This window comes from Sorex araneus, chromosome 5 (genome assembly GCF_027595985.1).
Source record: "Sorex araneus isolate mSorAra2 chromosome 5, mSorAra2.pri, whole genome shotgun sequence".
NCBI lineage: Eukaryota > Metazoa > Chordata > Mammalia > Eulipotyphla > Soricidae > Sorex > Sorex araneus.
The window spans coordinates 193537274-193656314 of NC_073306.1; the positions used below are offsets into that span (position 1 = coordinate 193537274).

Consider the following 119041-nt stretch of genomic DNA (forward strand, 5'->3'; position numbering starts at 1 on the left):
CACCCCTATTGCAAACCACAACACCCAATTGGAGAGAGAGAACAAAAGGGAACACCCTGCCACAGAGCCAGGTGGTGTGGGGGGAGATGAGATTCGGGGTTGGGAGGGATACTGGGCTATTGGTGGTGGGGAATGGGCACTGGTGGGGGGATGGGTTCTCAAACATTGTATGAAGAAACATAAGCACAAAAATGTGTAAATTTGTAACTGTACCTCACAGTGATTCACTAATTAATAAATAAGTAAATTTTAAAAACGATACATTAATTCAAGCAAAAGCTGTTTTCTACTTCAATAAGAATGTCTGAAAAGTGATGCTTTGAGAACTTGTTTGCTTTGTTTTTATAAGCACTGTAGAGTTGCCATGAGATATTGCAGTAGACAAGTGACTGGTCTTGCAAGAAACTGACTCGGGTTTGTTTCTTGGCACTACATCTAGTTGGCCAGGTGTTCTCTGGGGTTTTGTGTTTGTTCTTGTTTTGGGATGCACCTGAAGTTCTAGGGGGCCACTCCTAGATTGGCACTGAAAAGTTACGTTTGTCAATGCTAGGTGGACCAGAGGAGATGCTGTGGCTAGAACCCGGGTTGACTGCAAGAAAATCATATGTCCAATTTCACTGTATTATTCCTTTGGCTCTGGTTAACCTCAGGTACAATATAAGTCCCAGGACAAATCCATAAGAGTTCCCTGAACAACACAGTTTTCTTTTCATATGCCCCCTCCAAATTTGAGATATAAAAAGGTCAAAGTGCACAGAAAAATATTGCACATCAGATCTTATTATAAATGAAATGCAAGTTAAAGACTATGAAACCTCATCTCTCAATTAAGAGCAGGCCTTTATGAGTAGTTTATATCAAAAGGACAGATGAAAGAGATGTGGGCAATAGGACCACCTCTATTTTATTAATATGAATTGGACCTAAAGGGGTGAAAACTATGAAAGGTATAAATATTTCTAAATCACAGGATTCCATAGCTATGTATGTAATCAAAGTTTGCCAAGGACTGCTTTGGTATGTACACAAATATGTTTATTGTAATACTATTTACCTTACAAAAACCTGGAAGCGGGCAGGAGCCAACACAGAGTAGATGAAGAAGTTGTGGAGGCAGGGTCTTGATGGGAGAGAGGCTGTGAAGTGAGAGTGTTTCTAATCCCTCAAATAAGAAAATCCCAACTGGGAAGAGAGTTTTGTCCGTTTCCTTGACCAAAGCCAGCTGGAGAGAGTGCTCAGCATCTCTGAGAGTGGAAAGTCACTGATGGGCAGCCTGGTCACAGCTCAAGTCACACATTCCCAGGAGGCAGAGGGTAACTCGGATTCTTTAAGCCCCAGAGCTTTCTGGAACAAGACTATAAGCCTCCTGATTCGACACACTGTGTCAAAGTCTGGGATTTATCCTTGACTGCCTTGCAAGTAGCAGAATATTTCAGTCCCCATCTCAAGTCGTGGGTACATAGTGGCTGGCTTTATAACTTCAGTGTAAAACCCCCAAAGTACTCTCTCCCCTCTGTATGGCTGCCATGTCAACTAGTACCACCTGAAGACACAAGTCTTTACTCTGGGTTGAGTGAGGAGAAAACAGCAGAGAAGCAGAGTGAGAATTACCAATTGTGGCTTCCCTGTACACATGAGAACACATATTGCAGATGAAAGAAACCAGACAGCAGGCAAGGTGTCTGTCATCCCCCAGCTTAGCTGGGTTTGACCCCTAGTAATATTGAGGGTCGTCAAATTTCTGCTAGAGCACAGGTTCAGTGACAAATCTTGAACACAACTGTTGTGCCCCTATGATAATACAACACCAGTGAATAAAAACATGTTTTTCAATGTTCATATCCTATGTGGATGCATTCCAATGATGAATGATGAATGATGGATAAAGGCAGTATGACTATAATGCACTAACCTTTTGTTTCAGCTAAAAGACCATTTCTAGAAAAATAAAGGATCTAGGTTATCTGAAAGAAGCTAAAATAAGAAGACTATGTTTTATAAAATTGTGTTACAGAAATTATCATAAGGTAATAAGCTGATACGCAAAGTAGATTCAGGGCTTCCTAGTAGAAATGGGAAATATTATACTTAAACATTTGTATTTCATTGTATATAGTTACATTCATGTGTTTTAGGGTGACTTACATGAAGTTCTTAGAGCTCACTCTTGACTGTGCTGAAGAATTAATCCTGATAGACTTGGGACTCACATGTTGTGATGGGATCGAATTGGTTCATCTTATGTGTAGCAGCACCCCACAAATGTCTTTCTGGCCTCTGTTAAAATTTGTTCTATAACTTATAGCTCTTTCTTACTTTTTTTCTGTGAATTTTTCAATAGGTTTTTGAAGTGTCTTTATTTAAATTATCTAGGTAAAATTTTTATTTATTTGTAGAGAATTTTTGTGGCATGTAAGTGTTCTCATTGTCAGTGCTGTAAGATGCATATTTGAAGTAGATATTTGCTTGAGAGAAAGCTAGTTTAAAGTTATAAGTTGGGTTAAAACATTAAATACAATCAATTTAAAAGGCAATGTATAAATTGTACTATATAAGAACACATATTTAATGTTTTATATCTATGGAGAATCATTTTTTTCAAACTTTTTTCTCTGGTTTTTGTATTCTAGAGAATCCATGTTCTCTCTTTTTTTAAAAAAAAATTATTCATTTTATTGAATCACCATGTGGAAAGTTACAATGCTTTCAGGCTTATGTTTTAGTTTTACAATGCTCCAACACCCGTCCCTTCACCAGTGCACATATTCCACCACCAAAAACCCCAGTTTACCTCCCATCCCCTCACACTCCTATCTCCGCTTGCGCAGCTGATAAATTTCACTTAACTTTCTCTTTACCTTGATTATATTCCATATTTCAACATAAAACTCCCTATTGTTGTTGGAGTTTCCCTCCAGAAAACAGCCCTGCTGAAAAGGAAGCATTTGATAATTAGTTTTCCATTGCTGAGAATGAAGAGATATGAAGAGGGTTTGGGATTACTGTATTTTAGTATTTTAGTAACTAAGTCCAGGAAGATTTATGTTAGAAATTGCATCATTTCCCTTCCTGGGGCAGCATCCATGTTTTCTCTTGAGCAGATATATTTCCTTTTTTCCCCATCAAGTCGCTAAATGTCTTTTGAACAAATCTTTTTTCTTTACACTCACAGAAACACACACATGCCAAGCATCATTGGTAACCACTCACAGAAGCATGTACATTATTTTATCACTTGTCACTTGTATCACTTGTCTTCCTGTTGATCTTTGATTTGCTCAAGCGGGAGCCAGTAATGTCTCCGTTTGCCCCTGTCACATGCTAGTATAGCCCAATGATATCTGCTCGCTCCAGGAACAGGAAGAACCTCAAACTATTCATTCAGGATTTTGACATAGAAGTCTGATCATCTTGTTGGTGGGCGGCCACGTAGTCTTTTGACATCCCGTGGAATCCAGTCGGTAACATCTCTAGTCCAAATTAAATTACAGAATGGTTATCTCTAAATTAAATTACATGTCCGGCCAATCTGATTTCTGAAGTCTTGGCAAACAAGACAGCATGCCTGATTCTTGACTGTCAATGGAAGTCAGAACTCTGAATTCCTTCTCTCACTTGAGTGAGACGTGATACTCCTAGCATAGCTCTTTCGATTCCTCTTTGGGATACCTGAATAGCATTCTCATCCTGTTTGTGTAGGGCCCAGGTCTCTACGGCATATGTTAGTGCAGGAAGAACAGTGGAGTCTAAAAGATGTGCCCAGAGTCGGAGGTCCTTCGTCCTCATTACCACTTCTTCAATGCTCTTGAAGGCATTACACTCTTCTCTCTTCCTCCTGCAAAGTTCTGGCACCAAGTTGTTCCTCATGTTGCGTTCTCGACCCACATACACATACCTGCTACATTCGAAGATGTTTGTTTCATTGAGAGCAAGTGGAGTATTGTTCCACGAACTAGCATCAGGGACTAGTTCATTTTTCATGAGCATTGTCTTGTTGAGGTTAAGCTGCAGTCTGAACTTTCCACACTCGCGGTCGAAGTCGGCCAGCATTTGTGCCGCTTGGCTAATGTTTGGCCTTATGAGAACAATGTCATCAGCGAAGCAGTATAGTTGCCGACCGTCTAGCTTCACTCTCATTCTGTTCCATTCCAGTCATTGCATGGCGTTCTCAAGCGTGGAACTGAAGTGTTTCAGTGAAATGGTATTGCCCTGCTGAACCTCTCTCTTCACGTCAATGATCACTTCCTTGTAGAATGGTGAGATCCTGGTGGTGAATCCATAATACAGTCTCAAGGAGGATCTTGATGTACTGTTTGCAAGCCCTGTTTGGCTAGTTCTTCGATGACTACTTCAGTCTCAACAGAATTGAAGGCCTTCTTTAAGTCTATGAACGTTAGACAGAGTGGAATATTGAACTCTCTAGAAACTTCAATGAGTTTGGTCACTGTGTATATATATACCTCAATACATATTGTGAGTTCCAAAAGAAAAGGTCTGGGAGGTATTAGGTGGGACACTTTGGATGCGAGCTTTCAGTGACTGAGAGCCCCCTCCCCAGGCCGGCCCATGGCAACAGCAGATGATGGACAGACAAGGGAACGGAGAAACAGGGCCCAACCCCAGTCTGGTGGGCAGTCAGTTTATACCTCTCTCCTCCCCAGCCTAGTGCGATCTCTCCCCATACTGCACAAGCATAGTCATAGTTCTGGTCATAGTCCCCGTCATCATTGTTCCATCATCCTAGTCTCCTCATAGACCTTGAAACGCTCCACTTTGTTATATCTTCTTCCCTGTCTCATCCTAGATGCACAGTCCTCTACTTCCAGTCATCATCGTCATCTAGTCTTCCTCTTTCTCCGACTATGCCAGGTTAGCTTAGAGCTTGCCCTGGGTCCATCCAGTCCCTTCGTCAGGACCCTGCTTTTGGAGTGCTAGGAACTAAGGGCATCTGTGGCCTAAGTCAAGTAAATGTGAATGTCCAGGAGTAAATATATTTTGGAGTCAATTAATTCCCATGTTGCAAAGCATAGCATCAACTGTCTTCCTGTTTCTATACAGAAAGAACATTGCTAAACCATGTAAGTGATATGAAGGAAAAAAAAAAAGCAGTATAGAATTATTAGTGCCTGACAGAAACGGGTGTGCCTCAGGGGCACTGTACTGAGAGTAGCTTAATAAACCTGAGGGAGGACCAAGGACAACCCAATGTTACCCAATAACATAGAACACAGAATAATTTGATTTCCCTTTTATTTTCTTCTTGGAATGACATATTTAGCAATCTAAACGGTAGTGAATAATTAACAAGCAAATTTCAAAATAAAAAATCAAACCAGAAAAGTATTTTTTGTCAGAGGAGGAATGAATCCAGGCCCTTCAGCTTCTTTCTGGGAAAAAAAAATGAGGGGTCCTGCCTGTGAGAGAGAGCAGCTTCAGGCCTCAGATGCAACTAGTGCCTCTTTTTCTTCTTCTTCCCTGATTTTGGAGACACCCGGCAACAGCACAGGCAGCATTTGGTGATGAGCCACAGGGCAGCTGCCACGCAGGCCAGCAGGAAGCCGATGACGTCCAGAGAGTGGTACTGGAGCAGGGTGAGGCCGTGGGAGGCGGGCCGCAGGTGTTTGGCTCCTTTGTGGCGCATGACGAACTCGATCCAGAAGGCCGCCCTGTCCAGAGGCTTCACTGGCTGATCTCGTTGAATTGCCCTTAATTTCATCGCATTCTCCTTATACCTAAGGAAGAGCCACAAAGGACACATTGAGAGAAGTGAGATTGCTGAAGTGTTCCCTTGAGGGATTTTAAGTGTCACCCCTATAATGAAGCTGATATCATAGGTTTATAGATGCAGCAGTATATTTGGGTGGCTTTCACTGGCAGTTTAAAGTTTAATAGGAATTTTTCAACGTACAACTATTTTAAATTGAAGGAATATAAGATAATTGTTTTATTTTGTTCTCATACTGATTATTTGAAATTCAAGAAAATATACTGTATATCATGTGTATTTTTCTAATAAACTGCATCTTGGCTTATAGTTCATGTATGAATTTTTGAAATGAATTAGGTTCTCAAATTTTTTTTTTCTTTTTAGGTCACACCCGGCTTTGCACAGTGGTTACTCCTGGCTCTGCACTCAGGAATTACTCCTGGGGGTGCTCAGGGGACCATATGGATACTGGGTATTGAACCCGGGTCAGCCACATGCAAGGCAAACGCCCTATCCGTTGTGCTATTGCTCAAGCCCCAAGGTTCTCAATTATTTTATATCATGCGTATTATGATCTCAAACTGTGTTCTGCAAAAAAATTTTAGGAAAAATGTCATTATTCTGGCAAATCTTTTGTTATTGACAATTCATTTAAAGTTTTCTCTAATGACAAATGGTTACATGTTGGTTTTATCTTTTAGAGAATAGCCTTTTGTTACCAGAGACAATTGTCCCTTATGAAGTAGGTCACTTATCATTATGAAATATTTGCATTTATTTTAGTAACCATTCTTGCCTAAAATATCCTAGATTAGTAGATTTTAAGTTGTTTCATAGTTATTCTGAAGTTGATCATTTCTACTTTTGTAATTAACAATATTTAGTATAATTATTTAATTGTGCATGTGATCTTATTAAAAGTACATCTTATCAACCATATGTAAGTGTATTTTTAATTACCCTGTGACAGTTTTGAAATTTTTATGCAATTTATTCTGAAGGGATTTAATGCTAGTTCATGCCTATTTAAGTATACAATATCATTGTAGCTCTTTTATATTTCAAATTTTCTTAATTTTTTTAAATACTGATCATTCTTTTGACATTTTAAATTAATAAAAACTTTCTTTCAGAAAATGAGTTTTTGAGTATTTCTCTAATTCAACAATAACATGAGAGTAGAAATACATTTTAAATTGGTAGACACTGTGTTAAACATTATAAACTTTATCACATTACATGAAATACATAACATGAAATACTTTAAAATACATAAACATTTAGCATTCATGTTATCATACATAAAACCGTATCTGTTTCTAAGTATACAGTCAAAAACCAGAATTATCATTTGCTTAGAATGGGAAATGCTTTGAAATAATATAATGTATTCTGTCATTATTTTTATTACATAATTAGTTATAATAATATTCCTCCGCCCCTCTTGGAGATCCCGGCAAGCTACCGACAGTATGGAGCCCGCACGGCAGAGCCTGGCAAGCTACCCATGCATATTGGATATGCCAAAAACAGTAACAATAAGTCTCTCAATGAGAGATGTTACAGGTGTCCGCTCGAACATATCAAATATTAAGAAGCAATATTACTTCTTAATGTAAACATCAACTCTTCATTCTGGGTTTAAATGAACTCTGGGTTTAATGTTTTTAACAATTTAGCATGTGTATTTTTCAGAAAAGAATAAATGATGTCTTAGTCATATGAAAAAAACTTAATAACTGAAGTACAAGGAAAATTTAAAATAATATTATAACTGAAAACCAATGTTTTCATGAAAACCAATGCCTGCTGGGATTGTGCTAATAGAAAAGACTTCTGATAAAATGCTTTGGCCACAGTGGGGAAAAAATCTCACAGTTAATGTTTAAAATATCAAAAAGTTGGTCCTTCTCCCCCGGAAGGGAGCATAACATGACCTTTACCATAACCATGCCACTTGACCGCGTGCCAGGCTGTTTCACTTGGGGCGCCCTGGAGTGGGGCAGTTGAGACCCCTCTCCGCCCCAAGGGATTCAGCCCTGGCTGCCAAAAACCTCCAGAACTCAACCGCTACTACACTCACGGTGACTCTCCACACACTTGGGCCAAGCATCACCCACGAGTGAATCTGTTCCTCGTTCGAGGCTATGTGATACTTCAAACCACATACGAAACCAACACTCCAGGATTACCTCACCACATTTGATAGGGTTCAAAGTAGGAGGCAACCAATCTTAGAGGGAAATACACATTTTTGAAAAACACACACACACACACACATAGGCACACAAGGCTCAACCTTTATAAAACAAGGAAAAAGTCATTGATCTCTTATAGAAGGGCTTAATGACCCCTGGGTGAAATACAACAATCTCCATACTCTTTCCTCTAAGGATACTTTTTGTATGGTGGTGGGAAGATGTAATGGTGGTGTGATTGGTGTTTGAATTTTAAATGTAATGAAATTTTGTGAATTACTTTATCACTTGTATCACTTGTCATCCTATTGCTCATCGATTTGCTCAAGTTGGTGTTAGTAACATCGTATGTTAGTGCAGGACGAATGGTGGAGTCGAAAAGATGTGCCCGGAGCCAGAGGTTCTTCATCCTCGTAACCACTTCTTCAATGCTCTTGAAGGTGTTCCATGCTGCTCTCTTCCTCCTGCGAAACTCTGGTGCCCAGTCGTTTGTCATGTTGAGTTCTCAACCTAGGTACACATAAATAGTGTAATTTGGAGATGTTTGTTCCATTGAGAGCAGATGGAACATCAGGAACTAGTCTGTTACTCATGAACATTGTCTTGGTGAGATTCAGCTGCAGTCTGACCTTACCACAGTCATGATCAAAGTCAGCCAGATTTCATGCCGCTTGGCTAATGTTTGTTGTTATTAGAATGATGTCATCAGCAAAGCAGAGGTGGTTTAGTTGCCGACCATCTATCTTCACTCCCATTCCTTCCCATTCCAGTTGTCACACGACATTCTTGAGGGTGGCACTGAAGAGTTTCGGTGAAATGTATCACCCAGCCGAAACCCTCTCATTACATTGATGGTCACTTCCTTGTAGAATGGTGAGATCCTGGTGGTGAATCGGTAATACAGTTCTTGGAAGATCCTGATGTACTGAGCTTGAACACACCGTTTGGCTAGGACTTCGATGACCGCTTCCGTCTCAACAGAATCAAAGGCCTTTTTAAATCCACTACATTAGACAGAGCAGCATCTTGAACTCTCGTGAGAACTAAATGAGCTTGGTCACCATGTGAATATGGTTTGTCATGCTGAATCCTTTTTGGAACCCAGCTTGCTCGCATGGTTGTCCTCTGTCTAGTGTTCTGCCAATCCTATTCAGGATGATTTGAGTGATTAACTTGTAGACGACGAACAACAGGCAGATCGGGTGATAGTTGCTGATATCATGAATTACTTTAAAAAATACTTTATAAATTGCTTTATAAAATATAAAAAATAAATGAAAAATAAAGTATCAAAAAGTCTCTGGGCTTCAGATAGACATTTCTTTGTAAATGTCACCATATATTCAAGGAAAACTCCCAGTGATATCCAAGGAAAACTGCTCTCAGAAATATGCCCAGAGAAATGAAAACATTTGCTCAACAACAAATAAATGCATAAAAAATTCATAGAAGTCATAGTAGAAAAAAAAGTTCGCGTATGATTAATGGATAAGAAATGTGATATAGCCAACCCAAAACTATTTTTCAGCTGTAAAAAATTACCACATGAATAAAGTAATAAGGTATATTATGTTAAATGAAGAAAGCTAGATGAATATGACTGCATATTTGACATGATTTCATTTGTACAAAATGTTCCTACTAGAATATTTGATAAACATAGAATATGAATTGCTGTTCGATTAGAGTGGAAGAGTTCTATAGGTCTTACAGTGTGTGTAAGATTTTTGTCTGCGTTTCTTTTGTTTGTTTTTTCAGACGTAGCCAACAGTGCTGAGGCTTCTTCCTGTCTCTGAGATTGGGAGTTGCTCTTGCCAACACTCAGGGAACCATATATGGAATTCTGGAGATTGGAACCAAGTCAGCTGCATGCAAACAAGACCCTACTCACTAAGGTATATTTCTGGCCATAAGTGTGTGAGACTTTTGAAATGTCCTAAATTTTACTGCAGGCATTCAAAATATATAGTTTAGGTGAATGCTATCTATAAACTATCTATATTAGGAAAACACTTTTATATGAGCAAACCATTAGATGTTATTTATTGAGATTGATCATATATACATTTCAGAATTTGAATCTGACTAGTTGTAGTTATTTAAATGTAGACTCTTCATTCTCTAGCTCTGAGATTTCTATGGCACTAGAAATATTCTTCAATTTCTTATAAATATTTACATGGTTTAAGCTGCAAGCTTTCACAGTAATCTGTTACATAATAACTTAATGAGTAAATAGAACTATTAAATAAATGGTTGAAAAATGTTAGTAAGATGGGCTTAATCCTATTCACTGCACATTTAATCTTTTAAATGATATAAATATGTATTGGCAAAAGTTCCTATGTATAGATATTATTTGTTAAAGTATTGTGATACTCACAAAGGATCATTGATGACTGTCTTCAATGCATTGAGCAAATCTGAACTTGACATTGTTCTTATATCCACCCTGACAGCTGCCCCCTTGGCCTGCATATGAGCGATGTTATCTGGCTGATCTGCAAACAGGGGCATGCCCACCATAGGCACCCCGTGGTAGATTGCTTCATAGATGCCGTTGGTCCCACCATGAGTGATGAAAGCTTTGGTTTTGGGATTACCTAAAATTGAGTGAATTTTAGGAAATAAGAAATAAGACTTCTATATTGTGATGTTACATTGTATTCAACAGCACTTTCATAATAAGTAACTCTCTTATACTAGTCATTGAAATGGTACCATTGCATCATGTGATTTTGTATACAGATGATGTGATTTTTGGTTTATTTATTTGTTTTGGTATTTGGGACACTGAACGCTGCTCTCTGGATTACTCCTGGCAGTGCACGGGGGACCTCTTGGGATGCAGTGATGAAACTAAGGTCAGCCACATGAGGACAATTTAACTTTCCACCATACTATTGTCCTGACCCACTGCATTTTAAAAAAGGCTTGTATAGTAGCTATCATTAAAAAAATTGGGTAAAAAAGAGATGGTATTGCGCCAAATCTGAATTCATGTGAAGAAGACTAGTTTCTTCTTTATTTCTTTTTTAATTTTTGGCTTGGCAGTTTAGGCCACACATGGCTGTGTGAGAGCTTCTCTTGCCTCTGCATTACGGTCACTGCGAGCAAGCTCTAGGATCTGGTCTTGTGTGTGCAGTCAAGTTGTGTGTGCTGAGTCTCCGTGACTTCGCTTTTTTAATAATATACACAAAAGAGCTATTTCTTACAGAAAGTGACGTTAAAATGAATTTCCTTTACATGTGATTCATCTATGAATCTATGTGCTTCCTTATGTATTTTGTTTTATTACAATGTCCTTGTCTAGACTTTTCAGATATTTAATCATTTTTATATTGAAGTGACAGGCATTATAATACTACATTTGAGTTTCAGGTGTATATCATGAAAGTCATTTTATTTTTTAATTTTTTATTTTATTTATCAAGTAAGTGTAAGTATTTTGATTTTAGGGCAAAGCCAGACAACGTTCAGAACTTGTTCCAGACTCAGCACTCAGGGATAACTCCTGTTGTGGCTGAGAGACCATATGGGGTGCAGGGGATCAGACGTGGGCTCGCAGTGTGCAAGGAAAGTACTCTATCAGCTGTACTATCATTCTGGCTCCCAAAGCAGTTTCTTTTCTACTGTTCCTTATAAATAGGAGCCCCAATCGTTTAAATGAAGGAAATCTTTTTCTTCAGAAACCTGGAAAAGTACAGAGTAGCTCAAGTTTTTTTAAAAACCCTGAATGTTTAATAAATAGCATATAAGACCTTGCTTTCAGGACTTTATCTTATATTGTTACCTCTACATGTATTATACCACAGTTACTGAAAAAACAATGATTGCTTTTTGCAGCTATCATGATCTTAGAGTAGGCTGTTTATTCCAGGGATATTGTCCAGACAGGGAGGGTTAGGTATAGTGGGCAGGAGATGTAATGCTGCTGACTTGGGGCACAGAGAACTGACACAAGTGTGACTATGGGACCCTGTGATGACAGGAATCTCACTCAGACCATTGAAAATGCAACTTATGTATCCCAATCTCCATCACCCTGCAGCTTTTGCATTTCCTTGAATTCTTGCTTTATTCTTTGAAAATACTTAAAGTATGGATTTTTGTTCTTTTTAGCCAATATTGACAAGACTATATAAGGAGTAATGATGTTTTATAATGTTGAGGGCATTGAAAGGATGAAAATTAAAATTTTCATTGTTTTCCTTAAGAGGAACTTTGTCTAAGATAAAAGGTCTAAGGTATCCAGGAAATATACTGCAATTAGAGGAAAGGAAAGATGACGTATTTCTCATGATATGTTCATTTCATGAAAGATTCTATGGGAATTTTCCTAGAGGAAGTAGAGTCATTAGCAGAAAATAAGTTGCTGTTAGCTTTCAATTGTACTGAAGACCCCCAAAGAAGAGGAAAGAATTGAAACCGGAGATAGAACTAGAAGACAGAGTTAATTCAGGATTGATGAGAACTTCTTTGTGGAAAACAATGACATCTGAAATGTGATACCTTGATGAGGCCAGAAGGAAATAAATATTAAAAAATGCCAACTAGTACATATCACCCTCCCACTATAGACTTGGAAAAATAAATATGTTAGTTAACTTTTATCGATTGAATTTTGTTGCTATGTGTGGTAATTTTTATTTCTTGTGAATGAATGCCACTCAAGTAGGATTTAGTCTTGTTTCAGTGTGTGTGTTCCAGTCTTACCAAGTAGGTCATTCTGGGGGATCCATTTGTACAGCCGAGTATTTGCCCCTAAGGTATCAGGCTTCTTGCCATCAAACCTCCAGATAACCTGTAAACATTAAGCAAAGGGTGTCAATCGACTAGTTACACTTTAAATGTTTAATTTGCATGTTTAATGCTAAGACCACAAAAGATGGTTTAGTTACATTTATAATCCTTCTACAGAAGGTACTTCAATAGGCAAAGAGGTAGTTAGAGACAACACTGCTAGTACACAATTATAATACAAAAACATGCAGAGCTAGAACACTATTATAATAGAAAAACATGCACAGCGCTTATTTTATATTCAAGAAAATATAAATATAATATGCTTCACATCAATATATCAAGTAATGTGGCCATAAATAATCAATTCACGCATTTATGAAATTTTAGACCTTCAAAATTTAATAAGGTAGTAAAAAAATTTAAGGTCCACATGTGTTCCAGTATCATTATTAACTGACTGTTCATTATTATTTGATTTTTAAATAACTATTCAGATAAAGAAATTTACTTATATCCACTGTTAGATCTGACTCATTCTTTCATTATCAACCAATACATTAGGATTGAATAAAGATTGCTGCATAACATCAGTTGTTCAAGAGAGTAAATAATATTTTTATCAATAATTTTTAAATAATCATTCACATATTCATCATAGAAAATGTTAGCTTGTTTGGCTCTCCAATATCAGGGTCATTATCAGAAAAACATTTAGAAAGCAATTTTTTTCTATATTTAGGTTGATATGTTATAATTTTTACAGGTGAAAATTGCAGAAATATTGGAAATCAGTGAATATTGGTTCTATAAATGGAATGGATAGTGAAAAGAAATGCAAGATTATGGAGTTTTTACCCCCACTGACTATTAGCATGTCTGCACACAGCAAAAAGTATCACTATTGTTTCTCCAATTCTATAGTATGTACAACAAACTTCTCTGTATCCATAGCAATAGATTTTGATGTGGAAATTTTCCAGTATTCTTCATGATCTAAATTAAAATGTAGAAATTGCCAATTTCTATGTTATGCCTATGTTCACTCCAGATCTTCAACAATAAAATGAACACAGAGGTTTCAAAATAACTATATCGAGACAAGGAAGGTAATTTCTTAATAAACATGGGATCTGTTCATCAGGAAGAACTCATAGTCCTAAATGCACATGTGACTAATGAGGGACCAATACAATACTTAGAATAACTGATTATAGACTTGAAAAGAGACATTGATAACAACACAATACCACAGTTTGAGATTTAAATGCCACTTTATCACTTCTCAATAGATCAATCAGACTAAAGCTCAGAAAGTACATACTTTATTTGTGGAAAGAAGTGGAAGAGGGGCTCTGTGTGTGTGTGTGTGTGTGTGTGTGTGTGTGTGTGTGTGTGGCATTTAATCCCCCAAAAGCTGAATACACATTCTTCTCCAATGCACAACGGACATTCTCCAAGGGAGACCATATTCTGGGTCACAAAACGTAGCTCTATAAAATTTAAAGGATCCACAATGTAACAATGATCTTTTAAGACCATAATGTGCTGAAAATATTAGTTAGTCACACACAGAAGTATAGAATCAAATTAAACACCTAGAAATTAAATAGCCCACTACTGAAAACCCAGTGTCTTAGAGGAAATCAAAAGATTCCTGGAAACAAATGAAAATTAAGACACTGGTTACCAAAACTTATGGGACAGAGCAAAAGCAGTTTTAAGAATAAAGTTTATGGCTCTGAAAGCATTTCTTCGAAAGGAAGACAAGTCTACATAAGTAATTTAACCTCACAGCTTAAAATCTTGGAAAATAACGAACAAAAGCAGCCCAAAACAGACAGGAAGCAGGAAATAATAAAATTTAGAGCAGAAATTAATGAGCTTGGAGGCCAAAAAAAATCCAAAAGATTAATGAAACCAAGAGCTGGTTCAATGAGAAAAAATAAGATCGATAAACTACTAGCAAGACACACAGAAAAAGAAAGAAAGACTCCTACTAAACAAAAGTAGAAATGAAAGAGGGGGCATCACAATACAAACTACAGGTACTTAAAGTATCATCAGAGATTATTTTGAGGATCTTTATGCCATATCACAAGAAAACCTTAAAGAAACGATTAAGTTCCTTTACTCCTATCACCTCCAAAGACTGACCTACGAAGATTTGAAATACCTGAACAGTCCTGTCACTATGGAGGAAATTGAAATAGCAATCAAAAGTCTCCATCAGGCAAAAGTCCTGCCTCAGATGGATTAACTAGGGAATTCTTCCAAACTTTTAAAGAGGACCTACTCCCAATCTTGTTACAGCTTCTCTAGTAAATTCTAGAAACAGAAACACTCCGAACAGTTTCTATGAAGTTACTATCACCCTGATACCAAAAGCAGACAGAGACCACACAAAAAGAGAATTACAGGCCTATATTCCTTATGAACACAGATACAAAGATCCTCAACAAAATATTGAAATATAGAATTCAAAGACTCATCAAGAAGATGATACCTAATGACCAAGTAGGATTTGTCCTGAGGATGAAAGCATGGTCTAACATTCGCAAGTCAATAAGCATAATGAACCATATCAATAAATAAAATGATAAAAACCATATGAACATATCAATGCAGAGATAGCATTTGATAACATCTAACACCCATTCATGATCAAAACTCTAAACAAAATAGAAGTTGAAGGAGCTGACCTCAGTATAGTCAAAGCCATCTACCACAGCCCACAGCAAGTATTATTCTCACTGGGGAAAGACTAAGAGCTGTTCCTCTAAGATCAGGGTCAAGACAAGGTTTCCAACTCTCACCACTTCTATTCAATATATAACTAGAAGTACTTGTCACAGCAGTTAGGCAAGAAAAAGATATCAAGGGCATCCAGATAGGAAAGGCAGAAGCCAACCTATCACGACTTGCAATGACATGATATTATACTTAGAAAATCATTAAGACTCTACAAAAAGCTCCTAGAAATAATTGGTCAGCACTAACCATGCAAGTGGAAGCAAACGTAAACAAATGGGACTAGTCAAACTAAAAAGCTTCTGCACTTTAAAAGAAACAGTGACCAAAATACAGAAAGAGCCCACAGAATGGGAAAGAATATTTACCCAATATCCATCTGATAATGGGTTAGTATCCAGGATATACAATATACTTGTAAAATTGAATAAGAAAAAAACCTCCAACCCATCAAAAAAATGGGGAGAAGAAATGAACAGAAGTTTCTTGAGGAAATACAAATGGCCAAAAGGCATATGAAAAAATTCTCTACATAACTAGTCATCAGGGAGATGCAAATCAAAACAAAAAATGAGATATCATCTCACACCACAGAGACTGACACACATTCAAAAGAACAAAAGCAACCAGTGCTGGGGTGGATGTGGGGAAAATAGGACACTCCTTCACTGTTGATGGGAATGCCAACTGGTCCAGACTTTCTGGAAAACAATATGGACAGTCCTTCAAAAACTAGAAATTAAGCTTCCATATTACCCCGCAATACTACTTCTGAGAATATATCCCATGGATGCAAAAGAGTACAGTAGAAATGACATCTGTACTTATGTATTCATTGCAGCACTGTTTACAATAGCCAAAATATGGAAACAACCCGAGTGCCCTAAAACAGATGACTGGTTAATGAAACTTTGGTACATCTACACAATGGAATACTATGCAGCTATTAGGAGAGATGAAATCATGAAATTTGCTTATAAATGGATAGACATGGAGAGTAACATGCTAAGTGAAATGAGTCAGAAAGTGAGGGACAGACATAGAGGGACTGCACTCATTTGTAGAGTGTAGAGTAGCATCATATGAGGCTGACACCCAAGGACAGTAGATACAAGGGCCAGGGGGATTGCCCCATAGCTGGAAGACTGCTTCTTGGGTGGAGGGGAGAAGGCAGATGGAATAGAGAAGGATCACTATGAAAATGATGGCTGGTGGAATGAGTTGGGATGGGAGATGCATGTCAAAAGTAGATAATGGACCAAACATGATGACCTCCCAGTGTCTGTGTTGCAAGCCATAATGCCCAAAAGTAGAGAAGGAGTATGGGGAGTATTGTCTGCCTTAGAGGCAGGGGGATGGTGGGAAAGCAAGGGTATACCTGGGATATTGGTGGTTGGGAATGTGCACTGGTGGAGGGCTGGGTGTTTTTGTGAGATTGTAACCCAAACATGAAAGCTTGCGACTATCTCACAGTGATTCAATAAAATTTAAAAAAATTAAAAAAAAGAAAGAATTGGTTTGTATAGCAAAGTGGCAGGTTGCAAAATCAATACTCAAAAGCCTATTACTTACCTATATACAAATAATGAAAGAGAAGAAAAAAATATTAAAAAAAACATAGTGTTCACAATAGTTCATCAGAAAATCAAGTACCTCAGAATCAGCTTAACTAAAGAGGTGAATGACCTGAACAAAGAAAACCACAAAACACTGTAGATAACATAGCCTCAGGTAGTTTAGGTTTATTGGGTTACTCCTGTTGCAGTGCTCCCACTCCTCTTCGTTTATTTGTAGCTTCTTTCTTAGTGTCCTGTTGACTTGTAAATATTGTTTTTCTCTTCTCCTTGAGTCCTTTGCATAGTTTATTCAGAGCAATGTCCTTTTTGTATGGACACAGGAAGACTGTAGCAAATGCTATGCTTTTGTAACCTGGGAGTCATTTGACTCCACATGATATTTTCCTCCTGGGCATCTGTTCTCTAGACATAAGCCTGAGTTGCCCTTATTTACTAGCACCCCCAAAAGCAGAGTTCCGAAGAGGGACGAGACAGACCCAGGGCAAGCGGTGAGTTATGTGTTACCCTGGCATCGAGATGGGCCTGGCCAAAGCGCCTAATGCTTAACTATAAGTTAAGAGCTTGGTCATGGACAAATGCTGTCATTATCCAAAAGGTAGTAACTAGATTCGGACCCTGCTAGGGTTAGGAATAATTAATCTGGTCTGAGTGCTGTAGTCTGAGTCTGTGGCAAGATGTTGTCAGGAGAGCTGCCTTGCAAACCTCAATGTATCTCTTGCTATGTCCATACAAAAATAACTAGTATTAAGATGTTAATGAGTTTTGGACTAAGGAAAGGAGAAAAACTCCTTAAGAGGTATTTTGCCTGCTGGCCTCAGGAAGGGCTTTTTAATGTTAACTTTGCTACCTGGCTGTGTGTAGCCTAGGGGCAGGGGGGGGGGGAGACAAAGAAGGGGAGAGACTAGTGAAGGAGGATTGAGCAGCAGAATGGAGAGAGAGGAGAGATAAAGAGCAGGGAGAGAAATGGAGAGAGAGATGGGAGAGAATGGAATAAAAGGCAATTGATCAATCAATTGATCAATTGATCAATCAAACAAGGGCAATTGGCCCTTGTTTCCTCTTTTGTGTGCCCCATGGACCAGGCTGCTCCTGCTGGGCTAGCAGCCAGGGACAGAACCCCCAAAACCACGGGGCGGGGGAACGATGGGAAGAGCCACTGGGGCTCCCCACTCCCTCACCCTCTGACAGATGTTTTTCACAAAACACTACTTCAGTAAATGACAGAGGACAAGAGGTAATGAGACATATCCCCTGCTCATGGCTCCAAAGGATTAACACATCAAAAGGGCAACATCCCCAAAGCATTGTACAGATTCATTGTGGTCCCTATAAGGACACCCATGAGATTTTTCATAGAAATAGACAAATGACTACTGAAATTCATGTGGAACAATAAACCCCCACGAATAGCTAAATCAACTATTGGGAAACAAGAGGGAGGCATCACCTTTCCTAACTTCAAGCTGTACTGCAAAGCAGTAGTAATTAAAAGAGCGTGGTGTTGCAGTAGAAACAGAATACAGACCAATGGAGTAGTGTTGAATATACTGACACAGACTCTTAAACCTATGATCACTTAATCTTTGGCAAAGGAGCAAGACGTGGGAAGTAGAGCCAAGAAAGCCTATTCAGCAAATGGTACTGGGAAAACTGGAGAGCTACATGCAGTCTATCACTCCACGTTTAGACACTATAACAGGTTTATAAACCCTAAATATGCAATTATCTTTTATAAACCATAATCTACAATTACAAATTTAGCATATTATTACTACTTTTTCTTAATACTAACCTTTTGTGGAATCCGGGCGAGGGCTGATGCAATCATATTGGCTTTCTCCTCAGGCAGGTTACTGACCATTGACCCCAGACTAAACACCACAATACCATTTTCTCCAGAGCTCTGAACAAACTCTTCCATTTCCTAGAAAGAAAGAATTTTCTCCTTAATGGCGAGCAAGACCATGTCATACCTTATTGGGCCAGAGTCGTGACTCTGGAATGGAGCACTTGGCATCTAGGTGTGAGCCTCTTTGTTCAAACCTGGCAACACACACAATGATATCTAAAGGTGTTCTACATAAACGTACACAAATAAAACATTTTAATGTTTTTATTAGAGTAAAAAAGGTATTTAAAAATGATTGCTAAATACACACATATGATTAGAATTGTAGACATTATTTTCTTTCTGATTGAGTTAACGTAATTGCAATACTGCATTTATGACTTAAGACATGTAAGGTTGCTGCCCTTCGTCTTCCATCAAAGTGTGTAAAACCTTCTAGCACTTCCGCAGTGTCACTTCAGGGTTGTCCCTCCATCCTCCTTCACCAGGATCTCAGCCACCACATGAGAACGTCACTTATGTTGACAATTTTCAAGAGTTTTTTGTCATCACACACTTTCCCAAAAGTGAATATTGTGAACAAAGCAGCCAGGAATATAGGAGTGCACATATATTTTTAATGAAGAAGCTTGTGTTCTTAGGTATGGGCGCAGGAATAAAATCACTGAATCAAACAGAGTTAAAAGTTTCACCTTGGGAGATCATGTTCTCTTAAGTGGTGTGGAGGTGACCAGGCGCTCTTCAGAATGACCTTTGGCCAATGCGGCCAAGAGTTCAATGCAAGGGCATTTGGAAGTGCTCTGCTGTGTGAAGAGTGACATGAACCGCCCCAGCTGTGCTGTTAAGGACCAGAGACTCAGCAGGAGATGCTCAGGATCCTCTAGGGATGCCCCCAGAGATTTTTCAGCATTATGTGTTGCCGGTGATTGCCCCAGGGTTCGGGCAATCTTAACATTGTCTACACGCCTTTGCCTCTGTGCTGCATCTCCTGCCCCTTCTGCTTTAATTTTTAAAGGAGTATGCATATTGTTTAATTGAGCATGAATCACATACCATTTCTGGCTACAGGGAAAACTCCAAACATATTCCATCAGTGGTGCTAACTATATCGCTTTTTATTTTGCAAATAATATGTAGAAAAATAATAAAAAAAACTACTATTTTATATTCTAATATTAGAATCTGTAAAACAGGGCAATAATTTCCAGTTCACTCTTCCTGTCCCCTGTCCCTGCGGCCTAAATAAGGGCAAGAGACATTAGCGTATAAAGAGGCTTGGAGTTATTGGTTGAAAAAATCCTGGTGATTTACTTAAGCCTTTATTGTGTATTTCAATCCAATGATTCAATCGCTACAGTAAACAGCTGAACACAGCTCTACCTATCTAAGAAAAATAGATGAGCTTTCTGTGAGGGTATAGACAAATATCAAAGCTGCGGTATTAGTCTATATTCCACAAATCATGTGTGCCGAAAGTAGATAATGGACCAAACATGATGACCTCCCAGTGTCTGTGTGGCAAGCCATAATGCCCCAAAGTAGAGAGAGAGTATGGGGAATATTGTCTGCCATGGAGGCAGGGGGAGAGTGGGAAAGGGGGGATATACTGGAGATATTGGTGGTGGGGAATGTGAACTTGTGGAGGGATGAGTGTTTGATCATTGAGTGATTGTAACCTAAACATGAAAGCTTATAATTATCTTAAGTGATTCAATAAAATTTAAAAAAAAAGTTGCTGTATTAGTAGTAAAGCAGATTAGCTTCTGCCAAAGGTCATGTGACTAACAGCAAGTAAGTCACTGTGCTAAGCACAAAACGCTCCTGCACGTGTCCTCTCTGAAGACTGCAAAGGCCCCTGACACCTATCGTGTCCTCACATGGTTCAGGGGTTATGATTCTGTCTGTGGAAAAGTTTTGTAGTGCATTCTGATTTTTTCTATGTAGGTACGAATCCCTAACTTTCTCTTACTGTTTTTGCATTCCAGAGAGGCTGCAGGTCTCAGTAAGTACCACCACTGAGAGGAATCAACATACTCTTGATCAAATCCCCTCAACATGCTCAACAGGGATTACAGCTTCTTGAAGCTGCCCATGAGGACTCCTAATAAGCACACCTGTTGTGCTCGGACAGCATCTAGATTGGCTCTCAGAAGAGCACATATAGCTGACATGCTGAACCCCGTCTTTCTGCTTGGCCTCCTTCAACTCTTGAGACACAAAACGTTCTTGAACACTGCTTTAATGCCAGATGGGATTGAATCCTATTCATTTGCTCTAAAACCTGCCCCTGCCTGGGTGTGACAGTCAGATACTTGTCTCACACCTATGGCTGCCTACTGACTGCTGGTAAGTTTCAGACTGAAAAAATCCTCTCATGGTTGTCTAATCCTCTCATGGTTGTCTAGCCAGGTCCCTGGATACCTGTGTGTGTTCATGACGTGACTTCTTGGTCATTTTCAAGACCTGATGTTTTACCTGGTTTGGAAATGGCCAGCCAGACTTCTTTCTGTATGTTTTGATGGGTTTTGCACCATCCCCAAGCTCGTCCTCAGTGGTCAGGGGTTGTATTCAGAGATTGCTATTGGCTCTCTCTTCAGAGGTCACTCCAGACAATGCTCAGGAGACAGTGATTCTATGTGGGACAGCGTTTATATTGGGATGGGCCTCAGGCTAGACAAGCAGGTTATGCGTGTTTTTGCTGCCTGCTCCCCCAAATGTCTGAATGCATGCACTACTCCCCCAAATGTCTGAATGCATACAATACCCTTATCTTTTCAAGGTCAAAATTCACCACCCCTAGAAAAAAAAAGAGAGAAGAAAAGAGAAAAAAAAAAGAGAAAAAAAAATTCACCACCCCTGATGTTCACAAAGAGGCAAGCTTGCCGAGTGCAAGGCAAAACGCCCTACCCGCTGTGCTATCTCTCCAGCCCCAAAACATTTTTTTTTAATGAATACTGATTTTAAATTATATCTTAATGGAATGTTTTTGGGGCTAGAATGATAGCACAGTGGGTAGGGCATTTGTCTTGCATGTAGCCAATCAGGTTCAATTCCCGGCATCCCATATGATTTCCTGAGCACCACCAGGAGCAAATCCTGAGTGCAGAGCCAGGAGTAACCCTGAAGCATCATCGGGTGTGAGCCAAATAGCGAAGAAAATAAAAGAATTGGTTTTATTTTAGACCATATTAGGTTTTTTCTTTCTATCACAAATGATCTTATCCTTTGCAGTCACAAAGTTCTTGCCAATGTTATATTATGGGCAGTTTTTAAACATAGAAAAAGTATTAGACTTTTCTATTATAACACAAAATGTAAGTCTTTATATATAAATCTATATATCTTTATATCTTTATAAAACTATAATCTATGTTTATATCTATTTACCTCTATATCTAGCAACTTTACCCATGTATTGTTTTGTATTCCATAAGATCTTAAAAGCCATGTTCTATAGGCTTGTTGTGAGAGTTGCTACAGACTTCTTCCATGGCTAAAAATAGCCACTCAAAGTGTAATAGTTGATGTCAAATCCTAGGGACTCAAATGAGGGTTTTTTGAATATGAAAGGGAAAATAAAGTTGATACCTTGTTTTAAATAATTTTGTTGTAGACTTATTTTTAACTGTGGCGTGTTTGATATGCCAAAAACAGTAACAACAAGTCTCACAATGGAGATGTTACTAGTTCCTGCTGGAGCAAATCGATAAACAAAGGGACAACAACGTTACCGTTTATTCTTTTAAATAAACTTTTCTTTTTAGCTTGATTTCTGAAGATGAAATTTAGAGTAAACAGAAAAAATAGGACCAGACTTACCTTGGGCAGGGGCTTGGCAGGCTTGCAGTGCAGTCCTCCAACAAATTCAAAATTTGGTAAGATTGGGTGAGGAAACTGAAAATCCCAGTATGTTCTAATGAGCCAGAAATCAGCATTCCCCATTAGCTCAGATAACTTAGAAGGTCTTCCTGAAAGATAACAAAACAAAACAACACAAAGCAATTCATAAATGTATACATAATGAAAATGAGTAATGTGAATATCCCAAGAAATTTTCTACCATGATCTTTATACAATGGTGTCAAAGGTGCAATATCATTTGCGTTTTGTTGATGCAAATTATCTAGATATATTTAAGTTTCAATTTCATGTCATTTACCATAAAATGTATGGTAGATTACAGTTGCTTGCGATGCAACTGTAATTCATGCATAGAATTTAAATGTTCGAAGCATTTCACATATTTTTATATGAGATAAAATAGAAAAACAAATTTAAAAAATTAATCAATAAGTGTTTAAAAACTATTTGTGAATCAGGACCAGAGTTATAGCAGAGGCACTTGACTTGAATATAGACAACCAGTTTCTGTTCCTGCAACCCCATATGTCCCCGAGCACTTCAGAGAAATTCCTTAGCACATTCCCAGGAGTATCCTCTAGGCACTGCTCTGCATGGACTGTACTGTTTATGGGACTCAAAAGAGCATGTCCTGCAGTGGTGAACTAACAAAAACCAGGGCAAAATGAACCATGCATTCTTTGTAGGAGTTGGTGATCTTTATTTCTCTCTCAGAATTCAGAGAGCCCTCTAAATTATATGGGGAAGTTTTACCCAGGTTCAGGAGTGAGACTATGGTTCTTTCCATGAATGCACTCTGCATCTTTGCTTTTCCTTTGCTTCTAAATGAAATACTTTTACTGTTGGAATGAGTTTATAATTTTTCTTGAAACCTATATGTCTCTACTCAACATCCCCGAGAGTTTCAAGTGCCTATATGAAAAAGCCTCCAGCAAACAAATAAATAATAATGGATATTTAAATATTTTGACATGTGCAATTATTACACTTGTTTCATATCACCTTGTAGAATGTACTAGTAACTATGGGTCATAATACTCTAAAATTCATGCTAAATTTTAAATATTTCCATAATAATATGTGTATGACATTTTATGTGATATTACATTAGTGTATAAAATCTAAATCTTTATGCATTTGTAGTGATAGAAACTTTCCCAGGTATTATGATATTTAAGAAATCTTATTATGTGAAATCTGACTTACCTAGTACTTCGCTATAAAACCGATCCCATTTCTTCTCATTTAACAACTGGCACCAAAAGTCAAAATATAGCACATATAACATATTTTTCACTCTCTCCATGAATGTCAGTTTGTCACTTAATTCTGACAAAACAACAGGCACATAGGAAGGTGGGAGTTGAAGTCCTCCAGCATACTTTTCAATTGTAGAGCCAAAGGAGAAGCGGAGACTGTACACTAAAGGGGCTTTGAGTACTTCAGCTAGAAGCTCACCACAGGGTCCAACAGCATCTGCCAAAACAACATCAAATCTTGATTCCTGTAGCTTTTTCATCAGTTCCTTGTTGAAAACTACATCTTTACAAAGCTGTTCAATTATATCATAATATTCCCAAGTGATATCTTGCATTTTGGAAAAATATGTCAAAAATGATCTTTGCGCCATGTCATATGTCCATAAATCAATGAGTTTCTTGAAAGCATCCTCAAAATCCTCCTGAGATATAGATGTTGGGTAGACCTCAAATTTAATAGTGGATGTTTTGTTGGGATCTACAAGAATGGAAGCTGAAGATGTCAGAACAACGACTTCATGACCTCTCTTCACAAGCTCATCCAGGATTGTCTTTATGTTGATCCAGTGGCTGTATTCCGTGGGCCACACCAACACCTTTCCACAACTCCCACAACTGAAGTAACAACCCAGCTCTAGCAGCAGAAGAATTGAAACCCACTTCATAGGCATTATGCAGAACGTGAGACCTGTTTCCAGTCTCAGTGCTTGTATTTTTCTCCAAAGGATAAGTCTTTAAAAAAGTTAATGTATAACTTATGTTGAAACAAATTCATAATGTTATCAATCAGTTCAACTGAGTACATAATTCAAAGTCTAGGTTACCTGGATACATTTATGAGCAAATGTATTCAATTTCTCTATGAAGATTATGAAAGACTTTCATCAAGAAATGGCAATGTGTGCAAATTACCAATATTTTACATGACAATTTTGTAAGAGTGTTAAGGGGAGTGGCAATGAGATGACACTACACTTTTTAGTTTACAAGTGAAATGCAAGTTAAAGACTATGAAATCTCATCTCACTATTAAGAACAGCCCTTTATGAGTGGTTTATATCAAAAAGACAAAGGATAGAATTGTGGGCAATAGGAGCACCCCTACTTTATTAATGTGAATTGGCCCTAAAGGGGTGAACTCTATGAAAGGTATGAGTATTCTCAATCACAGAAAAAACATTGCTAAACCATGCAGGCGACATGAAGGAAAGAGCAAAGCAATAGAGGGTTATTAGTGCCTGATGGTAATGGGTGTGCCTCAGGGGTGCTGTTGTGAGAGTAGCTCAATAAACCTGCGATAGGACCAAGGACAACCCAATGTTACCCAATAACATATATTGGGTACACAGAAAACACAGAAAACATTTTATTTTCCTTTATTTTCTTCTTGGAATGACATAGGTAGCAATCTAACCAGTAGTGAATAATTGACAAGCAAATTTCAAAAAAGAAATCAATTCAAAAAAGTATTTTTTTGTCAGAGGAGAAAGGAATCCAGGCCCTTCAGCTTCTTCCTGGAATAAACCGGAGGGTCCTGTCTGTGTGAGAGAGCAGCTTCGGGCCTCAGATGCAACTAGTGCCTCTTTTCCTTCTTCCCTGCTTTAGAAAACAGCCGGCAACAGCACAGGCAGCATTTGGTGATGAGCCACAGGGCAGCTGCCACGCAGGCCAGCAGGAAGCCGATCACGTCCAGAGAGTGGTACTGGAGCAGGGTGAGGCCGTGGGAGGCGGGCCGCAGGTGTTTGGCTCCTTTGTGGCACATGACAAACTTGATCCAGAAGACTGCCCTGTCCAGAGGCTTCACTGGCTGATCATGCTGAATTCCCTTTAATTTCATCGCATTCTCCTTATATCTAAAGGACAAAAAAAATATTAGATATTAAAAGGAAATTATGTTGCCTAAGCCAATGATTTACTTAAAAGATTTGTACTGAGTCTTGTATTTGGATCAGAATAAATACCACAGAATTACAAATGAAATACTACATTCTGAGCTGTCATCATAGCTTGTACTTTAAATAGGAGTATGAAGGCCCAAAAGATGGTACTGTGGTAAGGCTCTTGCCTTGCATGTGACTGACCAGCACTTGAACTCTGGAATCACATGTAGTCCTTCAAGCACCACCAGGAATGAGCACATAGCCAGAAGTAAGCCCTGAGCATCAGTGGGTGTGCCCAATTCCATCCCAACTCCCAACCTGGTCTCCTTAAAAGGAGATTGCCATTAAAAACATGGTGATGTCAAGATATACAACAAAACAAAACAAAAAGGATGATATTGATTTAAAAAATTAAAGTGAAGATGGAAGTTTGATGTGATAGATTGCTTATCTTTTACTTTGTCATTTAATTAGACAATGGTTATAGAATGTATAGAATGTTAGGGTTCAACTTTGAAGTTTACCACAAAGCTACAGTAATTTCAAAAATGTATGTCACTGTAGTAAACTCTTACAGCAGTGGAACAGTATTGAGAATTCAGATGTGAGTCCTCAGCAATATGAAGAACTAATCTTTGGCAAAGCTAACACTATGAAGAAACGCAAGAGAAGCTCCAATAAAAGATGCTGGAAAGACTGGTATGGAAAACGTCCACATGTTGAAAAATAAATTAATTCAGGCCCATATCTCACACCATGCACTAAGGTCAATTCAAGAAACGAAACCCAAAAATGACCTAAAGGAATTTATATGAGTCCTAAATCCAGAAATTAAATTGGACAAAACATAGACAATGGAATCTAAAGACATTTTTAATCATCTTGGCCAAGTCAATAGAAACAAAGATAAATATATGGGCCTTCAAATTAAGAAGCTTATGCATGCAAAAGAAATTATGACTGGCATAAAGACACCACAGAGATTGAGAGAAAGTATTTGCCCATCACTTATCAGGAAAATGCAAATCAAAACAATGTTGAGATATCATCTCACACCAGTAATGCTGGCACACAGACACAAAAGAGCAAAAACAGCCAGTGTTGGCATGAATCCGAGGAAAAGAAACCCTCTTCCACTGTTGGTAAGAATGCAGATTTGGTTAAATTTCTTTGAAAAAAAATATAGATACTTATTTAAAAAAAAAGGATTGAACTTTCATGCAATTCCACTTCTAGGGATCTAACCAAAAGGCTCAAAAACACTATTTCAAAAAGATAATTGCATTCATGGTCATTGCAGTAATATTCACAATAGCCAAGATGTGGATATAACCCAAGTATCAAAGAGCAAATTACTAGATGAAATATATTGGGAAGAGAGAAACTACAGTGAGTAAGGTGCTTGCCTTGCATGAGGCTAACCTGAATTCTACTTCCAGCACCCCAAATGATGAAAATATCTCACATTATGAGAAATATCTCACACAAAGTCCTACCTGTAGTGATCCCTGAGTGCAGAGCCAAGAGTAAGTCCTGAGCACAGCTGGGTGTGGCCCCCAAACAAATGAAAAACACCTGGTATGTATATCAGATTATTTTGTGTGTGAGCTTGTATGTGTGTGTTCACATACACATAATGGATGTAGGAAAATGAAATCATGCAACTTGCTACCCTATGGATGGAACTGGAGGATATCACGCTGAGTAAATTGAGCCAAAAGGAGTGAGACAGATGCAGACTAAACCCTCCTGTCTTCGAGACGGCCTCCCAGAACCAAACCCAGCCAGTGTCGCCGCTGCCAGTAGAGAGCCAGACCCAGTTCCACAGGAGTTGATGACCCTCCTAATGTTTGGTGACAAAGGCATTTTGCCTTTACCGAGTCTGACAACCTTTACAAGTGGAAGGGGACCATCCATGCAGCCTCCAGCACAGTCTCTGAGGACCTGAGGTCGAAGATTTCCCAGAGTTCCCCAGCTGCTACCCGTACTTTGCGCCTGCAGTGAAGTTTCTTATATCCTACAATGACCCCAACATGGACACCCACGGTAGCATCTGCCTGGACATCCGGAAAGATTAGTGGCCCGCCCTCTATGCATCAGGACCATTCTGCTCTGCATTCAGAGCCTGCTAAGAGAGCCCAACACCAACAGCCTTTGAACACGCATGCTTCTGGGCTCTTGAAAACTCCAGCCTTTAAGAAGCACCTGCAGAATTTCTTCTTCAAGGGAAGAAATTTCTGTTGATTTCTTCTCCCCATTTTTGATGGGGTTGAATATTCTATTGTTGTAAAGTTCTACCAGTGCCTTGAATATCTTTGTTACCTTTTCAAATGGGTAATGAGTGAATATTTTTTCCCATTCCAGGGCTGTATTAATATCTTGGTCACTGTTTCTTCTGAGTTGCAGAAGTTTTTTAGTTCTATGTAGTCCTATTTGTTAATCTTTGCTTTCCCTTGCTTGGTCAGTGGTGTTTCATCCTTGAAGATTCCTTTAGCTTCAATGTCACAAAGTTTTGTCTACATTTTCTTCCTTGTCTCTTATGGATTCAGGTTTGATGCTGAGGTCTTTTATCGATTTTGATCTGACTTTTGTGCATGGTATTAGACATCACTAATCACCAGGGAGATGCAAATCAAATGAGATATCATCTCATACCACAGAGACTGGCACACATAAAAGTAAACAAGAACAACCAGTTCAGGGAGAAAGGGACCTTCATTCATTGCTATGGGAATGCCAACTGGTCTAGCCTTTTTGGAAAATAATATGGACATTCCTCAAAAAAACTAGAAATTGAACTTCCATTTGACCCAAATATATCACTTCTGGGAATATATCCAGGGGATGCAAAAACATACCACAAAAACACCATCTCACTTCTATATTCATTGCAGCATTATTCACAACAGCCAGAATATGGAAACAACCTGATTGCCCAAGAACAGATGATGGAATACTACACAGCTCTTAGGAAAAATGAGGTTATGAAATTTGCCTATAAATGGATGGACTTGGAGAGTATCAATGCTGAGTGAAATGATTCAGAAGGAGAGGGACAGATATAAAATGACTGCATTCATTTGTGGGGTACAAAAAACCAGTATGAAGCTAATATCCCAAGCCAGGGAAATCGGGCCAGGAAGACTGTACAATGGTTGCAAATTACCGTAAGGGTGGAGGGTAGTTAAGATAGGGGAGAGTCCATTATAAAAATATTATATCATAACATGGTAATGATAACTCTGGATAAGAACTGAGTGTTGAAAGTAGGTAAAGGGTTATACATGATAACCCTTCAGATCTGTATTGCAAACTATAATGCCTAAAATGAGAGAAGGGAAGGAAAGAGAGAGTGAGAGAGCGAGGGAGAGAGCAAGAGAAAGCGAAAGCGAGAGAGAGAGCAAGAAAGAGAGCAAGAGAGAGCAAGAGAGAGCGAGAGAGAGAGCAAGAGAGAGCGAGTGAGTGAGTGAGAGAGAGAGAGAGAGAGAAGTGTTTGCCATAGAGGCAGTCTGGGAAGGGGCGTGTATTCTGGAGGGGTGGGGGAGGGACTCGGGACATTAGTGCTAGGAAATTACACTGGTGGAGGGATGGGTGTTTGAACTTGTATGACAGAAACCTAATCATGAACAACTTTGTAATGCTCCATCTCATAGTAATTCAATGAAATAAAATATTTATATTAAATATAGAAGAAGTACTGGCAGGAAACCGACTCCAGGCAGGTCTCCAGCCAAGAGCCTTGACCACTGGGTCCACCTGTTGCTTGTCAGAATCAGAGTCTGTACTTGATCTTCAAAGGTCTGTTCTCCTCCTCCTTCCTGCTCATTTCACCCTGCATTGATACTCTACTCCTTCTCCTCCTCCTCCTCTGTCTCTCTACAAGAACCTATGTCTCAATATATGATGTTCTGTTTGTTTTCTTTTGTTATTTTAAGTTAACATTTTCATTTCGGAGCTCAATTAGGGTTGAAAACAATAATTGCTCCTATCTGTCCAGTAAGCGGACAGCTGGATGTGATTTCTGCAGGCTCAGAGCAAGAGGAACAGGGGGACCGAGGGGATGCTGATCTCTCGAGGTTGCTGGCTGGGAAGGCAACTGTCAAGGGTGGCTGGTAGCCACTGTCTCTAAAAGTCGGGGCTAGATTGGCAGCGCCTGTCTTGAGAATTCACGATGATGTTCAGGGCTTACTCCTGGCTCTGCTCTCAAGAATCCCTCCTGGCAGTGCCCTGGGGACCACATGTAGTGCCAGGGAAAGAACTTGGGATGGCCTCGTGCAAGGCAGATGCCCTACCAGCTGTACTGTCTTTTTCAGCCCCCGATGTTGAATTCTTTTTTGTTTTGTTTTGTTTGGGGCTTGTAATCTGGAATCTCTCCTGGCATTGCTCTGGGGACCCTATGTGAGACCGAGGATTGAACCTGGGTCAGCTGTGTGTAATGCCTTACCCACTGGACTATCTGACTCCCAGTGTTGAATTCTTGATTTGTTTTGTGAAGCATATTTCTTTAATTCTGGTGCTATTTCCTTGTGACTTCTCAGTTTAAGCAGCTGATACAACTGTCTTGCATTGCTATTATATGTATTTTTTAAGGGTTTGGATTGGGATATGTTAATTTGCCTCATTATTTATATTGTTGTTGTTGTTGTTTTTGCAACAAACCCAGAAGTGCTCAGGGAACCATACGGGATGCTGGGGATGAACACAGGTCAGCCACATGCCAGATGAATATCTGACCTGCTGTTCTATCGATCTGGCCCTCTTTGCCTTTGTAGGTATCATAAATTTCACATTATTTTCCTCAAAAACAGATATATTTAATATTTCCTAATTTAACTTAAATGTTTTTATGCTTCAAAGGACACAGCCAAGAAAATGAAATGATCAACCCACCCATCAAGGATGCAGGAAATGTAATGGAGGTAGTGGCACCAAAATAAGGAAAGAGAATTTTTTTGAAATATATTATTGCTTCTTTAAATATATTATTGTGGCAGAAGACCACCGAAACCTAGCTACAGCCATGCTCGAGGCCCCTCTCCACACGTTCGACAGGCCTCACACATGAAGGTACCGGCAGAGGAACCCAGGTGTGTGTAATCCTATCAATGGCCAAGATCCAGAGACTTAAAAGCAAGCTCCCAGAAGTGCAAGTGGCCTCCCGATATCTTCTAGCCCACTTCTCCCTCTGGGAGAAACTGGCAATCTTCTGAGAGTTTCCTGCGCACATGGACAGCCTTGCAATCTTCCCATGGTGTATTCATATGCTAAATCCAGTAACAAGTTGGATCTCATTCCCCTGACCCTGAAAGAGCCTCCAGTGTGACATCCTTGGGAGGGCCCAGTGGAGAGAAACTTCTAAGATATCAGGGAAAGGACGAATGGAGAGGTAACTGAGCCTGCTTGAGAAATCAACGATTAATTGGATTTTGTGATTGTGATCGTAATTACTGCCTCATGAAGAGTTTCATAGCCATATGTTTACAAACTATATAGTTTAAAATTTACTTGCAGCAATAATTGATAATTTTTATGCTTATTAAAGGAAGGAAAGCAAAATTTATCAATATTAGAATAGAGATGGGGCAGAAATAAAAAATTATAAATTTATTTAAGTATCTGTTTGGCACTTCATTTTAAAGTTATTATATAACCAATTAATTCTAGTCCTAGATATCTTCCCAACAGAAATGAAAATACGTGCTCGCAGTAAACTGTGTGTGACAAAATTCATATACCAAATATGAAAACAGCAAAAATGTTTATTACTAATTGAGTAACAGAAGAGGTTGCATGTTCATACCACAGGATATTTTTCAGCAATGTAAACATACACATGTAAGAAACTAAGAAATAATATGGGAAGTAAAAAAAAAAACTTTTACAAGACATTTTAATAATTCTGTTTCTATGAACTGTTCAATAGGTAATAATTATAGATACAGAAAAGAAATTAATGATTGCTTAAGTAACAATGTGGAATAACTTCCAAATTGTGTGAGATTTTTTTTTGCATATGAAACATACTGCATACATGTGAATTTTGCATTTAGTTGAATTTTTATGTTTACTCTTGTTAAATTCTGTTAGAATTTTGCTGCTATACAATTAATTTTGAGAAATAGTATTTATAGTTTAAAATTTTTTGGTACTGATGAAGTATTTTATATAATTTTTATTCTTCCTACTTTTTTTTAGTTCTATAATATTTTATTTTATTTTTTATTTATTTTTTTTATTTTAAATTTTTTATTGAGTCACCATGTGGAAAGTTACAAAGTTTTCAGGTTTAAATCTCAGTTATACAATGCTCGAATACCCATCCCTTCACCAGTGCACATATTCCACCACCAAGAATCCCAGTATAGCTCCACCCCGCACCCCCACACCCCTAACCTCCCCACGCCCCTAGCCCCCCCACCCTTAGCCCCCCGCCTGTGTAACTAATAAATTTCACTTTACTTTCACTTTGATTGCATTCAATATTTCTTTCTTTTTTTTTTTTTTTTGCTTTTTGGGTCACACCTGGCGATGCACAGGGGTTACTCCTGGCTCTGCACTCAGTAATTACCGCTGGCCGTGCTCAGGGGACCATATGGGATGCAGGGATTTGAACCCGGGTCGGCCGCGTGCAAGGCAAACGCCTTACCCTCTGTGCTATCTCTCCAGCCCCGCATTCAATATTTCAACAAAACTCACTATTATTATTTGGAGAGTCTCTCCCCTAAAGTCAGACCTGCTGAAAAGGAAGCATTAGATAATTTGTTTTCCATTGCTGAGGATGAAGAGGTATGAGGTCGAGTGACCACACTTAGCGGCCTCTCGGTTTTGGGTTTCTGTATTTTAGTATTTTAGTAACTAAGTCCAGAGAGATATCTGTCAGAAGTCATCATTGCCAACTTGTACTTCTCAGTTACATTATATTCCACATATGAGTGCAATCTTTCTATGTCTGTCTTTTTTTTTTTTAATTTTTATTTTTTAAAAAATTTTATCACCATGTGGAAAGTTACAGAGTTCTCAGGTTTATTTCTCAGTTATACCGTATTCAAACACCATCCCTTCACCAGTGCCCATATTCCACCACCAAAATCCCCGGTATACCCCCCGCCCCCCACCCCAACTGTATAACTGATGAACCTCACTTTATTTTCTCTTCACCTTGATTACGTTCCATATTTCAACACAAAACTCACTATTGTTGTGGGAGTTATATCCCCAAACAAGATAACCCTAATAAGGAGGCATTTGATAATTAGTTTTCCATTCAAAGATTGTATGTTTTCAGGTTTTAGAAAAAGTCGTGGGCCGCGTTAGCGGCCGCCTGGCTCGGATCTGTCCCAGTCCCGAATCCTGGAGCTGTGTTAGTTGCTGGTCAGTGTCGCCAGGGTTCCATCTGGAGAAGATGTGCTGGCGGCACCTCCTCCCTCCGGCCCCCCAGTGTTGCTGGCCCTGATTCGGGTCTGGAGCATTGTCCGGGCCGCGTTGCTCCTGTCTCTTTCTTTCTGACTCATTTAACTCAACATGATACTTTCCATGTTGATCCATTTATATGCAAATTTCATGACTTCATGTTTTCTGACGGCTACATAATATTCCATTGTGTAGATGACTTCACTGCTGGTGGGAATGCCGACTGGTTCAGCCCTTTTGTAAAACAATATGGACGATTCTCAAAAAATTAGAAATTGAGCTTCCATTTGACCCAGCAATACCACTCCTAGGAATATATCCCGGAGAGGCAAAAAGGTATAGTAGAGATGGCATCTGTATTTCTATGTTCATTGCAGCACTGTTTACAATAGCCAGAATCTGGAAAAAACCAGAGTGCCCCAAAACAGATGACTGGTTAAAGTTCTATAATATTTTAAAACATGTATTCACAGGGGCAGGGGCGATGGTGTACAATGGGCAGAGTGTTTGCCTTGCTCTGCATGCAGCCAACCCAGGTTGGTCCCTGCCACCCTATATGGTGATCATCCAGGGGTGATCCCAGACTGGAGAGCCAGGAGGGAGCCCTGAGCATTGCTGTGTGTGGCCCCAAACAAAAAACAAAACAAGAAACAAAACAAACCCTCAAAAGTATTCACATAAACATATAATTCTGCATTTGTTCATGTAGAAGATTGTTGCTGGTGGGGCTGGAGAGATAGTACAGTGGGAAGGGCACTTGCCTTGCACTCCGCCGACCCACTTCAATCCCCCAGATTCCATATGTATTCTAGAGTACCTCCAGGAGTAATTCCTGAGCGTAAAACCAGGAATGACCCCGGAGGATCACTGGGTGTGGCCAAAATATGAAAAAAAGAAAAGGAAAGTTGTGGCTGTAAACAGTCTCCCTGTAAATCAATATGGTTGAAATGTATTTTTGAAATGAATGACTGAAACAAAGCAAATATATGATGAATATGTTAATAATGATATTAATTTTCTACAAATAAAATTAAACTCACACTCATTGCTGACAAAATAACCTATTTAAATATTACTTATTAAAATGTTGTGATACTCACGAAGGATCATTGATGACTGTCTTCAATGCATTGAGCAAATCTGAACCTGACATTGTTCTTTTATACACCCTGACAGCTGCCCCCTTGGCCTGCATATGAGCGATGTTATCGGGCTGATCCGCAAACAGGGGAATGCCCACCATAGGCACCCCTTGGTAAATTGCCTCATAGATGCCGTTGGTCCCACCATGAGTGATGAAAGCTTTGGTTTTGGGATGACCTAAATATGGAGATGAATTTCAGGGTTTCTATTAGTTATAAGTGTGAGAATTAAATGAGACATTGTAAGGCAATGAAAGAGGCATTATGTTCTAACTTACATACTCATAAAATGTATCTTCATAAAATGTATTACTGTCTTGCAGATCCAATGCTTGCTTATTGGATATATAAATGAAGATTGTTATGTTAACTATGTGTTAAATTATGAATATTTGATTACTTAGTGAACAAATTAAGAGAGAATATTCTGAATAAATACTAACACTAAGAGAAATAAAGAGTAGAGCTGGCCTGTTGGAATACCTTAAGTAGTGAATTCACTGAATCTTGTACATCAGTATGCATAGTGACAAGGATGCAGGAAATGTGATGGTGGTAGTGGGATCAAAAATAAGGAAAGGTTTTATTTTTCATGAAATACATTATTGCTTCATAAAGAGAATTATGGCTGTTTTCTGATAGAACATTGTCAGTGGTAGTAGAAGAGGGAGTATTATATGGTATTGAATACCCATACAGAAGTGGAAAGAATAAAAATAAAGTGAGAGAACTAGGAGGCAGATATATTCAGATAGTTGTGAAACAAATGATCTGTGAGAAATAATTAAATTCAAAATGAATATATTTAATTCTTATAATAAAGAATGTACTATTGATAATCAATACCTATTTGTCCTCTCAGACTCAAAATGGAAACTCAATATACAGATGCTAGGTTTTTTTTTTTTTTTAAATTTTTTATTGAGTCACCATGTGGAAAGTTACAAAGTTTTCAGGTTTAAATCTCAGTTATACAATGCTCGAATACCCATCCCTTCACCAGTGCACATATTCCACCACCAAGAATCCCAGTATAGCTCCACCCCGCCCCCTCACACCCCTAACCCCCCCACGCCCCTAGCCCCCCCACCCTAAGCCCCCCCGCCTGTGTAACTAATAAATTTCACTTTACTTTCACTTTGATTGCATACAATATTTCAACAAAACTCACTGTTATTGTTTGGAGAGTCTCTCCCCTAAAGTCAGACCTGCTGAAAAGGAAGCATTAGATAATTTGTTTTCCATTGCTGAGGATGAAGAGGTATGAGGTCGAGTGACCACACTTAGCGGCCTCTCGGTTTTGGGTTTCTGTATTTTAGTATTTTAGTAACTAAGTCCAGAGAGATATCTGCCAGAAGTTGCATCGTTGCCAACTTGTACTTCTCAGTTACATTATATTCCACATATGAGTGCAATCTTTCTATGTCTGTCTCTTTCTTTCTGACTCATTTCACTCAACATGATACTTTCCATGTTGATCCATTTACATGCAAATTTCATGACTTCATGTTTTCTGACAGCTACATAGTGTTCCATTGTGTAGATGTACCAGACTTTCTTTAACCAGTCACAGATGCTAGGTTTTACTTTGGAATCTACATTAATAAATGTTCAGTAAATTTGTTTCCTTATGAAGTATTTTAATTCTCAGTGGAGTGATTCTCATCTCATCTCATTCAGTGGTTGAGTTTGAAAAATCTTACTAAGGTCATTCTGGTGAATCCACTTATAAAATTTTATTGTTTGTCCTTAAGGTAGCTGGCTTCTTGCCATCAAATCTCCACAGAACCTGTCAGGATTAAGTCAAAAGTTACTCAAACAGTCAAATTTCAAAGTTGTCAGACTGTAAAGAAATTTTGTGGTAATCTAGTTAAATGTGATTTGTAGAGCATATGAAACCTGGGACCAAGCTGATATAATGAGAGTTAGTGGGGTTAGAGAAATAATTCAGGGTTGAGGCTCATGTCTTGCATATAGCAGATCTTGGTTTGATTTGGGGCAGTGTATGGTAACCAAAGTACTGCCAGATTCTGCCCAGAGGGCCCTAGCCCAGGTAGAATGGCCTGCAGGGTTTTAGCAGTACCACATCCTAAGGACATTGTATCATACCACTGTCCTATTTGGTCAAGTGTATTATAAAGAGGAGTGTCTGCGAATATGGGGCGATTTAGGAACATCCCCAAATGAATAACTAAGTAAAATGGAAACTACTAAAACACTGGTAAAAAGTACATAGTATACAGTATAATTATTCTGCTGATTGTAAGCATCATTAATTTTGCGGGCTTTCACGAAGGTGATGCTTATTTATAACCACTTGTTTTATAAGTTATTTTGTTAGTACTTTACATCTTTTGATTTATAAAAGGATTCATCTATGTAGTCAAATACTCAAGGTAACAATTGTTAACTACTAGTAAATTTTAAAAATTTATTTAGTTAATTTTGTTTTGCCGTAGGGCAGGGAGGGTTCTCACCCACCCCCTCTGGGGTGCCCCGAGTGAAAACAGCCTGGTGCAGAGTCCGGTGGCACGGTTATGGGGGCCTCATTCTATGCTCCCTTCCAGGAGAAGCAGCCATGAGTTCTGGAGGGTGGCTGATGAGGAGATTATCTGGTGCCAGCAGGAGGTGCCTTATGGGTGTGACCCCTGGGTGACCAGAGACTGGGGGAAGCAGGCAGAGGATCTCTGTTCCTGGGTCCTGTTGAGCCCAGAGTTCAAGATCACAAAGTTATGCATTACCTGGGTTCTGTGGGACTTCGCTCATGCGTGAGGCTCTGCTTGATCACTACCCAACCGCCACCACACCTTGCTCAGGCTGAGCCTCACGTACGAGTGAACATATTCCCGGACCCCACAAAGGGATATATAGAGAGCCCTGCAAGCTATCGAGAGTATCCCGTCCACAAGGCAGAGCCTGGCAAGCTCCACATAGCGTATTCAATATGCCCCAAACAGTAACAATAACAGGTCTCATTCCCTTGACCCTGAAAGAGCCTCCAATGATTGGGAAAGATGAGTAAGGAGAGCCTGCTAAAATCTCAGGGCTGGGACAAATGGAGGTGTTCCTGGCGCCCGCTCAAGTAAATTGATGAAAAACAGGATGACCGTGATACAGTGAATTTTGTTTTCAGGCCTCACCAAGTGGCGCTCGCTCTTACACCTGGATCTGTGTTCAAGGATTTTTCTATCAGGATTCTGAGGGCCGTATGTGGTGCTAGGGATTGAACTGGGGTTTACTGTATGCAAGACAAGCACCTACCCACTGAACTATCTCTCTGACCAAATTACTGATAACCTATGAATAAAATGAATGCACAATGAAATAGAATCTGGTGATTTCTGTATCTGTTCGCAATACCATTAAAATATGAAATCTCATCATAGTATCCCTTAAATATCATTATATTTATATTTAATTTATATTTTATACTTATAATTAGATTCTGTAATGATGAGCTAAATTATTTTTTCTGTTTGTATTTTTTAGCATCTGTCATGCATATTTTTATTTATACTGATACCTAAAATAAGTGAGCAATACCATGATGATTTAACATTCATGCATGAAATTTGTTAATTGTATACTTTAAATTTAATAGTACTTAGTAGTTGTCCACCATTAAATTATTTTACTTCACCTTTTGTGGAATCTGGGTGAGGGCTGCTGTAATCACATTGGCTCTCTCTTCGGGCATGTCCCTGACCATTGACCTGAGAGTAAACACCACAATACCATTTTCTCCATTGCTCTGGACAAACTCTTCCATTTCCTGGAAGGAAAGAATTTACTCCACCACAAAAAAGCATTAGACATCAACCTCTATGAAAAAGACTGGAGGTTGCACAATAATGTAAGAATAGAGCTTCCATATGAGCCAAAACTCTACTCCTCTTCACACAAAAATATTGATTTGTAAATATTTACGCACCTCTATTGCAGCACTAAGTACAATAGTCAGGATATTAAAACAACCTGGATGTCCAATACAGATAATTGGATAAAGAGGCTGTGTTATATGCATAGACAGCAGAATACTATGCTGCTACAAGTAAAGTTGAAATGTTCCAGTTCCATGAAACTTGGATGGAACTGGAGAGAGTATCATGTTAAGTGACGGTATTAGACCACAAATTCTGGATGACCTCACATCTCTGGGATGTAGAGAAATAAAGCATGGGAACAGCCGGTAATGAATGATGACAAACCCTTGGTTTTGGATTATAAAACAGAGGATTCCTAATAGAAGAGGGGGGAGGGGAAAGGGGAAAGTGCTAGAAAAGATATTGGGTCGTTGGTGAGGGTCCTGGGCACTTTGGCAGTGGTGAGGTGTGTAATTGTGTCACTGTCCCTGTCATCCCGTTGATCATCGATTTTCTCTAGTGGGCGCCAGAGACCCATCATTGTTATTGTATTTGGCATATCAAATACATCACGGAGAGCTTGCCAGGCTTTGCCGTAGGGGCAGAAAGCTCTCTGTACCTTGCCAGGTTCTCCGAGAGGGAGAAATAGGCTATAAGAGGTGCTTCTGGAAGTTTTGTTTTAGAGTCTGTGGATCTTGGTTGTTGATAGGACTACATGGCATGGGGGCAGTTTGTCGGTGTGGCTGCCAAGCTTCTGGAAAATGGGGATCTGGGTGGAGGAGGCCCAATCCTGATCTGAGCAGGTTTGGAGATCTCAGCATCAGGTCCTGCACACCTGGGTTTCCCTGCCAGATATTCATGCGTGAGGCTTGTCCGAATGTGTGAAGAGTGGCCTTGAGTATGGTTGTGGCTGGGTTCCGGCGGTCTTGGGCTGCCAGGGCTCTGCTTGGGGGTGGGAGGGAAACTCAACCCGACATCCTCTGTGGGGCCCCAGTGAAGACAGCCAGCCACAGGGACAAGAGACTCTGCCAATAATTGTATATATACACATAAATGCTAATTCTACTTTCAACAATCACTATATCACTGGCATCCTGTTGTTCATCGATTTACTTGAGTGGGCTCCAGTAATGTCTCCATTTGTCCCAGCTCTGAGATTTTAGTAGCCTCTCCTTACTTGTCTTTTCCAAAGATTGGAAGCTCTTTCAGGGTCAAGGGAATGAGACCAGTTAATGTTACTGTTTTTGGCATATCAAATACGCCACAGGAAACTTGCCAAGCTCTGCCATGTGGGCAGGATACTCTCAGTAGCTTGCCAGGCTCTCTAAGAGGAATATATAATATATATATGTACATATATACATATATATATTTCCTTCTATGATTTTATGGAAAATGAGTAGGGAGTGTCTTATGATGATTTGAGGGGCTCAAGTCATATTATAAAGTAAGTGAAGAAAAAACCAAGAAAGCTTGGAGAACTCAAAAACAAAGCAGAATTTTCCAATTAGTGGAGTAAAGAATGAAAAAAGTCATATGGAATGCAATAAGAGGAAAAGAAAAAAGGGCAGAAAGTGACTGAAATAATGAATGAATAGAATGAATGTGACACTAAGTTGGGAAAAGAAAACGATTCCATTTTCAGATGGTTCAGAGACATCCAAATAAGAGGAATCCAAATAGATGCATATTTTGAGATTAATATTGTCAAAAATTAAGTATAAGAGAAGATTATAAAACAAAAATTGCTGTTATGTATCTATAGCTATACCTATATATCTATACACAAGACAACATAAAACATTTTTTTCATGAGAAACTTTATAGAATTGTATGAAATATCCAAATAAAAAAGGAAAAAAATTATAAACTGTATTCTACCGAGACAGGGAGCCAGAGAGATTATACGGTGTTTAAGGTGCTTGCTTTGTATTTGATCCCTGATTTGATCCCTGGCACCACATATGGTCCCCTGAACCCCACCAGGAGTGTTCTCCCCTAAGCACAGAGCCAGGATTAAGACCTGAGCACGGTCAGGTGTGGTCTCAAAAACCCAAAACAAAAGAAACATAGTGTGAACATTCTACTCTGGGAAGTTGACCTTGAAAAAGGAGGTAACAAAATGACATTAAAACTGAAAAGTAAAGGCAAATGACAAAGGTAAGAGAAAGAAAACGTAAGCTATGAAAACACACAAATGAAACTAATACTTGCAACTTTTTCAGGGGGGAATCATCTCTCAAAAGATGCTGAGGAGGGTGAAAGTGGGGGGTGCCATTCCCAGGAACACTTAGTCAGCTGGCTTCCTTGTTAAATGGAGGTACTGCCAGGAAGGACCTCAGGGGCTACACCTGGCTGCCCTGGGGGTGGGGCATGCAGTGGTGTGGATCAAACCTGTCCTTAGCCTGCAGGCATCCTTGACCCCTGCGTTATCTGCCTGGCCCAATTTTAGCCTTTAAAAAACCCAACAACACCCCCAAAATTAAATGAACCATTCTTTGGATAGACTTAACAAAGATAAGGAGTAAAAACAAAGTCTTAGAAATATGCAAAGCAAACACTTAGAAATGGAAGGCAACGAATCCTGTGAGACCAGGAATGAAGGGATATAGTACAGCTGCTAGAACGCTTGCCTTGCACACAGCAGACCTGGGTTCAATCTCCGGCATATACTCCCTAAGCTTTGCCCTGGTGATTCCTGAGGGCAGAGCTAGGAATAAACCCAGAGTAAACAACACCGGGTGCATGCTCTCCCCGCCCCCCCCCCCCCCCCGCCATAAAAGAAGAAACATAGACACGTAAGACACTACTCAAAAATTCATTAATGTATTTGACAGCAAAAAAGGAAAAAAAATCTCTGCTGCATTCGGTGGTGCTCAGGACTTAATCCTGGCATTGTGCTCAGGGATCACTCCTAGTGGGACCAAGGGAACTACATGAAGAGGAGGGCAGGTTAAGGGTTAAATTTGCCTTTGTAATTGCTTGGCTGCTTTGAAAGATGTTTTCATGACCTGCCGCTGGGCAGGAAACTGTCACCAAATGGGCCAACAAACTGCCCTAGGAACTGTAAGCAAACATTTGCAGGGAAACAGTTAACAGTCAACAAATGTTGAGATAAGCAAATTAAGTGGCCTAGTGTGATCCCCTTTGATCCATAGGTGTGATTTCCTTTGATCTAATAGGTGTAATTTCCTTTGGTGATTCCCTTTGATGCAATATGTGTGATTTTCCCTTTTCTCCCCCAAAAGGGTATAAAAACAGCTCGCTTTTTGAGTTGGGGCCTTCAGCTATGCTATTCAGGCACAGTTGAAGGTCCCGATATAGCTATATTGGCTTGAATAAGCCCCATGCCTTTGCAGAAAGAGTTGTCTTGGTTTTGTTCTTTTGTTTCTCCGAGCCTCCCCCGGGCAGAGATCTGCCACCCCTAACATACATGAGGTGCTGGGGATAAACCCCCTATCAGGAATATACACAACAAGTGCCTTCTCAAATGCTTCTAAATTACAGCAAGGAGCTAATGTTTCTACTCAGTTTTACAAAGCTAGAATTGCTTTGCCACTAAAGCTAGATGAGGGGACAAACAAAAAGTGCTGCATACATGCTAATATTTGAAGATGCAAATATCTTTAATATTTTAAAACTGAATTTAACAATACTTTTAAAGTATTATATATTACTACGTAGTATTTATTCATGGGAAACAAGATTAGTATGACATTTACAAAGCAATAAATACATTTATAGAATGAAAAGCACTTGATATGATTCAATATTCATGTATATTTAAAACTCTCAGTAAGGAGTTAGAGAGATAGTCCAGGGGTTCAGGCACTTGCCTTTCACATGGCCAATGCTGGCTGGATCCCCGGCACCACAGAGGGTCCCCCAGGCACTGCCAGGAGTGATCCCTGAGCTAATAACCAGGAATAAGCCCCCCTGTGCACTGCTGGATGTGGCCCCCAATCTGAAAAACAAAACAAAACCAAAAACAAAATAAAATGAATATAGAATGGGCATACTTAACCATAATGATTGTGCCTACACACCTACAGCTAAGGGTCAGAGAGATTAAATATGTGGAAAAGCACTTTGCACCTTGCCATCCTGGTTCTAACAGAGGTAATAAAATAAGAACAAGTCCCTAGCTAACATTTCTACAATGATGAAAACCTGAAGACTTTTCCTCTAACATCAAAAACAAGACAAGTATGCCCACTTTCTCCACTGTTTTGTTACTGAGAATCAAATATTGGTGTTCCACATGCAAAGCATATGCTCTCACACTTTGAGCCATCCCTTTGCTCACACATTCCTTTTGTAGATGCCACATTTAATGGTGTTGGCATCCCAGGACCTCTCCCAGTGATGCTGACCCAGTAGCATATACGTTACAGTCTAGGGCTTGGATCTAACTGTGCTTAGGGATCTCAGAGTCACCAGCGGTTCTCAGTGAGACCATACAGCATCGGGGATTCGACTCCAGGCCTCCTGCATGTCAGACATGCACTCCATGTCTTTGAAATTTTACACCAGCTCTCACTATTCCTTATTTTACAAAGTATTTAATTAAAAAGAAGCAATGGTATCAGATTTGAAAATAAGATAATATCGAATATGAAAACATGGTATTACGAGTGGAAATCTCTAAGTGATCCATTAAAAATGATTACAAACAACACTAAATGTTGAAGCTGCACACCACAACATAAATATACGAAAACCTATTGTGTTTGTATGCACAAAAAAAGTAAATCAGTGAAATATTTTCCTGAAGAAAAGAAAATACTATAATTACTAAATAAAAATTAAAATAACTGGGACAGAGTGAGAGTACTGGGCACTTGTTTTGCACGCAGTCAACTTGAGTTCAATCCTTTTCACTCAGGTGGTTCGACAAGTCCGCAGGAGAGATCCCTGAGTGCAGAACCAGGATTAAGAACTGAGCACTGAGGGGAACTGGAGCGATAGCACAGCAGGTAGGGCCTTTGCCTTGCATGTGGCAGACTTGGGTTCGAGTCTCAGCATCCCATATGGTCCACTGAGCACCACCTGGAATGATTCCTGAGTGCATGAGCCAGGAGTAACCCCTGAGCATCGCCGGGTGTGACCCAAAAAAGAAAGAAAAAGAACTGAGCACTGATAGGTGTGACTCCACAATGATAACAAACAAGCAAACAAAAACCCAGAAAGCAAAAAAAAAAAAACAAACAAAACTATGCCAAATTGAAAAAAAAATCAGTGAATGAAGTATGCAGTGAAAAATATGACTATTGAAAGAAAATGGAGAAGATACCAGAAAATACTTTCTGAGATTTGGTATAAGTTTGGTATATGACAGAAAACACCTGATTTAATGATGTGAAATCCTAAACTCACAAATGAAGTGCTTTCAGTGTTACAGTGGTAGCAAAAAAGCCCTGGATTTGGCTACATATAATGTTGGTGTACACATGATGCTTTTTGAGGAATAGTTCTCTGTTTAATGATTACTCTTGATAACACTGAGCAACTACAACAGAGCAAACAGGACCAGGCTTACCTTAGGCAGGGGCCTGGCAGGTTTGCAGTGCAGTCCTCCAACAAACTCAAAATATGGTAAGATTGGGTGAGGAAACTGAAAATCCCAGTATGTTCTAATGAGCCAGAAATCAGCTTTCCCCATTAGTTGAGATAACTTAGAAGGTCTTCCTGAAAGATAACAAAACAACACGAAGTAAGTCATAAATGTATAGGTAATGAAAATAAAGAATGTGAATATCCTAGGAAATTTTCTGACATTTGATTCCTCCTCCTCTCTTGGAGAGCCCAGCAAGCTACCAAGTTTCTTGCCAGCACGACAGAGCCTGGCAAGCTACCTCTGGCATATTAGATATGCCAAAAACAGTAACAAGTCTCACAATGGAGACATTACTGGTGCCCACCTGAGCAAATCGATGAACAATGGGATCACAGTGCTACACTGCTACAGATCTTTATGCAGTGGGGTCAAAGGTGCAATATCACTTGCTGTTCAATGACGCAAATGATCTAGATATATTTAAGTTTTAATTTCATACCATTTACCATGAAATATATAAATATATACTGTGATGCAACTATAATCCATGCATAGAATTTACATTATCCAAGCATGTGTTTCACACTTTTTTATATAAGATAAAATAGGAAAAAAATTAAATAAAATTAATAAATCTCCTTTTAAAACTGTTTGTGAATCAGGACCAGAGTTATAGCATAGGCACTTATCATAATCATCCTTAGGTAAAGACACTGGGTAGGCCTCAAATTTAATAATGGATGCTCTTTGGGATCTGCAAGAATGGAAACTGAGGGTGTCAGAACAACAACTTCATGACCTCTCTTGACAAGCGCATCGAGGATTGTCTTTATGTTGATCCAATGGCTGTATTCTGTGGGCCACAACAACACCTTTCCACAACTCCCACAACTGAAGTAACAACCCAGCTCTAGCAGAAGAATTGAAATCCACTTCATAGGCATTATGCAGAAAGTGAGACCTTTTTGCAGACTGCTATTTCCAGTCTCAGTGCTTATATTTTTCTCCAAGAGATAAGTCTATAAAAAGTTAATGCATAACTTATCTCCTCATTGGCACCCTCCAGAACTCATGACTGCTTCTCCTGGAAGGGAGCATAAAATGAAGTCCCAATAACCATGCCACTGGACTCCATACCACGGGTGCTCCAGAGGGGGGCAGGTGAGAGCTCTTTCCTCCCCAAGGGACGCAGCCCCGGTAGCTGACCACCACTATCCCACCACCATTGGTCTCCAGGCCGCTTTCCACGCTCTCAGGCAGAGCTGCATGCATGAGTGGACATATTCCTGGACTGCACAGCCACACATCAGCATACAAGGAAATGAATATATATGCCTGTTGGGGAGCCCAGTAAGCTAACGAGTGTATCCCGCCTGCATGGAAGAGCCTTGCAAGCTCCCCATGGCATATTCAATATGCCAAATACAGTAAAAATAACAGGTCTCATTCCCCTGACCCTGAAAAGAGCCTCCAATCATTGGGAAAGACGAGTAAGGAGAGGCTGCTAAAATCTCAGGGTGAATCGAGATGTCACTGGCACCCAGTCAAGTAAATTGATGAACAACAGGATGACGGTGATACAGTTGAAATCAATATACTTATGTCAAAATCAAATATATAATGTTATCAATCAGTTCAACTGAGTATATAACTCAAAGTCTAGGTCACCTGGATACATTTATGAGCAAATGTATTCAGTATCCCTTTGAAGATTATGAAGACTTTCATCAAGAAATGACCTAGTGAGCAAATTACCAATATTACATGATATTTTTATAAGATTGTTAATGGTAGTGGTAATAAGATGCCACTGTACACTGTTTCATGACACATTAATTCAAGCAAAAGTTATTGTCTAGTTTAATAAGAGTTTCTTAGAAGTGATGCCTTGAGTACTTATTTTGCTTTGTTGGGGGGCTGCATGATTAGTACAGCAGGCAAGTTACTAGGCTTGTAATCAGCTGACTACAAGTTTGATTCTTGGCATTACATATGGTTGTCCAGCTGTACTCTGGAATTTTTTGTTTGCTTTTTTTTTTGCTGCACCATGCATTGATTAGGGTTCACTCCTACCTTAGCATTTAGAAGTTACTCCTGGCAGTGCTAGGGGGACCAGAGGCCAAGCTGGGGATTGAACTTAGGTTTGTTGCATGCAACTAACCACTTGACTCTTGACAAAGACCCGGTTCAGCTCAGCTATCCTATGATTCCCAGAGCAACTCCATAAATGTTCCCTGAACAACACAGTTTTCTTCCAACATGCCCCCTCCAAAACTGAGTTATATAGAAGGTCAAAGGGCACAGAAAATATTGCATACCGGGTCTTATTATAAGGGAAATGCAAGTTAAAGACTATGAAATCTCGACTCACTGTTAAGAACAGCCCTTTATGAGTGGTTTATATCAAAAGGACAGAGGATAGAATTGTGGGCAATAGGAACACCCCTACTTTATTAATGTGAATGGGGCCTAAGGGAGTGAACTCTATGAAAGATATGAGTATTTCTCAATCACAGAAATCCACTCCTATGTATGTAATCAAAGTTTGCCAAGGACTGCTTTGGTGTGTACACAAGTATGTTTAGTATAATACTATTTACCTTACAAAAACCTGGAGGCAGCCAAGAGCCAACACAGAGTAGATAAAGAAGTTGTGGAGGCAGGGTCTTGATGGGAGAAAAGCTGTGAAGTGAGAGTGTTTCTTAGTCTCTCAAATGAGAAAATCCCAATTGGGAAGAGAGTTTTGTCAGTTTCCTTGACCGAGACCAGCTGGAGGGAGTGCTCAGCATCTCTGAGAGAGGAATGTCACTGATGGGCAGCCTGGTCACAGCTCAGTCACACATCCCCAGGAGGCGGATGGTAACTTGGATTCTTTAAGCCACAGAGCTTTCTGGAACAAGGCTATAAGCCTCCTGATTCGACACACTCTGTCAAAGTCTGGGATTTATCACTGGCTGCCTTGTAAGTAGCAGGATATTTCAGTCCCCATCTCAAGTTGTGGGTACATAGTGGCTGGCTTTAGAACTTCAGTGTAAAACCCCCAAAGTACTCTCTCCCTCTGTGTGGCTGTCCTGTTAATTTAGTAGCTACCTGAAGACACAAGTCTTCACTCTGGGCAGAGTGAGGAGAAAACAGCAGAGAAGCAGAGTGAGAATTGGCAGTTGTGGCTTCCCTGTACACATGAGAACACATATTGAAGACCAAAGAAGCAGACATCAGGCAAGGTGTCTGTCATGCCCCCAGCTCAGCTGAGTTTGGTCCTTGGCACCATTGAGGGTCCTCAAATCGCTGCCAGAGGATAGGTCCAGTAACAAGTCTTGGACACAGCTGGTGTGCCCCCATAAAACAACACCAGTGAATAAAAACATTTTCTTCAATGTTCATAAAGGTCCTATGTGAATGCATTCAAATGATGAATGATGGATAAAGGCAGTATGACGGAAATATAATAAGCTTTTTTATTTTTCAGCTAAATGGCCACTTCCAGAAATATAAAAGACCTAGGTTATCTGAAAGAAGGTAAAATCAAAAGACTATGTTTTATAAAATTATGTTATCAGAAATAATCATAATTAGCTAATAAGCTGAGACACAAAATAGATTCAGGTGTTCCTAGTGAGAGAAATGGAAAATATCATACTTGAACACTTGAGTTTCATCACATACAGTTACATTTATGTATTTTAGGGGGACTTCCCTGAAGTTCTTAGGGGTCACCTTTGACTATACTCACGGTTCAATCTTGACAGACTTGGGGATCATATGTATGGAGTGCTGGGATCAACCTGGGTCAGGTATGTGCAAGGCCAACACCCTACCACCTATTTTGTTTTGGCCTATATAATTACATTTCACCAAAAACTTGGTTTATAACTCTTAGTTCCTAGTTACTTTTTTCTGTGAATTTTTTCATAGGTTTTTAAAGTGTCCTTATTTAAGTTACCTATGGACAATTTTAATTTCTTTGTAGAGAATATTTTGTGGCATGTAATTGTTCTCATCATTAGTGCTATACGATGCAGATTGAAAGTCGATATTTGCTTATGGTAAAACCTAGATTAAAGATTTAAGTAGAGGGGACTGAAGCAATAGCCCAGTGAGTAGGGCATTTGCCTTGCACACGGTCTGACCTGGGTTCAAGTCCCAGCATCCCATATGGTCCCCCGAGTGTAGGGTAACATGGGGTTTGTCCTTTTAGCCTTGCCTTAGGGAACATAGTTTACCTTAAAGCAATGTCCTTTCTGTATGGACACAGGAAGACAATTAATATTGCGCTTGTAACTTGGGAGTTGATTGACTCCAATAATATTTACTCCTGAGCATCTGCTTTCTCAACTCAGTCGTCCTTGGTTCCTAGCACCCCAAGAGTAGGGTCCGAAGAGGGACGGAATAGACCCAGGGCAAGCTGTGAGCTATCCTGGCGTCAAAATGGGCCAGGCCAAAGCGCCACAATACTCAACTATAAGTTGAGAGCATGGTCATAGACAAATGCTGTCATGATCCAAAAGTAATGACGAGACTAGGACCCTGCTGGGGTTAGGAAGATTAACTTGCCCTGAGGATTGTGGTCTGGAATGTATAGCGAGATGTCCTCAGGAAGAACCAAACTTTATCTCTTACTGTGCTGATACAGAATGACATTGCTAGAAATATTAGAAGTAGATTTATTATAACTATTTAAGCAGATTACTAGCTCACACCCTGACACACCCTTGTTTGGAATCACACCCTTGAGTGGATCTCCTTAGATGAGATTTCCTTAGATGAGATTTTGTTAATCTCCTCAAGACATGGTCTTATCCTTCTTTGTTGATTTGTTGATGTTAAACCCACCTTTGTGCTACTGCCCTATGTAATTTGCTATATAAACTAAGACTGTGGGGCAGAGAGGGGGGCAGAAGAAGAAGATGGGAGAGACAGAAGAAGAAGACAGGAGAGATAGAAGAAGATCCAGAGAGAGATCCAGAGCCGAGGGAGAAGCAGAGAGAGAGAACGAAATAAACTGATCAAGCAACCAGTTTGGCCTTCTTCCTTCCATCGTCTGCCCTTGACCGACAGCACACACAGTGGTTCCAGAGCATCGAAACAGGGGCGGTGAGACAGAACCGCTCGAAGAGCCCTCAAGTGCTCACGCCCGTTGGCCTGCTCTAGTTTTTCACACCTGAGCACTTCCAGGAGTAATTCCTGAGTGCATGAGCCAGAAATAACCCCTGGCATTGCTGGGTGTGACCCAAAAAGCAAAAACAAACAAAACAAACAAGCAAACAAACAAAAAGATTTAAGTAGAGCTAAAACATATTCAACATAATCACTAAAAATGGTGATATATAACTTGTATATATATTGAAATCATGTACTTAAATTTGTAACAACCATGGAGAATCATTTATCTGCTTTTTATTCTCTGCTTTTTGCATTCTGGAGTACCCATGTTCTCTCTTCAGCACATGTATTTCTTTCTCTGCCCTCAACTCTCTAAATTTATTTTGAAAAAAACTTTTTTTTTCAGATGCACAGACACACATACATGCCAAATGTCATTAGTAATCCTTCAAACAGGAGCATGTAAATTATTTTATACATTTTTTTACCATAGTATGTCAAAATTTGAAATTACATAGTTTAGTCCAAAATCAGGTAAATATTCTGTTTATATACTGAATACACAATTATATTATTGCACGTGTAAAACAGAATACACAATATGCACAGTTATGTACACAATCATAAGCAATAATATTGCTAATAATATATTAAATAATATATTATATTTGCTAATTTTCCATAGCAATATTGCAAATTGAATTTATCTCAGGAATTTCTGTACATTTTTAATAGACTGAGTTATATACTTCAATACACATGACACAGAAAATATATTTTATTTACCTTCATTTTTTTCCTTGAGATGACATATTTGGAATTCTAATTGATAGTCAATAATTGATAAGCAAATTTTAAAATATGAAATTAATTCTGAAGAGCAGTTTTTGTCAGGCGAGAAATGAATCCAATCCCTTCATCTTCTTTCTAGGAAAAAAACCAGAGGGGTCCTGCCTGTGAGAGAGAGCAGCTTCGGACCTCAATGCAACTAGTGCCTCTTTTCCTTCTTCCCTGCTTTAGAAAACAGCCGGCAACAGCACAGGCAGCATTGGGTGATGAGCCACAGGGCAGCTGCCACGCAGGCCAGCAGGAAGCCGATGACGTCCAGAGAGTGGTACTGGAGAAGGGTGAGGCCGTGGGAGGCGGGCCGCAGGTGTTTGGCTCCTTTGTGGCGCATGACGAACTCGATCCAGAAGACCGCTCTGTCCAGAGGCTTCATTGGCTGATCTCGTTGAATTGCCCTTAGTTTCATCGCCTTCTCCTTATACCTAAGGGCAAATTGAGGGAAGGGAGATTGCTGAAGTGTTTTCTTGAGGGATTTTCAGTGTCACCCCTACAATGAAGCTGATGTCATAGGATTCTGGATGCAGCAGTATATTTGGGTGGCCTTCACTGGCAGTTTAGTTTTTAACAGGAATTTTTTAATTTACAACTATTTTAAATGAAGAAGTATAAGATAAACATTAAAACTTTCATCTTAGAAGAAATTGTGTATACCATTATTGAAGTTAGAAATGCCACAGTGGAAACAACTTCTTCAAGTATAAATAATCTTCTTCAAGTATATATTTAGAAATGAATGATGTCAATGTGATTGAGAAGTATCTTCCCTAGACCTCATATATATACCTTTTTGTCTTTGAATATTTATTATCTGTCCTGGAACCAGTAACTACTTTGTTGTGGATATTTAGTGAAGCGAGGAACTCACAGCCTGTGTGCTCAGTGGTTACTCTAGACTTGGTGCTGGGGCATCGCTCCAAGAGGTAGTCAGAACTCCATCTAGTACTGGGACTTGAACCCAGGGCCTCACATACAATTATGTGTATGCAAGACATTTATGCAACACAAGTGCTTCTTTTGTTAGTTTGTTCTACATACTTAAGCACATATATTCTAATATTACAGGGTAAGCTAAATACCAGTGTGCATGTTCTAATTAAATAATGATAATCTCAAAGTGAGTTTGAGAGTTACTAGGAAGTTGATATAAAGCTAAAGCTACTAGCTAGATAATGTATAACATCATATTCTGCAATATACACATCTTTATTCTGGGCTATGTTGGTCACTTATCTACATGACTAAATTACTCTCACATCTTTTTACAGCATAATTATGCTGTGCTCCTTTGTGGATCCTCCAATACAAACTAAATTGTGCTATTTGTATATACATTGCTGTTTATTTGCTGTTGTTTGTCATCACAATTTTCCGAAAATAGCATATTTTTCCTTTATTAAATGAACACTTATTTTGTGCATTGAAAGTGTTGTATGAAGTAAAGTTGTTAAAAGCATCTTACACACAAGCTTGGGTTTACATTTATTTCTGGTGAATATATATGTAATGGGCTGGAATGATTGTGCAGTGGGTAGGGCGTTGGATGCGTTCGATTCCTCTGCCCCTCTAGGAGAGCCGGGAAAGCTATGGAGAGTATCTCGCCCACACAGCAGAGCTGGGCAAGCTACCTGTGGCGTATTCACTATGCCAAAACCACTAACTAGTCTTACAATGGAGACATTACTGGAGCCCGCTCAAGCAAATTGATGAGCAATGAGATGACAGTGATACAGTGATACAGTGATATATGTAATTAAGGGAATTGTAGATTTAATATTCATGTATGAGAGAAATTTAATTATTGGCTTCAACAGTATTTCCTAAACTTGTGATACTGCTCCTACTTCACTCCCTCCTGCCCCCAGGTGCCCCTGGAAGGTGTAGTAGCCTTCAAAGCACTGAGGGTCACTTTCTATTTGTGAGCTTAGGCTGGTAGATTTTAAGAGGTGTGCCAAGTAATTTTCTTCTTAAAAGTGTATGATAGGCCATGCAAGTTTGTGAACTTCTGATTTAGGTGTACACTGATTTCCAAGCTTTAGGGAAAATTTAACTATCTTTCCATAGTATGAGTACTAAGTGAAATTGAGAGGGCTGAATTAATAAAAAAGTACAAGTATAAAATATAAGTATAAAATGTAAGTGATATATAAAATAAAAGTATATCACTTGTATTTTTCAACTTCACTGCATCTTGCTCATTGCCTATCTATGAATTTTTGGGAAACTAATTAGGTTTTCAATTTTTTTCTATCATACAGATTACATTCTCAAATTGTGTTTCACCAAAATTTTAGGTACAATCTCATTATTCTGGCATATTTTATGTTATTGAGAATTCATGCTTTCTCTAAGGACTAATCATTGTAAGTTGATTTATTCTTTTGAGCAACTTACCTTTTGTTATCAGATATAAATGTGTCTTATGAAGTAGACTGTTTACCATTATGAAATATTTGCATTTATTTTAGTAACCATTTTTGCCTTAGTAACCATTCATCCCATTGCCCATTGATACCTTCTAGATTATTATAACGTTCTTATATTGTCATTCTGAAGTTGATCTTTTTCCACGTTTGTCTGTGCACATATTAAAAATATGTCTTATCAAATGCATATTAGTGTATTTTAAACTCCACTGTGACAATTTTTTGACATTTTATAAGTTAGTCTGGAAAGAGTTTTTGCAAGTATTTCCCTACTTAAATATATAAATATCATTTTAGTCCTTTTCATATTGTCAATCTTATTTATGTTCTTTTTTAATACTAGTCCTTGTTTTCTTAAGATTTTTAATTCAATTAAAAATTTATTCCCAAAAATAAGTTTTTAGGTATTTCTCTAATGCAACAATAATATGTGAGTAGAAGTACATTTAAAATTGATATATTCTGACTAAAAAATGACAAATTTCATCCCATTATATTAATTTAAGTATATGAAATGTAATATTTTATGTAAAACCATTTCTGTTTCTAAGGCTACATTAAAAATCAGAATTATCAACTTCTCAGAATGGGAAAAATCTTATAAATCATACACTGATTCTGTAGATATATCCATTGTATAGAATTAAGATTTTATGCTTACTGTAGAAGACAAAAGATTCATACTTTTAACATACTATAGATATATTCAAAACATACACTTTATTTGTATGTGATATATTCACTATTTGTATTAGAAAAACATTTTAAGATGTTTAATATGTCAAACCATTAGATGTTACTTACTGAGAAGAACTATATACAATTTGGGAATTTGGTTCTGGTTAGAAGTAGTTATGTAAATTTAAGCTCTTCATTCATTCTCTACTTCTGAGATTCTATGGCCCTAGGAATATTCTTCAATTTCTTTTTCTTTTTTTTTTTTTGCTTTTTGGGTCACACCCGACAATGCACAGGGGTCACTCCTGGCTCATGCACTCAGGAATCACCCCTGGCGGTGCTCAAGGGACCATATGGGATGCTGGGATTCAAACCCGGGTCGGCCACGTGCAAGGCAAATGCCCTACCCGCTGTGCTATCGCTCCAGCCCCTCTTCAATTTCTTATAAAAATCTTTACATGGTTTAAGCTGCAAATTATAACAGTAATTTGTTACATTTAAAACTTTTAAATAGAGCTGCAAGACTCCTCACCCTCCTGAGCACCCAGGCCAGAGGGCATCCCCGACAACTTTAGAACTGCATCAGAAGTGGCACTTTAATCCTGCTCAGGCACCTACGCGCCCACTCCCACGCAGGTACAGTGGTGGTGGTGGGCGTGGCCTCTGGGGCTGTGGCTACTCACGCAGCAGTAGTAATTTTCCCCTTTCCCAGCACTTTGGACTCACATTTCAATCTTCATTACCTAATTCTAAGGAGGACAGACTGGCTGTCAAAAACACATTAGGCCAATTGTCCACTAGCCTATTCCAATCTCACCAAAAAAAAAAATATGAACACAAGAAATATGAACAAGCCTAATGTAAAAGAACACATCCTCTGAAACTGCACTAGAGAACTCAGATAAGTCACAGAGGAGCGCCAAAGAGGAAGTTAGAAATCTAGAACGGGGAAAAGGTGACCACTATCGACAAAGCTCACCCAGAATCCTTTCTAGCATCGAGAAGGGACACTGATGTGATAGTGAACTGGAGAGTCCCACCTCCATACAGCATCATGGTAACAGCAACACGAAGGAACGACTAAAATCCCCACCAAGAGGAGTGGATGGAAGAACAGAGCCCAGAAGCTTCAATAGGGAATACCCACAAATACAATCTCTCTGATAAAGAATTCAAAGATGAAAGTTGAGGATGTTTAATGAACTCAAAGAAATGGTGGAACATACATCCAGTAAAGGAGGACATGAAAAAAACAGTGGAATGGACAGCCAATAAAATAAAGGAAGAAAAGAGAGCAGAAATAAGAAAGCTACAAACATAAGTGTCACTAATAAAAGATTCATTAGATGAAATTAAATACTCAGTGGTCGCCCTCTACGGTAGAGTGACAACAGCTGGAGACAGAATCAGTGAGCTTGAAGATGAGCCGCAGAAAGCACACAGGGAACAACACGCAATGGGAAAAGACATCAAAATAGTTGTAGGGCTAATAAGAGACCTAGACCTAGGGGACGAACTCAAGTGCTACAACATAAGAAACATCGGAATACCAGAAGGATAGGGAGGCAATCCCAATGAAGTAGCAACAATTAAAGATATCATTGCTGAGAAGTTCCTAGAGCTGGAGAATGTAGGCATCCAGATCCAAGGAGCACAAAGGGTACCAGCTAAAAGAGATGCTAATAAAAAGACTCCAAGGCATATCATAATCAGAGTGATAGACACCACAGATAGAGAAACAATACTGCAAGCAGCAAGATCAAAGAAGGAAATCACATACAAAGGATCACCCCTTAGATTTACAGCAGACTTATAAGAGGCAATCATCTGAGATTGAAGACAATGGTGGGATATAGTGAAAAAGCTCAATGGAATGAATTCCTCACCAAGAATACTTTATTCGGCTAAATTCTCACTGAAACTTGAAGGAACAATACACTATTTCATGGATAAACAATAGCTCAGGAACTTCATAAACTCAAAACCAACCTTAAAAGAAGGATTAAAGAGGCTACTGTAAGAAAAGACAAAACCTTTACAAGCACAACAAAGCTCTACAGAAAAATGGCACAAAACCCCATGACAATAATCTTTCTCAACATCAATAGTTTAAATGTAGCAATTAAGAGACACAGAGTGGCAAAAGGGATTAAAATACTGAACCCAACTTTCTTCTGTCTACAAGAACACATCGGAATAGTCAGAGCAAACACAGACTCAAAGTCAAAGGATGGAAAACAATCCTTTGAGCAAACAGCTCCCTCAAAAAAGCCAAGGTGGCCACCCTAATATCTGACAACATAGATTTCAGGCTGAAAAATATTAGATGGTACAGGAAGGCCATTTTTTAAATAATCAAAGGATGTTTACAGCAGTAAGGAATCACACTTTATACACACACAAACCCAGTGAGGGATCAGCAAAATACTTAAAACAACTGCTAATAGACATCAAGAAGGACATTGGTAGCAACACAATAGTAGTTGAAGACTTCAACACCACTTCATCAACTCTGGATAGATCAACAAGATTCAAACTCAGCAAGGAAGTACTGGCTTTGAAGTAAGAAATAGAAGAGAGAGGGCTAATAGATGTATACAGGGGGCTTTTCATGCCCTCCAAACCAAATACACAATCTTATCCTGTGCACACTGAACATTTTCCAGGATAGACCAGGTGTTGGGCCAAATATATCTCAATATAATCAGGAAGATAAAAATTATATCAACTCTCTTTTCAGACCATGATGCACTGAAGATAGAAGTTAATCACACAGAGGCATGGACAATCAAATCAAACATCTGGATATTAAACAACTCAATGTTGAAGAATGAGTGGATCAGGGAGGAAATCCAGGAAGAAATCAAAAGATACCTGGAAACAAATAGGAATGAAAACACGCGCTACCAGAACTTGAGGGACAGAACTAAAACAGTGTTAAGGGAAAAATTTATAGCACTGCAAGCATTTCTCAGGAAGGAGGTAAAGGAAGAAAGGTCCACATAAATAAGTTGACTTCAAAGGTCAAGATCTTAGAAAAGGACAAAAAAAAATGGGAGCCAAAAACAGGCAGGGGAAACGAAATAATAAAAATTAGAGCTGAAACTAATGACATGAAAACCCAAAAACAATTTGAACGATCAATGAATCCAAGAGCTGGTTCTTTGAGAAAATAAAATTGATAAACCACTAGCAAAACTCACAAAGAAAAAGAGAGAGAGAGGAGCCTAATAAACTGAATCCAAATGAAAAGGGGGATATCACAACAGAACCAACGAAATTCAAAAGATGATCAGAGATTTCTTTGAAAGTCTGTATGACATGAAGCAAGAGAACCTAGAAGAAATGAATAAATTCCTGGATTCTTATAACCGCCTAAGGCTGAGTTAAAAAGATTTGGAATACCTGAATAAACCTATTATTAGACCTATTACTATAATGGAAATTAAAACAGTAAACAAAGGTGTTCCCCAAAACAAAAGCCCAGGTCCAGATGGATTCACTAGCAAATTCTTCCAAACAATTAAGAGGACCTATTGCCAGTTCTTTTAAAGCTTTTCCAGGAAATTGAAGAAACATAAACACTCCCAAACAGTTTCTATCAGGCATATATCACCCTAATACCAAAAGCAAACAGAATCACCACAAAAAAAGAAAATTATAGGCTGATATCCCTGATGAACACAGATTCAAAGATTCTCAACAAAACATTAACAAATAGAATCCAACAACTCATCAAAAAGGTCATACACCACGACCAAGTGGGATTCATCCCGGGGATTTAAGGATGGTTTAACATTTGCATTAAATTAAATTGATCATTTAACATAATCCATCATATCAATAAAAGAAAAGATAAAAACCATAAGATCATATCGATAGAAGCAGAAAAGGCATTTTACAAGATTCAGCACTCATTTATGATGAAAACTCTCTGCAAAATAGAAATTGAGGGGAACTTCCTTCAACATAGTCAAAGCCATTTACCACAAGCCCATGGCAAACATTATCCTCAATGGTGAAAAACTAAAAGCCTTCCCCTTAAGATCAGGGACAAGGCAAGAATTCCCACTTTGACCAGTTCTATTTAATATAGTACTGGGAGTAATTGCCAGAACAGCTGGGCAAGAAAAAGATATTAAGGGCATCCAGATAGGAAAGGAAAAAATCAAGCTCTTCCTATTTGCAGATGTTATGATACTATATTTAGAGAACCCGAAAATCTCTACCAAAAAGCTCCTAGAAACAATATATTTGTTTGGTAAAGTCGTAGGTTATGGAATCAATACCCAAAAGTTCATGAATTTCCTATACAAAAATAATGAAAGAGAAGAAAGTGATATGAAAAAAATCAATCCCATTCACAGTCATCCCTCAGAAAATCAAGTACCTCTGAATCTAAGAATCTGTACAAAGAAAACTACAAAATGCTATTTAGGAATTAAAAGAGGACACAAGGATGTGGGGAAAAATGGACCCTCCTTCACTGTGGGTGGTAATACCGACTGGTTTATCCTTTTTGGAAAACAATATGGATGTTTCTTAAAAAACTAGAAATTGAGCTCCCATTTGACCCAGTAAATACCAATTCTGGAAATATATTTTGGAGATGCAAAAAAAAAACCCAGCAGAATGACATCTGCACACTTGTATGCAATAACAGCACTATTTGTAATAGCCAGAATCTGGAAAAAACCCAAATGCCCAAGAACAGATGACTGGTTAGAGAAAATCTGGTACATATACACAATGAAATATTATGCAGCTGTTAGAAAAGATGAAATCATGAAATTTGTATATAAGTGGATCTACACGGAGAGTATCATGCTAAGTGAAATAAGTCAGAGAGATAGGAACAGATACAGAATTACTGCAGTTATTTGTGGAAAAAAAAAGTAACAGAATGGGAGACTAACACCCAAGGACAATAGAGGTAAGGAATTGGAGGATCATTTCACGGCTGGAAGTCAGCCTCACATGCTTGGGGAATAGGTAGCTGGGATTGAGAAGAGACCACTAAATAAATTATGCTTGGAGGGCTGGCTCAGGACGGGAAAGGCATCCTGAAAGTAGATTATGGACAAAGCATGATGGCCACTTACTATCTGTACTGCAAACCATAATACCCAAAAGGAGAGATAGAGTAAAAGGGAATGTGCCTGTCAGAGAGGCAGAGATTGGGGGGGGGGGAGTGTGCTGGGGGTGGCGGAAGGGATGCTGGGAACATTGGTGGTGGAGAATGGGCACTGGTGGAGGGATGGTACTCAATCATTGTATGACTGAAACAAAAGCACAAAATAAGTCTGTAACTATACCTCACAGTGATTCATTAAAAAATAATAATAATTAAAAAGAATAGAAAAAAATAAAGAAAGTTTGTAAGTCTGTAAAAAATTTTAAAAAATAAAGAGGAAAAAAGCTTTTAAATAAATGAGAAAAAATTAGATTAGATTGAAATGGGCTTAATCATCTTATTCATTGCACACTTAATCTTTTATTTTTTTTTTTGGTTTTTTTTTTTTTTTTTTGCTTTTTGGGTCACACCCAGCGATGCTCAGGGGTTACTCCTGGCTTTGCACTCAGGAATTACTCCTGGCGGAGCTTGGGGGACCATATGGGATGCCGGGGATCGAACCTGGGTCGGCCACGTGCAAGGCAAATGCCCTACCCGCTGTGCTATCGCTCCGGCCCCAACACTTAATCTTTTAAATGGCATAAAAATGCATTGACAAAAGTCTCCATTTATAGGCACTATTTGTTAAAGTATTTTGATACTCCTGCCCCCGAGCCAGGCTATCTTCACCAGGGTCTCCTCGGAGGGGGCCGGGCTGAGTTTCCCTCCCCACCCCAAGTAGAGTCCCAGAAGGTGAAAACTTCCAGAACCTAGGCACAGCCATGCTCCAGGCACTCTCCACATGCTCGGATGAGCCTCCGTCATGAAGGAACTGACAGAGGAACCCAGGTATGCGGGCCCAGTGGCTGAAATCTCCAAGCCTGCTTGGATCGGGACTGGGTCTCCTCCACCCAGATCCACTGTTTTCCAGTAGCTTGGCAGTCACACCCACAAACGGCCCCGGCACCATGTAATCTCATCAACAGCCAAGATCCAGAGACTATAAAACAAAACTCCTGCAAGAGAGTGACAATGTTTTTCTCTGTCCCTCTCAGAGATCCCAGCAACCTATGGAGAGTATCCCGTCCACATGGCAGGACCTGGCAAGCTACCTGTGATGTATTTGATATGCCAAAAACAGTAACAACAACATGCTCTTTGGGTTTCTGGAGAGAGCAGATGCCATCGGGCTACACTAACATGCGACAGGGACAAATGAAGATGTTACTGGCACCTGCTTGAGCAAATCGATGAACAACAGGATGACAGTGATACAGTGATACAGTGATTGTGATACTCACGAAGGATCATTGATGACAGTCTTCAATGCATTGAGCAAATCTGAGCTTGACATTGTTTCAAAGTCCACCCTGACAGCTGCTCCCTTGGCCTGCATATGAGCGATGTTATCCGGCTGATCCAAAAACAGGGGAATGCCCACCATAGGGACCCCGTGGTAAATTGCCTCATAGATGCCGTTAGTCCCACCATGAGTGATGAAAGCTTTGGTTTTGGGATGACCTAAAATTGAGTGAATTTTAGGAAATAATAAGATATTTGTTTACTAAACTGAAGTGGCAGAATAAGGCACTGATATAATTATTATATTCTAGATAACATAATCTATGCAAAATGAATTTTTTTAAATCTCAGGTCCAGAATCCTTTTAGTCTCTTAGAGAAATAGGCAAAGAACCCTGAGTTTTTTGAACTGGAAGTTAAAACAATCTTTCTGGTGAACAAATTAACAGAAAACATTTTTTGTAACTGAAATGTCCTAGAAATGGAGATCACAGGAGAGTAATTTTTACCTAACAGTAATGAAACAATGAAATGAATGTTGAGGTGAATTGAACTTTCATGGTGAAGGTGATGCCATGCATGTCATCCTTATTTTCAGGAATGCATTACTGAGACTTCTATATATATTCAATAATAATTTCACACTAAGAAATTTACTTTTGTACTGTCAAAATGGCATATTGATATCATTGCCTCATGTGATTTTGATAACCAGGTTATGTGATTTTTAGTTTGTTTGTGTTTGGTTTTTGGGACACACCAAGTTGCTCTCAGGGATCACTCCTGGCAGTGCACCTGGGACCATTAGGGATGCAAAAGGTGGAACCTGGTCAGCCACATGCAAGACAATTTTCTTTTCTAGTTTTACTATTATTCCTGCCTCACATTATGTGATATTTTATAAAGGCTTGTATAGTAGTTATTGTTTAAAAAAAGGGTTGGAAGAGGTAATAGTTCCAAAAATCTTCTTTTTTTCCTTCCTTCCTTCCTTCCTTCCTTCCTTCCTTCCTTCCTTCCTTCCTTCCTTCCTTCCTTCCTTCCTTCCTTCCTTCCTTCCTTCCTTCCTTCCTTCTTTCCTTCCTTTCTTCCTTGCTTTAAATCAATAAAGTAATTAATTATTAATATTTTGAATTTTGGACCATACCTGGCAGCTTATTTCTGGTTCTGAACTCATGGATCACTCTTGGTTCAGGTCAGGTACCATATAGAGTTCTGGGAATCAAATCTGGCCCTCAGTGTGAAAGGCAAGTACCCTATCATGTACTATCACTGTCTCCCATGGTAGTTTTTTAAAAAATATTTTTATTTATAAATAGGAAGCACAGTTGTTTAAATGAAAAATATTTTTCTTCAGAGGCCTAGAAAAATACAAATAATAGCTTAAGTTTTGTTACAACTATGAATGTTTGTTAAATAAATACATAAACTTTCCTCTTAGGACTTTTTCTCACATTGCCACCTTTCATGAAAGATGCTATGAACATTTTCCTAGAATAAGTTACTGGTAACAAAAAAAAATTTTGAGTTTTCATTTGTGCTAAAGACCCCAAATAAGGGGAAAGAATTGACACAGAAGATAGAACTGAAAGAGTTTATTCAGGAAATGATGAAGATTATCTGAGATGAGATATCTAGATTTGGCCATGAGGAAATAAACATTAGAAAATGCCAGCTGTTATGTAGTACCATCTTAACATATTCCTGGAAAGATAAACATAAAGTAGTTAAATTTCATTGATCAAATACTTGTTGATAAATGTTTAGTTTTTTTTAAATTTCTTGTGAATGGATTATCACTTCAGTTGAATTTATTCTCATTTTAGTTTGTGCTCCAGAATCTTACCAAGAAGGTCATTCTGGGGTATCCATTTGTACAGCCGAGTATTCGCACCTAAGGTATCAGGCTTCTTTCCATCAAACCTCCAGAGAACCTATAAATGTTAACAAAATGGTGTTAACCTACTAGTTAAACTTTAAAGTTTAAGTCCTTAATTATTATGTTTCAATACTAAGAACACAAAAGATACTTTAGTTACACTTGCAATTCTACAGAAGGTACTTCAATAGGCAAAGAGGCATTTAAAGTAAATACTGCTAAAACACTACTAAAATAAAAATACATGCACAGTGGTTACTTCATGTTAAAGGAAATATAAATATGTCACGTTTCACATCAATACATAAAGAATAGTGATTATAATCAATGCATATAGTTATTGTAATTAACTCACCATTCATTATCACATGTTTTTTAATTAAGTTTAGAATAAAGAATTTTAATTATATCCATATGTCACATAAGATTCATTATTTCATTTTCAATTGATACCTTAGGACTGAATAAAGATTGCTGCATAACATCAATTGCTCAAGGAATAAATAGTATTTATCATAATTTATTATATCATGTATATATCCCTTTTAGAAAATATATTAGCTATATTTTGCCCTATTAGTTCAAGTCCACTATGAGAAAAATATTCAGGAAGTAACTTTTTATATATGTTCACTGAGAGTTGGACATTGTTAAGATGTAGAAAAAGAGTCAGTGTTGGTGATAAAAAAATGGAATGGACAGTGAAAAGAAATGAATGATTGTGATCACATTTTTTCACTATTAGCATATCTGCAATACAGCAAAAAATACCACTTTTTAAAAATGGTACTTAGAGCCAACCTTCTCTGTATCCAGTACCAATAGAATCTGGTGTGACAATTACCCAGTAATTTTCACAATCTGAATTAGAATGTAAAAACTGTCAATCTCTATTTGCTATGCTTTTGTTCACTCTAGATCCTCAGCAATAAAATGAACACAGAGGTTAAGAAAGGGCTACAGTAGTGAATATAAAGTGGCTCTTAGCCAGATATTGTAGGTGTATTCTATTTTACAGAACTTAATTCATTAGGAATTTTGATGATCTGAAGTGCATCACAATTTTCTTACATTAGCCTTGTTTCTTATTGGCTTCTTTTGGTGCCTTGGGAATTTGAAGGCAGTTTGTTAATCAAGACAGTTCCTTGAACTGCACATTAAAAAAGCAAATTGAATAGTTTCTTTTCAAAATTACTAGGGAAGAAGTTTTAAGATACCATACAAAGTCCATATTATATGAGGCCCTTTTAGATTCCTGGCTATAGTTACTGTTTAATTATTTTCTGATAGCATTTGAAGTGCTTACTCATACTTACATACTGTCCAAGAGTACCAATTCTACCCTGTAATTTTTATATTAATAATATCACATGGCACCCCTTGATGATATTTTATTTTTTTCTCAATGTTACTGCAATGCTATGGGTCTCCAGCAGTACCCTTTGTTTTACTTTAGCAACTGTCATGTAAATTTTGTCTTGAATTAATAGGATAAAATGGATATCTTTATAATTTAAAATTTAATGCATGAGATTTGTAATCACAAGTATAGACTACACCGGTTGATAAACTTTTATAAACCATAAATTTACAAGCAATCACAAATTTAACAGACACATCACTAGTACTTTTTATGGATTCTAACCTTCTGTGGTATCTGGGCGAGGGCTGATGCAATCACATTGGCTCTCTCCTCGGGCATGTTACTGACCATTGACCCCAGAGTAAACACCACAACACCATTTTCTCCAGAGCTCTGGACAAACTCTTCCATTTCCTGTGAAGAGAAAATTTTTTCTTTCATGAGTGAGCAAGACCATGTCATATGTTATTGGGCCAGAGTTGTGGTTCAGGGATAGAGTTTGGCTTCTAGTTATGAGCCTCTTTATTCAAACCCGGCAACAAACACAACGATATCTAAAGGTGTTCTACAGACAATTACATGTATAAAATATTTTACATGTTTTTATTAGAGTAATAAAGATAATGTAAAAAGCAATAAGGTAAAAAGCAATATTTTAAGATTATTGCTGAATACACAAATGATTAGGATTATGAACATTCTTTTCTTTCTGATTGATTTGACATAATAACAATATTGCATTTATGTTTTTAGGCATGCAAGGTGATGCCCTTCTTCTGTCAAAGTGCCCGAGACCTTCTACCTCTTTCCCAGTGTCACTTCAGGTTGTCCCTCCATCTTCTTTCACCAACTTCTCATCCCACTGCATGAGGACCTCACTACTGATTATAATTTTCAAGCATTTACATTATTACACATTTTCTAGAAACTGAGTATTGCAAACAGAAAAGCTGTGAATATAGTTGTGTACATATATATTTAATTAACATGCTTGTGTTCTTAGCTACGTGTGCATGAATAAAATACCTGGGTCATATGTGAGCTAAGCTAATTTAGGAGGGTCTGCCAAGTGGGTGCTAAGCTGGCCAGGAGTTCTAAATAATGTTTGGCCAATCTAGCGAACAGTTCAATGCAAGGGTCTTATGAAGTGCTCTGCTGTGTGAAGGATTACATGAACTCCCCCAGCTGTGCTCTGAAAGACTTCAGGGAATCACCAGGAAATGCTCAGGATCTCCAAGACTGCCACAAGAGATGTTTCGTGAGTATGTGTTGGTGATTGACCCAGGGTCTGGACATGCAAAGCATTCGCCTTTGACTTTGTGCTGTAGCTCCTACTCAGTATGTGTTAATTTTTAAAGGAGTATTTATATTGTTTTCCAATAAGCGTGAACCAGGTTACATTTCTGGAAATAGGGAAGGTTCCAAATATATTCATTCTAGTAGTGCTCACTGTATTCTATAACTGTGCAAACAATATCTAGAATATTATGTGATTTTGTAAAATTAGATTCTGTAACTACAGAGCAATAATTTTTATTTTTCCTCTTCCTGTTACTTATCCCTGCAGTTGAAACGAGATGAAGAGATTCTAAGGATAAAAAAAGGGTTTTGGAGTTATTGGTTGAAAAACTTCTGGTGAAAGCTTTGTTAGGTACCCGAAAGCCAGACTCGGAGCCAGACTGCAGCCATGACAGGCCACAGCTAATGTTAAGTTTTGAATAGGCCTCAGTTTCTGTTTCCCACAAATTGAACCTGCAATTTCTGGTAAGAAACTGCTAGTTTATCTGAATATTCGGTCATGAGGGGTCACTTGTATCACTTGTACCACTTGTATCACTTGTCATCCTGTTGATTTGCTCGAGTTGGTCCCAATAACGTCTCCATTTGTCCCTGTCGTGTGCTAGTGTAGCCCAATGATATCTGCTTGCTCCAGGGACAGGAAGAGACTCAAATCGTTCATTCAGAGGTTTGACGAAGAAGTCTGACCATCTTATCGGTGGGCGGCCACACGGTCTTTTGACATCCTGTGGAATCCAGTTGGTAACAGTTCTAGTTCAGTGTTCATCTCTAAATTGCATTACGTGTCTGGCCCATCTGATTTTTGGCGCCTTGGCAAATGAGACAGTGTCCCTGAGTCTTGACTGTCGATGGAGGTCAGAACTCCAGATTCCTTCTCTCACTTGAGTGAAACGTGATAGTCATAGGGTTTCTTTGGGAAACCCAAATAGCGTTCTCATCCTGTTTGTGTAGGGTCCAAGTCTCTGAGGCATATGCTAGTGCAGGAAGAATGGTGGAGTCAAAAAGATGTGCCTGGAGCCGGAGGTTCTTTGTCCTCTTAACCACTTCTTCAATGCTCCTGAAGGTGTTCCACGCTGCTCTCTTCTTCCTGCAGAGTTCTGGCGCCAAGTCATTGCTAATGTTGAGTTACACATAGTTACCCAGGTACACATAGCTGCTGCATTCTGAGATGTTCATTCCATGGAGAGCAAGTGGAACATCAGGGACTAGTTCTTTTTTCATGAACATCATTTTGCTGAGACTCAGCTGCAGTCCGACCTTTCCACACTCATGGTCGAAGTCGGCCAGCATTTGTCTGCTTGGCAAATGTTTTGGCAAATGTTATGAGAACGATGTCATCAGCGAAGCGGAGGTGATGTATTTGCTGACTGTCTATCTTCACTCCCATTCCTCCCTTCCCATTCCAATTGTTGCATGATGTTCTCGAGGGTGACACTGAAGAGTTTTGGTGAAATGGTGTCACCCTGCTGACACCATTTCTCTTTACGTCAATAATCACTTCCTTGTTGAATGGTGAGATCCTGGTGGTGAATCCATAATACAGCTCACAGAAGATCTTGATGTACTGAGTTTGAACACCCTGTTGGCTAGGGCTTTGATGACTGCTTCAGTCTCAACAGAATTGAAGGCATTCTTTAAATCGATGAATGTTAGACAGAGCAGCATCTTAAACTCTTGTGAAACTGCAATGTCTTTGGTCACTGTGTGGATATGGTCGATTGTGCTGGATCCTTTTCGGAACATGGCTTGCTCGCATGGTTGTCCTTCATCTAGTGTTTTGCCTATTCTATTCAGGATGACTCAAGTGAACAACTTGTAGATGACTCACTATGTCCTTTATTTTGCAACCACTAGAAACTGACTGACTGTCACTATGTCCATTTTTCTGAACAACCAGAAGCTGACTATTATCAAATGTTGATTAATTGCTGACAACTATTGCTTGTCATTGTCATCAAAGCACTTGCTCGAAATTGGAACCTATATAAACTGCTTGCACTTGGAGGTTGGGGTCGCTATCAAGAGACCACTTTGTGGGTGAGATAGTTGACCCCAGTTAACTGAGATAAAACTCCTTTGCACTTATATTACTGTCTCTCTGAATGTGTCCTTCATGCTGTGACCCAAAAACCTGGGTTCAACAGCTTCAATCCATTTTTGTATCTTTTGTTCCAATGAACAATCCCTACAGCAAATAGCTGAGCAGGTCCACCTATCCAAGACAAATAAATGGACTCTCTGTGAGGGAAGAGAAAAATATTAAGGCTACTGTGTCTAACAGAAAAGCAGACGAGCCTCTGTTGTCATCTGACATCTCACAAGTAAGGGACAGCTTCAAGGTACTGTGTTCGCATTTTAACAGGCTGAGCGGGTTTTGATCATGAATATTTGGTTTCCACTAGATGGTAGTAGTTGCAGAGACTGACAGCCACTGGTGAATCCAGCAGCAATTAGAGAAAATTAAGGCTTCAGTCCCACATGGTAAAAATTTAATGTGTGACAAAGGTGCCCATGAGAACTTATAATAAGCACACCTATTCGCTGTCAGACCTCTTCTAGACTGACTCCAGAAGGGCACATATAATCAAAAGGGTGAGCCACTGATCTGTGCTAGCCCTGCCTCTTATCCTTGACACACAGACTCTTCGTGGGTGCAGCTTTATAGCAGGTGGGAATGAATCCTCAGTTTGCTCTTAACTATACCCCTGCAGTGTTGGCTAGTCACATACTTGTCTCTGCAACTATGGTTGTCTACTGGCTGCTGGTAACTTGCAGCCTGAAAAACTCTTTCATGGTTAGTCTAACCAGAGATGGTCACCTTGGTGTTTATGACTATGACTTCTTGGTCATTCTCAAGACCCGATGTGTTATCATGTTGGCAAATGGCCAGCCAGTCTTGTTTTTGTATGTTTGGAGTGGGGTTTTGTGTCAACCCAACCTCATCCAGTGGTGTTCAGGGTTGTATTCAGAGATTGCTAATGGCTCTATGTTCAGAACTCACTCCAGACAATACTTGGGGGACCATGATTATATACTGTGTCAGGATTTTATTTAAAATTAGCTTCAGACTTGGCAAACAAATTATGCTTACTTGCTGTCTCTTTTTTGTGCTATTGCCTGAATGAATGCACTGTTGAAAGAACCTTACTCTTCAAGATCAAATGTCTACCAGGCCTGGTTTTCACTAAAAGGCATATTAAATGATGCATGTGTTAGTAAATTAGAAGAGAGAAACCATCATACAATATGTCACTCAAATCATCAGGTTATTCAAATTTTAGATTATTAGCATTTTTTAAGATTATTAAAGTCTTATATGTAAACTCTTTCTAAGAAAATAGAATCTTGAATACATTGGTGGTTTTATGTTGCCAATCCAATGCAATCCAAATCTTAAATATTATAAAATGATTTTTAATTGATACTGATTTTAAATTATATCTAAAAGGAATAGTTTCATTTTAAACCACATTAAATTTTTGCTTTCCATCACAAGTCATATCATTCTTTGCAGTCACAGTTATCTTCTTGCCAGTATTATATGCTATGCAGTTTTTAAATATAAAGAAATTATTAGAGTTTTATATTACAAAATAAAATACAAAGACTTTATATACATATGTGTAAATATGTGTAGCACTGTAGCACTGTTGTCCCATTGTTTATTGATTTGCTCGAGCGGGCACCAGTAACATCTCCATTGTGAGACTTGTTGTTACTGTTTTTGGCATATCAAATATGCCACGGGTAACTTGCCAGGCTCTGCTGTGTGGGTGGGATACTCTTGGTAGCTTGCTGGACTCCCCGAGAGGGACGGAGGAATCAAAACTGGGTCGGCCGCGTGCAAGGCAAATACCCTACCTGTACTGCTATATTTTTTTTTTGAAAAAATATTAGAAGGATACCAAGTTAACTTTAGATTTTGTTACAAGTAATTTGTTGATGCAAAATTATACAATTAAGTCTTTTGAAATAAACTCTCCTATTATCTTGATTTCTGATGATGAAAAAAAAAAATAAGGTGAACAGAGGAAACAGGACCAGGCTTACCTTAGGTAGGGGCTTGGCAGGCTTGCAGTGCAGTCCTCCAACAAACTCAAAATTTGGTAAGATTGGGTGAGGAAACTGAAAGTCCCAGTATGTTCTAATGAGCCAGAAATCAGCTTTCCCCATTAGCTCATATATCTTAGCAGGTCTCCCTGAAGGATAACAAAACAAAACAAAACAAAAACCAAAATAAAGTAAGTCATAAATGTATATATAATGAAAATAAGGAATGTGAATATCCCAAGAAAATTTACGACACGATCTTTATACAATGGAGTCAAAGGTGCAGTATCTCTTGTGGTTTTGCACAAGTGATAATGATGCTAACGATTTGGGTATATTTAAGTTTTAATTTCATGTCATCTACCATAAAATGTATACTTGTGATGCAACTGTAATCATGCATAGAATTTACCTGTTCCAAGCATGTGTTTCACACATGTTTAGTATAAAATAAAATAGAAAAAAATATGTTTAAAAATTGTCAATAGTGACCCTTTCTTTATTCCATCTGTCTTCTCCAGCTGGGATGGGAGATGCATGATGGGAGAGGTCACCAAACATGATGACCTCTCAGTGTCCGTATTGCAAGTCATAATTCCCAGAAGTAGAGATAGAATATGAGGAATATTGTCTGCCATGGAAGCAGGGGGAGGGTGGGAATGAGGGGGATATACCAGGATATTGGTGGTGGGGAATGTGCGATGGTGGAGGGATGGGTGTTTGATCATTGTGTGATTGTAACCCAATGATGAAAGCTTATAAGTATCTCATGGTGATTCAATAAAATTTTAAAAAATTATCAATAAATCTCAATTAAAAATGTTTGTGAATCAGGACCAGAATTATAGCATAGGCACTTATCTTGAATATAGACAAGCAATTTCTATTCCTGCAACCCCATATGGTCCCTGAGCACTTCAGAGTAATTCCTTAGCACAGACCTAGGAGTATCCTCTAGGCACTGCATCCTCTTGGACTCAAAACCAAGAAATCAATTGTACCATTTATGGGACTCAAAAGACCATGTCCTGCAATGGTGAACTAACAAAAACCAGGACAAAATGGACCAGGCATTCTTTGTAGGAGTTGGTGATCTTTATTTCTCTCTCAGAATTGAGAAAGCTCTCTAAATTATATGGGAAAGTTTTACCCAGATTCAGGAGTGAGACTATGGTTCTTTCCATGAATGCACTCTGCAACTTTGCTTTATTTTTGCTTCTAAATTAAATACTCTTGATGTGATCCTGGGGGCCGCATGTGTGCAACCTCACCGCAGCTGCACAAGCATGATTCCAGAAGTCAGCTAAACTACTTTTGATACTGGTAGCTCCTTACAGAATGTCTCCAGACTGAGAACTAAGCTGCCGCCCCATGCCTGCCCAGGAGGGGAAAGGTTTTTCTCTCTCGCCTTTTCCTTGCCGGGGAGGGGGGGAAGGGCATGGCAAGAGCCATATTATGAGGACCACAGATGAGAGTTACAAGCTTGCAGTGATACAATTTCTGGAAGAAATTTCCCTGGACTTAGTTGCTAAAATACAGAAATCCAAAACTGAGCAACCGCTATCGTGGCCGTGCAAACTCATTTCTCTTCACAGCAGGTCTGACTCTAGTGGGGAACTCCTAACAATAATAGTGAGTTTTTTGTTCAAATATAATAGGATGTTACCAAAGTAAAGAGAAAGTAAAGTGAAATTTATCAGTTACACAGGCGGGGTGGGGGGTTGGGGATGGGAGGTATACTCTGGTTTTTTTTGGTGGTGGAATATGTGCACTGGTGAAGGAATGGTTGTTTCAGCATTGTATAACTGAGACTTAAGCCTGAAAGCATTGTTATTTTCCACATTGTGATTCAATAAAAAAAATTAAATATAATTTAAAAAATAAATTAAATGCTCTTATCATTGGAGTGAGCTTATAATATTTTTGAAGCCTATATGTCTCTACTCAACACCCCCAAGAGTCTCAAGTGTCTATATTAAAAAGCCTCCAGCAAACAAATAAATCATTATATCACTGTATCAATGTTATCTTGTTGCTCATCAATTTGCTCTAGTGGGCACCAGTAATGTTTCCATTGTGAGACTTGTTGTTACTGTTTTTGGCATATCAAATAAGCCATGAGTAGCTTGCCAGGCTCCGCCATGTGGGCGCGATATTCTTGGTAGCTTGCCAGGCTGTCCGAGAGGGGCAGTGGAATTGAACCCAGGTTGGCTGCATGCAAGGCAAACGCCCTACCTGCTGTGCTATCACTCCAGCCCAAACAAATAAATAATAATGGATATTTAAATACTTGACATGTACTTGTTAAAGTACATTAAACTTGTTTCATATTATTCTGTCTGGACTGGAGCAATAGCACAGCGGGTAGGCGTTTGCCTTGCCCACGTCTGACCCAGGTTTGATTCCTCCGTCTTTCTCAGAGAGCCTAACCAGCTACTGAGAGTATCCTGCCTGCACAGCAGAGCCTGGCAAGCTACTCGTGGTGTATTCAATATGCCAAAAAACAGTAACATGTCTCACAATGGAGACATTACTGGTGCCAGGTTGAGCAAATTGATGAACAAGGGGGAAGACAGTGCGACAGTGGTACATATCACTCTGTAGAATGTGGTAGTACTTATGGGTCATAATGCTCTAAAATTAATGCTATATTTTAAGTCTTTTCATAATAATTGTGAGCATGACAGACATTTTATATGACATTTCATTAGTGTATAAAGCCTTTATGCACTTACGTTGATAAAAAAAAAATCTTTCCCAGATACCATGATATTTAAGAAATCTTATTACTAAGTGAAATCTTACTTACCTAGTGCTTCACTATAAAATTGATCCCATTTCTTCTCATTTAAGAACTGGCACCAAAAGTCAAAATATAACACATGTATCATATTTTTCACTCTCTCCATGAATGTCATTTGGTCACTTAATTCTGACAAAATAACAGGCACATAGGAAGGTGGGAGTGGGAGTCCTCCAGCATACTTTTCAAATGTTGAGCCTAAAGAGCCGCGGATACTGTACACTAAAGGGGCTTTGAGTATTTCTGCTAGAAGCTCACCACAGAGTCCAACGGCATCTGTGAAAACGACATCAAATCTTGATTCCTGTAGCTTTTTCATCAGTTCCTTGTTGAAAACTACATCTTCACAAAGCTTTTCAAAAATATCAAAATATTCCCAAAGCGCATCTTGAAGTTTCGAATAATATGCGAAAAATGAATTTTTTGGCATATCATATGCCCATGAATTGACGACTTTCTTGAAAGCACTCTTAATACCATCCTTAGAGAAAGATGTTGGGTAAATCTCAAACTTAATAGTGGATGTTTTGTTAGGATCTACAAGAATGGAAGCTGAAGATGTCAGAACAACCACCTCATGACCTCTCTGCACGAGTTCTTCGAGGATTGTCTTCATGTTGATCCAGTGGCTGTATTCCGCAGGCCACACCAGCACTTTTCCACAACTCCCACAACTGAAGTAACAACCCAGCTCTAGGAGCAGAAGAATTGAAACCCACTTCATAGGCATCATGGAAGAAACTGAGATATTTTTTTGAATACTACTATTTTCTGTTTCGTTTGCTTGTATTTCTCTCCCAGTATAAATCAATAGGAAAGTTAAAATACAACTTAAGGAAGTTAAAATGCAACTTAAGGAAATTAAAATCCAACTTTTGTCAAAAGCAAATATATAGTCAGCACATTTCAGCTTAGTACAAACTCAAAACCTAGCTTACCCTTCTTGTGAGCAAATGTATTCAATATCTGAAGATTAAGAATACTTTCATCAAGTTTTGAGGTAACAACCATGTGCAAACCCCTGATATTGCATCATATATTTCATAAGTCTGTCAAGGATACTGGTACTGAAAGATGACACTGTAAATATATATGTATAGATATTGACACATATATATAAATTAAATTAAAATAATTAAGAATTATTTTAGGGGCTGGAGTGATAGCACAGCAGGTAGGGTGTTTGCCTTGCTCGCGGCCGACCTGAGTTCCATTCCAACATCCCATATGGTCCCCTGAGCACAGCCAGCAGTGATTCCTGAGTGCAAAGTCAGGAGTAACCCCTGAGCATCGCCAGGTGTGACTCAAAAAGCAAAAAATAAAATAAAATAAAATAATTATTTTATTTATTTATTTTGATTGGCAGGGGAGGTTCATACCTAGCAGTACTTAAGGGTTATTTCTGACTCTGCCCTTTAGGGTCACTCCTGGTGGTGATCAGCAGTTCACAACCAGATCAGCCACATGCAATGTACATATATATATATATACACATATATGAGCATACATATTTATAAACAAATACAATGAACTCCAAGAAAAGAAAAATTATTATCTTTCTTTAAAACATGAATAGGAGTTTCTAGCTGATAGAACCAATACAAGAAATACATATACTGGATGATGTAACTAGAAGTGGATTTTTTTAAAAATCAAGGGAAAAGATAATGTCCAATAAAATAAATTATTAGATTATAATGCTAGCTGAAGTTATCATAGGATTTAGTATGTAGAACTTATTTAGTACCAGGTTTCTGTTAGAGGCATATTGTTTCTTCTTTATGCTACCATTATATTATAATATATTGTATTATATTGTATTGTAATACAATATAATACAATACATTTATATTATATTAGGAGTACAGTATTGTACTCCTAATACAGTATTGTACTCCTAATATGATATAAATATTTACACCTTTGTGACTAATAGGTTAGATATGAGGATGAGCAGGTAAATAATAAATTGCATCGATGCAGACTGTGATAATAAAGTTTAAAGGAATAGTCAGAGGGCAGGAATATACACACATCTTTGAGTCCCCATGAATGAGTTATTTATGCAACTCACTTTTGCACACACACACACACACATACTCTCTCTCACACACACAAATACACAAAATAGATGAGATTATATGCAAAAAAGAGAAACTTTAAGAAACTTTAATACAGAATCACTTCTGGCAAAGCTTTCTCTTCAGGCTTTAAGATACACCAGAGCACTAAGATGCTTATTTACAAGACATTTTAAAGTGGCAAACCATGTTTATCTTTACTGGCAATCTTGTGGTTCACCTTCGCATGGTCATTGGTTACTCTGTGCAGCTGAGAGTCTTTTCATTTTTTGTGTCATTGTGAAAACGTTTATGGATTTACTCAAAAGGATCCATCTGAAATGGATTTATCTCAAATGACTATCCTAGATTCTATCTTCTTTGTAATTAGTATTAAAAATGTTTTCTAGATTTCATACTAGATGGTCAGATGTAAATGGTGAGCTTCCATTAAGTTCCCATTTCGCTGACCATTTCTATCTTTGTATATGAGAGAAATAAGAATGTATGATTACATAAGAGCATACATTGCAGATCAGAGAGATCAAGCAGTAGGTTAAGTAAGGTAAGGTGCTTATCTTGCACACATCAGACAGGGGTTTGACTCCACCCTCCCCTTATATAGCCCCATCAAGTCCCACCCAAAGTGGTCCCTGAGCATATGGCCATTGTAAAACCCTAAGGAACAAAAACATATATTGCTCCATTTCCAATAGTCAAAAATGGAAATATCCAAGCTGTTTGTGAATGGTAAGTGAATAATAAAACTAGCTGATCATAATGTATAACACTTTTTTATTTTTACACTAAAAGACTGCTTGAAGAAAAAGAAAAGACCAGATATCAACTAAAGATGCTAATTGCAAAAGATGATTTATTTTATATGACTGTGCTTCTATAAAAACATATTGTGATTTATAGAAACAGAAGATTGATTCAGACTTCCTAGTATGGGTACAATAGGAAGCAACATACTTAAATACTTTAATTTTATTAATTTTATTATATGTAACCATATTTAATATGAATATTTGCTCAAGCGGGCACCAGTAATTTCTCCATTGTGAGACATGTTGCTACTGTTTTTGGCAGATCGAATACGCCACGGGTAGCTTGCCGTGCTCTGCTATGTGTGCAGGATACTCTTGGTAGCTTGCTGGGCTCTTTGAGAGGGACTATGAGTATAGGATTTCATATAGAAAATTCATATTGAATATTGGATCCTATGAATATAGGATTTTTAATTTGTAGTCCTTATTTATTTCCATCTATAGATTATATAATATAGTTTAAGTGTCCTTTAAATTATCTATGAAACATTTTCATTTGTTTGCATAGAAAATTGTGGAATATAATTATTCTCATTACCAATGCTGTAAAATTCCCTATGAAAGAATGCAATATATTAGCTTGGGGAAAAGTTGTTTTGAAGACTTAAAATTAGTTAAAGCATACTAAAGATTTCATCCTTTATTTGCTTTTAGGTTTTGGGGCCACATGCTGCCTTGATTGCTGTAGTATTTCTCTGGCCCCTGATATACTATGCTTTTAAAAGGAATATGAAGCTTATACTAGATATAAAAAATCTATATATTTAAAATTTTCGATATGCATGAAGAATAATTAATGACCACTGTCTCACTGTCATTGTTGTCCCATTGTTCATTGATTTGCTCCAGCGGGCACCAGTAACATCTCCATTGTGAGACTTGTTGTTACTATTTTGGCAGATCGAATACACCATGGATAGCTTGCCAGGCTCTCTGAGAGGGACAAAGGAATCAAACCGGGTTGGCCACATGCAAGCAAACACCCTACCTACTGTGCTATCGATCCAGTCCAATTAATGACCATATTAATGACCATATTCAAATAATTAAGAAAATATGTACATGACACTATTTCCAAGACTAGTCTAACACCTGCTTCCTTGGCTTTGTTACTGCCTTTTCTTTAGAAGGGAGGTCACCTTAGGGCTCTCATAGTGGTGGATGAACTCATTTATTCTCCTGAGTTTGAAAAGATATTGTTTTGAGTTAGCCTAAGATTGGATGAACTTCAGGATGTCGTTAATACATAATATGAGAATTGGGTTGATAGACAATATAAGGCATTCAATGATTGTAGATGTTATTATTTTACATTCACAATCACAATCACAATATCCCATTAATCACTCATTTCTCAGGCGGGCTCAGTAACATCTCATTTCATCCTTTCCCTGAGATCTTAGAAGTCTATTTCGACTCAGCCCTCCTAACAATGTTGCACTGGGGGCTCTTCAGGGTCAGGGGAATGAGATCCAGCTTGTTACTGGATTTTGCATATGAATACACCATGGGAAGCTTGCAAGGCTGTCCCATGTGGGCAGGAAACTCTCACAAGATTGCCAGTTTCTCCTAGAGGGGGAAATAGGCTAAAGATATCACTTCTGGGAGCTTGCTTTTAAGTCTCTTTCTGGATGTTGGCCATTGATGGGATTACACACACCTGGGTTCCTCTACCGGTACCTTCATGCCGGAGTCCTGTCTGAACGTGTAGAGAGGAGCCTCCAGCATGGTTGTAGCTAGGTTCCGGTGGTCTTCAGCCGCCGGGAGCTCTGCTCAGGGTGGGGAGGGAAGCTGGAACCCATCCTCTCCGAGGGACACCGGGGAAGACAGCCAGGCATGCGGGCAAGAGACTCCCTTTTTTTACATTAATGCATGAATTTTTATTTTACATATCATACATCATTTATGTATAAAAATCCTTCAGATCTCAGGGAATGAGATATTTGAGAACATTAGAGAGATAAATGAAGAATATTGTGTGATTTAGGAGTTTAAAAATGAATTTGAAATTGCTAGCTAACAGTATTAAAGTGACCATTCTGTATAAGAGAAATCTGGGCAGAATGAGAGAGTAGAGATGGTGCACTAAAATACATTTACTTTTCAGTGTTATTCTGCTTCTGAACTGGAGTGAGGGTGTAATTCCTGACTGAGAGACCAAACTGGGCCTCCTCCAGATATTTGCAATTGATCAATCTTATGTGTAGGTACTGGTCAAAATATGTAAATAACTTTCAAAATCCAACAGCAACAAAAATACAAGCTACCTATTCAAAAGTCGCAAGTGGCTAGAAGAGATATTTGCTCAAAGAAGACAGAGATGCTCCCATAGCAAGTGTGAAAAAAAGTTGAATGCTACTTATTATTACAGAAATTCAAACCAAACCACAATGATATATCACCACATAGCAATGAGAACAGGTTAGAATAAAAAGACCAAAATAGGTGATCCTGGGTGTCCCGTCACGCAGGACTTGGAAGAGGGTGCGAGAGTGAAAAGGAGACAGATGCAAGGAGAAAGAGACAGACACAGACAGACACAAGAATGGGAGCAAGCTCCAACTTTATTTCTCCTAAGCTAGTATTTTATAATTGATTATATGAGGAAGTGGGCAGAATGGGAGAATAGCAAAGAATGCAAACGTTAAACAAAACTGGATGTGGGCCCTGGTGGCAGTTTCCCTGGGCATTGTTCTGCAAACTTTCCCAAGAAGTGGTTGTTCCTGGTTACAGGTCAGTTTGTACTGACATATTGGTGCCCAGGCATGGGTTTCTGGCTGTTCCCAGGCATTGGTTCCCGGCATCTCCTCCCTTTTTATTTTCTAAAATAGGCAATTAGATATTGGTAGTATAGCAAGCCTGCCCTCGCAGCTCCAGAGATGGCTCAACCCATCTCACTGAAGACCAGCTTACCTCCATAGAAAGAAGGGGCATTAACCAGCGGGGGAAGTAGGGGCCTATCCCCCAGTCACTATTAAGGATCCTTTTAGTGGGGAGAGGAGTACTGTTCAGATCCAACCTCTATGCAGATAGGCGTGCTTCTACGAGCTCTGGACAGCCTTTGAAGGCTTCTTGTAGGCGAATACCGCCTGGTTCTGCCCCCCGAAGGTGCCCATGGCATTATTACAACTGCCCTGAGATGCAGTCACCCTTGCTCGGGTGCGAGGAGCCAGTAGTTGCACAAGGAGCAGGTGTTAATTCTGAGGATGGCATAGAAAGGGAGGTGTAGGAGTCCATTCAGGTATCTCCAACCCTTGATCAGCTAGATCCAATCAATGATAATGAATTTGGATGGGTTTTGATGCCAGGGGGTCAATCTGCCTTTTTATGAAGGCCATAATCCTATTAAACAAAAATGGCCCCAGGGATAATACAATCAGAAAACCAAAAAGGGGACCAAGCAAGGGAAGCACATAGGATAGTACTCCTCTCATTCCCCACCACCCCTGGGAGGTGTTGGTGAGTTGTCTCTGCCTCTCGAGGTCTTCTTGGAGCTGTCTTATTTGATCTCGAACCACTCCGCTCTGGTTGACGAAGAAGCAGCATTCTTCTTTGAGAAAAACACAGAGGCCACCCTGTTTGGCAGTAAGGAGGTTCAGTCCTCGCCGATTCTGCAATACAACTTGGGCAAGAGAATTTAATTGCTCCTGAACAGTCAAAATAATTTGGGTTACCTCTTGGATGTCCCCTATCAGCTGATTCTGCAAGGAATTATGTAAGGAGACAGCAGTGGTGATTCCTGCTGCACCAGTGGCTACTCCAGCTGCTACCCCCAGACCAACAAAGAATGGGATAAAGGCAAAGGACCGGGGGATACGAGTATGTTCTTTCAGAAGTATGGGGATGGATTCGGATGCTGGGAGTGTACTAAGGTGTGGGAAAAAAAACAATAGCACAAGTTCCAGTCCAATTTCCATACAAAAAGGGTCAGATACCTGTATTGCAAAGAAAGGAGGCATTAAATGGGGGACAATACGTGAGGGAAACACCCATGACTGGGGGTCCCAGGAATCTTTGAGAATGAAGGGAAAGTTTCCGTGTAGGAATAGTGGCTGAATTAGAATTATTAAAGCTAGTAAGATTCTCTGGAACTGTAGACAGCACATAATGGGGAAAATAATAGAAAGGTCTATTATCATGACAAGGCTTAATTAGCTCAGAGGAATCAAAGGTATCATTAATCAGCAAAATGGAGGCATCTAGGGGGACTTCATAAGAGGGGCACATACACAACCAGCACCCTTGAGCAAACCCACTCTGAGTAGTATTAAGCAACTGATAGGAGAATTCCAAAAGTTTAAGCAAAAGGGTAAAGGTCCAAGAATGTGTTGGATCCAGCTGCTGAATAAGCGAGTGGAAGATTTGAGAGACATTAGCAATCTTTTCAAGGATAATCTCGGTAGGGGAGGCAGTAGGCCTTGGGACCCATCTTTTCTGTATCTTAATTAGCCCATAGAGGTCCATCCCCCATCCGTCCACTCGAATTCCTGCTAAGTCACCGGTTATCCAAAGCGGGTTATTGAGGTCAGAGATTTTATATTTAACTGGGTTGCAATTTCCTGGAGTGCAAGTTTTGCTGGCAGGTAGTAGCAGCTCCAGGTTAACTTTCAAGGAACTGGAATGCACGTGTGGGCAAGACCAATGAGGGCAGTGACCTTCTTGAGCATCATCACAGTCTCCCGATTGCTCGTGCTTCCAACAAATATATTTATGGGATGTGGCGTAAGATTGTTCCCAGATGCCGCATGAACCTAGCCCAGAGGTGGGCTTGCAGGCGTCAAAGTACAGATCTACATGGCTACCTGTTAGGGGATTATATCGGGACCTATTAAGAAGCAAAGGTGGATCAAACCCAACAGCAAGAATCTGAAATTCCCAGTGTGTGTCTTCTTTTTTACTGTAGGTTGTCTGTGTCAGCGCCATCATTTACATTTTAAAATACAAAATTTCAATATAGAGATAAAAAATCATTTATCTGTTCATGAATTATCAAAGTATTTTTGTTCCTGTGAATTAACTTTTCATCTACATTTTTTTTGACTCAGTATTATTTGCTGTTACATTTTAGGTTTTCTTGAACTGAGATTTATATTAATTTTTTGTAGTTATATAAATTGCCAAACTGATTTGAAAACATTAATTATTCCTATTATGATGATACAGCAATATTTTAATATTGTATTTTATTGCACCTACTTTTTCTTAAAAATGTTTCATGTTGATAGAGAAATTTCATGAGAAATACTGAGGCAAACTTCCTATAATTTCCTTACTTTTTTTTATAAAATAAATCTCTGCTTTAAGCCAGAAAATGTTTATTTTAAGAATGTTATATAGGGGCTGGAGCATAGCACAGCGGGTAGGGCGTGTGCCTTGCACTCGTCCGACCTGGGTTCGATTCCCAGTATCCCATATGGTCCTCTGAGCACTACCTGGAGTAATTCCTGAGTGCAGAGCCAGAAGTAATCCCTGTGTGTCTGAAGGTGCGACCCAAAAAGCAAAAAAAAAAAAATGTTATATAATTATAGGTGATATTGCCTGATAAAGACAGGCTTCTGTCACTCAAGTTTAACCACTTTGATCACAATCTAATTATCGAATGTGGATTTTTTTGGTTGAGTTCAAGAATTTGGGGTTCGGGGATAGCTCAGCTATATAAAGTGCTTGCTTTAGATTCTGCTAAGTCTGATTGCTTTAATGACAGAGCAGAGAGTGACTCCAAGTGATGAGCCAGGACTTGTCCCTGAGCACTGCCAGGTATGTTTCCCAGATAAATTACATTCTGGGGAAAAAAAATATTAATCTATTCAGACAATATAGGAAATATTTGTATTTTTAAAAACCTATCAATATTGTTCAATCTCACTGAGCTTGCATTTAAAAACTAATGATTACATTATTTTTTATGTCAAATAATTTAATGTTTACTGTTAGGTTAGTGAGGGGATTGAAACAACTGGATTCTAAAGAAACGTGACTTATTTTATATGGTTCTTACTGTATAGTAGCAGAATTTAAAAACTAACTTCACACTTTAGTCCACAATAAAGGCTAAACATCCTGTGTATCTACTGAATACACAAGAATACTATCATATGTATATAATAGTGTACTCAATATACACAATAATGTACACAATAGTACATAGTAATACTGCTAATAGTACTCTTAATGATTGTTTATGTGCTCATGGACAATATCAAAAGTTAATTGTGTCTCAGTAATTTTGTGTAATTAAAATTTTTAATAACACTTTGATATAAGATATTTTATTTGTCTTTATTTTTCTCTTTAAACTGACATATTTAGAACGCTAAACAGTAGTCAATAATTGATAAACAGATTTTAAATGAAAAAAATCAATTCTGGAAACTTTTTGTCAGAGGAGAAATGAATCCAGGCCCTTCCCTTCTTCCTGGAATAAATCTGAGGGGTCCTGCCTGTGAGAGAGAGCAGCTTCGGACCCCAGATGCAGCTAGTGCCTCTTTTCCTTCTTCCCTGCTTTAGAAAACAGCCGGCAACAGCACAGGCAGCATTGGGTGATGAGCCACAGGGCAGCTGCCACGCAGGCCAGCAGGAAGCCGATGACGTCCAGAGAGTGGTACTGGAGCAGGGTGAGGCCGTGGGAGGCGGGCCGCAGGTGTTTGGCTCCTTTGTGGCGCATGACGAACTCGATCCAGAAGGCCGCCCTGTCCAGAGGCTTCACTGGCTGATCTCGTTGAATTGCCCTTAGTTTCATCGCATTCTCCTTATACCTTAGGGTGGGAAACAAGAAGATATTTAAAACAAGTTAAGTAGCATAAGTAAATTGTTACCCTGAAGGGTTTTGAGCGTTACACCTATGAATGAAACTAACTGTCATAGGATTACACATGCGGTATGGGAGGATGTCGGTTTGGGAGGTCTTCATTGGCAGTTTAACACTTCAACTGGAATTTTATTTTATTTTTTCTGTTTTTTTTTTTAATTGAATCAGCATGACATGGGGTGGAGCAAAAACACAGTGGGTAGGGCGTTTGCCTTGCACGCTGCCAGCGGGGTTAGATGTTAAAAACTTATACACAACTTTAGCTCTACATTTCTCTATTTCTTCTGGACATACGCCTAAAAGAGGGACTTAAACTGTTTCCCAAAGTGGTGATACTGTCCACTTAGGATGGGACTAGAATGATCTAGGGGACTAGGGGAGGCTGTATAGAGCTTTGGATGCAATGAAGGGATTTTCTGCTTGTAGAAAAAGAAATTTCTCTGTGTGTGTCTCTCTGTGTGTGTGTTTATTGTGTGTGTCTCTGTGTGTGTGTGTTACAGTAGCATTTTTGTTTAAAAAATATTTTTTAATTTTATTGAATCACTGTGAGATAGTTATAAGCTTTCATGTTTGGGTTACAATCACACAATGATCGAACACCCATCCCTCCACGAGTGCACATTCTCTACCACCAATATCCCCGGTATACACCCCCTCTCCCACCCTACCCCTGCCTCCATGTCAGACAATATTCCTCATACTTTTGGGTATTATGGTTTGCGATACAGATACTGAGAGGTCATCATGTTTGGTTTGGTTCATTATCTACTTGCGATACACATCGCCCATCCCGACTGATTCCTCCAGCCATCATTTTCTTAGTGATCCCTTCTCTATTCCATCTGCCTTCTCCTCTCCGCTCATGAGGCAGCCTTCCAGCTATGGATCAGTCTTTCTGGCCATTGTATCTATTGTACTTGGGTGTCAGCCTCATGTTATGTTATTTTATACTCCACAAATGAGTGCGGTCCTTCTATGTCTGTCCTCTCTTAGAAAGAGAAATTTCAAGAGGAGTGCTGAATAATTTTTCTTCTGAAAAAGCTCTTTCAGGTCACAAGATTAAATTTTGTGGAGATAATTCCACTATTCTGGCATATTTTTCAATATTACTGAGAATGACCTTTACAAGCTTTCTCTTGTGCCTATAGATCTGTATGCTGGTTTTATCTTTTTCCATTTTTTCTTTAATGTTTACAGATTTTATTTTGATGTATAATAATTTGACGACTGCCATTCTAAAATACTTGTCTTCATTTTTAGGAATAGTTTTTCATTTTGTATTCTAGATTAATAACTGCAATATCTTTATTAATTTCACTACATAATTTAATATGCAGTATTTTATATATAGATTTATTTATTTATGTATGACTTATTACTCTAGTATGTTTGTATGGGTTTCTGGGAAGGGGGCCTCACTGGGAAATTCTCAGTTGTTTAACTAAAAAGGTGACACAAATTACTCTTCTGGACAAATGTGGAAAAAAACAAAAGTAAATGTGTAATAAATGGATAAATAAGAGTGGCATATCCAATCCATAGCCTACTTTGGATAAAATTAAGGCATGGATGAAACAATAAAGCATTACTTTAAACTAAGGAAGTTAATCACAACTTTATTTTTTGCATGATTCTATTTGTATGAAAAATCCATATTACAATAATTGATAAAGACATAATATAGATTAAAGTTTGACTTATGGTGGTAAAATGGAAAGTGTTTTTTGTGTGAGATTTTTGTTTCTGTTTTTTAAGTCAGACTTGGCAAATGCTCAGGGTTTACTCCTGGCTCTACATTCAGGAATCACTTTTGGCTTTGTGGGGGGCTATACGTGGTATCAGGGATCCAAACTAGGTCTATGGCATGTAAGGAAAGCATTATAACTGCTGTACTATATCTCTGGACTGATGTGTGAGATTTTGGAGGGCTTTGAAAATATCCTAAATTTAGATTAAGGTGGTATTTTTATAACTCTATAACATACTGAACATATTCAGATAATCTTCATTTGGATTTTATATATTAACTATCTTTAGAAAGACTTTCAATATAATCAAACTGTTAGATAAAGTTTATTGAAAAAATATTTTCAGTTTTAGATTTGGATTTTGAATAGAAATATTTATGTAAATATAATCTCTGCATTCATTACTTCTGTGTGTTCTATAGCAGTTGTAATAATGTTTTCTTGCAATTTCTTATAAATATTTTCATTGTTTAAGTAGAAAACTGTAGAGATAATTTGTTTGCTTTTTAAACAAATGGGTAAATATAAATTTTAAGTAAATAGTTAAAAGATCACACTGGTTATGTGTCTAAACATGTTAATGTCACATTCAATATTAAAATGTCATAAAATAGTTAACAAAAGACATATCTCTATATATTATTTATTAAAGTATTGTGATACTCACAAAGGATCACTGATGACTGTCTTCAATGCATTGAGCAAATCTGAGCTTGACATTGTTTCAAAGTCCACCCTGACAGCTGCCCCCTTGGCCTGCATATGAGCGATGTTATCCGGCTGATCCGCAAACAGGGGAATGCCCACCATAGGCACCCCGTGGTAAATTGCCTCATAGATGCCGTTGGTCCCACCATGAGTGATGAAAGCTTTGGTTTTGGGATGACCTAAGATTGAGTATATTTTAGGAAATAATCATTAATCTAAGAAATAATATCAAGGGGCCAAAAGAGACACTGATGGAATTCTTGCTAGGAAATAAGACTCTGATGGAATTCTGCTAGAGGAATAAATAAAGAACATGGAAAACTTATAAACAAGTTTGGAAAATAAAACCAAGTCTTTCAGGTGAAAAAATTAAAACAACACTTTATAAAACAACAGAAAGAACCTGGCCAGAAATCAAGAAATGGAGATAACATGAGAGAAAGTGTTATCTTAAAAATAGTGAAATAAATTCCATTCCCAGCCACCACCCCTCCAGTGCCATGACAACTTCCTCCATCAGGTTTGTGGACTCCTATTATCGCTCCCCCATCTATTCATCTGGTATACCTTCTAAACCCCTAACGACAAAACTATACAGACATGAAGAACTTATTTTCTCTGCACCCCACATTTGAGGTACTAGTTATCCCAGGTCTCACACATACTTATCAATAATCCATGGCAATGCCCAAAGATAGCCTAATTGCAGGGGCCATAACATACAACAGCAGGAGAAAAAGACTCCAAAACATGAAGGTCACTACGTTAAAACAACACAGAAACTCACTAAGCCTAATGATTGAAGTTTCTACCCCGGATGAATGAAACAGTAACAATGCACTCTATAAACTCAGATAAGGAATTTATAATAGAACTTTTAAGGATGTATAAAGAGCTCAAAGAAGCAGTGGAACTCACTGCTGATAAAGTACAAGAGGATATGAAAGAGGAGGTGAGGAAAATGCAAAGAAAAATACAAGCAGAAATGACAAACCTAAAAAACATGGTAGGTGAAATGAAAAAGCCAGTGGATGGCCTCAGCAGCAGAATAACCACTGCTGAAGATAGAATTAGTGAGCTCCATGATGAGGTTCAGAGACTCTCCAGACAACAGTAGAAAATGGAAAAGTGTCTCAAAATAAACCAAGAGATGTCAAGAGAAAATTGGGATGAAGTCAAGAGGAATAACATAAGAATTGTTGGAGTCCCAGAGGAACAGGAAAAAAACCCTGATGAAGAAGAAACTGTCAAAGACATCATTGCTAAGATATTCCCAGAGGTGAAGACTACTTGCCATCAGGTCCAGAAGGCCAGAAGGGTTCCAGCTAAAATAAATCCAAATTAAAATATTCCAAGACACATCCTGATCAGAATGACAAAAACCATAGACAGAGATAAAATTCTGAAAATAGCAAAATCAAAGAAAGAAATTGCTTATAAAGGAGCATCCTTAATATTCACAGAAGACCTATCCAATGAAACCCTAAGGGTCTAAAGACAGTGGTGGGATATAGTGAACAAACTGAATGAAATAAATGCCTCACCTAGAATACTTTACCCAGCTAGACTCTCATTCATATCAGAAGGAATAATACACAGCTTCACAGACAAACAACAACTCAGGAACTTCATAGCTTCAAAACCATGGCTACAAGAGCAACTAAATGAGCTACTTTAAGACAAGACAAGCCCCCAATGCACACCACACTTTGACAGAACGATGGGTCAAAATCCCATAACAATAATCTCTCTCAATGTCAATGGGCTAAATGAACCAATTAATAGACACAGTGTGGCAGGATGGATCAGAAAACTGAACCTAACATTTTCCTGCCTGCAAGAAACACATTTGAACAGCAGAGCAAAAAAAGACTCAAAGTGAAAGGAGGAAAACAGTCCTACAAGCAAACAGCTCCCTCACAAAAGTGGGAGTGGCTGTATTAATATCAGACCGTATAGACTTCAGACTGAAGAAAATTACAAGAGACAATGAAGGTCATTTCCTAATGATCAAAGGATCTGTACACCAGGAAGAACTCACCCTCCTAAATGTATATGCACCTAACGAAGAACCAGCAAAATACTTAAAACGATTCCTCATAGACTTGAAGGAAGATGTTGGCAGCAGCACAATAATAGTTGGAGATCTCAACACTGCTTTATCACCTCTCCACAGATCAGTAAGACTCATGCTCAGCAAGGATACTTTATCTGGAGGAAGAAATGGAAGACAGAGTTCTAGTAGATATATATAGGACACTTCAACTTCAGAGAGCTGAATACACATTCTTCTCAAGTGCACATAGGGCATTCTCCAAGATAGACCACATACCAGGTCACAAAACCTACCTTCATATAATTAAGAGGATAGAAATTGCATCACAATCTTTTCAGACCATGATGCACTGAAAATCAAAGTAAATCACACCCAGAAACAGAAATTCAAACCAAACACCTGGAAATTAAAAACAGCTCACTATTGAATAATGAGTGGTTTTAAAAAGAAATAAAAGAGTACTTTAAAAGATTCTTGGAAATGAATGAGAATGAAGACATGAGTTACCAAAACTTATAGGACACAGCAGGAGCAGTGTTAGGAGGAAAGTTCATAGCTCTACAAGCATTCTTCAGGAAGGAATATTGAGCCCACATGAATAATCTAACCTCACGGCTTATGGTCTTGAAGAATAATCAACAAAAGGAACTCAAATCAGATAGGAGGAAAGAAATAATAAAACTTAAAATGGAAATTAATGACATGGAAACCTCAAATTAACAATGCGAAAGATTAGTGAAATCAAGAGCTGGTCCTTTGAGAAAATAAACAAGATCAATAAGCCATTAGCAAGACTCACAAGGAATGAGAGAGAACCCTAATTAACAGAATCAGAAACAAAAAGGGAGACATCACACCAGACACACAGAAATTCAAAGGATAATCAGACATTACTTTGAAAAGCTTTATGCTATGAAACTAGACAACCTCGAAGTCATGGATAAATTCCTGGACTCCTATAATCTCCCAAAGCTGACCCAAGAAGACTTGGAATACCTGAACAGACCTATCACTATCAAGGAAATTGAAATAGTAGTCAAAAGTCTCCCAAAAATAAAAAACTCTGGCCCAGATGAATTCACTAGTGAATTCTTCCAAACCTTCAAAAAGGACCTACTCCCAATCCTGTTCAAGCTTTTCCAAGAAATTGAAAAATCAGGAACATTTCCAGACAGTTTCTGTGAACAAATATCACCCTCATACCAAAGGAGACGGAGACACCAAAAAAAAAAAAAAAGAGAGATTACAGACCAATATCCCTGATGAATACAGATGCAAAGATCCTCAACAAAATACTAGCAAATAGAATCTGGTGACTCATCAAAAAAACTCATCATTGCACCATGACCAAGTAGGTATGCAAGGATGGTTTAATATTCACAAATTAAACCATCTGGGTATGCAAGGATGATTTATTATTCAGAAATCAATCAGAAAGATGCACTGTATCAATAAAAGGAAAGATAAAAACCATATGACCATATGAATAGATGTGGATAAGGCATTTGACAAAATCCAGCACCCATTTATGATTAAAAAAACTCTCAGCAAACTGGGAGTTGAAGGAACTTTCCTCAATATAGTGAAAGTCCATGGCCTTCCTATACACAAATAATGAAAAAGAAGAAAGAGATATTTAAACAAATCCCCTTCACAATAGTTCCTCAGAAAATTAAGTACCTTGGAATCAGCTTAAGTAAAGAGGAGAAGGACCTGTACAAAGAAAACTACAAAACACAACTTAAAGAAATGAAAAAGGACACTAGGATATGGAGATGACATTCCCTGCACATGAGAGGATTAACATCATCAAATGGTAATATTCCCCAAATCATTGTACAGATTCAATGAAGTCCCTATAAGGATACCCATGACATTTTAAAAGAAATAGACAAAACACTCCAGAAATTCATGTGAAGTAATGAACCTCCACGAATAGCCAAAGCAATTCTTGGGAAAAAGAAGATGGGTGGCATCACCTTCCCCAATCTCAAACTGTACTACAAAGTGGTAGTAACTAAAACAGCATGGTATTGGAACAGAAACAGATGCACAAACCCATAGAACAGAGTTGAATATTCTGACACAGCCTCTCAAGTATACAATCACTTAATATCCGACAAAGAAGCAAGAAATGTGAAGTGGAGCAAGGAAAGCCTCTTCAACAACTGGTGCTGAGAAAACTTGACGGCTACATGTAAAAGAATGAACTCATATCTCTGTCTAATGTCAAGCACAAAAGTCAAATCAAAATGGCTTAAAAACCTTGATACCAGACATGATTCCATAAGGTACATGTAGGAAAATGTAGGCAGAACTCTCCATGACATTTGAAGCTAAAGGCGTCTTTAAGGATGAAACACACTGACCAAGCAAGTGGAAACATATATCAGCAAATGGGACTACTTTAAACTAAGAAGCTTCTGCACCTCAAAAGAAACAGCGACTAAAATACAAAAGGAGCCCACAAATGGGAAAAATATTTACTAATACCCATCAAATAGGGGCTTAATATCCAGAATATACAAGACACTGGTAGAACTTTACAAGAAAAAAATCTTCTAGCTCCATCAAAAAATAGAGAGAAGAAATGAACAAAAGCTTCCTCAAAAAAGAAATTTAAATGGCCAAAAGGCACATGAATAAATGCTCTACATCATTAATCATCAGGGAGATGCAAATCAAAACAATAATGAGGTATCATATTACACCACAGAAACTGTCACACATCAACAAGAACAACAACCAGTGCTGGTGTAGATGCAGGAGAAAGGGAATCTCATTCATTGTTGGTGGGACTTCTGACTAGTCCAGACTTTTTGGAAAACAACATGGACAGTCCTTCGAAAACTCGAAATTGAGCTTCCATATGACCCTGCAACATCACTCCTTGGAGTATATAGCAGAGATGCAAAAAAATACAGTAGAAATGATGTCTACACTTGTATGTTTATTGCAGCACAATTTACATAGCCAGAACTTGATAAAAAACTGAGTGCACTAGAACAGATGACTGGTTGAAGTGCACAGATGACTGGTTGAAGAAACTCTGGTACCCCTACACAATGGAATACTGTTAGGAGAGATGAAATCATGAAATTTGCACTTAGGTGGATGGACACGGAGAGTATAATGATAAGTGAAATTAGTCAGAAAAGAGGAACAGACATAGAATGACTCCACTCAATGTGGAATATAAAGTAGCATAATATGAGACTAACACCTAAGGATAGTAGCGATAAGGGTCAGGAGGATCAGGCCATGGTTTGGAAGCCAGCCCCTTGAGCTGTGGGAAAAGGCAGTTGGGATGCAGAAGGAACCACTAAGTAAATGATGGTTGGAGGGATCACCCAGGATGGGAGATTTGCACTGAAAGTAGACCAAGGATCAGTCGCAATGACCTCTTAGTATCTGTATTGCAAATAATAATGCCCAAAATTAGAGAAAAAGAAGGATCGTACCTGCCACAGAGGCAAGGAGTGGGGTGGGGTGGGGGTGGCGGGTGCAACACTGGGAACAATGGTGGTGGAAAATGTGCACTAGTGGACGGATGGGTGCTCGAACATTGTTTAACTGAAACATAATCATGCAAGTTTGTAAGTGTATCTCACAGTGATTCAATAAAACTTCTTAAAAAATTAAAAATAAAAGATTAAATGCTAAAAAAAGGAATCTGTATCTTCTAAACTTGATTATTTTCCTTTTTATCTAGTGTCCTAATCCTTGTTGTTTTGCATGGAAGCAAGAAATTTTTGCACAATGAATATATATACATATATATACTTAACTATATGTATACTAACATAGAATATTTGTATAGATTAGCATACTATGTATAAATATGTGATTTAACAGTATTAATATAATAGACCTACATATTGAATGTGTGCTGTAAATAACATAGCATTTATACTATGTATAAATATGTGATTTAACAGTATTAATGTAATAGACCTACATATTGAATGTATACTTAAATCAACATCTGAAACTTACTATAAAGCAACAGAGAACATGCTTAGAATGTGTGGGATCCTGGGTTTGATCTTTAGCATGACAAAAAATATTTATAACAAAAATAAATTTACAAAAATAAAATAATAGAAATAATATATATTAAATCATCTTGATGAGGTTATAGATCAGTGCTCTTGCTAAGTAGTATCAAACTGGTTAGATTTTCCTAATAATATTTACTTTTGCAGCAACAATAAACTTTATCATTAAGGAAAACATACGGGTGTAAAAATCTCTTTGGAATAAGTATGGCTGACTAAATTTATAAAGAAATAGTGAAACAATGAAATGAAAGCTGAGGGACAGAATTGGACTTGCAGTTGTGAAGTTAATATAGTGCATACCCATATGATTTTCAATGAGCACAACTGGAACTTCTATATCTTATTTCTAGAATCTTTGTGTTTTCTTGCATTCATTATTCACTCCACGAAAACACTTAAACTATGGAGTTCTGTTTGGTTTAGTCTATATCTAGATAAGGAGAAATTATGCCTTTTAATTTTGAGAACAACAGAAAGATGAAGATAAACATTTCCATTGGGTTTCTTGAAAGAAATAGTAAACTGACTAAATGTAGGGTATAGTGCTTAGAGTCCATAGGATACAAACTGAAATCAAAGGAAGTAAAAATAACTTTTTCCTTGAAATGTTCATTTTCTAAAAAATATTCTGCAAGTATTTTGTAGAAAAAGTAGAATCACTGGTAATAAAGAATAGTTGTTAGCTGTCAATGGTGCTGAAAACCTGTAAAGAAAAGAGGAAAGAAGAAAGAAGAGGCAGAAGTAGGTGGGAGAATAGCATACAAGCTTAATCCATGAAACTGATGGAAAATAATCTATGAAAACTAATTACATTTGAAATAAAGGTATTTTGATTTGGCCATAGGAAATAATCAAGTATTAGAAAGTGTCAAAAATATTATTTTATCTTTTCCCATCCTAGGACTGGAAAAATAAGTGTAAGATAGTTAAAATTTATTCATGTGGTTTTTCTAATAAATGATTAGTGATTTTGGTTTTTTTTTGTGAATGGATATAACTGGTTGAATTTATTCTCATTTCAAAGTTTGTATTTCAGAATTTCAGAATCTTACCAAGAAGGTCATTCTGGGGAATCCAATTGTACAGACGAGTATTTGCCCCTAAAGAGTCAGGCTTCTTGCCATCAAACCTCCAGAGAACCTAACAGTGTTAAAAATATTTGTTAATAGACAGTTAAACTTTAAAGTTACGGTATGTCCAAATTCTAAGAAATTTAGAGGTAATTTAGCTTAACTTTTCTATAGAAACTATTTAAGTAGGAAATGAAGCATAAAAACAGAACTACTAAAACACTGGTATAATAAAATAGGTACACTATATGTTTATTTTATATTAAGCACAATATAAATAAATTATGTTATTTTACAATGGCACATTAAATAGCTGATATCATAAATAACCAATTAATGCATTTAAAAAATTTCTGACTTTCAAAACTTAGTACAAAGTTAGAAGTTAGTAATATAGACACATCTTTTGCTTTCCCTTTATTTTAATTATTTCACCTTCCTAATAGAGAATGATGCATTTTATTCAGTGTCATATAAGTTTGTTTATATTATCTGCTCCTGAAGTTTAATATTTTTTAGCAAAGTATGCCTTTTTTATTTTATAAAGATTTATGTATAACATTAGTTGTCCAAGGAATAAAACATTTTATTCACAGATTATTAAAAATATGTATTTTATGCTTAGGAAAAGCAATAATTTTTATTATTATCAGATACACTATGAGAAAAAATACTAAACACATTTTATATGTTCCCACTGATATAATATATGTTTCCAATATATTTTATATATTCCTGATAATATGTGCATTATTGTACATCTTAAAATTGGAAATAGTTGAAATGTAGGGAAGATGTAAGTGTGCTTTGTCTAAATCATATAATGAATAATGAGAAGTTCCAATTTGAGATCAGTTTATTCCAATGACATTAACAAATATACATACAATGCACTCTACACAGAATATAATTTACTTTTATGATACCTATATACTATTTACTTCATATCCAAAATTAATATATATTGGTATTTAAATTATTCAGTATTCCTCTAAATATAAACTATAATGTACAGATAGACAATCTGTGCTATGGTTTTTGTAACTTCAAACTGTCAGTAGAAAATAAACACATACGATAAACAAAACTAACAGTTAAAAAGTAAAAAGTAATACCCAGCCAGATATTACAGATGCATTTTATATGATAAAACTTAATTAACTAAGAAGTCTAGTAAATGGAGTGTTCAATTTTCTCATGCTAGACCAGTTCCTTTTAATGTTTCTAATTACTTCCTCGTATTCAAAACCAGTGTGGTTGGCTTCGGACTTTGGAAGGAGCCTTGATGGTTGACTTTCTTAATTATTTACTGAGAAACAGACTGGATAATCTTACTTCACATTTTTGAGGAAAGGAACCATTAATTGACACATAGCACTATTGTTATAATGCCTTTTATAGTTTATAATTCCTGATTGTTTCAGTTAAAATTAATTTTCTTTGTTACAACCTTTTTAATGTTTATCCTATATTCATATTCTGCAAGGAAAAGGTATAATTCTACCTGCAAGAACAGGGAAGAATTTTGGTGTTTCTGTGCCATATGTCATTACAATAACCAGTTATTACATTGCACCTTCTAAATATACTGAATTCTGCTTCTAATGTGATTATGAAGTAATTGGTTTTCTGAAGTGTCCTTTCTGTTACTTTAGCAATTATTATATACATTTTGTATTCAATTATTTAGATAAATCATATTTAGTTTTGTAACTTACCATCAACATACAAAATTTATAATCATAAACTTAGAGATTTCATGACACATTGTCAGAATTTTTAATTCATTTTACATGAATATTGTCTAACCTTTTGTGGAATCTGAGCGAGGGCTGATGCAATCACATTGGCTTTCTCTTCCGACATGCTAGTGACAATTGACCCCAGAGTAAATACCACAATGCCATTTTCTCCAGAGCTCTCGACAAACTTTGCTATTTCCTGTGAAGAAAAAATTTACTCCTTCACTGAAAATCAAAAAAATATCATGAAATAACAAAATGACTACTATAAATACAAAGAGAGAACACACAATATTTTAGAAATTGTTGGAGTAATATTTAAAAAATATTGTTAAACACACAAACATGACATTAATCATTGTAGGCACTCCTTTTTGTAGTTGAGATGGCATCATTACAGGATTATTTACATTTTTGCTTTTTGTGTCCAGAATTAGTGCCCTTGCACCTCAATCAAAATGTCCCAGACTCTCCACCACTTTCCTAAGGCCAGTCATCCTTTCTATTTCTCCTTCACGCTTTCTACTCTCACCGGTTAATAACCTCACATTGTATTCAGTGTTTAAGAATCTCTTAATTTGACTATAGTAAATAAAACAGTAATGAACGTAGATGTATAGACATTTTATGTTATTGCTTTGTGTTCATGCGTAGATGCCAAGGTGCAATTTCTTGGCACTCTGGGAATTAAAGTCTTTGTATTTATTGAAAGGCAGCCAGGATTCTAAACATTGCTTGGGAATTCAGGTACCTACTGATGACTTTCAGACAACTGGACCAGCAATTCAATGTGACAACTGGAAGATGCAGTGCAGAGGATGACCTGGGTCACTCCAGGAGTTCCCTGGGATACTGCAGAGTCTCACCAGGCAAGCTGTGGCCTCCAGGTCTGCACATGAAGCCCCCACATTGGGGGCTATGTGGTGCTTGCTATTGACCAGGGTAAGTCATAAGCAAGGCGTTTACTCTAACCACTATACATTATCTCCAGACCCTCAAGTTTCTTCTTTTCTTTTTACTTTTTGGCTTTGGACCATAGCCAGCAGTGTTCAAGAGTTCTGCACTTAATGATCACTCTTGGCAGGATCTGGGTGCCCGCATATAGGGTGCTGAGGATAGAAATTCATGGGGATGCAAGTGCCCTAACCATTGGACCATCTTTCCACTCCCACGACCCCTCAAGTTTTATCTATTTATTTTTTAAAATTTTTGGTCACATCCAGTGATTGACAGGGGTTAATCCTGGCTCTGTACTCAGGAATTACTCCTGGTGGTACTTGGGGAACTAGAAGAAATGCTGGGGATCGAACCTGGGTCAACCACATGCAAGGCAAATGCCCTACCCGCTGTACTATAGCTCCCACCCCATGTTTTAATTTTTTAAGAAGTTTCATGTGATTTTCCATAGAGGCTGAACCAGGCCACACTTCCACCAACAGTGACACTTCTAAATGTAAAGTTCAGTAATTATTGTGTAAACAATCTCTAGATTTTTTAAAAATCTAGTTAAACTATAAGCTACATACAGAATAATAATTCCCAATACACCCTCTATCATTGTCTGGTAGCAATTATTCACCTTTTTATTTGTAAGATTTGACACAAGATACCATGTATAATTAAAATCATACGGATCCTTCATTTATTTGAGTTTTCACCTTTTTTCATATATAACTTCATCTGATTGCTAGCACATAAGACACAATATTGTGGACAAAATTCAACCTAAAGATCTCCCTAACCATAAGAATTTACTAAGGTGTCCCTGATTTCTGTGATTATCCTCTGCTGATCCACAGATCACTCTCTGCTCTGTAAGTCTTGTGTCCCCATTTTCACCAGACGGGTTCGAGGTCTTAATTTTCTCTTACACCCTCCTCAGCCTGGGCCCACTAGTGGATATCTAGGTCTCTGGACTATCACCATCAACTGAATAGAGCACTAGAGACCAAAGTCCAGCTGGGTATGCTAAGCCGGACCCATAACTGCATGAAACTCCCTTGTAACTTATAACACGCACACCCAGTGGTGGGCAGTAGTGACTGAGGCTGCTTCTTCGCTGTGCAGAGATAACTGAAACAGTGACCCTTGGTTTCTGTTGGACTCACTCTGTTCCCCGGAAACATAGTCTGAGAATATAGACTCTGAGCACAGCTTGAGAGTCAGTTGGAAGTGAGCCTCAATTTGCTCAAAAATATGACCCAGAACAGGTTTCACTGCTTTCACATATGTACCTACCATCTAGCTGCTGGTAACTTGTAACCTGGCAAACCCTTCGTTAAGCCAGACTCTTATTGTACATGAAACTAATTTTCCCTTCTTGGTGCCTTGCCAAGTACAACACTGCCCTTAGGAGCTGATGACAGTGACTCTATTGTTGCTTTCCGGCCCCGTTAAACATTTTTTGTGGCCATTGAGACTGGCTTGTTCATTTGTGTGTTTTTTTTGTGTGGGGTGGGGGTGTTGGGCTCCACATACAGAATGGAGCTCATGGCTTTTATTGGCTCTGTGCTCAAGGTTACTCCTGGCATTGTTCAGGGGACTATATGTCCTCCAAGATGAACCTGGGATCAAAGCAAGGTGACCAAGACAGCTATAATTATATTATTATATGTAATTATAATAACATATTATTATTTTATATCCTAAGCATTATGATCTCATTAATTTCTTCACAGACCTCATGTCTTCATCACATTTACTAGGGTATGTAATTTATGATCTTACATTGATAGCTCTTGCCCAAGTCTACTGGTTTAGCACCATAGATGATGACAGGTACACCAGATGGTGAATTCCATGGTCATTACCAGATCTTCTCAAGGTTAGTTATTTGCAAATGTGAATATCATAGTTACCTTCATTTTCTAGCAAATGATGAAGGCATGAGGTCTGTATAAAAATTGCTTAGTTTCTAATCCTGAGAATTTATATGTTGATAAACTGTCTTGTTTACACAGACAGGGTTAGATAGTTAGTTCATGATAGGGAAAGTCTGAGAAGAAGTTGGGATCTTAGCGCCTTCTGTTAACAGTGTATGTATACTTTCAGGCACTAAATCAAAACAACCTGGGGACCATGGAGAATATGGGGAATAAGGTGCTTGCCTAGCCTTAAGCCAACCTTGCTTTGATCCCATGTGTTTATTAATTTGAAGAGGGGAAGCCACCACAAAAGTTATGTCATTCAAATCACCATGATATAAACTTTAAATGTATTAATATTATATATAAGCTATTCTGCAATATTTTAAAAGCAAATATATTAGGAACAATTTTAGCTGTATGTTTCTATCGATTAGAAGATAAAAAAGGTATAGTCTTTAAACATTATAAAATGAGTTGATAATGGCTACAGGTTTTTAGCTGCATTTTCAAGATATGGTACCATTGTAGACCACAATAAATAGACTTTTCTCTGCATCACAAGACATATTGTTCTCTAAAGTAACCAAGATATTCTCTTGCCAGTATCATAGTGTGGAGACATTTAAGACGTTAACAGAGAAATTTTTGGATTTTAATATACAAGCCAATTAAAAATCCTATTATAGATGTAGTGTACTTTACCCTATGATTTCCTTTTGTACTAAGTTGTGATGTTCAGTACCATGTTCTGTAAGGCTTTGTTGTGAGATTTGCTACAGAACCAGTGCATGGCAGAAAAACCCTTATGTAAATGGTGAGAGTTGATGTCAAGTCCTAGATTCTCAAATGAAGAGGACTTTATTATGTGTGTGTGGTGGGTGGAGGGCAGACAGTGTGCCCAGCAGTGCTCAGGGCTTATCCGAGCTCTGTGCTCATGGACCCCTTCTGGTGGTGCTCAGAGGACCATATCGGGTGCTGGGGATCATGTAGGACACAGGCAGGCCATCATGCTACCTACTTAATTGGCCCTGAAGATTCTATTTAAATATTAGAGTGACAGCAAATAAACTTTGGTTTTGGTGACAAATCTTGTTGGGGCACACATGCATGTTTTTCACGTACAATCTTCCCTTTAACCAAATTACTGGGAAGGTAAATAAACTCTCTCTATATATACATATATGTATATATACATACATACACACACACACACACACACACACACACATATATATATATATATATATATATATATATATATATAAGATTTACCTCAGGCAGTGGCTTGGCAGGTTTGCAGTGCAGTCCTCCAACAAATTCAAAATTTGGTAAGATTGGGTGAGGAAACTGAAAATCCCAATAGGTTCTAATGAGCCAGATTTCAGCTTTCCTCATAATTTCATATAATGTGGTGGGTTTTCCTGAAAAAACACACACACACAAAACTAGATGTGTTATTTGCTATGCAGAATATAAATATTTCAGAAAATTTTCTGAAACAATCTTTGTATGATGATGTAGAATATGTAAAGCTACCTTGGCTTGATAATGCAAATAGATTATTTTAATCTCTCAATTAATTTATCATCTATGATAAACATACACCTGTGAAATAACTATAGTATATATACTTATGTACATGCTATGGGAATATGACTCATTTATATTAAAGTATAAAATATTTTTGAACTATTACATAGATGTTATAGACATAAATATAACTATTAAAAATTTTTTTTGGCTTTTTGGGACACACCTGGCATGCTTTGGAGTTACTCCTGGTTCTACACTCAGTAATTACTCCTGGTCAGTTCAGGGGCCCACAAGGAATGTCAAGGATCAAACCAGGGTCAACTGCATGCAAGGCAAATGCCCTCCCTGCAGTAAACTCCAGCCCCACAGATATAGGTATTATTAGACAATGTATGACTCTGCATGTATAAAAGCAGCAAAGAATAAGGCTCAATGTGCCATGTCAACTTCTCCAAAGAAGTTAATGTTTTATCCTCTGGAGAATAAATCTGAGAGAATGATCCTCCATATTTTGTAAGAAGCTATCATGCCTATTTGGGGGAGTGAGAATGTAGATATTTACACAAATTCACTTGGCATTTTCACTCTTTTTTGTTTTTAAATAAAATGGTTCTATTTTTCGGTATGTTGTTCTTCTTTAGAACCACATATTTTCTACTCAATACTGTTGTGGGTCTCAAATTTATACATAAAGTAAAGCCTATTGCTGGCTCATAAGTTATAACAGATATTCAAATGCTTCAAGATGTATTTTAGTGGTTCCCTTGGTGATATGACTACCTGGACTTTCCTGTACCGTTATGGGTCACAGCACTATAAAGTTCATCCTAAACTTTTTGTTATTCCATAAAAATTGTGATTCTAAGGATTATTTTAATTTTTTTGGCTTTTTGGGTCATACCTGGTGATACTCAGGGGTTGCTTCTGTCTCTGCACTCAGGACTTACTCCTAGAATTGCTTGGGAGACTACATGGAGTGCCAGGGATCAAACCTGGGTAGGCCCTGTGCAAGGCAAACACCCTACCCGCTGTACTCTACCCTGTGCAAGGCAAACACCCTACCCACTGTACTCTAGCTGTGAAGAAACATTTTTTTTTACCTTTTATGGTCTCATTTATAAAGACTACATTATGTTGATCTTATATTTATAAGAATTCAAATTCCAGTGGAAATGTTACTCACCAAGCACTTCACTGTAAAATTGATCCCACTTCTTTATATTAAAACCTTGGAACCAGAAGTCAAAATAAAGCACATGCATCATGTTTTTCACCCTTTCCAAGAATGTCATTTGGTCACTTAATTCTGACAAAGCAACAGGTACATAAGACGGTGGGAGGGGAAGTCCTCCTATATGCTTTTCATATTTTTGACCAGGAGTGAAGCGGAGACTGTAAACAAACGGTATTTTAAGTAACTCAGCCAGCAGCTCCCCACCAGGTCCAGCTGCATCTGAAAGAACAAGATCAAACTTTGACTCCTGTAGTTTTGTCATCAATGTTCTGTTCAAAACTGCATCTTTGCAAAGCTTTTCAACAACATCTGAATATTCCGAAAGGACATCTTGCATTTTTGATAAATATGTCCAAATTGTGTCTTTTTGTTTATATGTCCATAACTTTGTGAATTTTATGTAAATATCTTCCAAATCATCCTTAGATAAAGATGTTGGGTAAATCTCAAATTTAATAGCAGATGATTTGGTGGAGCCAACAAGAATTGAAGCGGAAGCTGTGAGAACAGTGACTTCATGGCCTCTCCGGACGAGTTCTTCGAGGATTGTCTTTATGTTGATCCAATGGCTGTATTCCATGGGCCACACCAACACCTTTCCACAACTCCCACAACTAAAGTAACAACCCAGCTCTAACAGCAGAAAAACAGAAACCCATATTCTTGGCATCCTGGCAGGATGTGATCCGTTTTTTTGTAAGCTGCTGTTTTCCTCTACCATAGCTCGTATTTATATGTAAAGGGAAGCAAACACGGAAAGAAAAACATAACTGCCATACCTAAAGCAAATAAATCACATGATGAGTCAACATCCTATAAGTGAGTAAAAAACCCCAGAGGTAGAAGAACTTGTTTATAAGCAAATATATTTGTTCAGTGTTTGAAGATTATGAATGCTTCCATCAACTGATGCTTCATCAAGCTGATGAAGTTGCATAAGCAAATCACCTATATTGCATATTATATTTTAGAAGACTCTCAAGAGCAGTAGAGATGAGATGAAACACTATGCGCTTATTCTTTGACAGAGGAAGTAAGGTAAAAACTATTGTACAGCACAGTGGAAATGTCTTGAAAATGTTGACCCAAGAACTCAGTCCACGTTGTTTTATTTTATTTTATTTTTATTGCTGTTTGGGTCATACCTGGTGATGCACAGGGGTTATTCCTGGCTCTGCACTCAGGAACCATTCCTGGTGGTGCTCGGGGGACCATATGGGATGCTGGGAATCAAACCCGGGTGGGCCACATGCAAGGCAAACGCCCTACCCGCTGTGCTATTGTTCCAGCCCCCAGTTCACGTTGTTTTTAAGAGCACTAATTCACTTCATGTTCTTCTTATAATAATAACGGTATACAATTCTCTTACATCCAATTGTTATGAAATGTAGATATTAGAGGCTCTGTCTGTATTAAGGAATTATGTAACAACCATAATGGTCAATTTAAGATCATTTTCTTCATACACAAAGTAAGCCTTTACACTTTAAAAAATTTATTGAATCACCATGAGATAGTTACAAGCTTGCACGTTTGGGTTACAATCATTGGATCAAACACCCATCCCTCCACCAGTGCACATTCCCCACCACCAATATCCCCAGTATATCCCACCCCTCCTTTTCCGCCCTCCCCCTGCCTCCATGGCAGACAATATTCCCCATGCTCTCTCTCTACTTTTGTGAAACACATACACTGAGAGGTCATCATGTTTGGTCCATTTTCTACTTTTGGCACACATCTCCCATCCCGACAGGTTTCTCAAGCCATCATTTTCTTAGTGATCACTTCTCTATTCTATCTGCCTTCTCCTATCTGCTCATGAAGCAGGCTTCCAGCTATGGGCAATCCTCCTGGCCCTTGTGGAACTCTTTAATGCTTATTTATTATAACCTTTAGTCGACACTTAATAATATATTATTCTTTATAGCTTTGACCATTTTTTACATCTTAAAAATTGAATCATGCTCTATGTTGTCTCTGTTATTTAGCAGTTTGACTTCTCATGTTTTCTACTACTGTTACTCATTTATTGATGTAAATTTGGGGTACAAAATGTGAATATTTAAATGTTTTAGAGATAAAATATTACCATATTATATCCACCAGAAAAGTGTCAATATCTCTACAACACAGTCCGTGAAGCTATTCAGTCTTCCTTTTTTTCTTTTTGAGAACTTCAGTTATTATCAGAAAGTAGTTCACAACATTAAAAATATGCATGGTTATATATTTATAATAGTGTTTAAAGTGGTCTAGAATAACACACCCATGAGAAAGATGCACAACTGAATTCTCATATCTAAAATATCTGCCATGCTTAGTCATGTCTTATTACCTAAACAGTGTCTGATAACAAAATTAGCTATGCCCAGAGGCCCCAGTAACACTTCATTTTTCTACTGAATTCCTAGAAATAGCTTAGACACATGCCCCCTTTTCCCCAGAGTATCTTTTGCCAGAATATCTTGGATATACTAGGCATTTTGCTGTCACTCAGATTCCTAGATTTGGCCAGACTATTTCATTCCAAGGTATGCTCAAATTGTTTAGTATACATCTCACTATTCTCATGTTAGTCTCAGAACATTTTATATACAACTCACTCCCTTTTCAGAATTGGCTACAGATCTCCTGCTCATCACTTCCTGAATTAATTAATCATGTGAAGCAGAAAGTCCCCACTTAAGCAACTTAGACATACAATAAAAAGCTTTTCAGAAAAACGTTAAGGAGACCTCTTACTCTGGAGATCTTCACTGGGTCAGCTTGAAACATGTGCTTTTTTCTTTAAGAAACTTACTTTGCTCACATATGACCATCTTGCTTTCCTTCTAGATTATTTCACCTACTCAACTACTTGGAGCAGGGTCCAGGTTTGAGTTCTGCCTTAATTTTGGTGTTCGAACAAGGGGCTTTAAAAAAGCAACTCTCTCCTTTCTACTGTCTTTTTCTCGCTTCCTTTTCAGGATGAGAAGAATTTCATTGTGTCAGCTCAAGAACAGAAGTTTCTATCAGGGTGGCATTCTGACATGCTTATGAGGCTTGTCTTATTTGTGAGTTTCTCCTTAGGCTGTGATACCGGAAGTGTTAGAGACTGTTCCTATTCCTTCTCTGTACAGAGAAGAATCTGCTAGGATGAGAGGATTCCTGGTTGGGTCTCTGATGGAATCCTGAAGCATGATCAAGTCTCTCCCTATAGCCCCTCTAGTGCTAGAGATCGTTTTCTGCACTCCCTGATGCTTCTCTAACTCAGCCACCACTTCTTGATATCATTCTCTTTCTCTTTCCTTCCACCAGCCCTATAAACATTTGAGAAAAACATTCAACAGATCTACAGCTAAAGCCCAAATCAGTCAGGTTACATATTGTTTCCTCTGCCATTATCTGTTGCTAAAGATTAATTTTCTCTTCCCTTTTCTCCTTTGCACTCTTTCTCTAATTTTTTAAGCTCCCACATAGACTCCTGATTGGTAGGCAGCACTTCAGATTTCAAACAGATAAATCAGTGAGTCACCTCTGATCCACCTGCCTTTATTTTATCTTATTTTATTTGAGAAAATCATAAGACTGGTTACCTGGGAAGTAATTAGAGCCAGTCTAGCAGGTTAAACCTCACAATAGTGACATATGACATGTAGTAGGTGAGATGCTGCTTTGACTTACTTGGAAGCGACTTTGGGCTCTGTGTAAGGGATGGATGCCTTAGACCAGACCACCAAAGATAGGCAAACCTCTTTCTCTTTTATCCGTCCCCTTTTCCTCACCCTTAGGCTTCATTCTGACAAAATAGTATGAATTCAGCTCACAAACTAAAGAAAACAGTAACTCATATTACTTCTGAATGAGATTTGGCCATCTCATAACCATCCAGATCAGGAATCCCAGCTGCTCTACAGGACATTGGCCATATGAATCCCTGGTAATGATTGCTCTCTTCCAGTTATATCCTTATTTAGAAACTTGAGATGTAGACCAAAATTCCAACATCAAAGCTTTCTTGACTTTCTCCCAAGATAGCTTCACTTATATATCCTGTTGAATATGCCTTGGCAACTTTTTTAAAAAAATTTTTTTATTGAGTCACCATGTGGAAAGTTACAAAGTTTTCAGGTTTGAGTCTCAGTTATACAATTTGGCCACTCTTTTAGGGCCCTCTCCTGCAGATCTTCGAGGACATTTTGTTTTCATCCCATTCACAATAGTCACTGTCACTGTCACTGTCATCCCTTTTCTCATCGATTTGTTCAAGGGGGCACCAGTAACGTCTCACATTATTGTTACTTTTTTTTTGGCATATCCAATGCATCACGGATAGCTTGCTAGGCTCTACCATGCAGGCAGGAGACTCTCAGTAGCTTGCTGGGCTCTCCGAGAGGGGCAGAGGAATCGAACGCAGGTCGGAAATCAGAAAAGCAAGTACCTTGGAATAATCTTAACCAAAGAGGTGAAGGACCTATACAGGGAAATTTATAAAACACTACTTCAAGAAATAAAAGAGCACACTAGGAAACGGAGACACGTCCCCTGATCATGTACAGGGAGGATGAACATTATCAAAATTGCAGTACTGCTCAAAGCACTATACAGATTTAATGCAGTCCCTATCAGGATATCCATGACATTTTTCAAAGAAATAGACAAAACACTCCTAAAATTCATATGGAACAATAAACCCCCATGGATAGCTAGAGCACTTACGGGAAAAAAGAAGGTGGTTGGCATCACCTTCCCTAACTTCAAACTGTATTAAAAAGCAGTAATAATGAAAACAGCATTGGGTGTTGAGCTAGAAACAGACTTGCAGACTAATAGAACAGAGTTGAATATTCTGTCACAGACTGTCAAATATATGATCACTTAAAGTTTGACAAACGATCAAGAAATGTGAAATGGAACAAGGAAATCTTCTTCAACAGGTGGTGCTGGAAAGACTGGATAGCTAACTGTAAAAACATGAACTCTGATCTCTGTCTAATGGCAAGCACAAAAGTCAGATCAAAGTGGATTAAAGACCTCAATATCAGACATGAATCCATAAGGTACATGGAGGAAAATGTAGGCAGAATACTCCATGACATTGAAGCAAAAACATCTTTAGGGATGAAACAGCACTAACCAAGCAAATGAAACAAACATAAACAAACGGGACTACATCAAACTAAGAAGCTTCTGCACCTCAAAAGAAACAGTGACTAAAATACAGAGAGCCCATAGAATGGAAAAGAATATTTACCCAATACCCATCTGATAAGGGTTTAATATCCAGGATATACAAGACACTAGTAGAATTGTACAAGAAAAATCCTTCAAACTTATCAAAAAATGGGGAGAAGAAATAAACAGAAGCATCCTCAAAAAAGAAATATGCATGTCCAAAAGGCACATAAAAAAATGCTCCACATCGCTAACCAACAGAAAGATGCAAATCAAAACAACAATGACATGGCATCTCACACCACAGAGAAAGACACACATTCAAAAGAACAAAAACAACTAGCGCTGGTGTGGGTGTGGGAAAAAGGGACGCTCTTTCACTGTTGGTGGGAATGCTGACTGGTCCAGCCTTCCTGAAAAGAATATAGACAGTCCTTTACAAACTAGAAATTGAGCTTCCATATGACCCTGCAATACCAATTCTGGGAATACGTCCCGAGGTGCAGAAAAGCACAGTGGAAATGACATCTGCACCTGTATGTTCATTGTAGCACTGTTCACAATAGCCAGAATCTGGAAACTACCCGAGTGGCCGAGAACAGACGACTAGTTAAAGAAAGTTTGATACATCTACACAATGGAATACTATACAGCTGTTAGAAGAGATGAAGTCATGAAATTTGCTTATAAATGGATAGACAAGGAGAGTATCATGCTAAATGAAATGAGTCAGAAAGAGAGGGACAGACATAGAAGGACTGCTCTCATTTGTGGAGTATAAAATAACAGAACACAAGACTGATATGCAAGTACAGTAGACACAAGGACCAGGAAGATTTCTCAATAGCTGGAAGCCTGCCTCATGAACGGACAGGGAGAGGACAGCTGGAATAAAGAAGGTATCACTAAGAAGATGATGGTTGGAGGAATCTGTCGGGATGGGAGATGTGTACTGAAAGTAGATAATGGACCAAACATGATAACCACTCAGTATCTGTATTGCAAACCATAATGCCAAAAAGTAGAGAAAGACTATGAGAGAAATTGTCTGCCATGAAGGCTGGGAGAAGATGGGAAGGGGGGCTATGCTGGGGATATTGGTAGTGGGGGATATGCACTGGTTCAGGGATGGGTGTTTGATCATTGTATGATTGTAACTCAAACATGAAAGCTTGTAACTGTATCTCACAGTGATTCAATAAAATAATAATAAAAAAGAAGATATTTTGTTGTCAGCCCTGCCTGCCTGTCATTGTCATGAAGATTCCTCTACTAATTATTGCCCTGCCTCTACCTTCTTTCCTTCTGTCCCTTTCCAACTACCTTCTGAGTCTCCTTATCGAGGCTCTGTTGGACCCTCCACCGAATCAACATCCGATACTCTCTCGTGTAGTCCTAAAGTCCCTCCTCAAAAACTAATCTCTGCCCCATCAGTAACCCTTATTAGCCTCACATATAAATAATAAACAATGTACCATCCTCATGGAACTCAATTCCAATCTCAGAAACCTGCTCCTCTTGCTCTAAAATATTCATCACTTACAAATGGAGATTTTGATTGCATTCTAGTACCATGTCCCCTTCCTGTTGGGGTCTCAGTAGCCGGCCTGAGACTTTGACTAAACACCCAGGCCCTAAAAGCAAGAGCCGGCCCTGTTTACAGGGGTCCAGGGGCCCTGCATTCCATACACTCCTGCATTCCACACACAGGCACTCTGGTTGAGGAGACAAGGGGATGAAGGGTGTGACAGTTAACATTTACCTGAGCTAGTAACACGGCCCTGAGATTGGGGAATACAAATCATTAACTGGCATCTGTACTGAGCCCCACAAGGTAAATGTGATACATACGTGGAATGTTCCCCTGCCCTAGATTCAGTAAGAATCAGTAAACGGAGTCTGCTTGACCACCAGGCTTCCCTGCTCTGCTCGGTGACCTTCTCAGTCGGCTTCTTTCTTGGCAGTAGGAATCCTGCGGCGAGCAGATGGCCAGGGCAGAGGCTTCTCCCCTTCCTACTCCCTCACTATAGGGAGTAAGTCCGGTGACTTCGGGGCTCATACTCCAGTGTGCCAGGGTAGACTGGCCAGGACCCCGACTTCTGGCGCCTGAATAGGGACGAGGTGGATGTGGACAGCACGGACGTTGCTGGAGAAAGGTATTAACCCCTTTTCACCCCAAATTCATGAAGTAAAATAGGCGACTGCCTCGTAGATACCTGGTTTGGTAATTCAGGTTGGGGAATGAACGGGCACTCAAGCTCTGTCCCCTGATAGTAAGGCAAACTATCAGAAGAGTCCTCCTTGAGTCAGGACTGTTTTGGTTAATTCCCACTTTGTTTTCGCTTCTCTCCCCTGCCTACGGGGTGCCTATCATCTGTTCTGTTTGTGTCCTGTCTCATTCTCGCTGTGTGCTTTCTTTAGGCTGGCAATATTCACCTCTTTCCCTGCAGGCACGGGTTGGGCACTTAAATGCCACCAGGGCGCCCACCACTTGAAGACACCGTGAAAGGATTAGGGGGTCACAGTCGCAAGTCCCAGATAAACTTTCGTCCCCTGCAGAAGAAAAACTGTGCAACGGACAGGCACTCATTAACAAGCATTCCATTTGTCACCATTTATTGCGGATGCTGCTGAGCCTCTCCTCTGTATTCTTTCCTTTGCCTTGGTGGTCTCCTAGTGGGACCATCATCTATCCTGATCTCCTTGACCCCACAAGATTCCCAATATCATGGGCAACTCCATTCAGAATGTGCATCACACGGCTCTGAAGAATTTGCGCTATCTGCCAAAAAGCCGGGGGCTAGAATTTTCTGAGGATGGGGCATCTAAGATTTGGGGCATTATCCTTGACGTGGCTCCATGGGTCCCTACCGGGGATCTCTTTTTGTGGGACACCTGGGACCAGGTAAAGAAGCTTATTATTAAACAGGCCATAAAGACAGGCAAAAAGCACCCGCCAGGTTTGCATGCAACAATAGCCGCCCTAAAAGCATGCTTCCAGGAGGAAAGATAGTACATCTCTCCTAGCACTAAACAAGCAGCCACTTCAGGGCCGCCCATCACCGGTCAGGATATAGAGGATAAAATAGCTGAAGAGATTTTGCGGGTAGACAGGTCTGAACACTCTCCCCCTACTGCCCCTTCGCAAGGAGCCTATGCTCCTTTTTTTGACACAAGACTGGAAAAGGATTACTGGAAACCCCTCTAGGCCTTCCCCGTCAATCTCAACCTAGGAGGAGTCCGACCTGCAGCTTGGTATCCTTGGGAACCTGGGGACTTGAAAGAGTTAAAAAAAAAAAGCAGTGCCTGGGGATGGGCCCAACTCCCCCTGGGCCGACACCATCCTCCAGGGACTAGCCCATCAGCCCTGCACCACTGCAGACTGGAGAGCCCTTTGTAAAGCAGTGCTTCCCTGCACCCAGTTCATAAGATGGGCGCTTTCTTTAAGGAAGAGTGCCACACACAGGCAGATGGTAATGCCGCTGCCCAATCCCCTATCCCCATAATATATGGGCAGCTGTCAGGGACAGCAGACCAGTGGAGCACAGGCCTCCAGCAGGCTGCCATTCCTCATGCTTATCGAGATCAGGTTCGAGCCTTGGCGTTATCAGCCTGGCGGCGGCTGGGAAAAGGTCCCACTGAGGCTCCCCTGGGTGGAATGTGGCAAAAGATAGAGGAAGATCTACCAGCTTTTGTCGACAGGGTCCAAAAGAGCACGGAGCGCGTTTCCTCCAGGGCAGCTGAGAGATCAGTTTATCAAACTGTTGGTATGGGACGGAATGACAACAGAGCATAGGACTGCTTGCGCGGGCATGAAAACCGTCTCCATAGATAATTGGATATGTGCTACCCAAGATTTAGGGTCCTCTATGCAGCAGACCCAGGTGCTAGCCGCAGCCTTACAGAATCAGAATGAGGGCCTTGCAGAAACTCTAGCAGGTGTGCTGCAAGCCCAGACGGAGTCTATGACACAGGCACTCTCCCAAGTCTTTGTGTCACTAGCACCTACCCAGAACCCCCCCACCCCCCAGTCATGGAGCAACGGAGAGTGTTATGTCTGTGGGGGAAAAGGGAACTTCTGCAGGAAATTCCCCAATAGAAAAATAAATGGAGTCCCTAGGCAAAGCCCCCCCAGACAGAGACCCATCCCATGAACACCATGCCCAAAGTGCAAGCAAGGATTCCACTGGGCAGCAGAATGCAGGACGTTTAATGAGGGTAGTAATGAGCCTTTAAACTACAGGAGGGGCAACCCCCAACCCCGTTAACAAAAGGGGGGAAAGAGTTCAATGTACATTGGAGTGTCCCCATTGTCAGGGGGATACAACCAAAGATAACCGTACTGCTGGACGGGAAGGAGTTCAAAGGGCAGCTCGACTCAGCCACAGATAGGACTATGATTAGGATTGAGGAGGCCCTCCCAGAATGGAACCTGAGAGCAGGGCCAGGGGTCAGGGGGATAGGAGGAGGACAGCTGACCCTTGAGATCACTGATTTGGTCCAGTGGGTAGACCCCGATGGGAACACGGGGTTTATCCACCCACAACTTGTCAAAGGATTAGAGACTAACCTCATAGGACTTGACATCTTGCCTGGTGCCCAGGTTACCTAATCTCCAGAGCAATGACGGCTTCATCATCAGCACCCCCAATTCTAAAGGCCACTGCTCCCCAGGTCCATAAAATTACATGGCTCCCAGGACCTCCAGTATGGGTAGAACAGTGACCGCTAAGTTTAGAAAAGCTAAAGGCTTTGAAGGAGCTTATTAATGAACAACTAATCCAGGGGCATCTCAGGCAGTCAGCTAGCCCCTGGAACATGCCTGTGTTTGTGATCAGAAAGGCCTCAGGGAAGTGGAGAATGCTTCAGCACCTTAGGAAGGTAAATGAGCGAATGAGAATCCAGGGGATCCATTGAGGGGGATTCCCTGGATCCCTGCCACCGATTGCAGTCTCTTCCTAATTGTTCTTGACATGAAAGACTGTTTCTTTTCCATCCCCTTGCACCCAGATGATTGTGAAAAATTTGCATTCTCAGTCCCTAGCACCAATTTTTTAGGCCCAGATGAGAGATATGAGTGGATAGTACTGCCTCAAGGCATGCCAAACAGCCCACCCTTCTGCCAACAGTATGTAGCGTCATTGCTGAGGCCCATACAAGAAATGACAGACATAGTTCTATATATCTACATGGATGATGCTATCTTAGGAAGCCCCAATGAGGCCACGGTTAACCAGGCCTGTCAGGAACTCTGGGAGCTCTTGAAAAAAGGTGGTATGGACATTGCCCAGGATAAAATCCAAAAGGTGGCCCCTTTTTCCATCCTTGGCACTACGCTCTGGCTTGATCACGCCACTCCACTAAAGCCCCAGCTCAGCATACCAGAAAGTTACACCCTCCCTGAGTTGCAAAGGCTCCTAGGAGAGATTAACTGGCTCCAAGCCTGGATTCCTATCTCCTCCGGACAGTTTACCCCTTTGTTCTCAGCATTAAGGGGATGAGAATTGGCAGATATCATTGAACTTGGGTCCGCAGAAAGGGCTGTGTTAGTCCAGAAGGCTCTGGACAGGGCTTCTCTGAGCAGGTTTGATCCAGAAAAGGAGCTAGAGCTTTGGATAATTGCAGGCAGAGAAACTCTATTAGCTGTAATCATCCAGGAAGGAAATCCCCTCCAGTGGTACACCTATCACTTGGGGGATGTCCCAGAGTTTATTCCCCTAGAGACCAAATGGCAGACCTGATTCAGCGAGGTAGAGACCTAGCATTTCGGCATTATGAGCAAGAGCCGCATAAGGTAATTGTCCCCTCCCGGATTGGAGATCTGCAATGGATAATGCGCAATAATGACAGAGTAGCCTTGGCTTTTGAAGGGTTTCAAGGAAAGGTCGATTGCCATTATGGGCCATACAAATGGGTGTCTGCTTTCTCTCACTTAGATTGGAGAGAGGCTGCTCTATTTCAAAGTAAACCCATTAAAGTTTGTGTAGAGGTATATACTGATGGAGGACAGAGGGGAGCGGCAGTCATCATTAAGGCTACCTGCACGAGTGTACCGGTTCGGCACAATTTAAAGAACTCCTCGCTGTAGTCATAGCTTTACATAAAGTTCCGCAGCCTATGAACCTGTTTACAGATTCTTTGTATGTGGCTAATTTGCTGCCGGGTCTACCATTCTTTTATATCCGGCTAGATGACACTCCCATTACACCACTTATGATCCAAGCAAGGACTGAATTGCAAAAAAAGGGAAAACCTCTCTTCATCCATCACTTAAGAGGGCACCAAGGACTACCTGGGTTGCTGTCTGAGGGAAACTCCCAAGCTGACCAATTGGTCTCTTGGGTGAGGTGGCAAGCTAGGCCAGGTGATCAGGCTGAAGCCTTACATCAACTTACCCACAGAAATTGGAGAGGGCTAAAGGCGCGTTTTCCAAATATAGCTGTGCCAGAACTAAAGCAAATGTCAGGACGTGCGCCTCCTGTAGACCCTTTTTACAAGTTCCACCTCTGCAAGGGCCCAGGGTCAATCCACGTGGGCTCAAGCCCAACACCCTTTGGCAAACGGACGTTACCCACCATGCACCATTTGGCAAACTAAAATACATCTTTGTAAGTGTGAATATGTGTTCTAAAGTTTTCTGGTCTACTGCTCACACCAGAGAAACAGCAAAGCACACCACCTCCCATTTCCTACAGTGCTTTGCCACCTTGGGGTTACCAGCTAAATGTTTTAATTGAAGTAAATGTTTTACTTCACTAGTAAAACATTTCAGGATTTCCTGAAAAAAACGGGACATCCAGCATTCTACTGGTATCCCATACAACCCACAGGGCCAAGCAATTGTAGAGTGATGTAATCAAACCCTGAAAATCCAGCTTTCGAAACAAAAAGGGGGAGCTAGTCCCCACCAGCAGTTAGGCCTTACACTCTTCACACTTAATATACTAAATTTTTTGAAAGAAGACTCCTGTACGCCTTTCCACCAGCACTGGCAGTAGCAGGAGGCACGACCAGAAATCCTGGTCTGATGGAAAGACCCCTCAACAGGCAATGGAGAGGCCCAGACCCACTCATTACCTCTGGCCGAGGCTTTGGGTGTGTGTTCCCTATTTCTGAACCTCAGCCTATCTGGGTGCCCTCAAGGGCCCTTCAATATGTAGAGCCTGAAAACACCCAGGGGTGTGGTGATGCCCCTGAGAAGGATATTCCTTCAGCTTAATTTCTAGATGGCAGTCCCCTTCTGGGCCTTGACACTACTTGCAGTTGCTGTGGATGCCACTGGACACCAGCTGTACAACCTCACCTGGGAACTCAGCCGAGTGGGAAGCAACAGATTGGTGGTCTCAATCACAGAGCAACATCCGGCTGGGACCTGGTTCCCAACAATCAGATTTGATCTATGTGACCTGATAGAGCATGAGTGGGATATATCTATCCAAGACCCGAGAGCATTAAATTATGGATGTCAAGGTCCAGGGCCTAAAGTGGGGATCTAAAGGCATTATTTTTATGTGTGCCCTGGAACAAGAAACTATGGGAAATGTGGAAGTGTATCAGACTATTTTTGCAAGAGTTGGGACTGTGTTAGTACTGAAAACATAAGCTGGCAGCCACCGTACAAAAATGACCTTATTAAGATTTCAAAGAAATGGGCTGGAACAAATTGGGAAAAATGTAGGGGAAAGTGTTTACCTGTGGAACTGAGCTTTACTGAGATAAGGAAAAAAGGCCACCAGCTGGTACTCCGGGAATACTTGGGGACTTTGATTGTATACTATAGGTACCTATCCGGGTGTAGTGTTTATGCTGAAACTTAGGATGTCACCACTTGAATCGCCCACTAATATTGGCCCCAATAGGGCACTACCTATACCCCCTGTGAGACTACCCACTCCCCCTGTAAGGGTACCCTCACACCCTGCAAGGATACCTGCGCTTCCCACAAAACTATCTACTCCCAGACACGCCCTCACCCTTGCTAGGCTTACCTTGATGAATGTTATGAAGCGAGCACGAACATTAGAGCCTACTCTGAGCTTTGTTACTAAGCAAATGCAAGCAGCAGTACCCACTCATAAACCAACAATCCCACAACCCTTATGGCAAGATCCCATGATTAACATTATAGAAGCTAGTTATGAACTCCTTAATGCTTCAGCCCCAAATCTAACCCGTTCCTGCTGGCTATGTCTTTCTGCATGCCCTCCCTTCTACGAGGCCATTGGGCTGGATGGTGAAGTCATCTTCTTCAATGAGCCTAACCTGAAGCAATGTGCTTAGGGAGGTAAGAAAGGAAAAATCACCATACAGGAAGTCAGGGGGAAGGGTCTTTGTTTTGGCACAATTCCAAAAAAACAGCAGCATCTGTGCGTCAATGGGGGAGGATGGGGTCAAAAAAATGGATGATTCCACCTCCATCCGGGTGGTGGGCATGCTCTCATACTGGGTTAACACCTTGTCTATCCACTGCAGTTATTGATAATTTTGATGAATTTTGTGTGATTGTCACTGTGCTTCCCCAAATCCTTTACTATGAAGAAGACTCTGTACCCCCACAGGTAACCCATCAGCCCATACAGAAGAGAGAGGTGATATCCACTCTAACTATAGCCAGGATGTTTGGAATTGGACTGGCAGGAGCTGGGACTGGTATCAATTCACTGGCAACCCAGCAGAGCGGATTCTCGTCCCTTTGAGCAGCTATCAATGAGGACCTGGAGAGGATTGAAACCTCCATCAGTCATCTCAAGAAATCCCTGACATTCCTATCTGAAGTGGTGTTGCAGAACAGGAGAAGACTGGACTTATTATTGTTGCAACCGGAGGTGTTGTGTGCCACATTAGGGGAATAGTGTTGTTTTTATGCTGATCACACTGGAGTTGTCCATGATTCTATGGCTAAGCTGTGATATGGGTTAGCTAAACGAAAAAGAGAACGTGAGACACAAGAAGGATGGTTTGAGAGATGGTTTGGCATGTCACCCTGGCTTACTACACTTGTGTCTGCCTTGGTTGGGCCAGTCATTTTATTACTGTTACTTGTAACACTTGGACCATGTATTGTAAACCGCCTTGTTCAAATGATAAGAACCCAATCTGAGGCCGTGGTGATGCTCAGCCATGCAGTAGATAGACTTGCAAACCCTCGACCAGGAGATGTGGCCTGGGTGCATATGGCCATGGAAGAGGTGCGAGAAAGTGCTACATAGGTGCCACGCGGGGAACAGCGCTGGGTCAGAGAGCCAGAGATGGGTAAGACCACAGAGGAGACAACCTAAGTAAGACAAGCCCAACCCCTAAGGCCCCAGGGTGAGGATGCCAGGTGGCCTCTGGCAGCTGGCTCCTATATAAAACAAAAAGGGGGAGATATTGGGGTCTCAGTAGCCGGCCTGAGACTTTGACTAAACACCCAGCCCCTGAAAGCAAGAGCCGGCCCTGTTACAAGGGGCCCAGGGCCCTGCATTCCACACACTCCTCCATTCCACACACAGGCACTCTGGTTGAGGAGACAAGGGGATGAGGGGGTCTGACAGTTAACATTTACCTGAGCTAGTTAACCTGGCCCTGAGATTGGGGAATACAAATCATTAACTGGCATCTGTACTGAGCTCCACTAGGTAAATATGTTACATGCGTGGAATGTCCCCCAGCACTAGACTGTGTATATAAAATCCCCTGTGTAAGAATCAATAAATGGAGTCTGCTTGACCACTAGGCTTCCCCGCTCTGCTCGGTGACCTTCTCGGTCGGCTTCTTTCTTGGCAGTAGGAATCCTGCGGCGAGCACATGGCCAGGGCAGAGGCTTCTCCCCTTCCCATTCCCTCTCCCATAGGGAGTAAGTCCGGTGACTTCGGGGCTCATACTCCAGTGTGCCAGGGTTGACTGGCCAGGACCCCAACACCTTCCCTGTGTTCTGTTTAGCCTAGGGCCAAACTGGCTCCTTTAGACAAAATTCCCAGCTATTTTATCAGTGAGTTTTGGCTTCTTCCATTGCCTTGATTCTGTCTTGAGGGACATCTATATTCTCTTTTTATATCTTCTTTTTAAACCACTGATTTGCCCCCACGAGGAAAGTTGTCCTATATGATCTCCGGCCAGAGCTGGGCAGATGAGGCACACAGTTATAACCTCGCAGTGTCCCTGGCTGTTGTTGTCAGGCAACTCTGGCCACTGAACTGGGCCTGAAGTATCAATGGGGTAGGTCCAGAAGACAGAGAAGAGATCACATGATAGTCTTTCTCTGCAGGACATGAAAAAGGCACTAATTTAGCCAGTTCAAGTTCCTTTTTCTGTGCTCTTCCTACTCTTATTTTTTAATTAATTTTATTTATTAATTTTTTAATTGAATCACTCTTTGATAAACTCTTAGAAAACTGTTCATGATTAGGTTTCAGTCATACAGTGTTCCTATAGCTATCTCTCCACCAGTGCACATTTCCCAGCACTGCTGTCCCCAGTTCCCGTCCCATCAACCGTCACCTCACTCCCAGGCACTTCTCTCTCTCTCCTTCTCTTCCTCTCTCTCTCTCTCTCTTCTTGTCTCCCTCTCTTCCTCTCACTTTTCCCCACCCCACCTCTTTCTCTCAATCAAATTTGGGCATTGTGGTTTGCAATACAGATACTGAAAGGTTGTCCTGTATATCCCTTTACCTACTTTTAACACTCAGTTCTTGTCCATTGTGACCATTTCCGATTATTGTTGTCATAATGATCCCTACTTTAGCTTCCCTACCCTCTATCCCACACACAATTGTGGGAGGTTCTAACCATTAACCAGTCCTCCTAGCCCTTGAATTTACTACTACTAATATATCTACTACTAATGTATCTACTACATACATTTTTTATATACCACAAATGAATGCAGTCATTCTATATCTGTCCCTCCCCTTCTGACTCATTTCACTCAATCTGATACTATTCATGTCCATCCATTTATAAGCAAATTTCATAACTTCATTATTCTTAACTGCTGTCTAGTATTCCACTGTGTGGATGTACCATAGTTTCCAGTCATCTGTCTCAGACACTCAGTTTGTTTCCAGATTCTAGCCATTGTGAATAGTGTTGCAATAAACTCAGGAGTGCAGATGGTGTTTCTGCTGTATGTTTTTGAACCTCCATGGTATATTCCCAGAAGTGGTACTGATGGATCAAATGGGAGCTCAGTTTTTAGTTTTTTGAGGAATACACCTTGTTTTCCAAAAGGGCTGGATCAGTTTATTAAGTTCTGGGATATTGTTTAAGCTCCTTCTCCTCTAGCTAAAGGTACGAGGCAATATACCAAATAAGATCTTGGTAGCAAGGAAGATCAACTATTCTGGCAATTCACTTCACAAGTCAACATTCACCAGAAATTAGACAACAATTATAAATCCTAGACCAGGAACCAAAAACCCCTTTCCCTATCTTATTGGACACTTCTTGCAAGGTGTTCATTAACAGAGAAGAAAAAGCTAGTAAGGAAAAAGGAATCTAGATAAAGGAATGAAGACAACAATAACAACAACAAGAAAGGAAATGAGTTAAGTACTGTGCTCAATTTATGGCACCAGTGGTTGTCCCTTGTCCCTTTCAGACACAAGTCCAAAGGCACCAGCACCATCAGTTTGTCACCAAGGCATGTGAGGCCTATGTGTTTCCATTGTGTGCTACACACTTTCAAAAGTATTGCTCATCACGCCAGATGCTTTTCCCCACTGAAAATAAAGAGGGAATTGGAAAGGGGACATCTCTTTTGCCAACAATGGTTTGGGAACATTGTCCAACTCTGCCCCATGTTTAACTAACCACCTGCATTCTGGCAACAAATAGGAGCTAAAGTTCCTCCTTACTGGGTCACATGGAGACACTTTTGATTTCCATTCTGAATGGGCATACACACTGCACAGGCGCCTGTGTTTGCATTGCTACAGTGGAACCTTGCCATAAGTCAGAAGGGCCAACATAAATTTATTGTTTGAAACCAGGGCCACATTTTTCTGCCCTTCTTTAACTCTCAAAGAAAACTTCCCACTCTCATTTATTTATAGGCATTAACCCTGGGCTGGAGCGATAGGGCGTTTTCCTTGCACACGGCCGACCCAAGTTTGATTCCACTGTCCCTCATAGAGAGCTGGACAAACTACTGACAGTATCCCGCCCAAACGGCAGAGGCTGGCAAGCTACCTGTGATGTATTCTATATGCCAAAAATAGTAACAACAAGTCTTACAATGGAGACATTACGATTCCCGCTCGAGTAAATCAATACACAATGGGACAACAATGCTACAGAGGTAAATTAAATTATCTAGCATCTGCCTGTTGGACAGGCCTGACTGGTGGTCAGAAAATTCGGAATAATGGAGGTGAGAAGATGTAATGGTGGTGTGATTGGTATTAAAATATTGAATGTAGGGGCTGGAGCGATAGCACAGCAGGTAGGACGTATGCCTTGCACGCAGACAACCCGGGTTTGATTCGTAGCATTCCATATGGTCCCCTGAACACCGCCAGGGGTGATTCCTGATTGCAGAGCCAGGAGTAACCCCTGTGCATCGCCGGGTGTGACCATAAAAGCAAAAAAAAAATATTGAATGTAATTCATTATTGTGAACAACTTTCTGAAAATTAAAAATAAAGGTATTGAGGGAAACTCCCACATAGGACAATTCAGCCCACTACTTCCTTGTAAATTAGTTAAATGTTTAAATATTTTCACATTCTTTTCTGATCTTGTGACCCACTTTACTCTTCCTTCAGAAGATGCATTACGATAAAACTATGATCTAAACTAACACTGTTCACAAAGCTTCCAAACATGTTAGGAGGTCCTCTTAAAGTCTGAAACATTTATGATTCAGGAAATGATTTTTTTGCCACCTCTCTCCACATGCCACTTAAATGATCACCAAGATCCCTCAGTAAACTGTAACATCCCTTTTAACTAGAAACAGGGGTGAGAGATAGTACAGTGGCTGGCTTTCAACGAGGCCTGGTTCTGAGCACCACACAGTCCTTGAGCATTGCTGGGTGCAAGCCTGGAGGCACCCCCTGAGACCAAGGAGGGCTCCCACATCACCTGGATGACCCAAATATCCCTGGCACTACAGAGCCCTGGAAGCCTCACATTCTTGATGTCTTTTGTACTGAACTGTTGGCCTCGTTGGCAAAGAATTGTCTGTTGGGCTTCTTTCATGCATGAAAGATGTCAGTGTATCATCTTTCCTGCACCATTCTGGAAGCCAACTCACTCTCGCCCCTGAGATAAATATGTCAAAGCAAATTAATAAATACTGGAGATCAACATTTTTCTTACCTACAAAGTCCTTTGGCCTTCTAATTTACCCTGCATTTATCCTAACTGGCTCCTATTGACTACTGAAGGATTTATGAATATTTAATGACTTGGTGGTACCTAAGACAATATGGTCCCCAACCCATAAACTCTCTCTCTCTTTTTTTAATGCACAATGGGACGACAATGCTACAGAGGTAAATAAAATTATCTAGCATCTGCCTGTTGGACAGGCTTGACTGGTGGTCAGAAAATTCGGAATAATGACTTGGTGGTACCTATGACAATATGGTCCCCAACCCATAAACTCTCTCTATTTTTTTAATTTTTATTAGTGAATCACCGTGAGATATAGTTACAAACATAACTTTCATGTTTGCATTTCAGTCATACAGTGATCATTTACATCCCTCCACCAGTGCCCATTCTCCTCCACCAATGTTCCCAGTATCCCTCCCACCACCCCCACCCCAACCCCCACCACCCCACCCTGCCTCTGCGGCAGTGCATTCCCTTTTGTTCTCTCTCCTGTTGGATGTTGTAGTTTACAATAGAGGTATTGAGTGGCCATCATGTTCGGTGTATAGACTACTTTTGGCACACAGCTTTCAAGCCGAGTGGGTCCTCCCAACATTCTCTTCTAGTCCATACACTCTCTTACACCACGTTTCTCCAAGTGTTCTCTGAATTTTCAGCCTTAGACCTAATAACGGTTTTCTTCTTCATTCCCTTGTACTTTGATTCAGAATGTCTATATGTATTTGCTTTTGAATGGGAAGTTAAAGCAGTTAACCTGGACAGTGCTTCCTCTAGGAATTCAAGACTGACCCCACCAATTTGGCCAAGTCCTGGGAACGTTTTCTTCTCTTTACAATTTAAAGACGCAGAACTCTTTCAAGAGATGACCTGTTGATTGCAAGCATTCTAAAGAATTGTTGGACCAAAATGCTGCACAATTCCTCTGACCTTTACCACTGGTTATGAGGCTTCTCAAAGGAATAGCCAAAATTTCTATTTAAGTAGTAAAATTTTTAGGTATTATTCTCACTGCAAAATCTAGAAGCTTCTTCAATAAAAGAAACTCAACTCATCCTTAATAAGGCAGTTTCTGCAACCTGACAATAACTTAGCTCTTTTGTGGGCATCACATGGATATCTCATTTAGATTGATAGCCTGAGCTCTTTAGGGAGGGGAAACATTTTCTTTGACTTTAATGGGTACTTTTGTTTTAAGGAATAATATTTCTCTTTCTTTTCATTTCAAAAGTAAACATATGAAAAAGCTGCAGATAAAGCGCAAAGAGCATTTCTGAGTTTTTGAGCCATCGGAGAGAAAAATCAACATCATATGTAGCTCAGGCTTTGGATAAACCACCAGAGACATTTCCCTGCTTCTTCCTGATATAACACTGTGAATCAGAAACCAACAACTGAAATCAGGAAATCAACACTCATCTCTCATTCCCCGCTAGTCCAGCTCATCCAATTTCCCCAAACTATCCCAATGTAATGGAAATATTATTTTTTTAATATTTATTTATTTATTTTTAATTTATTCTTTTATTGAATCACCATGTTGAAAGTTACAAAGCTTTCAGGTTTAAGTCCCAGTTATACAACGCTCGAACACCCGTCCCTTCACCAGTGCACATATTCCACCACAAAAAATCACAGTATAGCTCCCCCTAAGCCCCACCTCCTCACCCCACCATGTAAATGATAAATTTCACTTTAATTTGACTTTCCTTTGGTTACATTCAATACTTCAACAAAAAAACTCACTATTATTATTTGGAGTTTCTCCCCTCTAAAGTTGGACCTGCTGAAAAGGAAGCATTTGATAATTTGTTTTCTATTGCTGAGAATGAAGTCAAACGGCCACATTAGCAGTTCACCCTTTTGGATTTCTGTATTTTAGTATTTTAGTAACTAAGTCCAGAGAAATATCTGCCAGAAATTGCATCATTGCAAGCTTTTACCTCTCAGCTACTTTATATTCCACATATTAGTGCAACCTTTCTACCTCTGTCTCTGTCTTTCTGAGTCATTTCACTCAACATGACACTCTCCATGTTGATCCACTTATATGCAAATTTCATGACTTCATGTTTCCTGACAGCTACATTGTATTCCATTGTGTAGATATACCAGATTTTCCTTAACCAGTCATCTGTTTTGGGGCACTCTGGTGTTTTGCAGATTGTGGCTATTGCACAGTGCTGCAATTAACATAGAAATGCAGATGTCATTTAGACTATATCTTTTTGCCTTTCGGGGATATATTCCCAGGAGTGGTATTGCTGGGTCAAATGGAAGCTCAATTTCTAATTTTTTGGAATCATCCATATTGTTTTCTAAAAGGGCTGAACCAGTCAGCATTCCCACCAGCAGTGAAGGAGAGTCCCTTTCTCCCCACATCCACGCCAACACCGGTCGCTTTTGTTTTTTGGGATGCGGGCTAGTCTCTGTGATGTGATATAATATCTCATTGTTGTTTTGATCTGCATGTCCCTGATGATTAGTGATGTTGAGCATTTTCTCATGAACCTCTGAGCCATTCAGATTTCTTCTTTGGAAAAGTTTCTGTTCATTTCATCACCCCATTATTTTCGGGTTGGCAGTTTTCTTCTTGTGGAGTTCAATCAGTGAATTGGATACCCTTGATATCAACCCTTTATAGGAGGGTACTGCATAAATATCCTTTCCGATTCTGTATATTGTCTTTGTATTTTGGTCACTGTTTCTTTTGAGGTGCAGAAGCTTCTTAGTTTGAGATAGTCCCATTTATTTATCTCTTTTTTCACTTGCTTGGTCAGTGGCGTGTCAGCTTTGAAGATACTGTTGGCTTCAATGTCGTGGAGGGTTTTGCTGACCTTGCTTCAATGTACCTTAGGGATTCTGGTCTGATGTTGAGGTCTTTAATCCATTTTGATCTGACTTTTTTACATGGTGATAGGTGGAGGTCTAAGCCCATTTTTTCGCATATAGCTGTCCAGTTTTGCCAGCACAGTTTGCTTATCATGCTTTCCTTGCACCAATTCACATTTCTTGCTCCCTTATCAAAGATTAGATGATCATATATTTGGGGGTGTGTGTCAGAGTATTCAACCCTGTTCCATTGGTCTGCAGCTCTGCCTTTGTTCCAGTACCATGCTGTTTTAATTACAATGGCTTTGTAGTAGCGTTGGAAGGTGGGGAAGTTGATTCCTCCCATTTTCTTTTTCCAAGAATTGCTTT

General features: G+C 39.2%; 3 protein-coding genes and 2 pseudogenes across 3 annotated transcripts; 1 reads left to right on the plus strand and 4 right to left on the minus strand.

The window, feature by feature from the left end:
* Window positions 1-5449: 5449 nt before the first annotated feature.
* LOC101554369 (UDP-glucuronosyltransferase 2B31-like) lies at window positions 5450-24616 on the minus strand. The gene is made up of 6 exons (XM_055140009.1): window positions 23893-24616; window positions 22645-22793; window positions 18769-18900; window positions 12622-12709; window positions 10289-10508; window positions 5450-5732 (listed from the first exon to the last, which is right to left on the minus strand). The coding sequence occupies exons 1-6, from the start codon at window positions 24614-24616 to the stop codon at window positions 5450-5452; spliced, it is 1596 nt and encodes a 531-aa protein (XP_054995984.1).
* Window positions 24617-25518: 902 nt separating this feature from the next.
* LOC129405052 (UDP-glucuronosyltransferase 2B31-like) lies at window positions 25519-45069 on the minus strand (annotated as a pseudogene).
* Window positions 27660-29568, plus strand: LOC101554634 (ubiquitin-conjugating enzyme E2 C-like; annotated as a pseudogene).
* A 4819-nt stretch (window positions 45070-49888) lies between the features above and the next one.
* LOC101555444 (UDP-glucuronosyltransferase 2B31-like) lies at window positions 49889-71385 on the minus strand. Its single transcript, XM_004621994.1, has 6 exons — window positions 70659-71385; window positions 67850-67998; window positions 62783-62914; window positions 61105-61192; window positions 59262-59481; window positions 49889-50168 (listed from the first exon to the last, which is right to left on the minus strand). Exons 1-6 carry the CDS (start codon window positions 71383-71385, stop codon window positions 49889-49891), a joined length of 1596 nt encoding a protein of 531 aa, XP_004622051.1.
* An 8632-nt stretch (window positions 71386-80017) lies between these two features.
* On the minus strand, window positions 80018-98039 carry LOC101555962 (UDP-glucuronosyltransferase 2B31-like). Its single transcript, XM_004621996.3, has 6 exons — window positions 97319-98039; window positions 95875-96023; window positions 91803-91934; window positions 89976-90063; window positions 82766-82985; window positions 80018-80297 (listed from the first exon to the last, which is right to left on the minus strand). The coding sequence occupies exons 1-6, from the start codon at window positions 98037-98039 to the stop codon at window positions 80018-80020; spliced, it is 1590 nt and encodes a 529-aa protein (XP_004622053.3).
* Between the last annotated feature and the right edge of the window lie 21002 nt (window positions 98040-119041).

Excerpts from the sequence above, each read along its gene's own strand:
- LOC101554369 (XM_055140009.1), bottom strand. The coding sequence starts at position 24,616 with ATGCCTATGAAGTGGGTTTCAATTCTTCTGCTGCTAGAGCTGGGTTGT. Across the intron at positions 18,901-22,644 it reads CTGCCAAGCCCCTGCCCAAG|GAAATGGAAGAGTTTGTTCA; the intron begins GTAAGTCTGGTC and ends CTTTCTTTCTAG. Across the intron at positions 10,509-12,621 it reads CCCCCAGAATGACCTACTTG|GTAATCCCAAAACCAAAGCT; the intron begins GTAAGACTGGAA and ends ACTCAATTTTAG.
- LOC101555444 (XM_004621994.1), bottom strand. The coding sequence starts at position 71,385 with ATGATGCCTATGAAGTGGGTTTCAATTCTTCTGCTCCTAGAGCTGGGT. Across the intron at positions 67,999-70,658 it reads ATTTTATAGTGAAGCACTAG|GGAGACCTGCTAAGATATAT; the intron begins GTAAGTAAGATT and ends GTTATCCTTCAG. Across the intron at positions 59,482-61,104 it reads ACCCCAGAATGACCTTCTTG|GTCATCCCAAAACCAAAGCT; the intron begins GTAAGATTCTGG and ends ACTCAATTTTAG.
- LOC101555962 (XM_004621996.3), bottom strand. The coding sequence starts at position 98,039 with ATGCCAAGAATATGGGTTTCTGTTTTTCTGCTGTTAGAGCTGGGTTGT. Across the intron at positions 90,064-91,802 it reads TCGCTCAGATTCCACAAAAG|GTTCTCTGGAGGTTTGATGG; the intron begins GTTAGACAATAT and ends TAACACTGTTAG. Across the intron at positions 80,298-82,765 it reads ACAGTCATCAGTGATCCTTT|GTATAAGGAGAATGCGATGA; the intron begins GTGAGTATCACA and ends TCCCACCCTAAG.